Raw genomic sequence first — 144,179 nt, 5'->3', positions numbered from 1 at the left:
TCCGTCACCACAGTTCTAGTTTTTGTATATAATGCACTCCTGTTCTATGTAAACCAGCAAGATATGTCTTCATGATTGCCGGTATATAAAAATCCTAAATAAATAAATAAATAAATACACGTGGGGGATTTCATTTTCAGATCCCCTGTGAGTACTTCCCCTGGGTACATTTGCATATGCTTCAAAGCAGGTGAAAATGTATGTGTCCAGAAAAAAGCCCTGCTTCACACTGGCTCATGGAAAGTTTCCCTTTGAAAATATGCTTGTAGTGCCACGAGCCTGCAAGCCCCGTGGCAAGTTTCGAAATTGCCCCATTAACAGCTAACCATGGTCTCGAGCAGAATTGTGCTAATCGGCCTAGTCAAGCTACAGAATTATTTTAAAACATCGTAGAGCTAATAATTGACCAGGTGTTTCTTTTCTCAGACTACTTGTATTCTAGCTTAATATATTACATAGTTTAAAACTAGAACACATGACCAGGTCTCTTATAATGTACTTCTTATATTTAAACCCATATAACTTTACTTAGACAGGAAATCCCATTTCATTAAGAAAATCGTTTTAGCAAGACCTGCTTCCGAAATTCTGTGTGTCTTAATTTCCATATGCAAAACAAAAGTCTAATGGTATGAAAATGAACTGGAAAAGAAGGGCAAATCTCCCCCCCCCCCCCCCCCCCCCCCGGCAATTCAATGAGATTTCCAAATGAAAATGGCCTCCTGCCGTGGGTGTTTTGTGATCCACATTCACATGACTGAGTCTAATGTTGATGTTATTTATACCAACATCATTAGAGCCAGCTCTTTTGCCTGCCATTAATTTACCATTATTTTGTAAATATCTCAGTGCCAATTTTAGCTCTCCAGCACAGGGCAGTGCACTTCTGTTACTGACTTGGTACATAAACCCCAAATTAAGAGACTTGGGGTGAATTTTAAAAGTCCGGCGTGTGCCCAAACTGGGAGATATACGAGTATGTCTGGCCGGTGCGCACTGATCAGATTTTAAAAGCCGTCCCTGTACGTGAGTATCTCCTGCTCCGCACACAAATGATAAAGCCCAGAAAAGGGGTGGGGCATGGACAAATGCGGGACATGGGTGCTCCAGGACTTTAACAAGGAGTGTGTGCATAAGTATTTATGTGCACAAGCGCATGCTGGGTTCCCCTGCTGCGTAACTTTACTACCGCTATGGATGGCGTGTAAGTAATAAAAAATTCGGGGCTAATCAATGGGGTTTTAAGGGTCGGGGATAACAGGGGGAAAAAGAGACTATTAAACAAGGGGGTTGGGAAGTCCTATCTCTTAACTGGCCAAACTGGGAACTAACTGGAAAACTTTGTATGGCTTTGGCGCATGTCCCTTACAAAATTCCCCCACTTACTCGGTAGAGGCAGCATTTGCGAGCATATGTTATAAAATGGCTGCATCCTTTGGCACGAGTTGGCATACGCACGTACATATGTACCCGTGCAGGTGTTTCAAAGTTACCAACTTTTATTTCTGATTTAAACAGGAGCTCTAAATATTGAATTTAATTTAAATTAAAAAATTAGAGATGGAGATTAAAAATACTTCACTCACTGACAAATCTGCTATCGTATGATAGCTGTGATGTCATTCAATTCATCCAAGTTACACATCTTATTTATTTATTTATTTATTTATTTATTTATTTAAAAGCTTTTATATACTGGTATTCGTAGGAACATCATATCTTTACATGGAACTTAAACACAGTACATGGAACAAGGTGCATGTAACTTGGAGTAGGATGACAGGAGAACGTGATAAGAATAGTGGATATACATACTTGATATGGATAGAGGATATATATATATATATATACAATAGAGGAAGTACATATACATATACAACTTGATAAGATTAGAGGAAATACATACAATAATACAAAAAGTACTATGTGCTTTCATTAATGCAATAATCTAATGCTCATATAGAAGCTGCTTTGTGGGAATAATAGGGGAGGATGATCTAAGGCAATCGAAGATGTATTGTAAGGACATGGCATGAGTTCATTACTGTAGGATTAGAGGAGTCGGAAGAGGGAAGGAATAGGAAAGTAGCGAGGAGAAGGGCTGTAGACTCAGAAAGGGAGATAAATTACACATAAATTTAAATTTTGCTGTGTTGAATTCAAATTTTTTAAATTAGTTCTGTTGTTAAAGGGATATTTTCCATAAAATGATTACAAAAACAAAAAATGATGAACAGTAAAAGTTCTATTTTGCAGCATTCATGGGGAATAAGAGACGTGGGTTAATCAAATATCCAAGTCATTTGAGAGCCCTATGTTTCCTTCTCCAGCCTCTCCTTCTAGGCACCAATGTGTGGGGAACGGAAGGGAATGGGAAAGGCTGGAATGAACAGAGCACAGAGTAGAGCAAAGCAGAAAAGAGCAGCTCTGCTGCCTAATCTTTCACGCCTTTAGTCATTTCATCTCACCTTCCCTCCCCTCTCATCTGGTCCATTGCACAGAAAAGGAGGGGTGTGGTGATACTGGAGTGGACAGAACAGAAAAAAGCTACTTTGCTCCCTAATCCCAACTTTCCCCTTCTCTCTTCCTCCTATGATGAAGTGTGGGATAAGAAGTGTTTGCAAATAGCCTTTAAATCATGAAAATCTGAGACATGTCTGAGAAAGGGAATTCTCTGAGTCTCTTATGCCCTGTATGTTTGTCTTGATTAGATTGTAAGATCTTCTGAGTAGTGGTTGTTTTATATTTGTTTTTTTATACAGCTCTCCATATGTCAGGTAGCGCTATAGAAGTATTAAGTAGTAATAAAAGTAATAGTCTTAAATTCTGATATCATGAATCTAAAAATATTTATTTGTTTTATAAAAGTATCATCTCTACCCATCTACTTTGTTAATTTATACTAATTTTATTGTAGACATCTAGTGCTAAATTTTCAAAAGCTTAGTTGGAGCATGTGAAATAAGGAGTTGCCTAATATGTACACTGTGTGGATTTTCAATAGTCTTAAAATATGTGTGTATTTTTTTTTTAGCCCTGTCAGCTACTTTACTATCTGGATACTAAAAAATTGAAGCCTCAGGGAGCTGAGAATATCTCAGTGGGGCTCCTAGGTGATATGGTTAGGATTTGTGAAGATTATTTGCTTTTATCCTAAAGTAGGCCTACTTTCAAGCACTTCTGGATTCTTTCCTCCCTTTTATTGTGAGCTGGGAATTTTTGTCCTTGCTTTAGATAACCAGAATATGTATGTACTTTATCTTTAATGTAATCCACTTTGTGACCAACTTGGGAAAAGGATGCTCCTAATTAAATACATAAATAAAATATATGGAAATGGCATGATATTTAAATATTAATATTGTGTCACGTATTGAAATGGGTGATTTTACACACACACACATGCTGGGGTAGATTTTACAAATCTACACGCACGCGTACTTTTATTCGGGCACCAGGCGTGAACAAAAGTAGGAGGGATTTTATAAGATACGCACGTAGCCACGCGTATCTTATAAAATTTGGGGTCGGCGCGCACAAGGGGGTGCACATTTGTGCACCTTGCGAGCGCCGAGCCCTGTGCGCGCTGCCCGTTCCCTCCGAGGCCGCTCCGAAATCAGAGCAGCCTCGGAGGGCTCTTTCCATTCACCCCCCCACACCTTCCCCTCCCTTCCCCTACCTAACCCAACCCAACCCCCAGCCCTATCTAAACCCCCTCCCTACCTTTATCTTAAAAGTTACTACTGCCTCCGGGCAGTAGCAACTTACTCGCGCCGGCGCGGCAGACCCCGACACAGGCCGCTGTGTCGGGGCACTCGGCCACGCCCCCGAAACGCCCCTGAGCTGGAAACACGCCCCCGGACAAGCCCTGAAAATGCCACGTCACTCCCGACACGCCCCCGACACGCCCCCCCAGGCAAGCCCCGGGACTTACACGCATCCCGGGGCTTGCGCGCGCCGCCAAGCCTAATCAAAATAGGCTCGGCACGTGCAGGGGGGTTTTAAAAGGGTTACGCGCGTAGCTTATGTGCGTAACCCTTTTAAAATCCGGCCCATACTGTATGTTAGACTCATATGAAGCCAGTTATCAGTCTAATTGTGCATTTACCTTGTGCTTCAGAATGAAGACTTTTTTTGTATGTGCTTGAAAATATACATGTAATTCTGCTTGTTTGTACGCTACTGAAAATGTATGTTTTAATTTTTTGGTAGATTTCTGTTTTGTGTCTTTTGAGTCACTCTGTAAATATATAGGAAAACAATGTATACTATATACATATATTTTGAATGAGAGGTTTAATCTTCCCTTTGGGCAAGGTCTAAACATTTTCATCTGCCTATGGGACTAGCTGGCAGGACATTAACCTCAATATTGCACAATATTGATGCTGGGCTTAATGGTCCCTTGGTCTGACCCAGTATGGCATGTTCTTAAGTTCTCAATTATAGCCAAAGGACCAAGAAGGGACCATCATCAATTTATGGCTAATACCTTACATTTGACCTATGAAGGGCCGATAAGCAATTTTTCTGCAGCCAATGTTTCTCAGACAATCAACTGACTGCTTTTTAAAATGTATTTTCAACATAAATGACCATAAGAAACTCATCTTTTGAATATATGAAAGATTTCCAATCTCCTAGGTGTTACCTTCCTAAAACCAGATATTTATCTTTTTCCAGTTATCTTTCTTTTTATTAAAATTTAAAAAAAAAGCATTCTTAAATTTCATGAAAATTTGTGTTAGAGTTGTGAGTGGGGTTGATGCCACCTACTGGGAAGGCCCAGTATGACTTCACTGCCGACAGGTGGAAGACGATGCAGAAACTTAATGGGAGCTTTGCCTATACCAGTCCCTTTTCCCGCAGGTTGAGCCTTTGGGTTATGGTGGCTGGCAGGTCTTAGGTGAATGTCTCTGGTGAGGGCGAAGAGAAGTCTATAGTCAGGATGTGCTCAAGGCAGGCAGCAGACAAGGATGGTCAGGTCACAGGCTATGGTCAATAGCATGGGTCAGTCCAAGGAGGAAGGCAGGGTAAGGCTGGGGATGAAAAAGCAAGGAAAGGCTGGACAAGGCTGAAGATGAAGAGACAAGGCACAGAAGCAGCAAATCACCTGGATGGTAGTCAACCTGTTGCTGAGACAGAGAGGCAGAGACAGCCCTTTATAGGGGAAGTGAGAGTGTCACAGGCCTTTTCCTGCTCTGGGCCCTTTAAATCTACTCGCTGTCAGCGCGCGCACGCCTAGGGGCACATCAGAAGGCTGAAAGAGTGGCGGCATCTGGCCGCATTTTGGCGGTGTCCCACAAGCTGAGAAAGCCAGCTTGTGGGGTAGCCCGCAAGCCGGCAAATGTAACAATGTGTTTAATGATAAAAAGTGATTATGTTTGTCCCAAGGTTAAGTTGTAAGGCTTCAGAGCTTAGGTACGTTACGTGCATGTTCTCATTGTAAACTCTATTGCTTGCTATATCTGGATAAGGTGAAAGATAACCCTGTAAATATTTGAGATACTTCAAACTAGGCGTGCATGGAAACACTTCCTGCTCTGAGAATTTACATTTCTGTCATCTGCATCACTGGAGCACAATAGCTGTTAAAGTGAGATCATGTGTATAACTACAGAATAAATATTCAATATTCTTGTGTTCTTTGCCCCACTGAGAGCCTTATGATGTCATTCTCAGTGTTTCCACAAAAGCTGCCAATATCTTATAAACCTTGAGGCACCCAGCGGATAACAGGAAATAAGAGTGAATTTGGTAGTCAGAAATGAGGATGTTTTCCAGAAATAAATATAACTAGTTTACAAATTATGTGTACTCTATGACACACACACATGCTTATGGGTTGACTTGTATTTTGGTTTTTCCAGATTGAGGAATGATGCAGGATGTGTGAAAAATGTAGCATATACGTGCAAAAGTAGCTAGCTTGTAGAGATGTGCAATCGTTTTTCACGATTTAGTCAATGCCAACGACATTGTCTAAATCGTCATTGTTGGGGAAGTTGGGAAAAAGAATCAAAATTCCACGAATTTTCGGGTTAAAGTCGGTTTTTTATTACTGCGCACTAACGGATGTTAGTGCGCATGGACTATCCGTTAGCGCGCAGTCGCTGGACGTAGTGCGCAGTACATGGCGCCTCACCATACTGCGCACTAACGGATTATTAGTGCGCGCTCAGTACATGGCAGTGCGCGTTGATATATGTTAGTGCGCACTAACGTAAATTGATACTAAATTGACACTTTTTTTTAAATTGAAGGTTGAATATGTATTCCTATTGGGTGTCTTCTTGTTTTTTATTCATTACCAAGGTTACCAACAGCCAAGGTGCTGTTTTTTACAGATTGTTTTATATGGGGGATGGGGAATGGGAATGGGGGATAGAGCTATTAGCTTTTAGCTTGAAGTTCTAATCCTACTGTAGTAGTGTGTCTGTGGATATTGTGATTAAGTCATCAATCATGTGACTAGAATTTGTTTGATATATTATGCATAATATTCATTTGCATCATTTTTGAATTGGCCACTTAAATTAATAGGTTTATTTTCCCTCCTACTTTTAGTCAATAGGTAGCTATAATAGCTATATAATAAGGGGTGCTCTGCTTATGTGTTGCTTTTGTTTTGTGGGTTTGAGGAGAAAACATCAGTCAATCAGTCATTATAGCTAGCTGCAGCTGTTGATTGATAGCTAATATTATACAGCCTTTATTGTTATTAATAAGGGGTAGCTGCTAGCTGGCTTAGCTAGCTGATACTAGTATCAGCCTATGATACTAGCCAGCCAGCCAGTAGCCATTGCCACTAGCCACAGTAGCATATAGCTACTGCTAGCAGCCAAGTACCACTAGCCAAAATAGCCAATAGCCACAACCAGTGAGCTGAGCTGAGCTCTACTCTTTTTTTTCTGTTTCTTGAGTGAGCTCTTCGTTCGCAGCATTCCTAGCCTAGGCATAGGCAGGCACCAGCACTCCAGTCCAGCAGCAGTGCTTGCTTATAAAGGACAAGGTAGGTGCTTTGACTGCTTTCTGAACATTGTAGCAGTAGAGTTTTAATAGATTTATAAATATATAAAATTATATAATATTATATTTATCAATATTATATAGATGTATGTGTAATCTACTAGATTTATCACTAATAGTGTTTATAGCTAGCTAGCCATAGCCAGTGACACTAGGCTAATAGCTAGCTTGGCTATTAGCCTAGTGTCACTGGCTACTAGCTATTAAAGCCAGTGAGTCACTACTATCAAATCAATTCTACTACTAAACCTATAATTGGCCAATAGTCTGTCCAATATCCTATATTATGTTTCTTGTGCTTGGCTTAAGGCTTCTGCTCCTGTGTGTGAGATTTGTGGGTAAGACTTGAAGTGGGAGGGAGAAGTTATTTTAGTCCAAAGAACAGAATAGGCCTGAAAAGGATATGAAAAAATAAGAATAGGACTTCTCTAACCTCAATGCTTGGCTTGCATGTAGTATTAACAGAAAAGCCTAGCCAGTCCTGCCAGGAGGCTAATGTAATGAGTGAACTGAAGTATTGCAGCCTAGTTTCAGTCTCAGTCTGCTGCAGTTTGATGTTCTGGCCAATGCATGGTATAAATTGCAATATAATATATTAGTAAGTATACTATATCAAATTATCAATTGTCAGTGTCACTCACTGACTAATAAAAAATAATCACTATATCCTTCTTTGTCCTGTGGTCTGGGGGTAGCCTTAGCAATAGCTAGCTAGCTAGCTAATGCTATTAGCTCAATAAAGTTTTAAAAATGAATACCAAACTAATTTATTAACTTGTTTAATGTACTATATTTATTATATATTTCTTTGACCACAGGATCATAATGCCCCTACCAGTACCCTCTGGAAAAAAACGTGTTGCTAGTGATAGTGCTACTGGAAAGAGCTGTCTGCCAGTCCCTAGGAAAAAACTGCGATTTTTTGAGAAGAAAGAGGATGTAGAAGTGCAAGGAAACTTGTTGCAAGGGAAGGAACGAGCAGAATTTGAGGGAAAGGTGAAAAGATTAGATGAAAGAATGGTGCTACAGAAAATATTTGATGATGATGAAGAATCAGATATTGAGGAGGAGGAGGAGGAGGAGGAGGAGGATGATGATCAGGAGTTTTTGGCTAGTAAACATTCAGAGGAGAAGGAGGAGGAGGAGAACAGAAGCAATGACAATGTTAGTCAGATTGCAAAACAAACAACTACTGCCAGTGCCAGCAGTATTGCTGGTACCCTGTCCCCTACACCATTTGAACATCCACGTGTGACTACTACTACTACTACTACTATTTCTACTACTAGTATGAAAATGACAAGTATCCAGCCTAGAGTAAGGAACAGTACAAGGACATCAAAGATTTGGAATCATTATCATGTTGTGGCTGACCAGAGATTTGGACAATGTATCCATTGTAAAAAGATGGTGAGCCGTGGAAGAATTATTGGACATCTTACTAACAGCAACATGAAATATCACCTTGAAAGAGAACATAGAGCACTGTTGCTTGCAGAAGAAGCTGGTCCCACCGTGCTTGCCCAGGCTTCAAGTAAAGCAACAGGGAAGCAGCCACAGAAGGAAAGTAGTAGTACTAAAGAAGATACAGATTGTGTGCATCTGCAGAAGCAGCAGTCTCCTCTTCCTCATCCCCAGCAGCAGCGGCAAGCTACCATGGAGCAGATGGGGTGGTGTTCTTCTGCAATGTCACAGAGCAGGAAGCAGGCAATGTCTAAAGTGGGTACACGACATATTGCTCTAATGATTGCTTTGGATGATCAGCCACTGCAGATTGTAGAAAATGAGGGATTTAAGCGGATGCTCCATTATTTCGCCCCTTACTACAAACTTCCTTCAAGAAGTACATTTAGCCGTCAGGTGCTTCCTTCCCTATACAGAAAATGTCGTGCTGAAATGCAGATTATGATGGCAAGGGCAAAGGGGAGGAGCATCCATCTCACCACTGATGTTTGGACTAGTATGAATGCAATGCATGCATATTTGTCTCTAACAGCACATTGGTGGCAGCTGGATGAGGCATTAATACCTGTAAGCACTAGCAGCATTGGCAGTGGCAGTGGCAGCAGCTCCAAAAAGGTTTCGCCAGGATACCATTGGGCTTTACTGCATGCTCAAGTGCTAGACAAGAGACATACTTCAGAAAATATCTTACACGCAATTCAGGGGATGATGGAAAAATGGAATGGGCTCCTTAGAAGCAGTGATATGGAATGCTTAAATGGATTTTTCATTACTGACAATGGTTCCAATATTATTAAGGCTCTGGCTGATGGCAGATTCAGCGGCATCCGATGCTTTGCACATACCCTGCATCTGATAGTGAGGGATGCTTTGGGGCTTAGTGGCAAGGAAGGTGGTACTACTACTAGTTGTAGTAGTCAACTCCTGAAGCGGTTGATTGAAAAGTGTCGCAAAATAGCTGGGCATTTCAATCGTAGTGTAAAAAGTGGGAAGCAACTCAGAAAGAGGCAAATAGCAGTTGGCGCACCTTTGCACAACCTTCTTCAGGATGTGCCTACCAGATGGAATTCCACCTATCTTATGTTGGAGAGGTTGTCTGAACAGCAGACACCTCTTCATGATTTGGCAATGGCAACTGAAATTGGATTGGAAAATCCTCTTGGATGTCAGGACTGGACAAACATTGCACACATGGTGCATGTCCTCAAGCCTTTCAAAGTATATACTGATGCATTGAGTTCAGCTAATGCCACTTTGGGTGGTGTCATCCCTGTAGTAAACTATCTGGAGGAGGTATTACAGGAATTTCTGCATCATCCAGATTTCTCTAAGGAAGTGTTAATGCTTGTTAAATGCTTAAAAGAGCAAGTTGAAAAAAGATTGAAACCTCTCATGCAAAGGGATTGCTATATGTTAGCCACGATGTGTGACCCACGTGTGAAAGGCAGTATTGCTCTCAAGAACAATGCTCTTACACATTGGAAAAAAAAGTTGATTACAATGGTTGAAAACATAATGTCTAACAGGGTCTGTTCCACTGGTAACGATGAAAAAGAATTAGTATTATCCTCTCAGTCTCCAACTCCATCCTGCTCAAGTACTAGTATGATCAGCTGCTCCCCTACCCCTTCCATAACACATCAAAATATGAGTCATTCCACATTTAATGAACTGCCTGCCATGTCACAAGCAATCGCATCAGCTGTTGGCAGAAGAGTTACTACTACTGAGTCCTACCTGCAGGAGAATGTTTCAGAACTGCATGTTAAGAGTTTTCTGTCTGAGCCAATTCAGAGCATGGACTCAGATCCCTTGAGATATTGGGCACAGAAAGCTTCAATGTGGCCTGATCTTGCAATACTAGCACAGCACTTTCTTTCCTGCCCGCCAACAAGTGTGCAAAGTGAAAGAGTATTTTCAATGACAGGGAACATAGTGAGTCCACACCGTGCACGTTTGTCTCCAGACTTAGTCGAGCAATTGGTTTTTATCAAAACGAACTTTCCACAGCTTGGGTATCCGAACTTTCCCTGTGACTGGGAGGAGTGAGCCTCTTGTCGAGGGCCGAGATCCAAGGTCAAGGGGTGGAAGAGAGGCTTGGCTCTATGCAGCTGTGCTCCCCGCATCGCTTGCTGGGGTGCCCGGCCACAAGAGGCAGCAGCGGCCACAACACTGCCGCTGCTGCCTCTTGTGGCCCACAGGAGAAGCCAGTCTGGGAGTCACAAGACATGAACACTCTGTCCTGCTGCGTCTCCAACACAGGCTTCTCACTCCCAGGCTCCTTTCCCCCAGTGTCCACCTCTGAGGCAGGCAAGTCCTCGCTGGGTTCTTCTGCCTCAGCGTCCATCTCCGACAGCATGATTGTGTGAATGAAGTATGAAAGAATTTCAGGCCAATACAATATAAAATTGCACTTACAGTGCACAGAGAGGTTGATACTCTAACAAAGTAGCTAGTGGTTGTACTAGTAGTAGCTAGCTACTAGCTAGCTACTACTACTAGCTACTACTTGGATATCCAGTTTATATCCAACTAGTAGCTACTACTACTAGCTACTAGTTGGATATAAACTGTTACTGTTATATCCACTACTGTAACAATATATTGATTAACCAAATATATACAAACACCCTTGAGTGTAATAAAAAGAGAAAACTGAGCACCCAGAAGTTGTACATTTCTGAAGGATTTTTTGTTCATGAGTCTGCTTTCTCCTAGTCCTTACTCCTACTTTAGTATCACAAGCATTAAAGTTTTTGCTTCAAATGGCTGTCTTGGTCATGGAGCAATTTTTGGCATTGACGTGTGAGTCATTGCAGTAGCTTGAGTGCTGCACACACTGCACACAGTGCACAATATTGTATTGGCCAGGTTGAAAGATGTGTGAATGGTCAGTAGCCACGGTTGAAGCCTTGACGTTGGCGCTACTGCTCACAAGTATACAACTTGTGCTAATTCAGCCAGACTGAATGTTGTATGGAAGTGTATGACTAACTTAGTTACTACTAAAACAATGAAATATGTTGGATTATAATAGACATACATCCGTACATGTCTGCTCTTTGTAATTTAGTAGTACCATACTATATTATTTATGAATAATTATTATTAGTTAAATGACTAATAAAATAATATATAAAAAAGAACAAACAAACATTTTTAACAATGTTAACATTTATTTTTTTTTACAAATATTTAACTATTAGAAGACATTAACAAATTACAATAGACAAACATTTTTGTCAAAAAAAATAAATTAAAATAAAAAAAAACCAGCCCAGCAGCCCAGGTCAAGGCGAAATATGATGCCTTGACTTCATGATGTTGCAGCAGGGTCAGGCTCATGTGGAGAGGAGGGTGCCGCCACTGGAGAAACCTGCTCTGAAGCAGAGGGAACTGGCACCTCCTCCTCATGAGGCATCTCATGAGGAGGAGAAGCCATTTCCCTCTGCTCCTGAGGGGCCTCCTCCAGGGCTAACAACCTCCTCTCCACATTGCTGACACTGGCCTGCACCTCTCCGACCCTCTGCTGCAACATCATGAAGTCGGCATCATATTTCGCCTTGAACTGCCGTACTTCCTGCAGGATCTCCTCCAACTTTGAATATTGTGCACAGCAGCACTTACAGGTTGGAGGAGATCCTGGAGGAAGTACGGCAGTGCTGGTGCTGGTGCTGGCACTGGCGCTGGCGCTGGTGGTGGTGCTGGTGGAAGTGGTGGGCCGCTGGCTGGTGGCAGCTTTATCTTGGCCTGTAAAGAAATTAAAAAAAAATAATAATTCAACATGAGACACAGAACTATACATTATACATACATTACACATAGTCAGATATGACAAATAAAAAAGCAAATACTGGATGCGTGCGAGCAAGTTTATAAAATAATCTACCCCTTATTTAGTTTATTGACCTTGAGGATTATAGAAAAATGAGGAGTCCATTGCAGGGGAGAAGGAGTGAGGGGGAGAGTGGAGGGATATCAAATCTATCAACATAGATTAGAGAGAATACATAATTTGAAGGATTGGAAGGAGAAATAATAGTCAATCTCAGGTTACACAGAATATGATGGTAGGAGATACACTACAAACCTCTTCTTTTTTTTCACCTTCAATTCTTTAGTTTACTATCATAGCCACTCAGTGTCATTTAATATATACAAATAAATAAATACACACTTCCCCCCATTCCCAATCCCCAGCCACTAAAACTGATTGATATAAAAAAAAAAAGATTTTGTTTTTCAGCCTCAGATAATATATACTACTTTACTGGCCGTGCCAAGAGATATATTATTTCCTACCTAGACCACTACTGGTTGCTGCCTCCGTCCTCCTCTGGTGACAGCTCTGCCTCCCACTAGGCCCAGGAAGCCCCGCCTCGTCCCTGCCTGGGTGTTGTTCTGTACAAGACAAATCAAAATTCAGAGAACAGTTAGAATTTTAAAAACAAGAATGAGATCAGACACAATGATTCATTCACTGTTATAGTAAAGAAACATTTTTAAACACAAATTCCATTACAATTAATTGAATACTTGTGTAATGTGTGTTGTTCTTGTGTAGTATTCTGAAAACAACTTACCAGGCACGGAACGGGCCACGGTTTGGCGGACCTCCTCGAGCCACCTACCCTCGTGCAATCGCAGATGGCGACCTGAAAATTAGAGGGATATACAGGAAAAAGAATAACATTCATTAATTTTTACAACATGCCCATGTTTTGCCTTGACCTACTAGATTATTTTTTATGCAACATACAAAAGTTAGTTATACATAAATACTATTTTATTTATATTTCAATGTGGCTTTCAAAAAAATCCCAAATACCACCATTTCAAAACGATTAATATATAAATATCAATAATATACCACAGATAATTTTATTTCCTGTGTAGTCTAGTTATTAAGTATTAATACTAGTATAGTATAGGGTAAGGGTGGTACACTAGTAGCTAGCTAGCTAGTAGCTAGCTACTAGTATTTCTGTTTTTTTAAAATATATTTACTTAACATTATAACTTTTATTACTTATAGTAGTTAATTATTACATTATAATTATATAACTCAATGTATGCTACTAGTAGCTACTGTAGCTAGTATTACTATCATACTCTATTTAATTTTCAATGACAAAATAATATACATAATTTATAATTGAATATTATGATCAACATTATTATTTTCACCTTTCTTTTTCAGGTCTTCCACCTCACGAGGGTAGGAGGCCCGCCGGCAAAACTCCTCCTGGAGAGAGGCCCAGGCAGCAGTCTCCCTTTGCAGGTTAGGCCTGCTGCCTGGGGGGGTGTAAAGGTTCCCCTCATCCAGGAGCATCAGCCGGGCCAGGAGGTCCACGTCGGCCTGGGTAAAGCGGGGCTTCCTGGACCTTGCTGCCACCTTGGAGGAGGACGGTGGGGAGGAGTCTGACTCCCTCCCCCTGTCATCTGACTCCCTTTCACGTTCCATCCTACCATGAGAAAATAAAAAAGAAGATGAAAAAAAGTATGTGCTATAGGACAGCTGTTTGTTCAGAAGCTCACACACTAATGCAGGGAGGGGCTAGGCAGCTCCCCCCTGTCTGTGAAGCCAGCCCTCAGCCCTCACCCTCACAGTGACAGTACACTATTCAGTTCAGTGGCAGGGACATGGGGGGAGGGGAGGAGTGAGGGTCAGGCAGCTGAGCTCCCCCCCCCCCCCCCCCCTGTCTGTGAAGCCAGCAAGCCTCTCACTACGTAATGCAGGCAGGGAGGGAGCTGTCTCAGCCCTCACCCTCACAGTGAGGGCTGAGACAGCTCCCTCCCTGCCTGCATTACGTAGGGGGGGGGGGAGCTCAGCTGCCTGACCCTCACTCCTCCCCTCCCCCCATGTCCCTGCCACTGAACTGAATAGTGTACTGTCACTGTGAGGGTGAGGGCTGAGACAGCTCCTGTCTCAGCCCTCACCCTCACAGTGACAGTACACTATTCAGGTGAGGGCTGAGACAGGGCTGAGACAGCTCCTGTCTCAGCCCTCACCCTCACAGTGACAGTACACTATTCAGTTCAGTGGCAGGGACATGGGGGGAGGGGAGGAGTGAGGGTCAGGCAGCTGAGCTCCCCCCCCCCCTGTCTGTGAAGCCAGCAAGCCTCTCACTACGTAATGCAGGCAGGGAGGGAGCTGTCTCAGCCCTCACCCTCACAGTGAGGGCTGAGACAGCTCCCTCCCTGCCTGCATTACGTAGGGGGGGGGGGGGAGCTCAGCTGCCTGACCCTCACTCCTCCCCTCCCCCCATGTCCCTGCCACTGAACTGAATAGTGTACTGTCACTGTGAGGGTGAGGGCTGAGACAGGAGCTGTCTCAGCCCTGTCTCAGCCCTCACCTGAATAGTGTACTGTCACTGTGAGGGTGAGGGCTGAGACAGGAGCTGTCTCAGCCCTCACCCTCACAGTGACAGTACACTATTCAGTTCAGTGGCAGGGACATGGGGGGAGGGGAGGAGTGAGGGTCAGGCAGCTGAGCTCCCCCCCCCCCCCTACGTAATGCAGGCAGGGAGGGAGCTGTCTCAGCCCTCACTGTGAGGGTGAGGGCTGAGACAGCTCCCTCCCTGCCTGCATTACGTAGTGAGAGGCTTGCTGGCTTCACAGACAGGGGGGGGGGGGGGAGCTCAGCTGCCTGACCCTCACTCCTCCCCTCCCCCCATGTCCCTGCCACTGAACTGAATAGTGTACTGTCACTGTGAGGGTGAGGGCTGAGACAGGGAGGGAGGGAGCTGTCTCAGCCCTCACCCTCACAGTGACAGTACACTATTCAGTTCAGTGGCAGGGACATGGGGGGAGGGGAGGAGTGAGGGTCAGGCAGCTGAGCTCCCCCCCCCTGTCTGTGAAGCCAGCCAGCCTCTCATGCAGAGAGGGAGCTGTCTGACACTGACAATTTCTGTTAAACTTTTTTTTTCACTAAATTAGCATAAAATTAAATGAAGTACTTTTGTGTGTTAAACTTTTAATTTCCCCTAATGTAAGTAACTTCATTTAATATTATTTTTATATTATTTTATGCTACTTCACCGAAAAAAAGTGCATTAACTATTTCTTAACCAACTAAGTAACTACTAGTAAAGTAATACTGTTGTATAAAAACTAAAACAAAATCTTATATATTTAATTTATTATATTATACACTTACAGTGGTAGAGTTGATGATAATGTGGGAAGAATGAATCAACGTCTGTTGAATTGATGATTTTATTACTGGACTGGTGTCTGTACTGCTGCTCACAGTGCTCAGAGACTCAGAGTCAGCTCACTGCGCGTGCTGCTCAGCTCACTGCTCTGTCTCAGAGACTGCACGTAGTAAGAAAATAATTATTAGTGCGTGTATTTTAAGCAAAATGGCCTCCGGGGACCTCACAGAGCATGCTCAAGGTAGTGCGCACTAATCCGCGATAGTGCGCACTAGCCAGCGATAGTGCGCACTACCTACGGATGATTTAAAATACTGGTTCTACATTCCCATTGCCTGTTTTCCAGGTGGTGCGAACCAGTGGGAGCTGGGAACCGTACATTTAGCTAACGGACTCCTTAAAAATTGATACGTTTTACTTAAAAGTTGCAATTTTTTGGCTGTGCGCACTAACTTTAGGTAGTGCGCACTAACGGTAACAGTGAGCGCACTAACCCCGTTAGTGCGCACTAACTACGGATGATTTAAAATACTGGTTCTACATTCCCATTGCCTGTTTTCCAGGTGGTGCGAACCAGTGGGAGCTGGGAACCGTACATTTAGCTAACGGACTCCTTAAAAATTGATACGTTTTACTTAAAAGTTGCAATTTTTTGGCTGTGCGCACTAACTTTAGGTAGTGCGCACTAACGGTAACAGTGAGCGCACTAACCCCGTTAGTGCGCACTAACTACGGATGATTTAAAATACTGGTTCTACATTCCCATTGCCTGTTTTCCAGGTGGTGCGAACCAGTGGGAGCTGGGAACCGTACATTTAGCTAACGGACTCCTTAAAAATTGATACGTTTTACTTAAAAGTTGCAATTTTTTGGCTGTGCGCACTAACTTTAGGTAGTGCGCACTAACGGTAACAGTGAGCGCACTAACCCCGTTAGTGCGCACTAACTCCGTTCGTATAAAAAAACAAAACACACGCGAAAAACTAAATTTTTAAACGAATCGGTCGACCGAAGCCAGACCCGATACCTAAACACGAAGCACATCTCTACTAGCTTGTACTCACGTAATCAGTATTTTAAAAACATCAAAAGTACATGTATTCTTTATGTTTCTCTCACATATATGCACATGGGTGAAAAAAAGGGACAGTCTAGGAACATTCTGGGGTGAAATTAACTGTTAAAAGGATAAGTTTCTATTTTATAAGAGACTTGCGTGCATATATTGTTGCAGGTTAGACATACGCGTATTTTATAATATGCACACATATGGGATACACGCGGATTATAAAATACAATTTATTTATTTACAGGCGGATTTTAAATGTCCTGCTCGCGTAAATCCGCCCGGATTTACGCGAGCAGGGCCCTCGCGTGCCGGTGCGCCTATTTTGCATAGGCCACCGGGACACGCGCAGAGCCCCGGGACGCGCGTAAGTCCCGGGTTTTTTTTAAGGGGGCATGTCGGGGCGTGTCGGGGGCGGGGCCGAATGACGCAGTGTTTCGGGGGCGGGACACGGCATTTCGGGGGCGGGACTGGGGGCATGGCACCGGCCTGGGGGCGTGGTCGAGGCCTCTGGACCAGCACCCGGGTCGGATGACGGTGCGCCAGCAGTCCGCTGGCGCGTGCAGATTTACGTCTGCTTCTAGCAGGCGTAAATTGAGGGACAAAGGTAAGGGGGGGGTTTAGATAGAGCCAGGGGGGTGGGTTAGGTAGGGGAAGGGAGGGGAAGGTGAGGGGAGGGCGAAAGAAAGTTCCCTCCGAGGCCGCTCCGATTTCGGTCCCGGTGCCGGTGCTGGACTGGTTTCAAAATGGCGCTGATCGCCTTTGCCCTCACGCTCCCTGTGACATAGTGAGGGCAAAGGCGATCGGCGCCATTTTGAAACCAGTCCAGCACCGGCACCGAGGGTATGATTTAAGGGATGGCTCCCGGACCCCCCGCTAGACCACCAGGTACATGTAAAAGGTTTTTGGGGGGGTCGGGAGGGTGGGAGAAGCAAAGGGGTAATTTGTAAAGGGTCGGGGGTGGGTTTTTTTTATTGGGCTATCGGCGCCATTTTTATCAGTGGTAGCCAAAATGGCACCGATGGCCCGAGAGCGGGAGATCGCACTGGGACCCCCCCCCCCCCCCCACTGGACCACCAGGTAATTTAACATTTTGGGGGGGTTCTGGAGGGTGGGGGAGGGTAAAGGATTGGTTTTAAAGGGTCGGGGTGGGTTTAGGGGTTGTTTTGGTGTGCCGGTTTTCCCGCCCTCCCCCCAAATAATTCCCGTACTCAATTTAACGATTTTTCACGATAAATCGAGGGAATTCCTATTGTATCGAGTCCCTTACCGATTAATGATGATTTTAAAATTATCGGACGATAATTTAAATCGTTAAAAAACGATTCACGTCCCTAGTCAGGACCAGTGATATTATTAGTATAATGAGCAATTAGTATAGTATAGAGCTATATAAAGTGTAAGTAAGGAGAATTAAAACTTGTACACAATGTTATATTGACCTATGAAATGAATGAATGAATGAATATGAACTAGAATCCAATTACGGATGTATTGTTGGCCCAAAATATGAATGTTAACCTGTATTGTGAGAATTGAACAAGGATATGATCATTGATCATTAAACCGTTGTCATCTTCTTTTGCAACAATGATATATAAAACATCTAAATAAATAAATTTCTTTGAGGGATTTAAGAACACTTTCTCAGCACAAACAATATTCAAGTCCTGCTTATCCACTAGCAGATACTGGGGCAGATTTTCAAAGGGGTACACGCGTAGGTTACACGCGTACCCTCCGAAAATCTACCCCAAACCCCCCCTGCGCGCGCCGAGTCTATCTTGCATAGGCTGCCAGCACGTGCAAAGCCCTGGGATGTGCGTAAGTCCTGGGGTTTTCCTGGGGGGCATGTCGGGGGCATGTTGCGGCCGGCGTGATATCGGGGGCGTGCCGGGGGCGTGTCGCGGCCGACGTGTCGTTCGGGGCGGGACCACGGGCGTGGTTCTGGCCCGGGGGCATTTCGGGGGCATGGCTGAGGCCTCCGAAACAGCTCCCGGGCTGGGGATTCGCGCGTACATTTGTTTGCGCCTGGTGCGAGAACAAAAGTACGCACGCGAGCGCTTTTTTATAAAACCTACCCCACAGTTTTTTTTAAATTTTGTCTTAATTTGTAGCGATTTACGTCAAAACCGATTTTCCTATAGGATACAACAATAAACATAAGAGATTGGGTCCAACAACAAGGCTCAAGTTGTTTATTGCAAGAAAGAATGTTTCTTCCCCTTCACATAGACAAGATACTGACCTCTGACAGCACCTTGAGCAGAAACTCAAGGTTACGAGTGCACTGTAATTTGTTTTCTTCTGTTCAGTTCAACTGGAGAAATCTGTTCTCCCATATGTCTGTGGAAGCCTTATACCTTTATGATAATTCCTCCTGTTTAAGAGCTTTCTTCATTCAGCTGGTCAAAACATCTGACTAATAGTAAAATATATCTTGCCTGCTTTTTGTTTTGCCTTTTCTTTTAATTTCCTCTTCATACAACAAATTCCTATAATAGAGCATAAGATCAGAGGTTACCAGATTTGATTGCCATATATCTGAGCATGCTTCTTGTGCAGATTAGTAGAATTAGAATCAGGACACTGCAATATTATGCAAGACTGCACATCTTTTGAATGAATACACACCAATGCGGTGGGATTTGTTTTTTCCAGTTTTTTTAAATTAGCAACAGGAGCCAAATAGCAATGCATTACAGGCAATACAGGTTACTTATGTGCATACAGTATATGCTAATTTTCCTTTGAAAATTTATTCAATAGGTTTCAAAGGGGTCAATATTCAAAACTGTCTGGCTAGGTAACTTAACAGGTTAGAACCAGCTAAGTTACGATGTATATTCAGCGGCATGGTTATGCCGCTGAATATACACATATAAGAGAGCTGTTAGAAAAGTCTAACCAGCTAAGTTTAGACCTGCTCTCTGGCACGTATAAGCTTAGCCATACAATTTATGTGGCGAAGTCTGAATATTGGCAGTTAGTCACATAAGTTGTATGGGTAATTTGCTCTGTTCCGATTTGCCCACTGCACAACCACAAAGTGGGTGCATATTCAGCAGCCGCTACTTAGTCACATAAGTCCCGCTTATCCATCTAACTAGACTGAATGCACTTTGAATATTGACCTTAAAGTTACCCTGCATGGGTTTAACAAATGTTACTTCATTTCTTCATTTCCAATCTCTACATCTGGGCCGACTCTTTGGAACACTCTCCCTCCTGACCTCCGTCAAGAACATTGTCTCCTAACCTTCAAGAAAGACTTAAAAACTTGGCTGTTCAATCAAACTTTCCTTGAAAACCCAAGTTCTCTTTGATACAGATCCTAGAACATGACTCCAAGATCTATGCTAACAGTTATTGGACTTACTGAACTACCTTTTCACAGTCCCTCGAGGATCCATCCTAGTTTTAAATAAAGTATTTTATTTATTTTATTTTATTTATTTACTTATCATTATTTTATTTATCCACATTTTTATTTTGTTCTCGGTTTGTTATGGTTAGTCATGGTTCCCTGTTTCCAAATGTTTTTCTGAATGTTTCCAATTGCTAAGTTCATTGTTTAATGTATCGCCTCCCAGCGAAAGTTCAGTTCCATTGTAAACCGGTGTGATCTATATTCTTTATAGGAATATCGGTATATAAAAATTCAAAAATAAATAAATAAATAAATCTCTAGCACTAGAGATTCTGTGTGTTTGTCCCATGCCCTTTTGAATTCTTTTACCATTCTTGTCTTCACCACCTCTTCCAGAAGGTCTTTCCTCGTATCTACCACACTTTCTGAGAAGCAATATTTCCTGACATTGTTTCTGAGTCTTCTCTCTTGGAGTTTCATATCATGACCCCTATTTTAACAACTTCCTTTCCATGGGAAAAGGTTTGATATTTGTGCATCATTAATTCCTTTTAGGTATTTGAAAGTTTGCATATCTCCCCTGTCTCTCCTCTCCTCCAGGGTATACATATTTAGGTCCTTCAGTCTCCTCTCATAAGTCTTCTGGTACAGACCCCACACCATTTTGGCTGCCTTTCCCTGAACTGCTTCTTTCCTGTCCCTATCCTTGTTAAGGTAAGGGATTGATATAAGTAGCTGCAGTAAACATTCCATGGGTTTTTGTGCACGTAATTGCATGGATTTCTCTGCACTGATCTTACGCACGAATGTAATAATGCATTCAGTGTGGAAAAAATGTGTGCAAAAAACCTGTGGCAGATTTTGCACGAATGCATGCAAATGGCATGTAAAGGAAGCAATTGTCCATTCATAGATTACGTAGGGAGCTGTACTAGCTTGGAGAACAGTTAATGTGGGTTTCTTTTAGTGGGTTTTTTAGCTCCTGGGTCAGGGCAGAGTTAAGTGATAGCGCCTGTTGTGCGTTTAGACAACTCGAATCAACCATTGAAAATCTCTCTTTACCTTGGGATACATCTTCTTTAACTCTGATTTGGCTTAATTCCTGTTTTTTAATTGATAAAAAGATTCTTAATTGGGCACAGTGATATAAAGTTGGTATTTGGGCCCTAGCTCAATGAGTGAATGAGTCACAGTGGCTTGCGTTCACACAACTTATGCAAGGCTATGGTTTACCCAGAACACAGCCATATCATTATCTGCAGCTTCAGCATTGCGTTTGCTTGTTGGAGTAGATTTTAAGACCTGCATGCAGTTGTACATGGGGGCGTGCTACCCGGCGTGTGCACATGCACGCCCGATTTTATAACTTGCGTGCACCGGTGTGTGCAAGTTATAACATTGGGGGTCGGCACGTGCAAGGGGGTGCACACTAGTGCACCTTGTGTGTGCCAATGCCTGCAGGCTTCCCCCGTTCCCTCCCAGGCCGCTCTGAAATCGGAGCGGCCTTGAAGGGAAATTCCCTTCCCTGTAACCTAACCTTCCCACCCCTTCCCCTAACCTTTCCCCCCACAGGCTCTACTCTAACACCCCCCCCCCTCAAATTTTTATAAAACCTTTTACGCCTGCCTGGAGACAGGCACAGGTTGCGCACGCCGGCAGCCTGCCGGCACGCGATCCTCCAACACAGTGGCAAATGGTCGCTGTGTTGGAGACATCTGGCCCTGCCCTCTCCCCGCCCCTTTTTGCAAGAGCTGGGACTTAGACGCTTCCTGGGGCTTTACGTGCATTTCCGGGCCTTTATAAGATAGGCCCGGCGCGAGTAAGGCACTCTAAGTAAATCCAGTGGATTTACGCGCTTCAGAAATCCAGCCTGTTATGTTCTGATGTATCTCCTTTTTTTAAATCTCATCAAGTGCTCTCTCTTTTTTCTATTTACAAGGCCATATTGTATCTAACATTTATAAATACTTTAAACAAACAGTTTGCCAGATGCTTTGGGCTTGAGAAGGTTTGGTCTTTATCAGAGAACTTTCCTTGGATCCAGTTTTGTAATGTTACTTTACTGCATTCTCACTCTTCTCATATTACAGCCTCTTTTTTTTCTAGCTCATCATGCCATATGGACACCATGGTCCCTTCATAGAGCGAGGTTGTCTGTATCCCATCCATGTTGGTCCTGCGGCATGCTCAAGGCTACCTTTTCCTGTATGCTGTTCCATTGTAGCCATAATTTTTTATTTTGGAGTGAGGTGTGGGGAAGGAACTTGCAAATGTTACATTTGTGTCAACTACTGTTATATAACATTCTTATTGTGAAATTATTGGCTTTGCGACCTCCACTCCCACCTTCACAAGCAAAGCTACTGATTTGTTTGCTCTCTATAGTTATTCAGCAGATTTTTCTGCATTGGAAGTCATCTTCTCAGTTAAGTGTTCATTTTTTATGGCATAATGTCTGTATATATTACAAATATAAAAAGGCTGCGGCTGTGCTTTGCAATAGAATATTGAGTTGGGTGGCCATGTAGAGATCTGTAGACCTTATTTTTTAGATACTTAATATCTCCCTAACTCTTCTTTTCTTTTCACACATTAGATACTGTTTGTACACTACTAAGGTCTTTTATTACTGTTTTACCTTTTGTTATACATGCATTTAATACTGTGTGGGGCTTTGTCGTCTGACTTGCTGTTTTCCGTATGTTTATTCTTACCATTGGAATATCAACAAAAAGATTAGAAAAAGAAATGAGTCTGTAACATTTTTTCTGTTAGCCCCTATTTTAGTGCCTGTTTTTCCCATGGCTTTCTGCATCAGGGTTTTTATGTGGGTATTAGGTGTATCACAGGTGTTTTTGTATGTATCTCATTTGCATGCCATCCCCTTATCTCACCCCATGGAGGCACCTGATTTTGCTGTGCATGCTAAAAAAAACATGTGCAGAAAAACAGCACCAATTTCAGTGTGGTTCTTATTACATTGGCCTCATAGTCTCTAGAAGTGCACATGGTATTCCAGGGACATTATCACATCCTTTTTCCTGTTGATTATGCCTTTCTCTATGTAGTACAGCATCCCTTTGGCATTAGCCACCGTCTGGTCACATTGCTTCACTTCCTTCAGTTTGTCCGCAAGGTCTCTCTTCTGGCCCATGCACATCAGACTTTCACCCTCCATCACGTACATCTCCTTTGGATTATTGCACCCTAAATGCATGAGTCTGCACTTCTTGGCATTGAATCCTAGCAGCCAAACCTTCAACCATTTCTCAAGCTTTTTTAGATCACTTCTCAAGTTCTCTTCTTCTTTAGGTGTTTCCATTGGGCAAAATAAGAAGTCACCAAGAGTGATAGAATTATGGGGGCAGCAGAATGCAGCCAATATGAGGCCCAGAAGAATGCTATGCCAATACCACCAAAGAGGAGAGTGCTTTGCTGGATCTACTGCCACCAATAGGTAAGTTGGGGGAGGGGTGCATGACAAAAGGTTTTCCTAGGGCACTGAATACTCTTGCACCAGCCCTACCGCTCTAGTGCAGTTAAGCTATATGACCTAGATTTTGTGAGAACCAGTACTCATTCCAACCACTCAGAGTTCAATCTTCATAGAAGAATGGAGAGTTTTGATGTATTAGTTATCCAAACAAAATCTCTTTTTTTCTCTCAAAGAGTTTCTGAATTTGGACATAATTTGTCCATATGAATAAATGAAAATGAATGTGCAAGAAATATAATATTGCTTACAAAAGAAAAGTTACCAATATTGCAACAGTCATCATGAAGTGAAATGAACTGTGAGAAAGACATATAAATGTATTTATTTATTTGCTTTATTTATTTAGGTGTATTTATCTCACTTCTTCCCTGTTTAGGCCCAAAGTGAGTTACATCATATCATGTAGCATAAAGTACAATAAAATTCTGCAGCAAAGAACATACCAACATCATGAAAAAAATAATAAATAACATACAAAAACCCATAGGTCTAGTTATACAAGTTACTAGATCCTATAAATAAAAATGTTATATCTTAAGTGCAGAGCTAACATACTAAGATCTAATAAATAGGATTTCTTAAACTTTAGACACACATAAAAATATTGTATCTATATGCGATACAAGTGATACTATTTTGTGTGTTATGATAAGATCATGGAATATGCACTCCAGATACATTTCAGCCTAATTAACAAGAGTGCTAATATCAAGAAATGAGACAATGTCAGGGTTCAACTAATTGGCTACAATTATTACAGCGTCTATTATTCAGGGCATGGTAGGCAAAATAAGATCATATGCCTAAAAGTAACGGGCAATATAATTTGGGGAGCATATTCCAAAGACAAGGCCCTGCATAGAAATAGACCTGTTCCCTTTTTCCTATTACATTTAATCTCTCTTGGAGATGGTAAAAACAGCAGAAATTAATTTTGTGATCATAAGGTATACTTTGTGAGTATACAGTTTTAGCCTGCCTTTTACATAATTTGGTCCCAGGCCACGAAAGACCTTAATGACCAGGTTCACCAGTTTGAATTGCACTCAGAATTTAACTGGCAACTAGTGAAGTACTTTCAAAATTGAGGAAATGTTTTCCCTACTGTGGGTGCCGGTTAGAAGCTATGCACCCACCCTTAATCTCTGTAATAATTACCTCAGGAGATTTTCCTAGTAGGAAAATGATTATGTATTAACTACAATCTGACATAATATATATGTAAAGGGGCCTATGGGCCCTTCACTAGGTATATATGATCCTCCCAGTATATTGTAATGGTCAAAAGTAGTGAATGTAACTGAACCATTAGCCATGGTCTTTATCAGCACCTACAATCAAACTTTCCATCTCTGTTCCTGGATTCTCTACTGTGCAGACATATTATTGGAATCTGTAAGCAGTTAAAAAGTCAGTCTTTATAGCTCATTAACAGATTTCCATCTTCAGCTTCTTTCATGCTTGTGCTAAGAATTTTATCGAGGAACCATTTTGTAGACATTTTCTGGCAGCAATGGTTGTCTGTTGAGTTCAGTTTGGTACAGTGTTTGATAGATGAAGCAGCATATTCTTTTATGTAGTTTCTTCCAAAAATCCACCATTGACATGGCCAGCCAGATGTTTCTTGTGGACATGTTCTAAAATTTCTAGCACCTAAAATCAATATGACAGCCAAGATTTTATGTAAAGACTAATAAAGGAACCATGTCAGCTTTCCATGCACTTCTAAAAGAATTATCACATTATTCATCTCACACCATCTGAGTCAATTTGCATATGATATAAGGATAGAACTATTTCTTTTAGTGAAATGGTAAAATCTGAATAACATAGAGCAGTAACCCCTCCCTAACCCTGTCCTGGGAATGCTTCCATGCAGTCCCGATAAACTTATGTGACATGCATGCATTAGTTTACTCACTGGATTGGCAATTTTATAGCAAGACATTTCCATGGGTAAAGCGCTGAACATGCTTTTGATAATTCCCCTCCTTATGTCTACCTCTTATCTTATCTTCTGTAATATTATCTACCTGAAGTATTTCGATGAGGTTCTGTATTAATCAGAACTCCCTTTGAACAATAGTCTGTGAATCATAATCCATGAATGAGTGAATGAATGAATGAATGAATGAAGGGTAAAATGTCTTATAACCCCCTCTCTGACATTCTTACTGTCACTGACATACCTGAACAAAATCTCCTTACCTTGTTTTACTGCCTGTGCTATCTGTTCATCCGCTCACACTTTTTCCATTCTGACTACCTTCCTTGCTTCTCTCAGCTTTTCTAAATGATTTATTTTAATTTTATTTTGATAATTGAAATTAGGGGATATTTCCTATTTCACTGCATTTCAGGAAAAACAAGAAATCATAGGAAAAACATGAAATTTTGCGTTGCTTTTCCTATAATTTTTTGGGGAGGGGGGGTTAAAAAATTCAAACAAAAGAAAAAAACTCCAGAACCCACCCCAAACCTTCCCATTTATTAAAAAACAGAGTCTCCCCCCTCCCCCCACTAGCAGATCACCCCACCAGGACTCACCACAAATACCCAGTGGTCTAGCAGGGGGCCTGGAAGCGTCCTCCTGCTCCTGGGCTGGCGGCTACCCTCATTCAAAATGGTGCCGGCTGCCCCACCCTTTGTCCTTGTGACAGAAGCTACCAATGCCATTAGGGAGCCCCTGTCACATGGTAGGGGCAATGGACAAGCTGCACCATTTCTCAATGGTCTAGCGGGGGTCTGGGAGTGACCTTCCGTTCCTGAGCCAGTGGCTGCCCTCAATCAAAATGGTGCAGCCTGTTCCTTTACCCCTACCATATGACAGGGGCTGTCCAATGGCACCGGTAGCCCCTGTCACAAGTTAAGGTTAGAAAGCAGCCAGCGCCATTTTGATTGAGGGCAGCCACTGGCTCAGGAGCAGCAGGTCACTCCCAGACTCCCGCTCAACCAGTGTGTGTGGTGAGTCCTGGGGGGGGGGGGGGGGGGGTTGGGATGGTGGGCAGGGGGTCCGCTGGTAGAGGAGGCTTTGCTTTTTAATAAATGTTGTTGTTTTTTAAACAAAACTGCGCAACTAATAAAAAAAAAGATCCAGGAATGGACCTGGAATGACCCATTCCCGGAATGAAAACGGAAGGGCAGCAACATTTTTCAGGTTTCCCAACCCTAATTAAAATGGTTTGTTTTTGGCACCATTTTGAATACCGGCAGCCGACAGCCCAAGTGCAGGAGATCGCTCCAGTACCCCCGCTGGACCACCAGGGACTTTTGGCAAGTCTTGGGGGGGAGGGGTCAGGAGGGTGGGGATTTATTCGTTGGTGATACATTGTATTCGTGGGGGTTCACCATACGTTTCGCGACCCCCACGAATACAACGAATATGGTATATACATTGCGGATTACCAATACGTTGCAAACAAATGCACACCCCTATCAGATTCCCAATAGTTGATTTATTTCTTCTGTCTCACTCCCAGGGGTAAGCACTGGCTTTCCCAAGTCTCCCTGGATAATAACTGTTTATGGACTTTTCCTTGATTCAGCATGTTTTTGAACCCTACTATATTAGCTGCCTTGATTACATCCTCTGGCAACAGATTCCATAATTTGATTGTGCGTGGAGTGAAAAAATACTTTCTATGATTTATTTTAAATCTGCCGGTTGCTAGGGTCATGAAGTGTCCCCTAATCCTAGTGTTGTTTGAAGAGGTAAATAACTGGTCCCTTCTCCAAGCTAAAGAACTGTAATCTGTTTAGCCTTTCTTTATAAGGGAGAAAGGCTAAACGGTTGTTTCATCTGGAAGCACATCCAGATTAAACTACTGCTTGGACTATAGAGCAAAGATTGGGCCGACAACCCTGTGCACATTGATTGTTCACAGGCACCTCACTCACTGAAATATTTTAAGGGGTGAGAAAACCTACAAGAATGTGAGCACATGGTAATGACACAGCAGTAAGCAACCTCCGGTCCTCGTAGACATAGTTCACTTGCGTTTTAGGATATCCCAAATGAACATGAATGAGATAGAGTGGTATATATAATGCTTCAATTGTGTGCCGATCTTTCTCATGCATATTCACTGTGGACATCCTGTTTATGGCTCTCAGGACCGGAGTTGGCCACCCCTGCTCTGGATTGACAGTATTGGAGCATAACTTGTTTCCCTGTCCGTGCTTTGGAGTTGTGTGTCAGGCCTTTTGAGGTCAATCTTTTTAAAATATATTGATCAGTAATAAAACTGAAATACATATCTTCAAACTGGTTTAACTAAATGTCTCATTTTTCTTTTTCTTTTTACCATAGTTCATTACTCAACTTGACTCTCTACTGTTTTATATACCTTTTTTTTTTTTTTTGCTGTTGTTGCTGTTTCATTGTGAGGTGCTATGGACAGGCTGTCTCATAAATAAGGCAAATAAATAAATAAATAAATACAGAAATAAGTTTAACTGTTGGTGTTATACCTGTTATAAATACTGACCTTTTTCACTTACCAAGTATTTTAACCCTGTGCTTGGCACAGTTTGACCCATTTGCTGTGGTACCAATAAACTAATACTGCTTCTTTGGTTCTTAGTGGCAGAATGTGCACCACAGACACTTTTTATAGTGGACTTTTGTCTCTAGAAGGTTTCTGTAAAAGGGTTTTAGCCTGAGGGCCATCCTGAGAAATTCCCAAAGCCAGTTGCTATAGAACTGCATCATGGACTTATGTGCTGTTGACAAGTTCAGAATATCTTTCCCATTCATAATTTCATGCAATGCATAATTGCTCAGTGATTTTTGAATATGCAGCTGTGGGTAGAAAAAATGCTCATTGAGGCCCTGAGTCAAGATGAGTTAAAGAGGACTCCTGAATTTTAGAGTGAAGACACTAACTTCCAATAGGAAGGATGGAACTTGAACTAGATTACTGTAGTTTGCTTTGAATTTGAAATTCTGCTACTAGGGATGTGAATCGTTTTCCATATCGTCTTAACGATAGAAATCGTGTGGCAGGGCAAGAAAATCGTCTTAGGCACGATTTTTTAGTTAAAAAATCGTTAAAAATTGTTTTTTCCGATTAGTGCGCACTAACTCGAGTTAGTGCGCACTAACGGGAGTTAGTGCGCACTAACTGGGAGTTAGTGCGCACTAACTGAAAATGATACAATTTGACACTTTTCAGGTCAGTTAAGGTCAGTTTAGGAATGAATATGTATTCCTATTGGCTGCCCTCTTATTTATTCATGTTACCAAGTTTCCTACTGACAGTATATGGGGGATGGGAAATGGAAACAGTTGGTAGCTTGACAAACAAGTAATGTGATCAGTCAATGTGACTAGAACTTGTGCCCTAACCCTGATACCAGGGGTATTGTGATCTTCCTGCACACAGTGCCCTATCCCTATTAATACCAGGAGTGTTGTGATCTTCCTGCACACAGTGCCCTATCCCTAATACCAGGGGTGTTGTGATCTTCCTGCACACAGTGCCCTATTCCTGATACTGGGGGTGTTGTGATCTTCCTGCACACAGTGCCCTATTCCTGATACCGGGGGTGTTGTGATCTTCTTGCACACATCCCGGTATCAGGGATAGGGCACTGCATGCAGGAAGATCACAACACTCCTGGTATTAATAGGGATAGGGCACTGCATGCAGGAAGATCACAACACTCCTGGTATTAATAGGGATAGGGCACTGCATGCAGGAAGATCACAACACCCCTGGTATCAGGGATAGGGCACTGTGTGCAGGAAGATCACAATACCCCGGAGGAGTGAGGGTCAGGCAGCTCCCCCCTGTCTGTGAAGCCAGCCTCTCACTAGTAATGCAGGGAGGGAGCTGTCTCAGACTTCACCATCCTCCCCCCCCCCCTCACCCACACACCATTCACTGGCTGGGACATGGGGGAAGTCAGGATTGAGGGTCAGGCAGCTCCCCCCTGTCTGTGAAGCCAGCCTCTCACTAGTAATGCAGGGAGGGAGCTGTCTCAGACTTCACCATCCTCCCCCCCCCCCCCCTCACCCACACACCATTCACTAGCTGGGACATGGGGGAAGTCAGGAGTGAGGGTCAGGCAGCTCCCCCCTGTCTGTGAAGCCAGCCTCTCACTAGTAATGCAGGGAGGGAGCTGTCTCAGACTTCACCATCCTCCCCCCCCCCCTCACCCACACACCATTCACTAGCTGGGACATGGGGGAAGTCAGGAGTGAGGGTCAGGCAGCTCCCCCCTGTCTGTGAAGCCAGCCTCTCACTAGTAATGCAGGGAGGGAGCTGTCTCAGACTTCACCATCCTCCCCCCCCCCCCCCTCACCCACACACCATTCACTAGCTGGGACATGGGGGAAGTCAGGAGTGAGGGTCAGGCAGCTCCCCCCTGTCTGTGAAGCCAGCCTCTCACTAGTAATGCAGGGAGGGAGCTGTCTCAGACTGGTATCAGGGTTAGGGCACTGTGTGCAGGAAGATCACAACACTCCTGGTATTAATAGGGATAGGGCACTGTAAGAGATGACTGTAGTAGATTGAATAAAGATCTGATGTTTCTGCTCTCCTCACACCAAACAAAAACAACACACAAGCAGAGAAGCCCTTCTTACAAAGCTGAGCTAGTGAGTTAAGTAGGAGGAAAAGTAAACATACTTGTGCCAGTGTGGCTACTTAAAAAATACACTTACCAACAATCAATTACATATATTTGAACTGTGTACAGTTCCAGCCAGGACCACCTTTCTAAAATGCACAGTGATTGGCAAATTCAACATGCACTAGCATTTCAGGTGCCTGCTAACAAAAATAATAAACAAACAAGTTCTAGTCACGTGAGTGCTGATCATTACATTACTTTTTTTGTCAAGCTTCCAACTGTTTCCATTTCACATCCCCCCAACCATTACCTCAGTGTTAGCCTTGGTAACATCAATAGATAAGAGCACAGCCAGCCAATAGGAATACATACATACATATTCATTCCTAAGTGACCTTTACTGACCTGGGAAGTGTGAACACTTTGTTTCATTTTCTGTTGGTGTTCGTTAGTTTCCAGTTCCATCCCCCCAACCATCACCTCAGTGGTAACCTTGGTAACATCAATAGATAAGAGGGCAGCCAGCCAATAGGAACACATATTCATTCCTAACTGACCTTCAGTGACCTGGAAAGTGTTTATTTGTATCATTTTCAGTTAGTGCGCACTAAATCGAGTTAGTGCGCACTAACGGGGAGTTAGTGCGCACTAACTCGAGTTAGTGCGCACTAACACGATTTAACGATTTTTAACGATAAATCGTTAGAATTTCTATTGTATCGTGTTCTATAACGATTTAAGACGATATAAACATTATCGGACGATAATTTTAATCGTTGAAAAACGATTCACATCCCTATCTGCTACCTTGTCCTTCATTAAAAAATAAAAGTACTTTTAGTGGTGGTAGAGTTTACCTTGGCTATAGGGACACCACCAACCCTAAAGAATCCAATATTCCCACTCTCAATTTTGGTGCAATCAACAACAGTGGAAGCAATATTCTCTGGAGAGGGCCCATCACAAAGAACTCCGTCCACCTGAAAAGACAAATAGAATGTGAATCTCAGCATTTTTTCTAGAATTAAAAGGGAGGAAGAGTGTTCTTATTATATGTAATTATAATCTTAATGCATTTCTTTCTGCGGGTTTCCTCTTTATTTTATGTATGATGCCTGATTTCTTGGGAATGGAATTTAGAAAAGTTAGGAATATTGCAAATATAAATACGGTATACCATAAGAAGGAAGAAGGGAATAAAGAACCGTTTGTTCCCTTACATTGTGGATTGTAAATGAAAAATGAAATGATTGTCCGCTTGCCTCCATGACACAAGGATTCCCTGTTTGGCTTGGGTCAATGAGCCTTAGAACAACTGATTATTGGAAAATGTCAGTAAAAATGGCTTCCTACTTAAGCAGTTACCCAAGAACATATAATTCATTAATTTCAACTCTATTGACGCATGGCATTTCATTGATGAGAAACCTGTCAAGCAAGGCCACGTTCTTCTCTTCTAAAACTAATCAATCTCCCATCTTTTGCTTCTACCCCATTTTGTAAGATCTCCAAGGGGGGAGGGGGATTTTTAAAAACTGCAGTGAGTTTGAAGGTCTGAGGGTCCAAGACCTGCAAGGTAATTTTTCAATGGGAAATTTCTTCCAGCGATTCTCCTGGAAATTTAAGAAGATGGAAAGATGAAAAGTATGTGCAGTAAAATATGCACTTTCAAAATGAAATTGCCAACCACTGTCCCTTTCCATTTTTGCTACAGTTAGCAGTACACAGCAAGCAAACATTTGGCCGTGGGAAGGGCAATTTTTATCTCGGGGGATTCCCCCAAGTAATAGCTTACTTATTCATAAAAATTCCTTTGAAAAATGCCCTCTGAAATTATTACCAACTCGCTAAAAACAACACCCACACCCATACACACACATACAATGTTTCAAATGATATGCCATAATTTCAAACCCTTTTTTCAGATTTCATTAAAGGTAGAGCCGGGTGATCTAACAATAAAATATATAATACAGAAATATTGCTTTCAGATGCTCTCTATGAATCTTTGTACCTTTGAATAGAATAAAGCATAAAACATCTGGGCTACCTTTCTGCCTCTTAAGATTCTCATGACATCTTGAATTTTTGTTACCCCATTTTCTATCTACCCTTCCACACCAGTTCTGAATGCTGGACAAAATTTGTCAGGAAAATCTCCTTTTGGGCCAAATATACCAGCAGGAATTGCCTCTGCATTTCTAAGACCTGCATGAAACAGCTTTGTAACAAGTCCAACTCCTGATGACCCTGACAGACAGGAGAGTTGAACACTAGGGGTCTGCAGGCCTAAGACGTTTATTTGAGCGGAGATTCTGGCTGAAATTAGTTTCCTTGGGGCTTTCATATTTTTAAAATTTCTTTAATTTCAGGAAATAGCGGACACAATTTGCAAACAGCACAAGCTATTTCCTGAAATTAAAAAAAAGAAAAAAAATCTGGATTTCAGTTGGATTATTTTTGTTTCATTTGCAAATGAAGTGGAACAAAACAGGGTGCTTTGTTATGTTTTCCATATTGTTTGCAAATCCCAATTAAACATTGGTCTCCAGCACCACAACATGCAGCAGGAATAAGTCACCAGTCTCTGGTTAGCGTTCATGATCGAGCATTGTATTTACTGGAGTCCACTCCTAGTGAAGCTTTTCCCTTTTCCTTTGTAGACACTACAAAAAATTCACTATGAACAGCTTTAAATATTTCTGTACCTTGTCGCCAAGCTTGGCATACACTTGGTTATGGTGGGTGGTGTCTTCTGCTCCTGATGGGTTGACTGATGTGACTGCAATAGGCCCGATCTGATATACGGTAATAATGGAGATATAATGAGAGAGACTAAGAGTTAATGAGGGAAATAATGACAGAAATAGAGAGTTAATTAACTTTCTGGATTATGTAGTATACAATACATTTAATTTTAATTTGATTTAATTGTAACCTTTGTAAACTGTCTTATCATGCCAATGCTCAAGGTAGAACAAACAAATCAAGTACAAAATGTGGAGTACATTTTCAAAGGATGTGTATAAATACTAGCATATAAGCATGTAAATGACATTTATACACGCACAAGCTATTTTATAAATATCGAGGTATGCATGTATTTTTTGTTTTGCATGTACATTTTTAAAGGGGAGATCTAGGGGTGTTTCAGGGTGGGGTTATGAAGTACACACAGGAGCTGCTATTTTGTATTAGATATACATGTATACTTGTATACATTCCCAGACTTCTTCATACACTTTTACACCTGCTAATTGACTGGTGCAAGTGAAATCTGACGTCTGTTTTCTGCAGTGTTTGGTGGGGAGTGTTGCGCCCGTCGGTCGCAGACGGCTGCGACCTCTGTAGCTCACCTCTCTTTTGCCTGCTCTAGTGATTTCAAGGAGTCTTTCGGCCTTGGCCTGCAAACGCCGCTCTCCCCGGTGTCCCCAGAATGGCATGGGAGATCCAGGACGCCATCTTGATGATGGAGTTACCTAGGGCACGCGCATGCACATTAGAGATGTGCTTCGTTTTTTTCTACCGGGTCGTTTTTTCGGTTCGAATACTTCGTGGTATAATTCGGGTCTTCTCGTTTCGTTTTCGGTTCGTTTGCCCGAAAACGAAACGAGAAACCCGAAACCGGACCGAAAAACGAATCGGTAACGAAGCGAAAAAAAAAAACCACCCCAAGCATTTAAAAACAATTTTAAGCATTTTCGTACATATATAACAACCACCCCCCATCCCGATCCCTCCCCAAGACTTACGAAGATCCCTGGTGGTCCAGCGGAGTCCCGGCTTCCATTTGCCATGCCCTCCGTGCCCTAGTTCGTGCCAGTGCAAGCCGCGCGCCAAAATGGTGCCGAATAGCCCGAACGACCATGTCACAGGGGCTTTCGGCGCTATTGGTCAGCCCCTGTCACATGGCCATCGGCGCCATCTTGTGCTCCTATCATGTGACAGGAGCTGACCAATGGCGCCGAAAGCCTCTGTGACATAGTATGGGCAAAGGCTATCGGCGCCATTTTGGTTACTGGCAGCCGAAAACGAAATCGCTTTCGGACCCTTGCTGGACCCCCAGGGATTATTGGCAAGCCTTGGGGGGGTCAGGAGCCCCCTCCTGACCCCCCCAAGGCTTGCCAATAATCCCGAATTGCGGGGAAAATTTTGTTTCCGGTTTCGGGGGCTCCGAAATAACGGCGTTTATGTCGTGTTTCGGATACTCCGAAACAGAAATGAATTAGGAAATTTCGTTAAAATTCCTAAATAGGGTGAAAAACGAACCACATCTCTAATGCACATCAGCCTCTTCTTGTTTTCATCAGGATGGGAACCTCTGGGGCGTTCCCACCTGTGACGTCACCTGCCAAGTGGTATTTAAACTCTACGCTTCCTAACATCCAGTGAGTTAGTAAGGACTTCCTTCTTGCCTGATTACACTCCTACAGAGAACTTCTCTTCGCTTTGCAGACCTCATTCCTGACTACTGATACTGGACTTAAGGTACCCGCTCCTCGGGGGCCTATTGTGCTCTGGCTATCCGCTCCTCGGAGGGCCATCTTGCCTGCAGGAATCTTCTACAGTCTGTGAGTACCGTCATCTACCACCTCAGTGACAAGATCTCCGGTGTACCCCGTACCTTGGGCCACTACCGAGTTCTCTCTGTTACCTGCCTCATCTCTACGAAAGTGAGTGCTACCTTCTTCTCTGCTCCTCTGCTACGAGTGCTTCTCTCTCATCTCCACCTGATTCTCGGCGTATCCCACACTGCGGGCCATTACCGGATCTCATCTAAGAAGCATCTCCACTCCAGAGGCGCTGCCCTGGCGTACCCCGCTCTGCGGACCACTACCAGGAGTACCAGCATTGCACCACTTCACTCTGGACTGAGTCTATGCCCACCTTGTGGCATACTTACGTAGCTGCTTAATAAAGTATAATATACTGTTGTCTGTCTATTGAGGCTATTGCTTATCGTAGTGAGTCCCCATAGGGCCCCTCCCTGTAGGTGGAGCCAACTCTCACTATGACCACAACCACACTGAACAATAACAGGGAGGTGTGGTTGAAGAGGTGGGGATTTAGGAAGAAGTGCTAGAAAGTGTGAATAAAGTGGAGAAGGATTGGAGGGAGGTACTGGTGAACTAGTGATTCTTATGCATTATATTCTTTAAAATATACCTGCCTCCACATTGAATTCTGGGTGTCACAATTATTAAATGCATAAAATATACACAAGTATGTTTATCAAATAGGTATAGAAAGTATGGTATTTCTTACATTAGAAATATTCACCATTCTGAAACATATGGGGTACATTTTATAAAGTTGTGCGTGTGCGTCCATGTGTGCATGCTACCCGGTGGCACACATGGATGCATGTCTTTATAACATGCACGCGCAGATGCATGCATGTAATAAAATCGAGGGTTGGTACATGCAAGGGGGTGCACAATTGTGCAACTTGCATGCACTGACACCTGCTGCCTTATCCGGTTCCCTACCCCCTAGCCTGACCTTCCTACCCCTTCCCCTAGCCTTCCTGCCCCCCTAACCCTAATCTAACCCCCCAAAATTTTTATTTTACCTGTTGTGCCTGCCTGGAGGCATGTAGCGGTGCCGCGGTGCCGAGGGCCTCTAGCCCGGCCCCTTGCCCACCTACTCCCCGATGCCCTGGGACATACGTGATTTCTGGGGATTTATGCGTGTGACAGGGCCTTTTAAAATAGGCCCAGCGCGCGTAAGGCCGGTCACGCGCGTAAATCCCGGGGATTTACGCGCGTAACCTTTTTAAAATCCGGACCTATGCATGTATGTTCAGAGCCAAAATGCACGGTATTTTATAAACTGTACAGCTCCTGCCACACAGTTTATAAAATACTAGAATTAATCTCTGTGCATCCACTTACACATGCAAATGCTATACCGCAGATAGGTTTGAAAGTCTGGTTCTTTAGTTGCATGGGCTGAATTATGTTTTTGTTTTTTAGACTCTAGCTGAAAAATGATGGTTAATATAAATGGAACTGGAGACAGAGAGATACAAAATAATTAATAGTTGTAAATTTCATTAACTTGGTCTTGATGTAAGTTCACTTGGTCAAATCTTGCTACAGATATATATATATATAACCCAGACTGGAGTTAGTACATTCTGATCAATTTTCATAGGTGAACAGCAAAATTGTTCACTGCTGTATTGTTGCAGAGAACACAAAATTTACCAAACATCTATTTTCTCCTTGAATTATGCCAAGAATACATCACCATTTTATCCATACTGTACAACAGGGACTCACACTATCTTTTGTATATTTAATTTAATATAATTTAATTTGATGCCCTATAAGAGAACTGTCCTGAACAACTTACAAAATAGCAAAATCATAACACATAAATCACATCATAAAACCAACACCGAAAAACAAAGCAAAACATTTCTCTACATCATCTCCATTGAAAATAATACAGATAGTTGACATTTATGACCCAAAATGAAATGACTTCTATACTTTTTTTATATTTTGTGACATCTTAGAACACTATAAAAGTCAAACGTGATTTTTATATGAATAATATTGTGAACACAAATGCACATTCTTCTGAAAGCATGCAACTTACACATTTATCTGGGCAGGTTCCCAAATAGTGAGGTAATAAAGATCCCTCAGAAAGAGAATAGTGTTTTTCTGAGTAGTACAATGAATCATATTAAAGAATTTTAAAGTAAGCTAGTATAATAAAACCGTGTTAATCTAACCATAGAAACACAGAATACGATAAAGTCCATCTACTCTGCTCAATTTAAGGTGAATTTTAAAAGCCAGGTGTGTGACAAAATCGGGAGCTGGGCGTACATCTAGCACACATGCGTGTCCACTCCTTTTTATCAGCTGTCCACATGCACACACAAGTACCGAGGCACGAATATCTCGCATCAGGAAGAAGGGGATAGCAACGTGGGTGGGGCACATGCGTTGCAGGATGGGGGCCAAGAGAAACGTGCGCAGGTAGCTACACGCTTGGTTGCGCCCAGGTATATTTCAGTGCAAAGTTACTTCTGTTACGGATGAGGTCTAAGTCTTAATACAATTATTTCCAGGCGTCTGTGTTTGAGGGGTCTGGGTTAACTGGGGGGAGTGCAGGCTAAAAAATCAGGGGGGGGGGGGTTGGGAGACCTAGCTCTAGACTGGGCAAACTGGTGGGCAAACTGGTGAAACTGGTCATGGCCTGGATGCACTTCTGTTATAAAATCCCCTCATTGACTTGCACATCCCAAAGCCGACATATGCTGCTGTGCACTCACAAGCTTAGAATTAGGAGCACACATACACGTGCCTGGACTATTTTATAACCTGTGCACATATATAGATGCAGGATTTAAAATTACCGTGTATCTTGATGCACCCCCTTATACATATGTTTTAAAGTTACCGTCCCTACTTCCTAGTAAATGTCATAGACTCCAGTTAGTCTCTCTTTTCTTGTACTGTATTTCTTCTCAACTCGGGGATTATCTGAACATATCCCATGCTCTCTTGAATTCCATTACCTTTTTCACTACCATCTTCCCTATAAGATCATTTCATACATCTACTACCTGTTCCATGAATACATATTTCCTGAGATGGCTTCTGAATTTATGCCCTTGAAGCCTCATATTGTGATTTCGTGCTCTATAACTTTCTCCCCACTGAAAAAGATTTGCTTCTTGTGCATTATTGATATTTTGAGGTATCTGAATATCTGTATTATATCCCATTCTCTGCCCTCTTCTGTCCTCTAGAGAATACATACTTAGATCCTTTAGACTCATCTCATAAGGCTTTTAGTAGCCCTTCTCTGGACAACCTCTATTCCACAGGGGCAGATTATGGACATTAGGGGTGTGCATTCGTTTGCAACGTATTGGCAATCCTCAACGTATATGCCATATTTGTTGTATTCGTGGGGGTCACGAAACATATGGCGAACCCCCACAAATACAACGTATCACTAACGAATAAACCCCCACCCTCCTGACCCCCACAAAACTTGCCAAAAGTCCCTGGTGGTCCAGCGGGAGTCCTCGAGCGATCTCCTGCACTCAGGCTGTTGGTTGCCAGTATTCAAAACGGCACCAATAGCCCCTGTGACATAGTAAGGGCAAAGGATATCGGCGCCACTTTGAATACTGGCAGCTGACAGCCCGAGTGCAGGAGATGGCTCCAGGACTCCCGCTGGACCACCAGGGACTTTTGGAAAGTCTGGGGGGGGGGGGGGGGGGTCAGGAGGGTGGGGGGGGTTGTATTAAATTAAATTTAAAGGGTTGGGATGGGTTTTTTTTGGGGAAATGAATATATATATGCAACTAATGAATGGATCGGAGCCCCCCGAGAATGGGTTCAACAGATTTGGGTCCCTACGAATACAAATACCCAATGGGACAAATCCGTCCCTGCTGCACATCCCTAATGGACATGGACTGTTAATGCAAAAAATATATTAATGCGAATCAACAGCCTATTCACATGATTTGCAAATCATGGTTGCAATAATTTTGTTGTATTAAAATTAGCACAAAATCATGTACTTTAACACAAACCAGAGATGGAATTGTTTCTCATGAAAATGTGATTTTCTTGTTTAAATGTGAGAAAATTAATTTTTAAATATAGGTAATGAATTGATTACCCTGATTCTTAAGCTCATTACCTATTTTGCATATGTTTTGCATTTGCATTCATAAACTAAAGCACATTTAATATGCTAATAACATATGTAAATATATTAACATTTATTATCAGCATATTACATAATTTATTCATCACATTTACGAAAGCAATGTAGCAGTATATTGATTGATTATATATATATATATACAATACACACATACACACAAATGCCAGGTCGGCGCGCGCAAGGGGGGGAGGATTTTTTAGGTTACGCGCAGCGACGCACTGGGGCCTTCCCCAGTTCCCTTCCAGTCCAATTAAGGAGTGGACTGGGAGGGAACTTTCCAACCCCTTAGACTGACCTCCCTTCCCCTTCCCCTATCCTGCCCTCCCCCTATCCCTATCCTAAACCCCCCCAAAATCTTTAACCTACCTTTTGCACCTGCTTTGAGAAAGCGCAAGTTGCATGTGCCGGCACCCTGCCGGCACACGATCCCCCAATACAGCGGCAAATGGCTGTCCCGGGGGTTTACGCGCATGACCAAGCCTTTGAAAATTGGCCCGGCGTGTGTAAGGCCACCTACCCATGTAAAACCCCAGGTTTTACGTGCGTTGGTGATTTAAAATCCAGCCCTAAAGATCTTGCGAGGCTTGGGTCGCCTACATTTGCGTAACAAGATCTCTTGGAAATGCTCACAGAAAATAATCTGCTCTCAATATAGCTCACAGCTTCAACTCCCTTTGGGTAAGAGATTTAGACATTTAAGACTCCAAAATCGGTCTTTTACTATGACAGCCCCTAAATTATGGAATGACCTCCCTCTGTATATCAGAGTAGAAACTGATTTGATGAGGTTTTGGCATAAGATAAAAACACGGTTGATGGTTTCAGAATCTCCAAATTAAATCTGGGAGCACCTTTCTACTCTTAAAGTATAAGGATGGGGAAATTGGTTGGCAGTGTATAATAGGGATGTGAATCGTGTGATCGATCGTCTTAACGATCGATTTTGGCTGGGGGGGGAGGGAAATCTGATTGTCATGGTTTTTTTTGTTAAAAAATCGTAAAAAATCGTAAATCGGGGGAGGGCGGGAAAACCAGCATACCAAAACAACCCTAAAACCCACCCCGACCCTTTAAAACAAATCCCTCACCCTCCCGAAGCCCCCCAAAATGTTTTCAATTACCTGGGGTCCAGTGGAGGGGTCCCGGCGCGATTTCCCGCTCTCGGGCCACGGCTGCGTTAATAGAAATGGCGCCGGTGGCCCTTTGCCCTTACCATATGATAGGGCAAAGGTAGCGCAGGCGCCATTTTGGTTCCTGTCACCCGATGTCACGAGTGCAGGAAATCGCTCCCGGACCCCCGCTGGACCCCAGGGACTTTTGGCCAGCTTGGGGGGGCCTCCTGACCCCCACAAGACTTGCCAAAAGTCCAGTGGGGGTCCGGGAGCGACCTCCTGCACGCGGGCCGTATTGCCAATATTCAAAATGGCGCCGATGCTACTTTTGCCCTCACTATGTCAACATAGTGAGAGCAAAGGTAGCGCCGGCATCATTTTGAATATTGGCAATATGGCCCGCGTGCAGGAGGTCGCTCCCGGACCCCCGCTGGACGTTTGGCAAGTCTTCCCGCCCTCCCCCCACCCCCGATTTACGATTTTTTGACGATAAATCGGGGGACTTGCTATTGTATCGCGGCTCTAACGATTTTTGATGATTTAAAATATATCTGACGATTGTTTTAAATCGTCAAAAAACGATTCACATTGCTAGTGTATAATATTGTTGATGAAGGATTTATTTATTTAGGAGTTTTATATGCCATTCCAAGTTAAGATCACAATGGCTTACAAAGTCATCGTTCGGCTTCTTGGTCAACATCCCCATTCTAGGTCAGCATTCATATTGTGGGTCGATGCAAACAGCTAATACATAGTCTAGGTCGTATTCATGCATTATTATCTAGTTTCTTACAATTATAAATATCTATTCTAGGTCAACACTACAGCATCAAGTATGAGTTAATTAAGGCGCTATTTCATTTCATTCTCCTGTATGCCATGCTCAGAATGTAGTCTTTTACACTTTACATTGTTCAATTCTTTTTGCTCAATTTACTATTGTCTAAAGATCTGATAGTGAAGTTATCAGTTTATTGGCCTTTATGTTAGATTATAAGCTTTTCTATAGAGCCATGTTTTCAGTTCCAATTTGAAACTCTTTATTTATGTATTTCTGTTATGTTTTAACTATTATTTTATTGTTTATATGGTTTCATCTATGTAAATCAGTTTGGAAATTTTTATGGTAACAATTGGAAGGCAAACAACAAATTTTATAAAATAAATAAATAGAATACGTTCTGAAGTGGCAGGGTAGAGGGTGAGGTGGGAGGGGGCAGTAAGGACTTAGGGCTGGATTTTCTAAGCTCGCAAGCCTTCCTGAATCGCTCGGTAATGGGGGACGGGGGGCGAAGTGGGAGGCGGGCCTGTGAAAGCTGGCACGATTGCACCACCATGGTGTTATTGCTGCCGGCTTTCACACCCAATAGCTCCACCATGAAAGGTGGCGCTATTGGGCGCACTATTGGCGGTGATAAGGGGGTCTTACCTTTTCACTGTCAGCAAAGCCGTCGCGGAGTCCGCCCCAACTCCTCCCCTTCCCTTTTCGCTTGCAATCCCATTAGAAAATGATTCCCTTAGCTACTTATTGCTGATTTTCAGTGCTAGGCATTTTGGTTTAGCTGCTTAACTGCCATGCTTAAATGGAATGGCTAAAATTAGCCTGCCAAAATTTGGCTGGCTAGGTCAGACACTCAGCTTGCACTGAAAATTCACCCTATTCTCAATATCAGGCACATTTTCAAAGCCCGGCACGCGCAAATACCGGGGAATACGCATGTGGCAGGGCCCTGCGCGCGCCGAGCGCATTTTAGAAACGTCCGGCCACGCGTGAATCTCCCGTTATACGCAAAAGTGCCGGGCTGTCTCAAAGGGGTGGGCTGGGGGCCGGCTGGGAAAGCAGCCACTAGGCCCTGTCTTGGAAAGCATGCGCCGGCAGCGGGCCGGCATGCAGAAGTTACTTCTGCTTCGCAGGAGCAGTAAGTAATGTAGCAAAAAAAAATTTGCCTAGATAGGAAGGGGTTAGGGGTCAGGGAGGAGAGGGGAAAAGGTAGGATGGGTAGTTAGGGGGATAGTAAAGTTTCCTCCCAGTCCGCTCCTTAATGGGAATAGATTGGGAGGGAACTAAGAAAGGCTGACATTGCATATTTTTTTTAAATCCCTCCCCCTGTTGCGTGTGTGACATAACACCCACCCACACATGTGCGCGCCGATATTAAAATCAGGTGCACATGCGGGAATCATATTTTATAACGTGCGTGTCAACCGCACGCATGTTAAAAAATTGGCACGTCCATGTTCACGCATGTTTTAAAATCTACCTTTCTATGAGTTGGATATCTGAACAGTCTCAATAAGTCACTTACCAGGTCAATGAGATGTGTGGCTATGGAGCAGTCTGGGATCCGGATGGCTATGCTCTGAGAGGTGCCAATATACTTTGCAGAGTCTTTCAATCCCAAGCAATCCATCCACTCTCCTGCACATAAAGCAGCCACATAAAATATTCAGTATGAAGCTAAAATTACCTCTATCCTTGTCTAAGCAGATCACTACTACTACTACCACTAAACATTTCTATAGCGCTACTCGATGTACAGTGTGATGTACAAACAACACACAAGAGACATTCCCTTTTTAATAGCGCTTACAATTTAAACAAGACAAATATACAGGTCAAAAGAAAATTGTTAAAATTAGTTAATGAGGCTGAAGGTGGACTGACAGGCTTAAAATTTAAAAGCAGCCTAAAAAAGATCAGAAAAAGGATGTTTTTAATGTAATGGCATTACTCCAAGGCATGGAATCCATATGACACAGTCCTGTTGTGTGTTTCAGGGCTTGCATGAGACAAATAAGTTTGTGTTCTATTGTAGATCATAGATCAGATTTCTACTCATAACTATTCATGTTATGATAAACTTGAATTGGGCACCTATGCATTTCCAACAGAAAACTGTAATATTTAGTAGTCTGTGTTGTAGCTACAAAATGTTTTGGCTGAGATAAAAGTGTATTGAAAGGACTCTTTTGGAAAAGTGCCCTAATTCCCATTCCCTTGCATTCTGGTAGTAAAAATGAGAGAGCTGGCTGAAATTGAATACCCTCTGAATCAAGAAAGCTTGCAAGCAGAGGACATCATTTAAAAAAAAAAAAAAAAAAGAATACTCAATGAAATCATCAACGCTGAGTAATCTGTGGGATGGCTGTGCTTTTTGTACATTTGAAATAAAAAAGTATACCTTGATGGCAAAGCTCTGACTGTAAACTGCCACTTTAATGTACCGAAAAGCAGAATATAAAAATCAAATAAATAAATAAATAATTATATTCTGTTTAAATAGAGATCCTTGCCCACTTGATATGCGGGTTGCTCTCAAGAACTGTATTTCTGGAATTGGAAGATATTACAGCAATAAGAGGTCAAATTTCAACCAATTACCTCAGAAATATCAAATACAGAAAAATAAAATTAAATACATAAAATACATAATAAATTATGAGGCAAACGTATCAAATAAAATATGCTCTATACCTCCCTCCCCTTCCAAACTTTGGCTTGTCATTACTGTAACCACAAAGATCAGAACATGTTAGACTGTACCATCCCTCAGAGTCCTGAATTACATTTATCAGAATGTATTTAGGGAAGAGTTACAAAACATAACTGGTCGGTGTCTTCCTGGGACCAAAAATTCAACTAGCTCTCACAGAATGGTAGGTGCCATCTTAATTTTGTCTCTGGCACTTTTGAACACACTCAGAAGATCTATGACTTTGAGTTTATCCTTCATCTCTTTCAAGGTGTTCACAGAAATAAGAAAGCCTGAGCGTTTCCTGTACCAGCACTGAATAATTAATAAAATAAAAAGATTTTATTTAAGAATTTTATTTTATTTCAGAATTTTTCTATACCGATATTAGTGGCAATATCATATCAGTTTACAGCGAAACTAAAGAGTGGAAATTACAATGAACAGGGAAAAAGGAAGGGGGATAACATAAGAACAAGAGATAGCAAAGAAAGAGAGAGAACAAACGCAAAAACGCAATGGGCTTCTTAGGAGCAAGTGCAGACCAGTAAACAGAAAATACAATTGTGATAATAACTTTGTACATGGTTTCAGTTAGTTCTCAATAAAAATATTGAACTAAAAAAAATGCTAAAGGATACATTAAAAATGACTTGCATTGAACTCCTTTCGCACAAGTCCATACATTGATCCATATATATCTTGTCGCAGTATTATTAGAGTTAAAACTCTTTACCATGCAACTATTGATTTCCTGGTATGCATCAGGCTTTGGGGCTGATATTCAAAGGGGTCTAATCTTCTAAGGCCTAGATTCATCAAAATGCTATAAATATATCAAAAATAGCATCTGCAATAAAAAAAGGAGCATGGCTAGGATAATGTGATGGCTACATTACATTATTGTGGCGACATTTTATCGCACGCTGTGAAATTTCATCACAAGCGGCGAAGTGTCATTGCACGCAGCGCTATGTCATTGTGTACTGCAATGCGTCATTACACAGCGCATTATTTTTGCAGGTTATATATACAGCCTTCCTGCAGCTCTCTCTTTGAGGGTGTGTCAAGGCGTGTTTTAGAGGAGAGGAAGGTAGTTGCTATGCTGGTTGTAGGAGGTAGTTTATATTTGTGATTTCTGAGTGCATTGTCCTGTACTTTTCTGTGCTTCCTTTTGTGAACCTTTACCTTTGTCATTTGTCTCTCTCTCTGTCTGAAGTTTGTGTTTGTTTGTGAAGTTTGCTTATTTATTTATTTATTTTGAATTCTTATATACCGACATTCCTGTAAAGTATACAGATCATACCGGTTTACAGTGTAACAGAACTGTCGCGGGGTACGATTACATAGAACATATAACATTAGAACTTCTGAACACATTGAACGTAGACCATTAAAGCATCACAACATTAGGAACATTTGGAAAAGATGAAAACATTATAAACTGAATGCGAGATAACTATAAAACATAAATGCCGTAAAATAGAGTGTAATACATTAGATTTGACAATTGGATTTAGGGGAGTAAGGGGGAAGTGAAGGGAAGTGAAAGTAGAGGGAATGATAAGTCAGGCGGAGAGGATCAAAAAGATGGGAATGAGCGGGTGGCAGTAGCGGAGGAAAGAGGCCCCCCGATGAAGCCTAGGGGACAGTGATGAGAGTGAGGTTTGACCAATTTATCCTCGTTCCTTAGTCCATGTCGTTCGAAAGGCGTTCGAAAGGCGTCAGATTGAACTTGAAGTTTCCGGGAAAGCTTGCCTGAAGAGCCACGTCTTTAGGTATTTCTTGAAGTTTTGGTGACTAGGTTCTTGTCGTAGATCTGGTGGAAGAGTTTTCCATAGAGTAGGCCCTGCTGTTGATAATGCTCGTTTTCTTAGTGAGGATTTGGCAGGAGGGGCATACAGGGAGCCTTTGTACGCTCTCCTGACTGGTCTGCCTGAAGTGTGTGGACGGAATTGATTGCTGAGCTTGAGAGGGGTGATATTGTGGATGTCCTTGTGGATCATCTTGAGAACTTTGAAGGAGATCCTAAATTTGACGGGGAGCCAATGAAGTGACTGAAGTATGGGAGTGATATGATCTCTTTTATTTGAGTTGGTGAGTATCCTGGCGGCAGCATTCTGGACCATCTGCAGGGCTTTGATAGTTAATGCAGGGAGACCGAGCAGTAGGGAATTGCAGTAGTCTAATTTAGAAAGGATAATAAATTGAAGCACCAGACGGAAGTCTCAAAAATGCAGGAGAGGCTTTAGTTTTTTGAGTACTTATAATTTAAAGAAGCATTCTTTGGTGGTGTTGTGGACAAAAGATTTGAAGTTGAATTGGTTGTCAAGCCGTACCCCTAAATCTCTGACAGAAGGGGAGAGGTTGATAGCTGTTTTAGCGAATTGAGCTGTTTGTCTTTTTGTGTGAAGGAGTGGAAGAGGTGGTAAGTAGAGGAGATGGAGGAGATGGTGAGTGGTAGAGGTGGAGGTCATGGTGAGTGGTGGTGAGTGGAGAAGGTGGTGAGTGGTGGAGGTGGTGTGTGGAGGTGTGAAGGAGGTGGAGAGAATGGAGTGTGAGAAGTGTCGGGAGAGAGAGGAGAGGAGAGGCGTGAGAAGGGGGAGGAGGGAGGAGAGGAGGCAGGAGGATGAGGGCAGAGTGTTAGGGGAAGGAGGAATTGGAGTCAGAGTAGGGACAGGAACAGAGAGAGGCAGCATGGAAGGGATAGGAGGAGGCCAGTGGGGGAACAGGATAGGCAGTCAAGCATGGAGGGAGGAGTAAGCCAGGCTAGAAATAGGTAGAGGGTAAGGGAGTCAGGTCCAGGAGGGGGGAGAGGAAGGGAGGGAAGAGTTGAGTGGGAGAGAGAGTGAGGACAGGGAGGACATCTCTCCGGAAGAGAAAGTGGCACCCCTATCTGGCAGCAGGGTGCCTTCGTCTCTGTGCAATTAAGTTCAGCATCATGGAGAAAGAAATGGTAATAGCAGGAGTCCTGGAAAACTATGCCATGCTGTTTGGCAACCGGGCAGCTAAAACATCAAAGGCAGCCAAGGCCTAGATCTGGAGAAGCCTAGCCTAAACATCACCAGGCAGAGTGGCATACAAAGAAGCAGGCAGCAAGTCACCTACCGGTACCAAGATATAAAGGCACAGCAAAGTGTGTTTATATAAGGGTTTGCCAAATCTGTCCACCACCCAGGGTGTTTTCCTGGGCTCCTGCATGGAGAAATGGGGGATCCGGGGGGAGATCGGGATGTACAGCCATTGGTATTCCATGGTGTAAATCCAGATTATGGAATACACAGCAGAGCAACACAATCCTTACAACTTTGGGTGGGGAATACATTAAAGCTCCACCCGTCTTGTCTAAACAGTGAAAACGATTTTTCAGATGCGTTCTATGACACAGCGGGTAGCACATAAGGCCTCATTGTACCTCATCTCTGCCAGCGTGTTGGGAAAAGCAATGGGGGAGAGAAGCCAGTGCCTGAAATCATACCCTGAATCTCCTGCGTCAATGACAGAACAAACATATGAATCATATCACTGTCACTTGAAGATGTGACTGCCAAACCACAGCATCCAGTAAGACTGTATAAGGTAGCCTGTACCTTTGCTGAGCCTTAAGTGATTGGCATGCCCTAAACGCCTTTCATAATGTCGTTGCCCACTATATGTGCTGGCTAGCTGTATGTTAAAGGAGTTCATCTGTTCATGAGTAGTAATTTCTGATGTGCCTCCCAACCCAGCAAAGGCTACTGGTATGTAGCTGGCTGCCAACGTCACACAGATACATAAGAGGTGACACACCTGTGTTCGCAGCAAAAGTTAAATGCTATGCATTCTGTCCTCCATAGAAACTTGTTATGGTTTTGAGGTGTTTGATTGGATTCTTGGGTACTGTGGAGATGACCATGCCCATGGGGAGGAGCCACATGAGGAACCATAGTATTAGGCTAGACTCGAGACAAGCAAACACAGAGATTCGTCTTTTATTATACAGCTGAGGTATACCACCAGAAGTGGCAGTAGTGATGTGATCCAGCGGTAGCAGTCCAGGGACCCTCTGCAGAGGGGACCTGTCTCACAGAGATAGTATAGGGAGATTCAGATGCAGGTTCCCATTGCAGTAGAGCTGTAGATGAGACAGACTGAGAATGTTAGATTACTCACTAAGTTAGTAGCTGTATAGGTGGAGATCCCAGCAGGTAGAAGTTGTTGAATACAGGCACCGAGCCAGGGAGAGCAGGCCCTCGAGGAGCGAGTACCTGATCCCAGATAGGCACCTGAAAGAAAGTAAAGGGCCCAGGAGGAGCGGGTACCCAGGTTAGAGAAATACCCTGAAGGGCAGAGAGCTTCCAGCGGCAGCAAGGAAGCGGCAGAGTAGCTCAGACCAGAAGCTTTCCATCCATTCACGATCCTTGCTAACTCGATGAGCTAGCAAACAAGGGCAGGCTAAATACCCAGATGGCGTGACATCACTTGAGGGGGACGTCCCCGAGGTTCCCACCATGTCATGGATAAAGACGTGGGTGGCAAGCACGTGCGCACCCTGGAGGCCCTTAGGAGAAACATGGCGTGAGGCTTTGCCATTGCCGTTCCAGGCATGCTGGAGAGAGCGGCATGCAGACGCGGTGGCAGCCATCTTCCCAAGGCTAGCGGGGAGAGCAGAGAGAAAGGTGAGGCACAAAGGTCGAAGCTGTCTGAGACTGACGGATGCAACAGTACCCCCCTTCAAAGGGCCCCCCTCCAGACCTCCTACCTAGTCTTGGTTTCTGAGGATGCGTTCTATGGTATTGCTGAAGCATCTCTTTATCCATGATATTAGCCAAAGGTTCCCAAGAGTTTTCTTCAGATCCGAAACCCTCCCATGACCGGAGGTATTCCCATACTCTGCCTCTCTTTCTCACATCAAGGATGGCATCTACCTTGTACTTGATGACTTCTTCTGCATCAATAGGTGTAGGTTCAGGTGTCTTGGTGGAAAACTCACTAAGGACTAGCGGTTTCAGTAGCGAGACATTGAACGCATTATGAATCTTCAATGCTGTGGGAAGTTTCAGACTGTACGTGAGAGTACCCAGTCATCGGAGGATGGGAAAAGGTCTGACAAAGTGAGGAGCAAAACGAGCTGATGGTAGCTTGAGTCTTAGATGTTTTGTTGACAGCCAGACTTTGTCACCAGGCTGGAATTCAGCAGCCTTGGTATGGTGAGCATCATAGCCTTTCTTTGCTCTTTGTCCTGCTTTTTGGAGCATCTCTTTAGTCTTATTCCATAGTAGTTGAATATCTTTGGCAGTAGATTGAGCTGCCGGGGACAACACTGAAAGTGAAAGTGTAAGGGTGGTAATGGTAGTCGTCTGTAGACCACTTCAAATGGTGTGGATCCAGTTGATGTTGCTGGATGAAAGTTGATGGCGAATTCAGCCCAGGGCAACAGTTCAGCCCAATCATTTTGATGTGAACCAACGTAGGCTCGAATGAACTGCTTGAGTGTCCTATTCATTCTCTCAGTTTGCCCATTCGGCAGAGGTGGTCGAGAGAGATATCAAACTTCTTGCACAAAGCTTTCCAGAACTTTGCTGTAAATTGAACTCCTCTGTCTGAGACGATGTGCTTTGGCATGCCGTGTAGGCAAAAGATGTGGGTGAAAAGTCTTGTAAGCTCCATGGCTGAGGGCAAGCCATGGAGAGCCACAAAATGAGCCATCTTCGAGAAACGATCCACTGTAACCCAGATGGTGTTGTTACCTCCAGAGAGTGATAAGTCTACCACAAAGTCTGTGGCAATGTGAGTCCAGGGCTCATCTGGTACTGGCAAGGGATGAAGCAGGCCCCAAGGACGTCCAGGCGGAGGTTTCTGTCTGGCACAATTGGAAAAAGAAGCAACATAGGAGAACGTGTCTTCCTTGTGGGCCACCAGTAGTACTTCTGTAATTTAGCCAGTGTTCTTTGTTGACCAGAGTGTCCAGCCAGTTTCGAATCATGAGCCCATGCTAACAGTTTTCTCCTTAGATTACCAGGTACAATGGTCTTGCCCGCAGGTACGGGATGTGTAGCTGACAGGATAACTCTCTTTGGGTCGATGATATGCTGGGGTTCATCAGGTACGTCCTCTGAGAGAAATGAGCGAGATAGGGCATCTGCTCTGACATTCTTATCTCCAGGGCAGTATTTCAGCACAAAGTCAAATCTGTTAAAGAACAGGGACCATCTTGCCTGCCTATGGTTTAGGCACTGAGCATGACGGAGGTACTCCAGATTTTTGTGATCCATGAAAACAGTGATCTGATGTTGTGCACCTTCAAGCCAGGGGTGCCACTCTTTGAATGCTATCTTTATTGCAGTAGTTCTTTAACCCCAATGCCATAGTTCTTCTCCGCTGGCGAGAAGCGTCGGGAGAAAAAAGAACATGGATGCAAGATCTTAGAGTCACTGGTCTGGCTTAACATGGCCCCTACGCCTACATCCGAGGCATCAACCTCTAAGATGAAGGGCCAGGTCGGATCCGGATGTCGGAGGCATGGCTTACTCTCAAGAAGGCGTCTTTCAGTTTCTGAAATGCTGTCACAGCTTCCGTAGACCTATTGGTGACGTTGGCACCTTTCTTAATCATTGCTGTTAGTGGAACAGTTAGTGAAGAGTAATTCTTGATGAATGTTCTGTAGTAGTTGGTAAATCCCAGAAATCATCTAAGAGCCTTTAGACACGCCTTTAGACATGCCATGACATGGATAAAGATGTGGGTGGCGTGCGCACGCGCACCCTAGGAGGCCCTTAGGAGAAACATGGTGTGAGGCTTTCCCATTGCCTTTCCGGGGACGCCGGAGAGAGTGGCATGCAGAAGCGGCGGCAGCCATCTTCCCAAGGCTAGTGGGGAGAGCAGAGACAAAGGTGAGGCACAAAGATCGAAGCCATCTGAGACCAACAGATGCAACAAAACCCATTAGTAAGTCCATATGCAGGGAATATGGCAAACTATCAACATGCACAAGATAATGGGTGTGGAACCAGTGTTTAAGGTTGTACAGAAACAATATGCAACAATCTCCCAGATGCAGCCATAACACCCAGAAGTGATGGTGCTGTGGTAGCAGTGTGGATGGGTGAAGCTAGAAATTAACCAGTGACATTGAAAAATCTTCCAAGGGTAGGATAGGAACGGGTCCTTTCGGATAATGTAGACATGCTAAGGGGTAGATTTTCAGACGAGCGCGAACAGCCTACTTTTGTTTGCGCTCCAGGCGCAAACAAAAGTACGCTGGATTTTAGTAGATACGCGCGGAGCCGCGCGTATCCACTAAAATCCTGGATCGGCGCGCGCAAGGCTATCGATTTTGTATAGCCTGCGCGCGCCGAGCCGCGCTGCCTCCCCCCGTTCCCTCCAAGGCCGCTCCGAAATCGGAGCGGCCTCGGAGGGAACTTTCCTTTGCCCTCCCCTCACCTTACCCTCCCTTCCCCTACCTAACCCACCCACCCGGCCCTGTCTACACCCCCCCCTTACCTTTGTCGGGGGATTTACGCCTCCCGGAGGGAGACGTAAATCCCCGCGCGCCAGCGGGCCTGCTGCGCGCCGGGCCGCGACCTGGGGGGCGGGTACGGAGGGCGCGGCCACGCCCCCGGGCCGTAGCCACGCCCCGTACCCGCCCCCAAAACGCTGCCGACACGCCCCCGCAACGCCGCGCGCTCCGGCCCCGCCCCCCCCGACACGCCCCCCTCCGAGAACCCCGGGACGTACGCGAGTCCCGGGGCTCTGCGCGCGCCGGGAGGCCTATGTAAAATAGGCTTCCCGGCGCGCAGGGCCCTGCTCGCGTAAATCCGCCCGGTTTTGGGCGGATTTACGCGAGCAGGGCTCTGAAAATCCGCCCCTAAGTGTATAGCACTTTCTTACTCAGCAAACTTCACGTCATATGCACTGTTTGCCCTGACTCATTTTGTCAGCCTGTGAAACATGGGGACAAAAAGGCATGGCCTGGGCGAATGGCCACCATACACAAATACAAGGCCCTTGACAGGCCACTGATCGTATACTCCACCACATGCACCCTCATTTTGGTGCCATTATGCACATACACATAGGCAGACAGATAACTTACAAAGAAAAGTTTTTCTTACCTACAAGCCAACCATCACCATACAGGCCGGCCTCAAAATTTTCAAAGAGGCCCGATTGCCTAAGTATAAAGGAATTATGCATGGCTCTCAGGTACCTGGCCACCTCATCCAGGATGCACATTCCAGCATCACAGACCACTTGGACATTGATGGAGTGAAAGAGCTTTCTGTTGCGGTACGTCTCCTCCCTTTGGCGGGGTAGAGTGATGGCCACGTGAGTGCAGTCGATAGCTCCAACAACATTTGGAAAGTGTGCAAAGGCATAGAAACCTCTCTTCAAATCCATCAACTCCTGATGCTCGCAAGGAAATTTCATGTAGCTATTAATGTAGTCAGTGACTACTTCGATGACTTGGTCGAGACAGTGTAAGAAAGTGGTTTGGGACATCCCCCACAACTCCTACTGTAGTTTGGAAAGACCCACTTGCGGTGAAATGGAGGGCAGCCAAGAGTTTGGTGAGGCCGGGGACAGCATAGAACCTTTGAGTGACCGGATCCAGATCCCCTCAGAGGTCTTCATATAATTCCTGGATTGCTTGAGAGCTGAGGCCATACCTGCTAACCACAAAGTCCTCTGGCATGCCCAGCAAGGAGGTGCGTGGTGGAAATATATGCTCCATGTATCTCCAGTGCTGTGGCTGCCTACTTGCCGGATGCTCGAGCAGACCCTGAGTCGGTGGTACCACAGCCTCTGCCTCCGGTGCTGGTACTTCCATGAAACATCTTGGAAGTGGCCTTGGCTGTTATTTACTTTGTTCTTCTTCCACGTGTTCTCGTCTGCAGTGAGCCTGGCGAGGCATTATGTATGCCTCTACATGTACACTTGTCACAAACAAAATGGCTTTACTAGAGTTGACCCTGTAAAATCAAGCATTTTTATTGGTCCAGGAAGGCATGGTAGGTGTGTGTGTTATATTTCGAGTTTTTTTTGCACGTGGTATGCACCGCGATAATACCTCACTGCGCGATAAAGGCTGCAATTATTTTTTGGCCCATAACGCCAAGAAAAAAGGTGTAGTTATTTCCTGTGAACAAAGTCTGCGATAACGTGTGATAGGTATGACACGCAGTGCTACCACCCCCTATTTTACATTTATTCTGCCCACAATCTGTCCACTTTTATATCAATGTTAAATTTGCATACACAATTTGCAATATGCTGTCTATCGCGTGCATTACGGCGTTCTCACATGCAATTACGACCTATTGTGAAATGATGAATGACCCTGTAAGTCATTAGGCTGTGATAAATTCAGGGATGAAAATTGTCTTCCCACCTGATGAGTGGTTAAAACTAGCTGACTGAATTTCAGGGGTAGTTGACTAAGTTTAGGTGCCTAACTCTGTGCTGACATTGCTATCCTAAATCTAGCTGGTTAGATTTTGGCTGGTTAGATTTAGGGTAGATTTTAAGCTGATTAGGTTGCATGTAAAAATTAGCTAGCTGGGTAAAATTTTTTAAAATCCATCCTTTTGAGATTATGGGCCTGATTTTCAAAAGCATGTATATGCTTAAAATGGGTCTTACACATGTAAATACACTTTACCTGTGTAAGTAGGCTTTTAAAAAATGCTACATATGTGCTATTGAATTATCCATAAGATTTACCCGCATAAGCCATTTACACGGGTAAATGGCTTTTGAAAATTGCTACAATAATAGTTACATTTACACAGGCACATCCTTTTGAAAATGACTCCCTTTGCTTGTAGAAATGAGGAGCCATGCAGTATGGAACCTAGTTCTTTTCTTTTCCTCACCTTTTTGAATCACCAGACTGATGGAAGAAGGCCAGGCAGCTTGCATAAAGTCCCAGAGCAACGGACTAAAGAAATGCTTCACTGATTGCAGTTGGTTGAGACTAGAGATCCATAGGGACATTGGACGATCCTGAGTGTGCACCTTTGTTCTGGAATGGAAATGCTTATGTGAAAAATAATAATCTTTTTTTCTAAGTCTTTTACCCAGGTTGTTTTGTTCTCAGCAGTCTTTGCAGGGGGAAAATCAAATATTGTCATTTGATTAATAGAGTGTGTGTTGATCATTCAGAACCAACACTAAGGTAGAAAGTTCCAACAATAATGGAGAGGAAAATGGTTGAATTAGTACAAATTTGAATCATGTACAATAACATTTAATTACCTTTCATGAACATTTGGGGGTGCAAATATGTTGTGAGACCCAGATGTAGGAATGTAGAGGAATGTGTGAGGGGAATAAATGTCATGTACATGCACTGTTTTCCCTCCTCTGACTTAAGCCCACCCCGGGAACTCCTCCTCACAACCAGCTAAAAGTACCGGGTGTTGCATAACCTTTGCCTCCCCCACTGCAGCAGCACCCATAAATCTGATAGAGACATGCAATATGCCCTGTTAATCAGCATTCCAAATGGACTTAAACCACATATAATTAATAGAAGGTGTGCCCACCGTTAGCTTGCAAAACAGCTTCAAAACGAGCAGGATATGAACACAAATTTTGAAACAAATTGGTATCATTTTCCAAATTTAATGACCAATTCCAAATTTCAGTGCAAAGTTTTGATGGAATAATGTCCCTAACCACTTTCCTTCAACAATAAACTTTCCACTTCATTCTCAATAATGACACCTATTTTTCAGCTGCATTCAAGTCTGGAGAGTGTTCCCTTGCCAAACGTCATTACCCCAAAAATCATGCCATTTTCTATAGCCTGCTGTTGCATGGCATTGGCTCACATGCATGGTGCCTTATCATGAACAAAAGTAGCTTTTCCTACTACCAAAATGTTTTACAGATCACTCAAAAATGGGATAGTATTTTTAGCTAAAATAGCATTTCGAAAATAAGTGCCACCCCAAGATTCTCTGTGTTCTTTGATTACTCACATTTTTCTGCACTGTTAACATGATAAAAGGGCCAATGCAAGCAGGGTTTCTGACAATTTGGAGATAATGTTCCTCATTGATAATTTTATTCAAAGATTTTAACAAAACTTGAACATTTTGAACAAGTGTTTTTTTGAATTGCCAAATGAATAATTCATCGGAAGGCAGTAATTGAAGGAACTCTTCTTCACCCAATTTTGTAACCAATTCACAGCCAGAGCCTTTCTTAGTATGAGTTTCAGTTTTCAATGGTTTTGAAATAACATGAAACACCTGGATATCAGCCCTGACTCGCTAACGATATACTGTTCCTCTATCAATTTTTTTTCTTCCTCTCATCCAAAATCATTCATGCCACCTGGTAACAGCTGTTTTCTGCTTGTTGCTGGAATTTTCAATACATTTTTGGCTTTCTCTGAAACAATTTTAGTGGTCGACTTCCGTAATACACTTGTCGGTAGTCTTGCCCCATGTCCTCTGAACCCAGCTTCCACTTCGACCTAATTTTTCGGCAATCCGCTTTTTCATAATAAAGGTTGTTCCAGCATTATGCACTCCAAGAAATTCAATACACTTAAAGGTGAATTTTAAAAGCCCGGTGCACACCAGAACCGTGAGATATGCTAATATGTTGGGCCGGCATGTGCCGATCAGATTTTAAAAGGCGCCTGCGTACACGCATATTTCGTGCTGCTGTGGCACAAATGAAAAATTCTGTAAAGGGGGCAGGGTGAGAGCGTTCCTGGATTTCAGCTTCAAATTTATGCATAAATACTTACGCACACAGGAGTGCGTCGGGGTCCCCTGTTGCATAACTTTACTTCTGCTATGGAGGCTATGTAAGTAATAAGGAAAAATAGATCGCTCGGCAGGGTTTTAAAGGTCAGGGCTAACAGGGGAAATGGGAGGCTATTAAACCAGAGCCTTTCTTAGTATGAGTTTCAGTTTTCAATGGTTTTGAAATAACATGAAACACCTGGATATCAGCCCTGACTCGCTAACGATATACTGTTCCTATCGCTTATCTTGGCAAACTGGGAACAAACTGGGAAAACTGTAAATGACGTTGGTGTGCGTGTCTACTAAAATCCCTTCACTTACGTGATAAAAGCGGCATTTGCTTGCATAGGCGCATGCTCACGTAATATTGTGCGCACATGTGTGCGCGGTCAATGTCTTTTATAACGTGCGCACATATGCATGTGTGTTATAAAATGGTCACATCCCTGGACACGGGCCGACAAACATGTGCAAATGTGTGTCCGTGAGTCTGTTTAAAAGTTACAGTCTTAAAACGGTCAATCTGAAGCTATTTTTTCTATCATACATTCTGGCCATAAATAATAAATTTAAGTAATGTGTAAAGTACTGTTAAATTCCAAATTGAATGGTCTACAAAATGGTATAAAATTATTAGGGATGTGAATCGTTTTTTGACGATTTAAAATATCGTCCGAAATATTTTAAATCGTCAAAAATCATTAGAGGCGATATATAATAGGAATTCCCCCGATTTATCGTCAAAAATCGTAAATCGGGGGAAGGGGGAGGGGAAGGGGGAGGGCGGGAAAACCGGCACACTAAAACAACCCTAAAACCCACCCCGACCCTTTATGGCCATATTGCCGTATTGCAAAATGGCGCTGGCCGTATGACCGGCGCCATTTTGCAATACGGCAACACGATTCGAGTGCAGGAGGTCGTTCCCGGACCCCTGCTGGACTTTTGGCAAGTCTTGTGGGGGTCAGGAGGCCCCCCCAAGCTGGCCAAAAGTCGCTGGGAGTCCAGCGGGGGTCCGGGAGCGATCTCCTATGCTCGTGACGTCGGGGGACAGGAACCAAAATGGCGCCGGCGCTACCTTTGCCCTGTCGGCAAAGGTAGCGCCGGCGCCATTTCTATCAACGCACCCGTGGCCCGAGAGTGGAAGATCACACCGGGACCCCCCCACTGGACCCCAGGTAATTTAAGACTTTTGGGGGGGTTCGGGAGGGTGGGGGGTTTATTTTAAAGTGTCGGGGTGGGTTTTAGGGTTGTTTTAGGGTGCCGGTTTTCCCGCCCTCCCCCGATTTATGATTTACACGATATTTAAAAAAACAAAACCGCGACGATCCGATTCCCTCCCCCCCCAGCCAAAATCGATCGTTAAGACGATTGATCACACGATTCACATCTCTAAAAATTATATTAGTGGGATAATCCAATGCAGTGCTGGGGGGGGGGCAGGCAATGGTTATGCAACTCCGAGTATGCACACTGTGAAAGCATGCACAGAGCAGTCAATACGGGGCAATTAATATGCATTAAATCCCGGTGAACGCAGCTATTGTCCTCAAAATATAACTTTTGCACCTTTTCATTCATCATATTCCCATAGGTCTCTAGGGTATCTAATTAAGTTGTAGCTTTCAAAGAAATTCTCATGCCTATGAAAATCTGCATGGATGATGAATGATACAAGTATTTCTGTAAGATTTTTAAAAACCCCATAAAACATACCTATATGCCTTCTCCACAGCGTCAGGACGACTGTACGCTGCCACCAGCATATACATTGTGTCTGTGGGGATACCACAGATACCTCCATTCTTCATGATTTCTACAACAGGATTAGGATAAATATCATTAGCTGAATTGAATTATCTCTTTGGCTCAGCACACTATATGGATAGCTAATAGATTTCCATTCTTCATTCCATAACTCTGGAAAACAGAAAAAGTGCTCTGCTCTGGTTCTTTGCTGTAGCATAGAGCAGATTTGTTTCCCTTTTCCAGATATGTGAATTATCTAAAGAAACTCATTAGTCTATATTAGTGCTTACTAACCCTTTCCTGCAGGCACACCTAACCAATCACCCACAAAGCAGTTACGCGTAAAGCAAGAAACATAGGCATCATAGTTGATCTGAATCTCTCTATGGAACATTTCATCTCCACTGCTGTTAAATTATATTTGTATAAATTACACCTGCTAAAACATCTAAAACCCCTTCTTGAAACTAATAATTTCTGTCTGGTTTTACAATCATTAACATTAAACAACCTGGATTATTGCAACTCTCTATACCTTGGCCTAACAGCAAGCATGTACAATCCATCCATCGCAAATAGTTCAAAATGTGGCCGCACATTTCCTGACAGGTACTCACCCAGAGATCACAAAACTCCTGTGCTTGTCCTTACATTGGCTGCCTATTGTGTACCATATTCAGTACAAAGCTTTAATGTTTATATTTAAGCTGTTACATAATGATGCATCCGTTTGGCTAAGTACTGCCCTTCAGATTTATAAACCATCAAGACAGCTATGATCGGCCAATAAAAACCTGCTGGAAATCCCTGCTCCTAAACTGGTAAGATTAAATATTACTAGAGACCGGGCCTTCTCTGCTGCTGGACCAAGACTATAGAACTCCCTTTCAGACAAAATGCGGGACATTCTGGACATAAAAATTTTCAAAAAGTTCTAAAAATTGCTCATTTTAAACATGTTCCAGTAATGAACTAAATTCCATTTTTCCTGCATGCTGCCCAATCGACACTAAAAGTACAATAGAACTGGACACTTGAAACTCATGTTTAGTGGTCTTTGTCCCCATGCATCATTTATTATTTGTTAGTCCAATTGTATTTTCTGTTTTTGCATATTGTGATCTGGACTACATATATTAACATGTAAACTGTTTCAGACATTCTTTTGTAGAGTGTGGTATATAAGCCTTTTAAATAATAAATAAATAATAAACCAGTCAGGTTTTCAGGATATCTATAACGAACATTGGAGACCCAGGGTATGCAAATATATCTCATGCTTATTCATTGTGGCAATCCTGAAAACCTGACTGGCTGGGTGTGCTTCCAGGAGAGAGTTAGGAACCCTGGTTTATATCTTATATTCTATAAAAACAACCACAAAATAAGATGTCTATCTGCAGGAAAGGACATGACAAGACATATCCCCCTTATTCTGCGCACATGGAAAAGTAGGAACAGATTGCAATGGTGGAATAAGTCAACCTCTTCACTTAGGTCTCATGTTGGCCTTTGTCTGTAGGGATCCATATAATCCGGTTGAAAGAGAAGTAGAAGGCAGACATTTTAAAGCAGACATGAAACAGGGGGATGATAACTTTCAATATGGCGAGCGGGAGCACATCTGCATGTGTTTGCCAGCTTGTGCACATGGACACGTCCACTTTATAATATTTGCGAATATATGCATGCATATTATAAAATCAGTTCTATGCTCATACATGTGTGCACAATTTTATGTGCATGCACACAAATGTGGCGCCTACCACATAAGTGTGGGGATTTTGTAAGATACGTGGGCTGACACCAATACCCATTTCTCCAGTCCATTCCCAGTTCGCCCAGTTAAAGGATAGTTCTTCCTTACCTGCCCTAGCTAACTAGCCTTTCTTTTACAGTACGTGCCCCGACCTTTAAAACCCTGCTGAGTAGCCTAGGTTTTTTTTTCCTACTTACTTCTCTATAGCAGAAGCAAAGACACATGGTAGGGGACCCCAGTGTATCTTGTGCGTGTAAGTACTTACGTGCACAGTTTTGGTTATGGACAGAACTGCCCATGTTCCGCCCAGATTCCACGCACCCCCAGCCCCCACCTTTTTGCCTTTTGGATTTATGCGCGTATCCAGGCACTTTTTTAAATCCGTGTACCACATGCTGGCCCAAGACACATGTATTTCCCGGGTTTGACATGTGTAGGGCTTTTAAAATCTACCCTATAAAGTCTTAGCTAGGTGTGATTTATTTAGTTACTATCGTTAACTTTGCTAATGAAAAGAGCTCATGGTAGATTCTAATGAGGTAAAGCTTAGGTTTTTTGTTCAAATATACAATTTTAAAAAATTTATAAAGGGAAATGACCATTTCTGAGGAGAGAAAGAACCAAAAGTATCTCTTAACATAAGCTACAAATGTTAAAACATTTAATTGTTCTCTAAAACAATTTATAGCAGAAAACTACTAATTGTAATTGACTTCAGTTGTCTTGAAGACTGGCATATTTTTTAAATCCAACTACATTTATGTCCAAGGTTTTTTGTTTTTTTTTTCATCATGGATATTCTTTACCTGCAATTCTCTTGACAGAGGTTGCTTTCCTGCAAGGCAGATGAGGACATACGGCACTTCCATTCCCAAAGCCACTGACTTTCAGAAAGGGGGTACCAACTGGGAGCTGGGGACTTTCAAAAGTGCTATTGAATAAGGCCAAGAAAAAGCAGTAAAAACTGACCAGGCCGAAAATAATGGTGACAGCAATATCATAACCGAATGGCAAAGCATTGAGTGCATCCAAGAGAAAGCTGATGATGATGAGTTCAAAGGTGAGAGAGTAAATGAACCAAACTTTGCTTAAAAACAGAGTGCAGAAGACAATGAAGCAGTTGAAAATCATAAAGCAGATAATGCCCACAGCTATGTTGAATCCCCTAATGGCACCATACAAACTGCCAAATCGAAAGAAGCCCCATATAATCCACATTATACCATAAAAAATGAATGCGGTGCTTTCAAGTGTTTTGCCATGGGAAAAAGCCACTGAGCCACTCAGAACCTGAAGAAAACCACCAGCAACCACCTTCCAGGGCAGCATAACAGTGATAAGTGGTGATGTTGGGTCAATTGTTGTGATGCAAAAAGCAGCAAGGGTATTGCAGGCATGGCCGAGCACCTCAGCATTTCCATATTTGGAATAGCCAAGGAAGGGGATATTAAGGTCCTTTTTTAGAGAAAACTTAAAAATATGAGTTCTTGAAAGCAAATCCTTAAGCATTCCTTCTCCTGTAGGGATTTTAACAACTGCTTTAATGTTGTAAAGATAAACCAGTGCTAGAAAAGCAGAGGCCACAAAAATAACAATATCCACTCCCTGAGGTCCACATTGGAAAATACCAGTAGGCTTACAGCTAATTGCAATGCAGTAGGCCACAAACAAGAGAACATACAAGCCTTCCACTAGACTTTTACTAGTGAAGAACAATGCTAAAATAAAAAATAAGACAGCAAAAACCACCAGAATAGGAATAGGAAACACTGGCTCAAATGCCTGCCACATCTGAAACAAGAGAGAATAGGCTTCAGCAAACCTCAGGATAGAAGTGAAGCCAAAAAATGTAGCAGCAAGTGTATCAAGGCAGCGGTAAGACAGAATACAGATCCCTATTTGGTAAACACCAGCTACCAAAAGCCATGGCACCTGACCCACAAACAGAGCAGTCGTCACTCCTAGAAGTTTGCAGCCAAAGACACTAGCAGACGATATATTCAGAATCAAGCCAATTACAACCAAATCATTTTTACTGGCACCCTTGCCTTGGCTTTGCCCATTCACTATACCCTTAGGCGGGGCTGTGCCAGGAAGGATGATTCGTTGCATACTGAGGAAACGTAGGACCCCACCCAGCAAGAGATAGACGCTGACAATTGTGACAATAAGATAGTTACATGCAACAGCAGAAGAGCCAAAGCTGCTGTCCAAAAACATCACAATTCCATGAGCATTAGAAAATGAAATGGCAAATGCCATAATGGCAATGGAAATTTCCTTTTGAAGAAGCCCCACAGCTCCAATGATAAACATACCCAAACTAAAAGCCAGCAGCCCAGGGATCATGGCATTTCGCATATCATTGGCTCCATGCAGAATTCCTTGCCCCTGAAGGATTTGGATCACGCCAGAACTGCACCACAGCGCTGAAACAGTTAGGCAAAAAGAAACGACAACAGGGGCATTCCCCAAACTCTTCTGGACTCCTGCAGGAATAACATTAATCACAGTAATTATTATTTGTACATAAGGTGTCAGAAGACCCTTTTCTTAGGCATTTTTACAGTCTAAAAGGCCAGTGTGCTAACCTGAGAGTGGCCTCAAAATCATGATCCTATGTGGAAAAATGGCAAACTGCCCACATAATTCTGCTCGCAAACTATTTGCCATTCTTTGATGTATAATTTTGTATTTGTAATGTTCATAAAAATTATGCAAAATCATTAATGAGCTGGAGTCATGCAACTAGCTCATTAATAATTTTGGCATTACAAAATTGCATGTGGAAAATTGTGCAGGGAGATGTAGTTAAGTTAATAATGTCTCCGATTTCACACACAGTTTGTCACAAGAAAATTGCTTAAATGGAAATACTTGGTAATATCATGAGAAAAAATATCTTATGGTACCGCACCATTCCTAAAGAGCCAATCTCAGGTTAGTACATCAGTGCCTAATAAGTTTGATGTCTAGCAGGTGGAGCAACTTGCTTGAAGTCAAACAGAAAGTGATGGAGATAGGATTTAATGAGTCTTCAGATTTCATCACTCAGTGCAGTAATTACAAGGTTCATTTGCCCAGAATAAGTACAAAAAAAGGCAAATGCCAATTACCAGAAAAATAAATATGAACATGTAAACTTAAATAAAAATAGTCTCAGTTATTTCCAAGTCCAATTACTTTACCTGCATACGCCAAGAGAGCTGCAAGAATGAGCAGCAGAACCCCCAACGCAGTGCTTGGGATCAAGGGAACTGCTCTAGTGGAGCTGTAGAAACTGAGAGCCAATAAAAAGGAGCCTGAAGACAATAAACCACAAAAACAGAAAACAAATAAAATGCTGAACATTGATAATGGAAAGGTGAAAGAGTACAGGTAAATTTTATACTAGAGCAAGAGTTGGCTGAGATTCAAGAGCTTCCAAAGCCTGCATTGCAACACCTTTATTAGTCAAGTGTGTTTCCTTACAGACAAATATAAATATAAATCAATAATCAAGATATCAATATAAAGAAAAATACATAGTGCAATCAGTTATAGTAGAACAATGAGGTAAAGACAGTAGTCTCTTGAAATGGAAACTGATTTGTTTCATATTTATTTGATACCCATTGAGACATGTTTCTGAAAATTAGCTATTCCATAAGTCTGTTATGATCAAGCTTTATGATCAAGCTTTTTATGCATTTTATAAATTGACTAATAACTACGATGACTTTCTAGCAATATCCTTTCAGCTGTGTTCTTAGTTTGCTGCTATTTTAGGTGTTTATTATTATATAATATTTATGATTGAATTTATTTTTCAATTTTGTGTCTATTGATTTTTTTTGTCATTATATGCTGTATTTTCATAATATAATACTATACCATTGATAGTACATACCAGTGATTCTTCCAGCAGATATAGTAAGGAATCCTAAGGTATCATCTGTTTTCTTTGACACCACCATAGTTGAACTGTTGTCTTCTACCAAATGAAAATTGGAACACAATTTATAACTGAATGTTTCCCCTTCCAGGTATTTATCATATATAAATTGATCAAGCAAAATCATGTTTCTCATTTCTCAAGCTTTTTACCAAATGAAAGGTCTTTGCCTAATTTTATACTTGACTTGTTGCCATAAAATTTGCACTGCACTGACATCCTTATTAGCATAAAATCTACACTGAACTTCAAGGATTGGGGGAGACAAGGCCACTTGGGGCTATTAATATTAATTTGATCTTCCCTGAGGGAAAATATGGTCTATCAATCATCTAGCTTTTATTTGCAAACATTGACTTTAGTAAATTATTATTATTATCATCATGATTTGTATAGTATATACCAGATGTATGCAGTACTGTATAGAAGCATATAATGGACAATCCCTACTCTTTTGAGCTTACAATTTAGTCAAGATAGCCAGACAGAACACTCAACAAAAAACAGTTGAGGTTTTAAGTTAATACGGAAAGATTGAGAAGCCTTAAGGTAGATGTATGCTATTTATTGATCTAAGTGTATTCTTGAATAGAATTCCACAATATTCTTTTGATTATATTGCTTTACTGGCTATATATTATAACCTATAGAGCAGTTAATAGATTTAAAATTAATGGGAACATTTATTTATTTTAAATTTATTTGCCAAACCATCATAACTATTTGACTGGGTCATTTATCAATTGGCGTTAGGGCCTTAACACATATGTGATAAAGCCCTAACACATGTGATAAATAATGCAACGCAAAGGCATATGCAAATTCAACATTGAGCATTCCAGTGAGAGGAGTTTGGGTGGAGTTTATGAAAATGAGGGTCTGCTAGCGTGGAATGTGATAGAGTAACGCACAACGTGGTTTTCAATACTAGAAATAACTACACCTATGTTTTGCAATACGGTAAAAAACACTTTTTATCACACAACTGCAGACATTATCGTGAATCACAGGAATTATCAGGGTGATTATCGTGCACAATAAAAAGTATTTTATCAGACACACTTGCCTGGGCCAATAAAAACACCTGTTCTTACCTGGCCTAACTTCTTATGCCCATAATGTGTAGTAAGTTTACTTGTTGGGGGATACTAGATGCTTTGGGAGGCTCGCCACAGACAATAACAAGAGGAACAAGAGCAACCTCAACAACAGGCAAGGGCAATTCCAAGCCGACCTAGGGAAGTCCCTGCACCAGAAGCCGAGCCACTGGCCCCACAGGGTCGGGGTCCATAGTGGCGCCTGGTACGTAGACGGCCACAGTAGAGGAGATACAGGGATCCCATCTTTCCTCCCAGAGCATCATTGCTGGGCATGCAAGAGAATCATATGGTTAGCAGGTATCGCCTTAGCTCTTGGGTTATCCTGGAATTATATGAAGAAATCTGAGGGAATTTGGATCTGGTCACCGAAAGGTCCCATGCTGTGCCTGGACTCACCAAATTGTTGGCCACCCTGCATTTCATCACATCCAACTCCTTCCAAACGACAGTAGGGGTTGTGGGGGGGAATGTCCAAAACCACTTTTCCCCGCTGTCTGAACCAGATCATTACAGCAGTCTCTGACCACATTAATCACTACATAGCATTTCCTCGGGTCAGGCAGGACTTGATGGACTTGAAGAGAGGCTTTTATGCCTTTGCAAACTTTCCCAGAGTTCTGGGGGCCATTGATTGCACTCACGTAGCCATCATTCCACCTCCTGTCAGGAGGAGATGTACCGCAACAGAAAGCTCTTCTACTCTATCAACGTGCAAGTGGTCTGTGATGCTCAAATTTGCATCCTCGACATGGTGGCCAGGTACCTGGGAGCTGCGCAAGATTTCTTTATACGGGCAATCAGGCATGTGCAAAGATTTTGAGGACAGCCTATATGGTGATGGTTGGCTCGTAGGTAAGAGAGATGCTTCTTTCTATATTCCATCTCGGCCTATGTGGTTGTGGCAAATGGCACAGACATGGGGGGGCTGTGGGGGATGTAACAGCATTGCTGATATGACAAGTGGCTTGTACACTTACATCTGCAGGCCATTTCCCCAGGGCCTGCCTTTTTCCCCCCATGCTGCAGAGGCCTGCTAATCTTGTGAGGGCAAACAATGCACTTGCCATAAGCTTGGTGTATGAGCAGGCACTATACACTTTCTACAGGTTCACTTTCAAAAATGCCCTGTTCATATCCTCCCATTTAGAGCAGTTGAAATCTCACTGGCTAATCACAAGCTTGAAGTATCCACACTAGAGATGTTAATTCGTTTTTGCCGAATTGGAAAATTTCAACAAAATTGTCCAATTCGGCATGGTTCGGAGGACCCGAAAAACGATTGGGTTTCCCTCGAAATTTCAGGGAAAATCATTTTTCGGGTTAGCACGGGGGGAAGGGGCACATTTATTTAAAAAAAAAAAAAACCCAAACCCACCCCAACCCTTCAAATTTACTTAATTACAACCCCCCCCCCCCACCATCCCGATCCCCCTCCCAAAGATTTATTGAAATCCCTCGTGGTCCAAGGGGCGTCTCGGGAGCGATCTTCCGCTCTCAGGCCATCGGGCTTGCAGGAATCAAAATGGCGCCGGTGGCCCTTTGCCCTTACCATGTGACAGGGGCTACCAGTGCCATAGTAGGAGCAATGGACGGCCAGCGCCATCTTAAAAAATGGGTGTGATGGGACCCCAGCTGGGCCTCAAGCATGGAGAGCAACAGTTCTAGAAATGCTATAAATCCCAATTAGCTCTGAAGCTTAAAGATAGTCTAAAGGTACAGGTAGACAGTTTAAGGTTTCAATGACAGAGTTCCCTTTTTACAGCCTCATTCCATAGCTATGCATGTGAAGTTAGGCATTTGTACTGGGGAGGCTTAGTGTCACATGGGCATATCAAGACACAGCTAACACCACTGCCTTAGCAGTTTCACAGCCTCTGTTGACTAGGGTTACCAACTTGCTCCAGATTTACAGGACATGTTGATCCAATCCTGGTCTTACTCCCCTGCATGCAGATATTTATAGTCTTGTATTTCCTAGGCCTTGGGCTGTTGTAGCTCACAGATAGTCATGTGGTACTGCTGTTTGTACATATGTATGTATCCAGAAAATATGCAAAGTAGTTTGCTTGTAGCGATAGCTAGTATCAGTTACAGTCCTAATGCTATCTGTGGCCACCCTTAAAGCACATAGGCTGAGCACTCCTTGCGCAAACAGCTTGCAGTTGTTCCATTTCCAAGTCATTTATCACCTTTCTGTGGTTTTATGTTTGCAGGTCCTTGCTGATCTCCATGGCTGGCAGAACTTATGGGCAAGCTGGAAGAGCTGCTGTCCTCTAGACTGTGCTTCATGTGGTTGTCATTTTTACAGTTAGTGGTAAGCAGGACATTTGTGCTGATAGACTCTCAATGATCAGCACTATGTATAACATAAAGGCTAGAGAAACTGTTATCAGCTGATGACTTCAGGAGCCTACATGCTATCTCCATTGTAAAATCAGCCACAGTGCTGAATGTATTGGCCTACTTCTTCCAGAGATCTCATATGGTTGGCACGATGGCTTATGCCCTGTCTGTGTTGGTCTCTTGCAAGATATGCATTTAGTGCCAACTGAGGCCTTGAGGGGCCCATGTTAGAACCTCAGACAAAGTATGTTTCATATATGCCTCTGACAGATGTCTTTTATGCGGGCAGGTGTTCATAGTCTTCTGTGCTGAGTACTTCATTAGCATTAGGGACAGGCTGCCACAGACATCAATGATGTTTAATGACAAACAGTCAAGGAACATTTGCATTGGCCATGTGTAAATGTACAAAGTGCTGCAGGTAGGCAGTACTCAATAGATATGTTTTTCAGTGTGCATCTTGGTGAGTGAAGTGCTCTGTTAGCCTCTGTCAATCTCAGTGTCTGGGAGATGCTGTTGCACTCCCTTAACACATCAATGCATGCCCCAGAGCAGGCAGTGTGTGTGCATTCATTTTGCACACACTGGACTCAGGTGATCCAGTGCTTCCACTCTTGAAGAGTTGCCTCAGAGACAGTATGGGCTGCTGTATGAATGGGCTCACGTGTAGTACTCTTACATTTCCCCTAGGCTCACTGTTTATACCTTGCTTTGAGAGAGAGGTGGGGGTGTGAAACTTGCCAGAGTCACACCTCAAATATGCAGTCTAATATTTTGGATGAGTTGACATCTGCCTATAAGGCGCACTTTCCACCCCCTGCCCCTAAGGCTTTTCCACCTACTACTTGGAGTGGGCCTAATAGTCCAGTTAATTGGAGGTGTGCAGGGTTCCCAGAGTTTCAGCTGCCAGAGAGGCTTTCCAGTTTTGGGAGGGGGGTTGTGGGAGTTAAGAAGCTCTCCCCTGAATGTGGGTAAGTTGGGATGGCAGGAATGCGGAGTGGGGTTATTCAGATTAATGGTTTTGGGAAGGGGTTAATGTCACCATGTAGCAGATACCTGGTGCGTAGGGGGAGGGTTGTGGGATTGGTTTTCTTAGCAGGTGCCTGAGGCCTGGTGGCAGTCTTATCTGAGGTTCCCTTTTTCTGGTCACTGGTCTCTTTAGCCTCCTTACATGTATTATACAGATCTCCAAGCCAGGCCACTACAGGGTGCCAGCCAGTCTATGGAAGTCTACCTGGTCCCAAGCAGCAGCAGCAACCCCCTAAGCCCTCTGCTCTTGGCCTGTGGGCATTCTCTACATGATACTATTCCCTCACTCCTCCTCCTCAGTTCTCACACAGCAGTTTTCATTCAAGGCACAATAAAGCTCTGGAATTTGTTGCCAGAGGATGTGATTAGTGCAGTTAGTGTAGCTGGGTTCAAAAAAGGTTTAGATAAGTTCTTGGAGGAGAAGTCCATTAATGGCTATTAATCAATTTTACTTAGGGAATGGCCACTGCTATTGATTGCATCAGTAGCATGGGATCTTCTTAGTGTTTGGGTAATTGCCAGGTTCTTGTGGCCTGGTTTTGGCCTCTGTTGGAAACAGAATGCTGGGCTTGATGGACCCTTGGTCTGACCCAGCATGGCAATTTCTTATGTTCTTAGTTGACACCCTGATCCTGAAGCCTGCATGTAGACAATATATTTTGTTTAGTGTTAAACCCAAAAAGGGTTGGGTACAGATAGCCTTTGAAGTGGAGTCATGTCGCAAGTAAGGGGGCTCAAGGTCTTGTGTGATGATGACTGTAACTTTCCCTTAACACTACACAAGCTCTACATGTACACAATATACTCTGTGGGCTAGACACCTGCAGCTGCACATTTTAGCTCCCTACAGATGAACCACACCTTGGCAATAAGTCACTTTTCAAGTAGGCCTCTGACAAAAGAGTGATGTAATGAGAGTATTCGGTGCTATAGCTAGAGAGAAGGGCCGTTGTATCATCAGAAGTGTGATATATGTTCACTATGGAAGAAGCTAATGGGTTATCGCTCTACTATGACTGGCACATAGCTGTACAACCCATTGGGTATGCACCTATAACCAAGCATTTCCACAGCTATTGTACTGAAGAGTGTATGGAGCTGAAACTAGCTTGCTAGTGTCTCTCACGTACAGGCCCATGTAACCAAGAGTTAGCTAAAAGTATGCTGTGTGAATAAGGCAACAGAAGACAACAGTGAAGCTCCCCAGTAAGGAGTTTCTTGTTTAGCTCTTGCTGTCTTCCTTAGGAGCATACAATAAGTGTTCAATTGTATGGCTTAGCCCATATGGTCTTGCCTGCTAGATAAGTGGCTATTGGAATGTGCAAGGGCACTCTAGCATGCCAGGTTACATTCAGGGCAAACCTTGCACCTAGTGAACCATTAAGACAAAAAATACAGAATGAAATGACCCAACCAGAAAGTGAATTTTTCAAACCAATGACACTTTATTAGCGAACAAATTAAGTCAACTGTCAAAATCTTTGATAATTACATTCTGCAAGGACAAGATAGCAAATAGCACATTATATTGTAAATGAACTGAAAACAGCACTTTCTGTGTAGACCTATACATACATTGTTTGAAATGGCATCATTATATATACAGGCTTTGCATCTTATCATTTGGCACAATCATGATCACAGCAAAGAACATAGAAAGCAGAAGTGGCACTGCCAATAGTTACAGTACAGCGCTAATGTTTGTGCTGCTGATAATAGCCTTACTATGTGATGGCAAGGAAAAGGCCCCAGACAATCCATGTTGAAAGCGCACTCAAATGGGGGACAACCTAAGGGGCAAAGCAGCAGAGTTCAGCAAGAAGGCAGCAGAATCAGGACCAAAGAGTGCAGCATAGAGGCCAAGCACCCGGACAAGACACAGCAGCATGGAGGCAGGAGGCCCAGGAGAAGACACAACAGCTTGGAGGCAGGAGCTCCAGGAGAAAACACAGCTGTATGGAGGCAGGAGACCCAGGAGAAAACACAGCTGTATGGAGGCAGGAGGCCCAGGAGAAAACACAGCTGTATGGAGGCAGGAGACCCAGGAGAAAACACAGCTGTATGGAGGCAGGAGGCCCAGGAGAAGACACAACAGCATGGAGGCAGGAGGCCCAGGAGAAGACACAGCTGTATGGAGGCAGGAGGCCCAGGAGAAGACACAACAGCTTGGAGGCAGGACGCACAGGAGAAGACACAGCAGCATGGAGGTAGAAGCAGCATGAGCTGAGATGAGTTGAGATGAGACAAACACCAGTATCAGGAGCAGGAAATGAGACATGATAAGAAGAGGCAGCAGCTGGACCGTGACTGAAGGCTGCATCAAGGAGGCTGGAAGACAGGCAGAGCATCAAAGAGGACTTTAGAGCTAGGCTGCAGAACCACAATGACAGACAGTAGACCATCCCTTCTGCTAGCCAGCACAGGAACACTGTAGTGAGGACAGACCCAGCAGGCTTCTTCCAAGTAGCCGGCACAGGAACTCTATAGTGAGAATGGGTCCAGCAGGCTTCTTCCATTTACCGGCACAGGAATTCTCTAGTGAGGACAGGCCCAGTATGCTTCTTTCATCTAGCTTGCATAGGAACTCTGTAGAGAGGCCCGCCCAGGCTTGTTGGTATAACTCTTCTTATTTGGCATTCAGTGCCACTACCTTTGCTGCTTCATGACCCCTTTCCATGTTGTGGCTTGCCACTTGGGGGGGGCATGTCTTTTGGGGGCCTACCCCTCAGGCATTTATCAGGCCAGACACTGCTACAGGGTGCGGAGTTTAGTGATGCTGGGGAAGACACGATAAATGTTCAGGCATCCTTTGAAGGATTGCATGAGAATGTTGGTGGTCATACTGTTGATTAATGTGGCCAGCATCAATACACCCTGTATGTGTGTGTGTGTGTGTGTGTGTGTGTGTGTGTGTGTGTGCGGGCGGCAGTCTTATCCCACAGGGCCTGACTCTGAGGTGCACTAGCTCGGCCCATATCTGGCATAAGTTTACCCCATGCCTCCTTTCCAGTGGTCCAGCTACTCATGCATCGACTCCTCTGTTGATGGTGCTGGTCCTGGGGCTGTTGCTGGTGCTGCTCTGATGGTGATGTGGAGTGTTGAAATTTGGGCCTCCAAATGTGGCATGAGGGGTTGCTGGGCTGCTCCTGCCAAGGGCCTGGTGCTTTAGGCTGGTGCCATGGTGTGCTGGCTTGAGGCTGTGCTGCATCAACTGGTTCCCAGTCCAGGATGGGTTCCTCCATGAAGCTGGAGATGTTCAGGGACACATTCAGTGGGCTGACTGAGCCCAGGGGTTCAAGCATCTGCATAGCCTCCTGAGGCTGTTGCTGCTGGTCCTCCTCCTCCTCCTCACCTGGGTCTGGGCATCCATCAGCAAGGCCCTCTGCAAAAGGACCGGTACACTTCTGGTCCCTGGGGCTTGCTGGCTGGTCCCTGGGGCTTGATGGCTGGGACTGGCAGATTCATGGGTGAGAGCTGTGGAAACAAAGAATAAGACATAAGTACCAATGGCAACAAGTATCCATTTTGCATTTGACATCAGAGGCGCACTTTGCATCTAAAGCATTGTGAGCATCTTATGCCAAATGATGTGTACAACTGTTGTAACCTGGTCATTTACAGATGAGGTGAACTTACCGCTGCAGCTCATGTGGTATCCAGCCACTCAGCCATGTCCACGAAGACATCCAGCCCCAGCCATTGCATGAGGGACTGCTCCATGGGTATGAGGATGATGGGATAAGGGGTTTCTCCTCCGGTCCTACATATATATTTTTTTCGGCTCGCCATCTTTGCCTTCAACTGCGCCTTGATGTCCTGGTACCTGTGGGCCACCTGTTCCCTGCTGCGTTGGACACCCCTGTGCCTGGAAATCACCTGGGCTATGGTGCACCAGATCTGACCCTTGGCTGCCTTCAAAGTCTTGGCTGCACAGTTTCCAAAGAGGATGGCAACCTGCAATCACCATCTCGTGGTTCTGCACACTGAACTAGAGAGCTCTGAGAGGAGGGTGTTCTGCTGCCTGGCAGCCAGAAGGGGGTGCCAGTTCCGCTTCCAGAGAGGTGTCCTCCCTACTCCCCTCCCTTCCTCTCTTCCTCCCCTCTCCTGCCCATGCCCTCCAAACTCTCTTCCCCTCTGCCCTCTCTCTCTAGCCCTAGCCTCCCTCCTTCCTAGCCTGCCTATCCCCTTCCCCCTCCCAACTTCTCCTATCTCTTCCCTCCTGCCTATCTCTACTCCTGTCCCTATCCCTACTCCTACTCCTAACAATCCTGCCCTGGTCCTCCCACCTCCTCTTTCCTTCACCCCCTCCTCTACACACATCTCTCCTCTCCTCTCTCCCCACGCCTCTCATGATCCATTCTCCTCACTCCTCCTCATTACACCCCCCACTCCTCCTTATCCTCCTCCACTCCTCCACCACCACCACCAGTCCTTCTCACCCCTCCTCCACTATCACTCCTCCTCACTCTTCCACTCCTCCACCACTCCTCACTCCTCTATTCCGCCTCAGTCCTCCACTCCTTCACCACCACCATTCCTCCTCACTCCTGCACAAAGACTGACAAATGTGACAAACTAACAAAAACATTCACACACAGTAAAAGACAAAATACAAAGGAACAGGGAATCAGGTGAGAAACGCAAATCAAGGACACAGCACTCAGAAATCACTAACTAAACTTCTATGCCAACCACTATCCAAAAACTCACCTCCTCTCTCTCTGCCATGCCTGACACACCCTCAAAGAGGCAGCTGCAGGAAGCCGGGGTATATAAATTGCAAAAGTAATGCATCTTGCACTAATCAATGCTAGCCACGTAAAATGACGCATGATGCGCTGATGCAACGCGGAATGCACTGACACAGCGAGCGACACGATAATGTAATATGCTTTGCATTACTTGCCTATGCAATGCTGGAGACCGGAAATTATCCTAACTACTCTCATTTTTTTTTTTTTATCACGGGTGCTATCTCCGCTATATTTATAGCAATTTGATGAATCTAGGCCAAAGTGAGGTACAAAATACAAGCACAGAACGTACATAACAAAAATAATTAATTAGGGATGTGCATTTCTTTTAAATGAATATCACATCTCAATCGAGAGAGGTCATTTTCAGTTCTTTCCAAATGTAAAGAAGTGAAAATAGCCTTGCACAAAAATACCTGAAAGCCTTTGGTAATTTTTGTTTTATTAAAAAACAAAACAAATGGGCCTTTCTGAGGCCCTCAATTCCTCCTCCCACCACCCAAGAAAGCCGTGGGGCCTGGGCCAAGCCCAGCTGGGAACGTCTGAGGTCCCTCCAAACCCCCTTCTGTCCAGCAAAAATACATGGAAACCAGGTTTCCCCAGCCAGGGCCACCCTGGGCATCTCAAACCCGCCCTATGACTCCCAAACTTTTGCCTTTCTGTGGGGAACGGCAGAAGAAAAAGGAAGGGGTCATGCTCACTAATTCCTGCCCTGTCTTCCAGCTGCAAGTGAGACAGGTTCCTAAGTCACATAACTTTGATATCATCCTCAGGGCCACCGGTGCCAATTTTAAAGCATGGTGAGGCAGCCAGGGCAGGAGTGAGTAGGCTTGATTCCTGCCTTTTCACCTGGTGGACCTCACAGAAGTGTATTGGTTTGGGCAAGGAGGTCCCCAGCCCTGGCAAACTTTGGGGGGGCAAGAGGGAGATCATAGGGGTCTAGGGAGGAACCAGTGGGGTTTGGCTCAGTCCAGATGTTGAGGCCCAGATCCTGTGTTTTGTTTTGCTTTTCTGGTTGGCAGGGGGGTTGGAAGGGCCCGGGGAGGCATCAACTGGGCTCTTCTTAGGCTCTATGACTTTTTGGGAAGATAGGAGGGGGTTGGAAGGACCCATGAGGCCCAATTAGTGGGGGGGGTTTGTATTTTATATATATATATATATATATATATATATTCAGGAAATGAACCAAATCAAAATAAACATTAAACAAACTGGAAACAATGAAAATGATTGGCCTGCACATCCCTAAAATACAGCATAAAGTCATTATAATGATAATATATTATTAAAAATGGAATTATTCACCACCATTGTATCAATCAGTTTAGTTTCCATTTTCATTTCAACCACTGGATACCCAGAAAAAGCATGATCAAACAGCCAGGCTTTAACCAACTTTCTAAAGCTCAGATAATTCTGTTCAGCTTGTAACAAAGACAGCAGCACTTTTCTTAGGTGAGAAAGTCAGCCTTTAGGCTCTTTTGTGTTTGATCATCTTAATTTCTCTCACAATGTGTCCCATAGACTATGAATGCGGGGGAAAAGCCTTTATAAATAATATTCTTAATGGTAATTATAATTGGTAACTACAGTTCAGTGTTTCGATTGAATAAAGAGTCCACAGCCTGCTCATGTTTCATCCCATACACCAAACATTCATGAATATTTGAGTGGGTTTTGCTACTCATGTATCAATAAAACAGTGTTTTTAATTGGCTATATACTGAAGTAAGCTAATAATTAGTGGTTTACATTATAGAGAAAGGCAAATAGTTATGTTTGCTTTAAGTAGCTGCTTTCCTTACCTTTGTCAGGGTTTCTTTTTGAAGTTGATTCACATTCAGCATGGATTGTGCTGAAGCCTGTCAAACACCAAGTCTTATGGAACAGTAAATACTGAGGATTCTGTTGAAAAACTCCTTATGAGGTTTTCTAGCGCTGGCATTCAGTTTTCTTAAATGAAAATCCACAGTTGGCTACAAAGTCACCCAGTCAGAGTCCCTTTGAATAAATGGTGCTGAGTGATCAACAAGCATACAGTGTAGGAAGTTTTAAAATCGTTCTTGCAGAATGACTGTTTATTCAAATTTGAACCTTCCCCTTCCATATATTACACCACCTTATGAAGCAATATTTGTCAAAGCTCTCACGGAGCTGAGTCACAGGCAAATTTACAAGCTTCCCATTTCCTCCCTCTTGCCTTTTTCCCTTCTCCATTTTTAATCACCCTCCTTTCTGTCTTAATAGGAACATAAGTGTCTTCCATACCATTCACTGCATGTTAAAACTTATTACAGTGGGAAGCCATCTGAGGTCCATTTCAACACATAGAGACCTAATCATCGAATATCCCCACATGCTAACTTCATGGGCACTCCATGAAGTTAGCATGTGGCACATTTAAAACTAATCGGAGGAAGTTCTTTTTTACTCAACGCACAGTTAAACTATGGAATTTGTTGCCAGAGGATGTGGTTAGTGCAGTTAGTATAGCTGTGTTTAAAAAAGGATTGGCTAAGTTCTTGGAGAAGAAGTCCATTACCTGCTATTAAGTTCACTTAGAGAATAGCCACTGCCATTAGCAATGGTAACATGGAATAGACTTAGTTTTTGGGTACTTGCCAGGTTCTTATGGCCTGGATTGGCCACTGTTGGAAACAGGATGCTGGGCTTGATGGATCCTTGGTCTGACCCAGTATGGCATGTTCTTATGTTCTTATGTTCTTATGTTCATCCAGGCATTCCCCTAAGTAATGTGTATGTGTATGTGTAGCTAAGCCATGTAGAAATGTTAAGAAGGGACAAGCATATGTATTTATTTTTCCCAACACAGTGCATCAAAAGTCAAAGCAGCTCCATCTTCCAAAATACAATAAAATAAACAATATTATGATGGTAACTTTTAAACCAGCGCAGGGGCGCACATGTGCGCGCATTCGGGACGTGGCCATTTTGTAATGTACACGTGTATGTGCATGCGTGTTATAAAATTATCTGACCACGCGTGCAATTTTAAGTGGACGCATGCCTGCGCGTCCAAATGCCGCCTCTACCGGACAAGTGGGGGGGGGGGGGGGCGGTTAAAAAACATGCGTGCCGACGCCATTACCAGTTTTCCCAGGTCGTTCCCAGTTTGCCCAGGTAAGGGACAGGACTTCCAAAGCCCCTTAGTTTAGTAGCCTCCCTTCGCCCCTGTTAGCCCCGACCTTTAAAACCCTGCGGATCTGCCTAGAAGTTTTTGTTTTACAACTTCCATGATATCCATAGCAGAAGTAAAGTTAGTGGCTCGCGCCAGTGCGCATAAGTATTTACGTGCAAATTTCAAGTTTGAGTCCAGGAACGCCCATCCCCCACCCTTTTTTTTTTAACTTTTCATTTATGCGTGCAGTGGCAAGGACGCGCATATCAGGCCAGCTTTTAAAATCCGCTCGGCGCGCGCTGTCCCGACAGATTCACGCATCCCCTAATTTCGATGTGCGTTGGGCTTTTACAATTCATCTTTATGATAACACCTAAAAGCCAGTAGCATCTGGGCTTCGGCTTACCACCAACCAAAGCTAAAACTGTCTGCACTTGTTTTGAACAGGTTGGAAAGCTTTGGAAACTGGACACCTGGATGTGGCACATTCGTTTGTGCATTGCTTCTAACTTATTTAAAACTTGTCATGCCAGAGTGAGCCTGCTTGCTGAGTGTATCAGGTTCAGCAAGACCCTTACTAGGTTGGCCACACCTTGAAACCAATGTGATTAATTAGGATAACCCAAATACAGCCACCAATACTCAATTGATGAGAGATCGAAAGCATTCTCTGCTGTCTCATTGCCTCTATCGGTTAAGAGTGCCAGACTGCATTATTAATGCCCGTGTAACATCCTGTCATAGATATTACAAACCCGATATTCAAAATGGATTTAGGCAGATGTTGAATTAATCCAGCTATTTCATTGAATTTTAGGAAAAAACCATAGGAAAAAACACAATATTTTGTGTTGCTTTTTATATCATTTTCTTTTGGGGGGGGGGGGTGTTAAAAAATGCAAATTTCAAAAGAGAAAAAATAGAACCCACCCAAATCCTTACTATTTATTAAAGATTGAAGCCCCCTACCAGCAGACCCCCACCCCCACCCCCTCTCCCATATCCCACAGGACTCATCACAAACACCCAGTGTCACATAGTAGGGGCAATGGATGGGCTGCATCATTTTTCAAAATGGCGCCAGCTGCGCATTGCCCCTACCTCATTCTGATGTGGATTTCTTCTCCCCTCATGCTCAGTGGTCTGAATGTGTAGTGCCTTCTCTGCCTTGGCAGTGTGCATGGGATCAAGCCTCCGTCTCTCGCCCCTCCCCCCCCCCCCCCCCAGTTTCAGAGATATGCTTGTCCAGGTGGCCTCCATACAGGAGGCAGCACATGGGGAATCAGTAAACCGCCACGAGTGGGCTCAGTGCTTCATGTTTCGGCCTCATGGCTGGGAGTGCAGCATGGCCCAGTGTTGCAGTTGCTACCTCGCTGCCAGCAGGCTCTCTCTTGTCTGGCGGCTGTTTGTTCTGAGGGTTTTTTTGCTGCATTTTCGATGTATGGCAGCAGGCGCCGATGGGGAGTCTGACTGCCTGGTGGGACTCTAGGGGCTGCTCGGACCGTCGGGAGTGGTGGAGGGCATGTGACGTGGGACCTGGAGGATTGGATATTGCGACAGTGGGGGAGTGGGGTATTGGCTGTGTGGTGCAATGCCCGCACTCTCCCCTAATGTGTGTCTGGCCTGGCATTTGTTCCGAGCTCCTGCCTGCACGATCGGATGCTTAAAAAAAAAGGGAAAAGGAAACCGTGGATCACGAGGAGTCTTGTGGTCAAGTGGAGGGGAGATGTGTTTTGCTTCAGATATGTACTGCTGAGAGCTGATTGCCTGGATTGATGGTCTGGGGCCCATAGGGAGGGCCTGGTGCGGTTGCTGGTGGTGCTGTATGGGTTGTAGGCCTCTTTTTCCATCAGAATGATCACACTGGGGTCAGCGGCCCCCAAGAGCTAGGTGTGTTTTCGCCTGCCGTACTCTTCCAATTCAAGCAAGGCATTTGTCTGTCTGAGGGGCCTGCTGCCCCTTCTCTATGATGCTGCTAGCTGTTGGGGGCCAGTATGGGTACATCCTGGTGGCAGCGGGTGTTGTAGTGCAGCAGGGTTGGAGTGGTGTGGTTGCGTGGGCAGCATCTCTCCTAGGCAACCCAGGCCCTGATCGAGCCCGTCCTGAACTCCCTGCATTCTGTAAGGATCCAGATGAACACATGATTGGCAGGGAAGCAAAGCTAGCGCATATCTTCAAGGAGTCTTTTCCAAGCGAGTGGCAGACATCGTAGGGAGGCTTGATATCCCAATTTGCAGCTGAGTGGAACTGTGGTATTTGTTCTGCATCGGTTTTCTGAGGTCAACAACTTCCTTCAAGGCTTCAATCTGTTATGCGCCGAACACGCTTATGACGCTTCTCCATGGATACAAGAACACTTAGATTTTGTAGAAAGTATACTTTTTATTGAGCAACATAAGTATTCTTGGGAGATGCTGGATACCCGTTCTCTGACAAACTGACCACCAGCATCTCGTTGCATATATGAACTGATCCTTCTTTTATAGGTAAAATACAATACAGTACTAGGTCAGAAATTCTTAAGTTGTGTGACCACCTGGAGTATCATTTACACAGGTTGTCATATCAACAGCATGACAGAGTATCCCTAAACTACCCTGACCAGTTCTCCAAGTTGGGGCACATTTACCATCACTCTTTAGATAATCCTTTGATCTGTTAAAATCTTGCTGTTCAGGGCAATCGTTATATCTTTGGCTGTGTGCTGTGTTTAAAGATGCCCCTGTAATGACATTCTAGCCTGAGGTTCTAACCATTGCTTCTGCTCTTGTGACCCTATAATTAAGAATCACAAATTGTCGCCAGCTTCAACTGCTGTCCAGGTGTCCTTGGAATTCCTCCAGGTCAGGCTGTGTTGCATATTTAAATTTTACATAGCCAGAAAGGCTAAGATAGCAGAGGATTCTGGGTCAGTTGCTGTCTCCATGTTGATCTCAGCTCAGGCACATATATCAAACCCCTTCTGGCATAGCAGGTTTCAGGGCAGCCCAGCCTACCTTTCACTCCCCAGGAGTTAAAAAAAGGCAGCACAGTAGCAGCATCAGTTATATAGCAGACAGGTTGCGATGACCATGGAGCATCTACTCCCATACAGGTCCCTAGCTAGGTAGGAATTTCCCATTTCTTCTGGCTGGTCAGCATCTTTTCTTGCTCCTATGGTGGATGTGTTGGGTGGTGAAGTCTCTGGTAAGCAGGAAGTATAACATATGGGACCTTGCTAGTGGAGTTCTGCAGTTGTGGGACCCCAGGACATTTAGGCTGCAAGACCCAATTTAGCAAAATATGTTTAGCTACATAGGGAGATCAGTGGTCAGTAGGAATGGGGATATAATAATTCCCCTGTATTAGGCTCCTGGGAGATCTCATTTGAGAATACTGTGTGTAGTTTTGGAAATCACACTTGAAAACTGGTTGCAGTCAGTCCAGTAGATGGTTGCTAAAATGGTTAGTGGTCTTCATGTTAAAGTAAGGCAGAATTAAGAATCTAAAACTTCACCTTAGTTCTAGCCTCTGAAACCAGCACCCCACTGTTTCAAAGCCAGCCAGAGCTGTCTTTTCATCTCCTCTACCTGGCAGGTTAATCCTGCAGCATTGGCTAAGACTGCAGTAAGATCCTGAAGCACAGGCTGAAGTAAGGCCAGCAGCCATTCATCAGTGGATGTATATATGATATAAAACATTCACAGCATAAAGTGCTAGATGTGCATGGGCTGGCAACAGCCATCGGCTTTGGTGTAAGGTCACAGCGAAGGGGGAAAGCCATTTTCATTCAGCCTGGATGTGGATGATTGACCTGGCGCTTACACAAAGAAATGTGGTATGCAAGTCAGTGTTGGAGCCAGTTAGTCAGCTATGCCAGTTAGGCTGTGTCTGTGGTGGTTTGTGCCAGCATTTCAGTTTTAAGCCAGGCAGATATATATATATATATATATATATATATATATATATATATATATATATATATATATATATAAATTGGATATATAAAGTTAAATACTCATCCAGTTACAGCAGGTACACATTCCTGAATTCATCTCGAGTGCAGGTGGACTGGCTTTAGAAAAACTGGGGAATAGCTAAACACTAATGGAGGATGTACCGCCGTCTCTCCGGTATTCTGCCAAGCATTTCAGTCACTCTGCGCTTGCTAAATTACTGTAACATCATCTTGTGACTCTGCAGTTGATCATTCCCTGCAGGTGAAACCAGGCATGATTTGTGGGCGTTATGGCAGTAATATCATCTTTTATTTTCTTTAACAAGTCCTTTATGGCATCCAGGCACTATCGAGTCTTTTCAGCCTCCGTCTTGATTCCCAAGGACAATTTGCAGAGAGCCTGAGTCGCAGCTCATATTGAGTTTTTTGAACTATGGCAGCCGCATGCAGAAGCCAAGGTAACTAACTAAACCAGCTGTCTGCACCTCTATGGCTTTCCACTTTCCCCTCCATTCGTAGGTAGTCTTATTTCATATAGGGTTTTATTTACATACTCCTGGTATTGGCATGCAGACATATTAAGTATATCTATTAGCTGTACTGCTATATGCATTCTCTCCCTCCTTATTATCAAGTGATATAGGCAACTTTGAGTCATTCTATCTTCATACCTGCCTGGTATTTAGGCTGATACGGTAGATTTTGCTGGCTGGCTATTGTTGAATATGTCCCTTCCACTGGAATAATGGCTGCGCAAGCAAGCCCCAGTCAGGCATATACATGGGCAGCAGATGATAGCAAACCCAATTTTCTTACTCTGACATGGCAGACAACAGTGATAAGAATTCTTGAAACATTTGCTGTGCCATTCGAATTCAGTACCAGGGGCCGGGTAAGTTATTAGCACAGCAAGCAGTCTAATGAGCAACGTTTTTGCACTCAGTGTTGGCGTAGCCTCTCCAGCGCTGCCAGATACATTGAATTTTCATTCTGTACTCTTATTTTTAGTCTCTGGTTACTCATGTTAGCCATTGGCTGGGCAGACAGCACATTTAAACATTCTGTTAAGCTGTTCATTTCACTGGTCCAGTGTGCTCATGCCATGGGATTTGGTTAGTCAGACATTGAGTAAGGCATTGGCTTACCTCCCAACTCATGGGCCGAATGCTGGTTACTATGCCTGATTTTTCATGCAGCCTTGTGGGGTGGAACACTGAAGACCCTAGTCATATTACTTTCTTGCAGCAAAATGCTGAAACCATGCAACTCAGCCATGTGAATTTTCTTGAATGAATCTACAGTTATGTCTCAATGCAGCTCTCAGCATACTGCTGTCACTGTTCTCTCACTGTTGAGGATGGTATCAATTCAGATTGCCAATGTGGGATCATTTAGCATTTTGGTGCATCATCTTCTCTTTCCTTTTATTCAGCTGATTAGGTATTGTAACCTGACACCTGTCATGGCTGTTTTCTCACACCTGCTGATAACACGTATGTTACTTGGCTTTCAGTATGCACTCATGGTTATTAGAGATGTGGTTTGTTTTTCGCCCGAATTAGGAAATTCAACGAAATTTCCTAATTTGTTGTGGTTTTGGAGGCCCCGAAACCCGAAAAGAATTTTCCCCGAATTTCGGGGAAATTTCGTTTTTCGGGTTTGCATGGGGAGAGGGACACTTTTTTTTTTTCAATTAAAACCACCCCAAACCACCCCAAACATTTAAATAAACTATAATACAACCCCCCCCCCCCCCCGATCCCGATCCCTCCCCAAGACTTACGAAGTACATCCCTGGTGGTCCAGCGGGGTCCCGGGTTCCATTTGCCCTCCGTGCCCGTGCTACTGCAAGCCGTGCTCTTTAAAATGGTGCCGAATAGCCTCTGAACTACCATGTCACAGGGGCTACTGGCGCCATTGGTCAGCCCCTGTCACATGGCCATCGGCGCCATCTTGTGCTCCTGTCATGTGACTGGAGTTGACCAATGGCGCCGAAAGCCTCTGTGACATAGTATGGGCAAAGGCTATTGGCGCCATTTTGATTACTGGCAGCCGACAATGAAATTGCTCCCTGACCCCCGCTGGACCCCCAGGGATTATTGGCAAGCCTTGGGGGGGGGGGGCAGGAGGGGGCTCTTGACCTCCCCAAGGCTTGCCAATAATCCCTGGCCGCATCAACTCTATCGAAAAGGCTATCGATTTGATGACCCGTGATTTCCCCTGATGCAGGACTACGGTCCGAAACATGGCCATGTCGGGACTTGTGGGACTTCATTTTTGTGGATGAGTATCCCTTCTTTATTAGTCATGCAGTATTAATGGGGAGTTTCCCTATAATTTTCGTATCAACTTTTTAAGAAAATTTAGAAAAATTAAGCAAAAGTTTTGCAGGATTTATTAAAAGTAAATTAGACCCCTATGGTAAACGAGAAGATATTTAATATGCTTTACTCGTGAATAGAGGGTCTTACATTAGAAATTTGGCGACAGAGTGCTTTCTGTAAAAAAGTGACCAATACATTTATTCTTTTGTTATTGTTCACATTTGTGGTGTATTGGAGTACACTGTGTGTGTGTGGGTATTTTTGTGTGATTGATATCGTTTTTTTTTATTATCCCATTCCCTCGGTAAAAACCGCAAGACTTACCCAAGTAAGGGCCCGAGCACTGTCTCTAGCCGGTCCCATATTATGGAACTCCATGCCCCTTGACCTTAGACTCCAGAGCAATCATAAACTTTTTAAAACACAGCTCAAAACCTGGCTTTACATACAAGCCTTCAAGAAAGAAAACTGATATGGGCAACGAAGGAAAAGTTATGCGGCTTAAAGCACCTGAATGCCTTATTTTATAAATCCTCACCGAATTATTTCAACATTTTTAACTGTATACAACCTTCAGGACATATTGCTATGATACACTTAATCCCCCTAATAAACACCTTATTGTTACCGAATACTATTGGCACCACCTATGTATTGTACAACCCATATTTTTACTGGTGCCCTATTGTAAACCGTTGTGATGGTGAATAACTTAATGACGGTATATAAAAACTGTTAAATAAATAAATAAATAAATAAATAAATAAATAAATAAATTATATTTTATTATATTATTTGAATATAGGCATTTAAAGTAAATTTATCTAGGTGCACGTTCCTGGATAATGTTAATCCTGCTCTGAGACATATCCAGACAACCAAATAACTTATTCTGCTAACTCTGAATATCATAGTTATCTTAATAAGCTATCCAACTAAGTTAACTTCATCCTGAAATGCTTCTAATTTATCAGGATACATTTCATCCAGTTAATGACTCACTGGATGAAATGTATACAATTAAAGGGGGGTCTGGCTAATTCAAAAATTATCTGGACAAACCCCTTTGAATATGGATATCAATGTGTTTCTTGGGGTCAAGAGGGAGAGTGTTCTTCCCTTTCATTTTAATTTGATTTATTTTTTATATTTTCTTTCATTTTTTAAATTTATTTTTAAATAAAACAAACATTAAATGAAAAACAAAAACCCTAGAAAATTAATATGAAAATCAGAACAAAACAAACAAACAAAAAAATCAAAGTGCATATCCCTAACAGGGAACATTTTCTACTCCTTGCTCGAGTGGAGGTTGATCAGCAGTTTGTTCAAGAGGATTATCTGCAGCAAAAAGGTACTGCGAGGAGTGGCAGCAGGAACTACTAGCCAAGTGTGATGGCAAAGAAATATCAGTGGAGAGCTACAAGACTAGAGGAATGCAGGATTTGGTGAGAGAGGTAATGGTGATGTGGGTCATTTGGCAATAGTGCTCATAACATGATTAAATTTGAACTAATGACTGGAAGGGGGCAATATGTAAATCTACAGCTCTAACACTAAATTTTCAAAAGGGAAATTTTGATAAAATGAGAATAATAGAAAAAACTGACAGGTACAGCTGCAAAGTTTAAAAGCATACATGGGTCGACCTAAAAAAAGATGACGGAGCATCCATTTATATTGGAGTGGTTTACAGGCCTCCAAACCAAAAGGAAGAGCTGGACAGAGATCTGGTTGAAGACATCCATAAGATAGGTAAGAAGGGAGAAGTGGTGATCGTGGGTGACTTTAATATGCCAGATGTAGACTGGAAAATCCCATCTGCAGAAACTAAAAATAGTAGAGCGATAGTGGATGCCATGCAAGTAACTTTGTTCAAACAAATGGTGTTGGAACCCACGAGAGAAGGAGCTATACTCGACTTAGTGCTCACTAATGGAGATAATGTCTCCGATGTCCAGGTGGGCACCCACCTCAGCACCAGTGATCATCAAACGATATGGTTTAATATCACTAAAAGAATAGGGAAAAGAACCACAAAGACCCGAGTTTTACAGTTCAAAAACACAGACTTTGAGGAAATGGGGAAGTACCTGGAGGAAGAACTAAAAGGATGGGAGAATGAAGAGATGTGGATCAGCAGTGGACCAATCTAAAAGGAGCAATCACCAAGGCAACTGCTCTATATGTTAGAAATGTAAAGAAAAGCAAAAGAAAATTGAAACCTATCTGGTTCTCAAAGGAGGTGGCTGACAAAATTAAAGCTAAAAGAACAGCATTCAAAAAATACAAAAGATCCCAAAGGGAGGAGCACAAAGAAGAATATTTGTTTCAACTGAGGGAGACGAAGAAATTAATCAAGTTGGCAAAAAGTCAAGCGGAAGAGAGGATTGCCAAGGAGATAAAAAATGGTGACAAAACATTTTTCAGATACATCAGCGAAAAGAGAAAGGTCCAAAGTGGTATAGTGAAATTGAAAGGTGGTAATGATCAATGTGTGGAGAGAGATGAAGAAATGGCAGAAATATTAAACGAATACTTCAGCTCTGTGTTCACTAAAGAAGACCCTGGAGAAGGACCATCTCTACACAACAAGAAACTGGAGGGAAGTGGAATAGATGAAAATCCTTTTACAGTAGAAAATGTATGGGAAGAGCTAAAGAATCTGAAAGTGGAGAAAGCTATGGGGCCTGATGGGATTCATCCAAGGATACTGAGGGAGCTCAGAGATGTTCTGGCGGGTCCGCTGTGTGACCTGTTCAATAGATCCCTAGAAACAGGAGTGGTACCAAGAGATTGGAGAAGAGCGGTGGTGGTCCCGCTTCACAAGAGTGGGAACAGGGAGGAGGCTGGCAACTACAGACCGGTTAGCCTCACTTCGGTGGTGGGAAAAGTAATGGAGTCACTGCTGAAAGAGAGAATAGTGAACTATCTACAGTCAGGAGAATTAATGGACCAGAGGCAACATGGATTCACCAGGGGAAGATCCTGTCAGACAAATCTGATTGACTTTTTTGACTGGGTAACCAAAGAATTGGATCAAGGAAGAGCGCTCGATGTCATCTACTTGGATTTCAGCAAAGCTTTTGATACGGTTCCGCACAGGAGACTGGTGAATAAAACGAGAAGCTTAGGAGTGAGGGCCGAGGTGGTGACCTGGATTGCAAATTGGTTGACGGACAGAAGACAATGGGGTAGATTTTCAGAGCCCTGCTCGCCTAAATCCGCCCAAAACCGGGCGGATTTAGGCGAGCAGGGCCCTGCGCGCCGGGAAGCCTATTTTACATAGGCCTCCCGGCGCGCGCAGAGCCCCGGGACTCGCGTAAGTCCCGGGGTTCTCGGAGGGGGGCGTGTCGGGGGCGTGTCGGGGGGCGGGGCCGGTCGTCGCGGCGTTCCGGGGGCGTGTCGGCAGCGTTTTGGGGGCGGGTACGGGGCGTGGCTACGGCCCGGGGGCGTGGCCGCGCCCTCCGTACCCGCCCCCAGGTCGCGGCCCGGCGCGCAGCAGGCCCGCTGGCGTGCGGGGATTTACGTCTCCCTCCGGGAGGCGTAAATCCCCCGACAAAGGTAAGGGGGGGGTGTAGACAGGGCCGGGCGGGTGGGTTAGGTAGGGGAAGGGAGGAGAAGGTGAGGGGAGGGCAAAGGAAAGTTCCCTCCAAGGCCGCTCCGATTTCGGAGCGGCCTTGGAGGGAACGGGGGGAGGCAGCGCGGCTCGGCGCGCGCAGGCTATACAAAATCGATAGCCTTGCGCGCGCCGATCCAGGATTTTAGTAGATACGCGCGGCTCCGCGCGTATCTACTAAAATCCAGCGTACTTTTGCTTGTCTGATGCGCAAGCAAAAGTAGGCTGTTCGCGCGCCTCTTAAAATCTACCCCAATGTGTGATGGTAAACGAAACTTTCTCTGAAGAGAGAGCGGTTTTAAGTGGTGTACCACAAGGATCGGTTTTGGGACCGGTCCTGTTCAATATCTTTGTGAGCGACATTGCGGACGGGATAGAAGGTAAGGTTTGTCTTTTTGCGGATGACACTAAGATCTGCAACAGAGTGGACACGCCGGAAGGAGTGGAGAGAATGAGACGGGATTTAAGGAAACTGGAAGAGTGGTCGAAGATATGGCAGCTGAGATTCAATGCCAAGAAGTGCAAAGTCATGCATATGGGGAGTGGAAATCCAAATGAACTGTATTCGATGGGGGGGGAAAGGCTGATGTGCACGGAGCAGGAGAGGGACCTTGGGGTGATAGTGTCTAATGATATGAAGTCTGCGAAACAATGTGACAAGGCGATAGCAAAAGCCAGAAGAATGCTGGGCTGCATAGAGAGAGGAATATCGAGTAAGAAAAGGGAAGTGATTATTCCCTTGTACAGGTCCTTGGTGAGGCCTCACCTGGAGTACTGTGTTCAGTTCTGGAGACCGTATCTACAAAGAGACAAAGACAAGATGGAAGCGGTACAGAGAAGGGCAACCAAGAAGGTGGAGGATCTTCATCGGATGACGTACGAGGAGAGATTGAAGAATCTAAATATGTACACCCTGGAGGAAAGGAGGAGCAGGGGTGATATGATTCAGACTTTCAGATACTTGAAAAACTTTAATGATCCAAAGACAACGACAAACCTTTTCAGACGGAAAAAAATCAGCAGAACCAGAGGTCACGAGCTGAGGCTCCGGGGAGGAAGACTAAGAACCAATGTCAGGAAGTATTTCTTCACGGAAAGGGTGGTGGATGCCTGGAATGCCCTTCCGGAGGAAGTGGTGAAGTCTAAAACTGTGAAAGACTTCAAAGGGGCGTGGGATAAACACTGTGGATCCATCAAGTCTAGTGGGCATAAATATAGAGGAGGTGGTAAAACACTGCACGGAGCGGCAGTAGCCACAGAGGCATTCACGGAGCGGGATGCCAGTGGCAAGTAGTTGTTCCACCTTCAGGCAGCAAAATACTGCACGGAGCGGCAGTAGCCACAGAGGCATTCACGGAGCGGGATGCCAGTGGTTTGTGTTCCACCTTCACGGAGCGGAAGGTTGGAGGGCTGCCATCTCCAAAAAAACAAAAAACAAAAAAACCAAAACAAAAAAACAAAAAACAAACAAGCAAAACAGAGGTGGGTAAGAGTATGGGGCAGGGGTGTGGCCGTTTATTGTGGCAGTTGCTACCCCTGTTTGAACTGGATGTTCATTGGGATGCGGATACGGCACTGCTCTCTGCATTGGTGGAGGGGTGGAAGGGAATTGGGGCCGGAGGGTGCTGGAAGCCAATAGTGACGGGGGAGGGGGAGAAAAAAAGGGGTGGGGGGGAAGATAAAAAAAAAAAAAAATGGATAAACTGCGTAGCTTGCTGGGCAGACTGGATGGGCCGTTTGGTCTTCTTCTGCCGTCATTTCTATGTTTCTATGTTTCTATGTAATAGGCGTGGACATTGTTTAAAAATACAATCTTAGAAGTGCAGTCCAGATGTATTCCATGCATTAAGAAAAGTGGAAGGAAGGCAAAATGATTACCAGCATGGTTAAAAAGGTGAGGTGAAAGAGGTTATTTTAGCCAAAAAAAAAAAAAATCCTTCAAAAATTGGAAGAAGGATCCATCTGAAGTAATTAGGAAAAGCAGCATAAGTGTTGTCAAGTTAAGTGTAAAACATTGATAAGGCAGACTAAAAGAGAATTTAAAATGAAGTTGGCTGCAGAAGCAAAAACTCATAATAAAAACTTTTTAAAATATTGGTTGGACCATTAGATGACAGAGGGGTTAAAAGGGCTCTTAGAGAAGATAAGGCCATTGCAGAAAGACTAAATGAATTCTTTGCTTCTGTTTACTAATGAGGATATTGGAGAGATTCCAGTTCCAGAGATGGTTCTCAAGGGTGATGAGTCAAATAAACTGAACCAAATCACTGTGAACCTGGAAGATGTAGTAGGACAGACTGACAAACTAAAGAGTAGCAAATCACCTGGACTGTATGGTATGTACCCAAGGTTCTGAAGGAACTCAAAATGAAATTTCAGATCTATTAGTTAAAATTTTTAACCTATTATTAAAATCATCCATTGTACCTGAAGACTGGAGGGTGGCCAATGTAACCCCAGTATTTAAAAAAGGCTCTGGGGCAATCCGGGAAACTATAGAAAAGTGAGCCTGACTTCGGTGCTGGGAAAAATAGTAGAAATTATTCTAAAGATCAAAATCACAGAACATATAGAAAGACATGGTTTAATGGAACACAGTCAGCATGGATTTACCCAAGGCAAGTCTTACCTCACAAATCTGCTTCATATTTCTTAAGGGGTTAATAAACATGTGGATAAAGGTGAACTGGACTTGGATTTTCAGAAGGTGTTTGACAAAGTCCCTCTGGTGAGGATTTTAAGAAAAGAAAAAAGTCATGGGATAGATGGCGATGTCCTTTCATGGATTACAAACTGGTTAAAACAGAGAGTAGGATTAAATAATCAATTCTCTCAGTGGAAAATGGTAAACAGTGGAATGCCTCAGGGATCTGTACTTGGACCGGTGCTTTTCAATATATTTCTAAATGATCTGGAAAGGAATACGACAAGTGAGGTAATCAAATTTACAGATGATACAAAATAATTCAGAGTACTTAAATCACAAGTGGATTGTGATAAATTGCAGGAGGACCTTGCAGACTGGAAGATTGGGTATCCTGTAAGCAGATTTAGGGGTGCAGGGATCTGTCTGCTATAAGACACTGCCAGCTGCCCTCCCACCTTACTTGCCATCCTAAGTCAGAGAAAAGACAATATACATTCTCCTCAGAAATAGACTTTTATTATCAGATTTGGCAGGATATAGCATTTAGAAAATAACATTTCCTATCTCTAACATCCTGGCCACTAAGTACCAGTTTTTCCTAAAGAAAGTTCTGTATTATCGGAGGTAACAAGACATGCCAAAAACCTTAGGGGTAGATCTTAAAAAAATACGCGATCGCGTACTTTTGTTCGCGCACCAGGCGCGAACAAAAGTACGCTGGATTTTATTAGATACGCGTGTAGCCGCGCGTATCTTATAAAATCCGGGGTCGGCGCGCGCAAGGGGGTGCACATTTGTGCAACCTGCGCGCGCCGAGCCCAGCGCACGCAGCCTGTTCCCTCCGAGGCCGCTCTGATTTCGGAGCGGCCTCGGAGGGAACTTTCCTTCGCCCTCCCCCCACCTTCCCCTCCCTTCCCCTCCCTTCCCCTACCTAACCCGCCCCCCCGGTCCTATCTAAACCTCCCCTACCTTTGCGCGCGCCGGCTGGCTGCCCCGCTCCATTTTCCGGTCCCGGGGGCTGGTCCGGAGACCTCGACCACGCCCTCGGGCTGGCGCCACGCCCCCAGGCCCACCCCCAAAACGCCGCAGCATGCCCCCGACACGCCCCTTTTCCAAAGCCCCAAGACTTACGCGCGTCCCGGGGCTTTACGCGCGCCGGCGGCCTATGCAAATGCAGTAAAGGCACGTAGAAAGTGGACACTGAACAGTCAGTACCCGCTCTCTTAACACGCGCATGGTGCCCCAAAGGGGGGGCGCCATGCAATATTTAAATTAGGGGTCGCGGCTGCCTGTCTGCCAGTAATGAAAACGGCCCAAGTTTATCGGTGGCCATTTTCATTACTGGCAGATGGCTGGTCTAATTTTAGGAGGGATGTTTTTCACCATCCGTAAGCAGCGGACAACGAAAATAAAGCCCTGCTTCCTTGCAATACTGAAACGCACAGAAAGCAAAAAAAAAAAAAATCATTGTCTGCTGGGCGGAGTTATTGTGCATCGCTTTCCCTTTTCCTCGCACTGCCGGGTTTTTTTTTTTTTGCTTTGTGAGGCATTAAGCGGCAGGGGTGCCCTGGCGAGCGCTCGCTCGGGTCCCGACTTTTGTTGCCAATATCTCTCTCTCTCTGCTGCAGAAAGCATGAGCTGTCCCAAAGCCGCTGCTCCGAGGAGGTATGAGGAGCCTCCCTTCAGGTACGGCATGGGCTCGCAACCCCTTATTTTATTTTTTTTTTACTTTAAAAAAGAAGTACAGAAAAGCAGTTTTTTTCTGCTTTTCTCTAATTCTTTTCAATGCGCTCAGCTATTAACGCCTGCTCCAGGCAGGCGTTAATATCTGAGCGATAAATGTGCATCTGAGATGCACATTTATCTTTTTGCATTGGGAGTGAATGAGTAATAGCCTCATTCACATGCATTTGCACATGATGAGCGCTATCTCATTCACTCCGCGTTAGATGCTTGTTAAATAGGCGCTAATCCCCCTATTGCATTATGGGATTGATTAGCACCTATTTTACCCGCATCTAGCTCCTCGTTATGAGTGCGCTTAGGATATTGCATCGGCCCTTTAATAGTTAATACTTATGGCTAACTTACTCACCCTGGGGCCAGACTTCAGGCGATATCCCTGTTTACCTCTGAAGCAGGCACCATCTGAAGAGCTGGAGAATGTGTGCAGGGGAGAGGTTTGCTCCCTGATATTGGTACTGGCAGAGCAGGCAGGCTGTCCAGGAAGGAGACTAGCTTCTGGCTCTGCTGCTTGCCAGCTGTCTGGACTTGTTCTCATCTTTCACCGTCTATGACACCATGTCACCCTCTGTACCTGAGCAGGGATCTTGTCTCTCCAGTCTCTGGGCTACATCTAGCCTTCTCCCTTTGATAGCAGGGAGTACTGGTCTGCTTCTGACCCCTCTTTAGCCTGCAGGGATGCTCTCCGGATTTGCTCCCTTCAGAGATTGCTTCCCCAGGGGGTCCTTCATTCTCTTAGGGTTTTCTTTTCTAGTTTTTTCTTTTCAGGATTTATACTCTCTCCTTTGCCTCCCTGTCTTATACTTTCCAGTTGATAAATATGCATAAGCTCATGCATAGCCACGTGGTGGGTGGAGGGTCTTCTGACACATTGCAGGTCTTTTCTCCCCTTCCCTTTAGTTCAGGAGGGGTCCTGCCATGTTACAGGTCCTTTCCCCCCCCCCCCCCACTCCTTCGGGGGGAGAACTGCCATGTCTATATGCCAAGCTATGTGTCAGAGTGTTTTTCTTCATTTCAGACTGCCCCCATCTTCCTTCCAAGGGTGGGGATCTTTATAACCTCTGCTTTGGCCGAACCATAACTTCTTCTGTCTGGTTTCTTTATTTGAACAGGCCCCTACAAACAGGCACATCTGATAAGGTATCCATCAGTGTATCAGGTCAAGGATTCTTCATTTTCCACACAGACAAGGTTTTAAATTTCACCTGGGCAAAGTTCCTTCTTCTTTCTGTGACAGTGTCTGGGGCCTGTTAGTATTTGTCATGTATATGGCTATTATGATTCATATTTAATTCAGTGGTAAACATGAGATATCTCCCTACAATCCAAAGGGCAGATGAAATTTAATGTGGACAAGTGCAAGGTTTTTTGTATAGGGAAAAATTACTCACGCTGTAGATATACAATGTTAGGTTCCATTTTAGGAGCTACCACCCAGGGAAGAGATCTAGGGGTCATGGTGGATAATATATTGAAATTGTCGGCTCAGTGTTATTAGGAAGGGAATGGAGAATAAAACAGAAAAATATCATAATGCCTCAGTATCACTCCATGGTGAGACCGCAGCTTGAGTACTGTGTCCTTTTCAAGTCGCCGCATCTCAAAAAGATATAGGTGCAATGGAGAAGTTACAGAGAAGGGTGACCAAAATGATAAAGGGGATGGAACAGCTCCCCTATGAGGAAAGACTAGAGGTTAGGGCTGTTCAGCTTGGAGAAGAGACGGCTGAGGGGGGGATATGATAGAGGTCTTTACAATCATGAGAGGTGTAAAATGGGTAGATGTGAATGGGTTATTTACTCTTTTAGATAATAGAAGGACTAGGGGCCCTCCATGAAGTTAGAAGGTAGCACATTTAAAATTAATCGGAGAAAATTATTTTTTACAACGCACAGTTAGGTTCTGGAATTTGCTGCCAGAGAATGTGGTTAGTACAATTAGTATAGCTGGGTTGAAAAAAGGTTTGGATAAGTTCTCGGAGGAGATTTCCATTAATTACTATTAATCAAGTTGACTTAGGGGTAGATTTTAAAAGGGTGCGCGCGGACGTACATATGCGTGCGCTACCCGGCGTGCACACATGTACTCCCAATTTTATAACTTGTGTGTGCAGGCGCGCGCAAGTTATAAAATCAGGGGTTGGCACATGCAAGGGAGTGCACAATTGTGCACCTTGCATGCGCCGAACCACGCTGCCTTCCCCCGTTCCCTCCCAGGCCGCTTTGAAATCAGAGTGGCATGTGAGGGAACTTCCCTTCCCCCTAGCCTCACCTTCCCAACCCTTCCCCTAACCTTTCCCCCCATCCCTACTCTAAACCCCCCTGACTTTTGTCTTACCTTTTGCGCTTGCCTCTGGGCAGGCGCAAGTTGCGCATGCTGGCAGCCTGCCGGCACACGATCCTCCGACACAGCGGCAATGGCCGCTATGTCAGAGGCCTCTGGCCCTGCCCCGGACCACCCTGCCCCACTCACGCCCCGCCCCCCCAGACCGCCCCTTTAGTAAAGCCCCGGGACTTACACGCATCCCAGGGCTTTACGCACGTCACTGGGTCTTTTTAAAATAGGCCCGGCATGTGTAGAGCTTTGAAAATCCCGCTCTTAGAGAATAGCCACTGCTATTACAGGCATCAGTAGCATGGGATATACTTAGTTTTTGGGTACTTGCCAGGTACTTGTAGCCTGGATTGGCCACTGTTTGAAACAGGATGCTGGGCTTGATGTACCCTTGGTCTGACCCAGTATGGCAATTTCTTATGTTCTTATGAGGATCTCATTCTGGTGCATGAATTCTGCTCTATGTATTCAGAAGATTTCAGAGGAGGAAGAATTTTTTCATCAGTACTAAAGTGCTCATAAGGGGAATTTTCCACAAGATTAAGATGTCCATGGGAGCAGCCTAAAGGGATGTGGAGTCAGAGGAAGCTTCTGCCTGCTGATGAAATGTATATGATTGTTTATTATTTATTTATTTATATTTAAACTTTGATTCTGCTCATATCCATTGTTCATGATTCTGCTCATATCCATTGTTCATTGTTCATATCCATTGTTCTACCAAAAAGTTTTCTTGTTAACCTGTTTTAATGTATTTCACCCCTGAGGTGATGGTTTTGTTCCATGTAAACCGGTGCGATATGTATTGTATACAGCATCACCGGTATATAAAAATTATAAATAAATAAATAAATGGTGGATTACATATCAAACATAGATAATAGAAACTGACCTCAAAATCAGTACAAAATACTGCCAAATTAAAAGGATAACAAAATATCCAACAATAAAACACACAAAAATAATGAGTGCATTAATTATAATTGATACAGAATAAAAGAAAGACATTAACTAAAATAAAAAAAATCGACCTTAAACATATACATAAAACAAAGGCAGAAATAAAAGATGTGCCTGCTGAAACAATCCTCAAAAAAGCAAATAGCAGGGAAAAAAAAGTGCCAAAACTTTGTAAAGATTATTCCTCCTTCTGTGTGAACTGAGTAATCAGCCAGGCATAATCCAATCAAATTCTACTTCAAAGAACTGGGTTTTCACTGCCTTCGTTAAAGTGGTAATACAAGTAATACAAGTACAGTCAGGGAGATCATTCCACAACTGCAGGTCAGTAAGAGTGAAAGCCCAGTTTTGGGCCTGTAGCAAATGCACAGTCCAAAATAAAGGGGCTTCCAACAAAAATCAGTTTGCAGAGCATAGAGTGAGAATAGAAAGATATAATTTCAAAATTATGTTTGCCCAAGGAGATACATTATGATGTAAAAGTTTGAAAATCAACAAATCAATTTTGAACTTAGTACACCACATCAATAAGAGCCAGTGAAGGGATTAGAGAGTTGGAGCTATGTGTTCAAAGGGTCCCGACCCAGTTAGCATTCCAGCAGCTGAAGTTGCCACTGTTTGAAGAGCTCTTAGCATATTTGATGGTGGTCCTATGAGCAGAGAGTTGCAGTAGTGAGGTCAATTAAAGACTAGAATCTGCAAGATGGTCCTAAAATCATTAGCAGATAATAAATGTTTCAACCTACACAACATCCTTAGTTCAGCAAAGGATGATTTTACCAAGGATCTCATTTCAGGCTTCATTGACAACTCAGAGTCCAGGATAACACCAAGATTATGAACATGGTAGGAATTTTAATCTTGAGATGCTCAAAATTAAAGACCAAGGGAGCATCAGTTACAGGAAGTCTGCTTAAGATCAAAATCTTAGTCTTATCAAAGGTTGAGTGCAAGATAATTATGCATGAGGCAGGATCTAATGTTGAAAATCAAATATTCAAGAACTCATTTGTTGCCGACCAAGATTTCTTGTTTGGGCACAAAAAACTGCATATCATCAGCATAAGTTTATAATTGATGCCAAAGCAGAATAACAGTTTGCAGAGAGGAGAGTATGGAGCCGTGGGGGTACTCTGGAGGAGATTCAATGCCAACTGGAGGAAGATGTCGCTATGGTAACTTGCTATGTCTGATCAGAAAGATAAAATGTAAACCATCTAAGCACAGTTCCAGAGATGCCAATCTCCTCAAGTTGCTTATGTAAAATGGAATGACTTAGAGTATCGAAAGCAGAGGTCACATCTAGTAGTACATGATGTAACACAGGCTATGGTCAAAACCACACCTGATAGTATCTATACTAGAAAGAAGCAAAGTTTCTGTACTGAAAAGTCTGTGAAAACTGAATTGAAATTGGGCTAACACATCGTGTTGCTCATGGAAATCATTAGGGATGTGAATCGTGTCCTCGATCGTCTTAACGATCGATTTCGGCTGGGAGGGGGAGGGAATCGTATTGTTGCCATTTGGGGGGGTAAAATATCATGAAAAATCGTGAAAAATCGTGAAAAATCGAAAAATCGAAAAATCGCAAAACCGGCACATTAAAACCCCCTAAAACCCACCCCGACCCTTTAAATTAAATCCCCCACCCTCCCGAACCCCCCAAAATGACTTAAATAACCTGCGGGTCCAGCGGCGGTCCGGAACGGCAGCGGGCCGGAACGGGCTCCTGCTCCTGAATCTTGTTGTCTTCAGCCGGCGCCATTTTCCAAAATGGCGCCGAAAAATGGCGGCGGCCATAGACGAACACGATTGGACGGCAGGAGGTCCTTCCGGACCCCCGCTGGACTTTTGGCAAGTCTCGTGGGGGTCAGGAGGCCCCCCACAAGCTGGCCAAAAGTTCCTGGAGGTCCAGCGGGGGTCAGGGAGCGATTTCCCGCCGCGAATCGTTTCCGTACGGAAAATGGCGCCGGCAGGAGATCGACTGCAGGAGGTCGTTCAGCGAGGGTTCCGGCGCCTCGCTGAACAACCTCCTGCAGTCGATCTCCTGCCGGCGCCATTTTCCGTATGAAAACGATTCGCGGCGGGAAATCGCTCCCTGACCCCCGCTGGACCTCCAGGAACTTTTGGCCAGCTTGTGGGGGGCCTTCTGACCCCCACGAGACTTGCCAAAAGTCCAGCGGGGGTCCGGAAGGACCTCCTGCCGTCCAATCGTGTTCGTCTATGGCCGCCGCCATTTTTCGGCGCCATTTTGGAAAATGGCGCCGGCTGAAGACAACAAGATTCAGGAGCAGGAGCCCGTTCCGGACCGCTGCCGTTCCGGACCGCCGCTGGACCCGCAGGTTATTTAAGTCATTTGGGGGGGGTTCGGGAGGGTGGGGGATTTAATTTAAAGGGTCGGGGGTGGGTTTTTGGGGGGGTTTTAGTGTGCCGGCTCACGATTCTAACGATTTATAACGATAAATTGTTAGAATCTCTATTGTATTGTGTTCCATAACGGTTTAAGACGATATTAAAATTATCGGACGATAATTTTAATCGTCCTAAAATGATTCACATCCCTAGAAATCATCAAGCTGAGTCAGTACAGCACTTTCTATAATCTTGGCAAGGAAGGGAAGTGTAGAATTAGGCTGTAGTTGCTATAAACTGAAGGATCTAAAAAATGATCATTTTTAGTAAGGGGAGGACGAATGCTATTTTCAAATCAGCAGGCATGTACCTTTCTGATAAATAAAGATTTACTCTCTTAGCTGTATGAATTGAAAGTTCTTGACAAAGAACGTTAACCAATACTGGAGAAGACGTTCAAATCGCAGGTGGAAGGATTCAGATAAGATAAAATACATTCAGTCTCAGTTCTGGATTTGTGTTTATGAATGTAACTTGGAGGACATGTTTTCTGTCAAATGATTACCCTACAACAAATACACCAATAACATTTTTTATTTTTGGAACACTAGTCTACTAGAATGGACAGTGGATTTTTTTCCTGTATGGTGTCTTTGTCCTGGCTCTTTGAGCCCTGAAGCTATTGCTGCTCCCTACTGGAAGACCCCCCCCAGGGTCTGCAGTGAGTTGGCTGGGACTCTGCAGCACACATTCATGGCCCATAGATGAGGAGGGCAAGAGGATTGTATAAATATCATAACTCCCATTTATCTAAGTCATATCCTAAAAAATAACTACATAGGCACTATTTGAATTTTATGTTTCTATGATAGACTTAATATAATTACAAATCATTTTACTCTATTCCATTTTAAAATTTTATTAGAAGCACCACTAGGCATGGGCCCATGTCCCAACCCCATCCTGCAGTGCTCTAAATCCAAGCAATAGCAACCTCCTGTCTCCGATGCCGGTAGTATCAGACGTGCCAGACGTCTCTCTCTCTCTCTCTCCCCCCTGAAGCCCCAGTCTGGCCTAACGTCCCTTCTCCCAATCTGCAGTATGGCTGCCCTCCCCTCTTAATCCTCCCTTTCCTGGCTGGCAGGACTAGTGTCCCTTAATACCATATCACCTTTCTCTGCCTCACAGGGCTAATCACAGCAGGAGCCATTCATATATCTGTGGATCTCACAGTTCATGTAGTGAGACCGCTTCTATGTGGCAGAGGAAACTGACATGTATTAAGTGCTGCCTCGCTTGCCAGCTGAGAGGTAAAAGAATAGGGGAAGAGGACTGTGTAGTAATAGATGAATGGATGGCTTACCTTGTTTCTGTGAGGCTATCATTACCTCAGGTTCCATTCTAGAAGCCCTCTTGGTGGCTATGAAGGTAACAGCTCCTTATATGCATTGCGTATATATATATATATATGCAGATCTGGATTTGCCAGTAGGCATGCTAGGCCATTGCTTAGGGTGATAAAAATCTTGGAGGCAACAGGCCAGCTAAGGATTTGCTGCTTTTCAGCTGTGCCGAATCTCACTCAGCAGAGAACAGTGTTTTGCTCGTAGCTCCATTCCCTTTTGGCCTGTTGCTTACAGAGGGGTGAGGCTGGAAGAGACAGACCAAAGAATAACTTGGCTTCTCTCTCTCTCCCTGCCCCTCCTCTCTTATTAACTGCAGGGAACAGGAGAGAGAGGCGAGGCCAAAGAACACAGCAGGGAGCAAAGAAAATCCACTCTGTTCCCTAGTCCAGCCCTTATCCTGTCATTCATGGAAATGAGAGGAGTAGGTGAGTCTTGAACAGAGAGCACAGAGCAAAGAAGGCCGTGCTCTGCTGTACCTGGTCTGGGAAGGTGAGAGCAACACCAACAGTACCTAAATCCATCACTACATAAACGTGACCCCTGTCTGTGTTTCACTAGTCTGGAGGATTTTCCAGAAATGGGAAATTGAAAGGAGAGAGAGTGATAAGAAGGTTCTTACTCCAAACAGGTTTGGGTGGTTTTAAAGAGTGGATGAGTCATAGAGAGGAGTAACTGGAGTTCTGGAGAGTGTGTGAGATATATGCTGGGAACTCAAGGTGGTCTCCAAGGAGGTGGGGGTTTCCAGTCTTGGGTCCTGTTGATCCTCTGGAGAGAGCAGTTCTCTCAAGTAAGGGCAACAGGCCATTCAGAAGGATAGAAACATAGAAACATGACAGCAGAAAAAGATCATGCAGCCTATCTAGCCTGCCCATAAGGACCCCTCTCCAGCAGGGAAAGGATCTGTCTGAGAAAGCTTAAAGCTAGTGTGTGTGTAAGATAAAGGAAAATAAACTTCCTGTTTTTCTTTTTTAATTAATTTATTTATAAATAAAAAAAATAACACAATCATTAAAGCTCAAAAGAAATAATTCAAGCTACTGAAAAATTTTCATCATACAAAAAAACCTAGTAATTTAAATTTTAAGAATTCTTGAAAAGTTAGACTACCGACTGCTAGAAGGTAGGAGAGGCAGGGGAAAAGTTAAAAAAGAGAGGAGTTGAGCGCTTCCCAGGCACACAGAAGAAAACAGTAGCAAGGAATGTATTAAATTGGACCCGTTCATTCCTGAGACAGGCGAGCGTGATAGGCCGTCATGATAGCTCCCAGTATGGCCTGATGTTAGCATACACAGATACGATATTGGCAGCCAGTAAGGACTACGAGGGTTGGCCCTGGCTTAATTAAGACGAGCACTTCCGAGACCGTATAGAAGAGAATAAATTTCTCTCCTGGTGCACTAGGGATGTGGGATTATGGCTAACACAGATGAATACAAATATCCATTCATATGCACTGAACATCTCAGCGGGTACTAACACGGGGAGGGGCGGGTGTTCCTTTCATGCTAGCGCCACTCCGGGCAGTTCCGGAAGAGTCAGAGCAAGTTTGTCAGATGTCTGCTGGCGGTTCAACCACTCATCTTGCAACTACCCGGAATGTAAATTCCGCCACAGCTGTCTCAACTGCGGAGCCGGTCATCCAGTTTCAAAATGCGGAAAGCATTCTGGAGAAGGGAGTAGAGGTGCAGGGTCTGCCTTGGGAGGAGTGCCAAAAGGTTCTCAGAAATGAGGACCTCGGCATAGCACCTACGCCGGTTCAAATTGCGGCACTGAAGCCGTGGTTGCTTAGATACCCGAATATGGAGACCTCATTGTTCTTGTTGAAAGGATTCTCGGATGGTTTTGTTATACCATTCATGGGCCCCGCCAGATTCGGGGGTGGTGCAAATTGCCCCTCGGGGTGCAGCATGTCCAAGAGTGTCGAGGATAAACTGTCTGCAGAAATTGCATTAGGGTGCATAGCGGAACCTTTTTACGAGCCCCCCTTTTTGGCTCCCCCCTTGCAGTAATCCCTAAAAAAGAGACAGGAAAGTTTAGAGTCATACACAATTTGTTCTTCCCAGAGGGAGGATTGGTTAATGACTTCATCCGTCACGAGCTCTGAGAGGTAAGATACCAGTCATTCAGCTCAGCAGTTCGGCTAGTGTAGATATGCGGTCAAGGGGCTTTGATGGCAAAGGTAGACATTGAGTCAGTTTTCCGTCTGCTGCTGATACATCCGGAGAGTTTTCCATTGTTGGGTTTTAAATTCCAGGGAGGTTACTTCGTTGACAAATGCCTACCGATGGGTTGCTCTATCGTGTGCGCCTATTTTGAAGCTTTCAGCTCTTTTCTACATTGGGTGATTGAACAAGAATCTGGATCATCAAACATAGTGCATTACTTGCACGACTTCCTATTTGTGGGTCGTCCACATGCAAGAGACTGCGAAGACCTCTTGCTTTGCTTTCGCAGGTTGCAGACAAGTTTGGTATACCCATTGCAGAAAACAAAACAGTAGGGCCCTCCACACAGCTGGTTTTCTTGGGCATCGAAATAGACTCGATATCCATGCAGTCACAGTTACCAGAAGAAAAAAGGGATTGAACTTAAATGACTGATCTCGCAAGCACAAAATACGAAGAAATTGATGCTAAAGCAGGTCCAATCGCTAGTGGGTAGCCTCAACTTTGCTTGTAGGGTTATCCCTATGGGAAGAGCCTTCTTGCGGCAGCTGTCAGTCGCAATGTCCAAAGTCCAGAACAGTTTCTACCATATCTGCATTTCAAAGGGAATTCGCGAGGATTTGGTTATCTGGAATAGATTTCTGTCCAACTTCAATGGAACGTTGTTGTGGCAGTCTGAAGCGGTCTCAAATTATGAGTTAGAACTGTTCACTGATGCAGCAAGATCGATTGGGTTTGGTGCGTATTTTCAAGGCGTGAAAGGGGCTGAGAAGGTGGTGTCCTTTTTCTCCAAATGGGGATGGCGTGAGGACCCGTTTTGGAGTGGGGCATAATGCGATACATAGAAGTGGCAAAAGCGGAAGGGACATCAAGGGCAGCAGTGGCAAGACAACTAACAGGCTTTTCCTTCTTTATGAGGGCTCATGATTGGGGTTTCCCGGACCGACAATTTTTGATATGTCATGTATTGTTGGGTTGGGCAAAAGAAGGAGCACGAGCAGTAAAGGGGACACAAGCAGTAGAAGGGAAACATCCCATTACCCATGATACTCTAAAGAGACTATGGGACAGTTTAACAAACATATGTAGTTCCGAATACGAAACACACTTGTTTTGCGTAGCTTTCGTTTTTGCATTCTTTGGAGCTTTTCGGGTCAGCAAACTAGTGGCTATGGCCACCAAAGGTTGGGAGTCATCCAGTTTGCGCTCCCAGTACATCATCCGGGTGGCGGATTCTATCATATTGTTTATACCTTGTTCCAAAACAGATCAGATGGGAAAAGGTTCATACATAGTCCTACATGCCATCCCCAACTGCATGACCTGTCTTTTGGCTAACTACAGGGCTTTCGTAGAACTTTGCCCCTCTGAGGGATCCCGATTTTTGGTTCGCTCAGATGGCAGACCGCTCACCAAATTTCAATTTGATGCGGTGCTACGCAAGTGCTTAATGTACCTTGAGTTGGACTCGTCCCATTTTGGAACACATTCCTTCCGAATAGGTGCAGCTACCTCAGCCGCTCAAGCTGGATTATCGGGAGGTTTAATTCAGTGGATCGTGTGCTGGAAATCGGGTGCCTTCAAAGGTTACATATGCCCCGGTCATCAATAACCACTGCAATATACTAACACCTCTCTTTTCAGGTCCTAGAAATCGTGGGCATTGAATATCAATTGTGGGACACTCCTTCATCACGTGGGCTTTCAAGCATGCCCAGGAGCATCCTTATGGGGTTCACTTGGACTTAACACAGTATAATGCGACAATCCATTGGCTGGGACGCAGGGGCATGGGCTGGGACAAATTGCTTCCCTGCCTGAAAAGGAGTACAGTGCAATTTGGGCAACCACAAATTCTGATTATTCACCTAGGTGGTAATGATTGGGGTTCGATGTCTGGATGCCAGTTTATCACTATGGTACGGAAGGACTTGACATCTGCCATGGACTTGCTACTGACTACAGTAATTTGTTGGTCAGACATTATTCCAAGGCCTGCTGAAATGAATAGAAGGATTTGGAAATGCTGCCTGGCCAAGGCAAACAGGTAAATCAGTTACTGGCTTACATTATCACTCCATGGTGAGACTCCACCTTGAATACTGTGTACAATTCTGGTCTCCACATCTCAAAAAAGATATAATTGCATGGAGAAAGTACAGAGAAGGGCGACCAAAATGATAAGGGGAATGGAACAGCTCCCCTATGAGGAAAGACTAAAGAGGTTAGGACTTTTCAGCTTGGAGAAGAGACGGCTGAGGGGGATATGATAGAGGTGTTTAAAATCATGAGAGGTCGAGAACGGGTAGATGTGAATCGGTTATTTAGTCTTTCAGATAATAGAAAGACTAGCGGGTACTCCATTAAGTTAGCATGTGGCACATTTAAAATTATTTGGAGAAAGTTCTTCTTCACTCAACGCACAATTAAAGTCTGGAATTTGTTGCCAGAGGACCTGGTTAGTTCAGTTAGTATTGCTGTGTTTAAAAAAGGATTGGATAAGTTCTTGGAGGAGAAGTCCATTACCTGCTATTAATTATGTTGACTTAGAAAATAGCCACTGCTATTACTAGCTACAGTAACATGAAATAGACTTAGTTTTTGGGTACTTGCCAGGTTCTTATTTGCTGGATTAGCCACAGTTGGAAACAGGATGCTGGGCTTGATGGACCCTTGGTCTGACCCAGTATGGCATGTTCTTATGTTCTTATTATTGGGGGGTCATCATATTCGTCACAAGTGGTCATCGGACTGCGCGAAAAGGCTATTTCGCCCTAATGGGGTGCAGCTATCCTTTATAGGACAGAACTTGTTCCTAAATTCATTTCAGGATGCCTTGGAAGCATTGCTGCGGGAGGGATCTAGGCCGCATCTTTGGGGGGGTGGGGGGGTTGCCCCAGCCAATTGAGATGCAATGCGATGATGGCGGGACAATTGGGTGCATTTGTCCTGTGGGAGGCTCCTTGCTGTAGGTGGCAGGAGCTGGTGGTCACAACCCCTTGCTGATGGTGGCGTGGGTCGTGGGTATAGTGCAATGTTAATGGCTCGAACTGGATCTGCGCAACTTGCTGGCGGGTGGCGGGTGCGCAGGGAAGCATATGTAAAGTCCTTGCTCGGGCACCTAATTGTTGTACAATAAAGTTGCGGCCTGTTTGATCCCACTCTTGCCTAAGTCTCGTTGATGTTATTGATTGCATTGCTTATTATTGACTTATGAGAGGGTGGGTGCTGGGAGAAAAGTCAGTCCTGGCTACCCATATTAGAAAAAGAAAAAAGTCAAATTATACATTGTCACAACAATTTGCTGCAACAACTAGGGCTTTTGACTGTCATACAGTTTTTTTGTAAATATATTATGTAATACAGTTGCTATCTCAACAAAGTTTTAAGTTTGCTGTATCCTTCCTACTATTACTCTCACTTGGTCCCTTAGACCGTACCGCATTCTCACCCCGTTCCTTATGATCCCCTGTTAATTGTAACTTTATCCTTCCTTTCTCCCTACTAGTTTTTTGGCTTCCCAGTTGTATGTGAACCGATGTGATATTCATTTGAATGTTGGTATATAAAAGTTATAAATAAAATAAATAAATTGAAATTAGGTTATCAGAGCCTGATTCACTAAGACATTTCTTCCATTCTGTGTCTATGGGAAAATGCCTTGATGATTCAGGCCCTTAGTTTGGGAGTGGTGACTATATTTCTACAGAGTTTTGGAAGATTCTTCAGTATAGTGCTATGTATCATGCAGGATTGAATTCTGAGGACCACCCACTACAATTTTACTAGACGAAAAATAGACAACTGTGGCAGGTCAAAAACTCACATCTCATTCCCTTAAATTTTTTATCATATTTAGACTGACAGCACAACACAAATGTAGTTTTCTCTCCCCATTAACTGTGAGCAGGTTTGTTGTTCTGTTCCTGCTTGTAAGCTAGTGTGATGTCACAGGAGGACCACAAGCCCCTACAAGATTGTATTCTTGTTGCTGTTGGTCCTATATGGTCACATGTTTCCAGCTCCCACTGATTCTGGGTACTTCCTATTGGCTCAGATACTGGTTCATGCCTGCTAGGAATTTTCAGTTTGCACGTGGGGTTTTTGTGAAAAAGAAGCAAAGTGGTCTCTCATCTCTCCTACTCCTTAGGAATGCATTTCCTTTTTACCTTGACATACATACAATAAATGCACACAATAGGTGTACTTAAATCTCCAATACAGTTCCTACAACAGCTATTTCAACTCTAGAGTCAGTGCTCTGAACTTGAGATCTACCTATCATCTTCCCTCCCACTCAAGACTGCAACTAGTAAGTTATATGTTTTGATTACCTGTTGGTATTTAGACAAGGTGTCTTCATTGGAGATTCAGTATCTGGTTTAGCTGTCTGATTAACAGTGCATGAGTGCTGTGTGATCAGAACAGTAAAAAGGAAAGCAAAAAGAAATTGTAGAGTCTAAGAAGATTCAGGAGGGATGCAAGCATAATTAGCTCCTGCCAGCTCTGTTGCAAACCAGCTCGTGAATAAGGGAATATCAGAGGTGTGCATCTCATTTGTAAAAGAGCTCCTAGCAAAAAATAGCCAGCAGCCCCACCTCTTACAAGGGTGGAAACCATGTTGCATAGATTTAAGTTTAACATACCAGCTGCTTTGTTCAAAGAAGCTGCTTTGTTCAGAATATTACACAACACTTTAGTGCTCCTAGACAATCAAGGTCTTCCAGAACCTCAAGGACAGACAAGACCGGCCATTCAAGCCAATCCACAACAAGTTCAATTGCTCTTAGAATACAAATGGAGGTCCAGGCTGCTAAAATGCATGCCCTTTATGGGGAACACGAAGCCGCCGTAAAACTAGGAAAGTTCAAAATAGAGGAGAAGGTGGCAGCTGCTAAGGCTGTTGCCACAGCTGCTGTTAATGCTGTCGTTGCACATAAAAAATCTGAGCTGAAGGTTGCTATATAAATGCTGTAGCAAGAAAAGATCTTGAAACAGCTACAAGGCAAGACAGCGGGGAGAGCCAACTTAGCCATATCACCTTCAAAGACCCTACTCAGCATACTAAAGATTATGGGTTGGCTCATGCCACAGCACATTCCAGTGCATCAGCAAACCTGATCCAGAAGAGTCCTTGGAAGTTGGGGAAGCACGGCCATCACCTAGACATACTTACAATCAGTGCACACAATAGGTTTACTTAAATCTCCGGTACAATTCCTATAATAGCTATTTCAACTCTAGAGTCAGTGCTCTGAACCTGACCTCTTTCTTCCCCCTCGACTGCAACCAGTAAGTTATATGTTTTGATTACTTGTTGGAATAAACATTGCTAGAATTTAGACAAGGTGTCTTTATTGGAAATTCAGTATCTGGTTTAGCTGCCTGATTAACAGTGCATGGGTGCTGTGATAACAGAACAAGTAGCAGCCAGCTGCAGCAACTTAGGCCTAAATATTAAAAACTGCTTTCTTTTATTCTGCATAGTATGGGCACCATGGAACCATTTGTATCTTACGACCTTTAAACAAGATGTCAAGAAATTCTCTGACCTATCAAGTGCGAATTGGACTAATACATTTGCAGTCACTAATAAATCACATTCTGACTTTTCTAAAATATGAGAAATATCTAAATTATCTCAAAGGTTAACGAAGACTCTTGATATCAGTAGGTCATTTTTTACCCTGGCGGAGATAATATATTTTGGAAACTGGTAGAACAAAATAGTAGGAACGTTTAAAACATCCAACAGATAAGGCCCGATTTTAAAAGGGCCGCGCATATAAAAAACCGGGGGGCGCATTTTAGAACGGGCCCAGCCACACGGGTAACCCCCGTTACATGCAGAAGTGCTGGGCCCTGCAAAAGGGGGCAGGCTTGGGGGCGTGGTCTGGGAGGGGAGGCGAGCAGGAACAGCGCCATTAGACGCTGTTCCGGGGATGTGCACACTGGGAGCAGGCTGGCGCGTGGAAATTACTTCAACTCAAAAGATGAAATAAGTTTTAAAACAAAAAAACCCCTAATAGTTGGGGGGGGGGGGATTATGGGTCAGGGAGGAGAGGGGAAAAGGTAGGAATGTTAGGTAGGGGTGTAGGGAAATTCCCTCCCAGTCTGCTCCTTAATTGGAGTGGACTGGGAGGGAACTGGGGAAGGCCTACTTGCGTCGCCACATGTTGGTTTAGAAAATCCCCCCCCCCCCGGTACCTGTGCGCCAAACTGCCTGCATATGTGTGCGCGGATTTAAAAATCTGGCGCGCATGTGCACGCGGGAACTGTATTTTATAACATTTGCGAGCCGATGTGTGCATGTTATTAAATGATTGCGCACCAGGAACCGTGCGCACATGGACGCACACGCAAACTTTTTAAAATTTACCTTATATTTTTTAAACATGTCATAAGGTGAGACAAAACCATCCTATAGAAAATTAATCAAATGAACGTTCCTGCATCTAATTCTTAAAAAACAGAGATTTGCTCAGCATCCATGACATTTACAAAGACAAGGGAAGACAAAAATGTTCAAAAACTCTACATATAATATATTATTTTTTCCTCAAAGGTAATTTTTTTTAAATTATTTATTTATACATCTTTTACAGATATTTTTAGACAATTAAATTGACAATAAAAGGTCTACCTTTAAATACATAAACATCTTATTCAAAAATAGAAATAAGGAAATAATAATCAGAAGCTTCAACCGCTTTATCAACATTATTATTTGACCAGAAAAGGAAATGTGGGGGAATTACATCCTCTGGAGAATAAGAAAAAAGTAAAATAAAAATAATACACTTTAGGAAAAGAGGAAGATGAACATTTAAATTAATATTTTCTCCCTTTAACTACACTAAGCTAAAGCACACAGTTACCTAAATGCTATTTGCATTCAAAAAGGATTTTAGCTGAATGGGGTAAAAAAAAAAGATATCTGTTGTTTTTAAACACAACATATTTACTCAGGTATCTTAGTTATTGTTGCCCCTATATTTCTCACTTCTTGACGCATTGAAAGAAACATCTTTCTATGGCCCTGGGTTTCTCTTGTGATATCTGGATATATCCAGATTTTTTCACCTAAAAATGTTTTTTATCTATTTCGAAAAAAATGTTTCAGGATCAGATCTCTATCTGAAGGAAATGCAAGGGTAACAAGTAAAGTAGCTCTATATTCAATCTGGTCTTCTGAGGGAGATTCAATTAAATTACACACAACCGGCAAAATCCGCTCTGAGGAAACGTGCACTATCCACAGCGGGCCCTTCACTTTGGAACTCTCTCCCTCCAGACCTGCGTCTAGAACCATGCCACACTACATTTAAAAAGAAACTTAAGACTTGGTTGTTCAAACAAGCTTTCCCCTTGAGCCAATGAACAGGAAGAAAAGTATTTTCACTCCCACATGCCATGTTATTTATTGATTTATTTATTTTCACTCCCACATGCCATGTTATTTATTGATTTATTTAACTGCATGTTTATTAACGGTCTAATATTATACACTATTTGCTTACTTTGATTAGTTTTTGTTATATGTTAAAACTTGTTCACTTCGTTTGTTCAATGGAAAAACTTGCTTACTTCATTTGTTCAATTGTAAAAACTTTTTTCCTAATTCTGTTCTATGTAAACTAGGGATGTGAATCGTGTCCTCGATCGTCTTAACGATCGATTTCGGCTGGGAGGGGGAGGGAATCGTATTGTTGCCGTTTGGGGGGGTAAAATATCGTGAAAAATCGTGAAAAATCGAAAAATCGAAAAATCGCAAAACCGGCACATTAAAACCCCCTAAAACCCACCCCCGACCCTTTAAATTAAATCCCCCACCCTCCCGAACCCCCCCCAAATGACTTAAATAACCTGCGGGTCCAGCGGCGGTCCGGAACGGCAGCGGTCCGGAATGGGCTCCTGCTCCTGAATCTTGTTGTCTTCAGCCGGCGCCATTTTCCAAAATGGCGCCGAAAAATGGCGGCGGCCATAGACGAACACGATTGGACGGCAGGAGGTCCTTCCGGACCCCCGCTGGACTTTTGGCAAGTCTCGTGGGGGTCAGGAGGCCCCCCACAAGCTGGCCAAAAGTTCCTGGAGGTCCAGCGGGGGTCAGGGAGCGATTTCCCGCCGCGAATCGTTTTCGTACGGAAAATGGCGCCGGCAGGAGATCGACTGCAGGAGGTTGTTCAGCGAGGCGCCGGAACCCTCCTGCCGTCCAATCGTGTTCGTCTATGGCCGCCGCCATTTTTCGGCGCCATTTTGGAAAATGGCGCCGGCTGAAGACAACAAGATTCAGGAGCAGGAGCCCATTCCGGACCGCTGCCGTTCCGGACCGCCGCTGGACCCGCAGGTTATTTAAGTCATTTGGGGGGGGTTCGGGAGGGTGGGGGATTTAATTTAAAGGGTCGGGGGTGGGTTTTAGGGGGTTTTAGTGTGCCGGCTCACGATTCTAATGATTTATAACGATAAATCGTTAGAATCTCTATTGTATTGTGTTCCATAACGGTTTAAGACGATATTAAAATTATCGGACGATAATTTTAATCGTCCTAAAACGATTCACATCCCTAATGTAAAGCGCTAAATGTAGCGATAGTTACTGTTCCTTGTAAACCGGGGTGATATGTATATTATACAGGAACCTCCGGTATATAAATTATATAAATAAATAAATCTGTTATATTTACTAATTCTTGTTGCTGCTCAACTAGTTTCATTTGAGATTTATCCCCATTCTTTCTACTTCCCATTAAAAAATAAATTTTTGTTATAGGAGGTAATACTTCTTGAGGGAGTAAGAGAACTTCAGTAAGATATTTTTTAAATGTATCAAGTGGCAAGTATAATTTCACATAAGGAAAGTTAAGTATTCTTAAATTCCTATACCTTAGTTCGTTTTCTAAGTTCTCTATCCTTCTTAAGTTACTTGATTCCCCCTGGACCAAATTCCCCTGAACTTTCTGCAATTGAGATACCTGGCTTTCTAACTCTACTATTTTATTTGAATGAGTATTAACAATTGGCTCAATTTGCTTAATTTGTTGTTTAGTTTCTGACATTAAATTCGATAACATCGACATAGAGTTTTCCAGCGAAACCAGCGCTTTCCATATATTATCTAAAGTGAGTTCTTGTTTTTTGACCGATTTCAGCATTGATGTCTGTGTGCTTAACACTCTGGGCTGAGATCATGTCCCTCATTTGCACTCTCAGTCCGGTTTGCACCACCCAAAGGTGAAGTCATTGGTATAGGGTCTGTGTTTGTCTGCTCCACTACAGCAGAGTCCACCTGCTGAGAATGGAATGACAGCCCAGATCCTCCAACTGACTTAATTGCAGTGTTTTCTTCTGTGCCCTTCACCCCAAATTGCAATGCTTCAATCACCGACTTCTGATGGTCAAGCCTGCCGAATTGCTGGAGTTGCTCACTGCAAGGATGGGCAGGTATTTCGGGAGCTCCAGGGCTCAAAGCTGTTTGGGGGTCCAACAAAGCAGGAATATGCTCTTGTTCCTGCTGTGTAATGGATGGCTCACACAGAGGTATGTTCATGGGAGAGAAAAACCCTTCAATCCTAGGCTGCAGGGGGAATTGAGCTTGAGCTGTGGGGCATTAGCTCTAACCTTCCCCTTGTACTTCATATGCGGCATTGATATAAATTTACCAGAAGTAATTATTATTTAGGGCTTCTCTCTTCCTCTTCCTTATAGCAATGAGGGTAGTCCACCAAATGGAGGCGAAGGTGGAGAGTTCAAAGATAATTGTATTTCAAAAGAAAAAAACAGACAGAATATAATAACTTACTTTTAAGGTGAAGGAGTCTAATGGGAGAAGCTTTCCAGACAAAACCGCGCGGGGCTTGGGCGACGCGCGCGCCCATGGTTGCTGCGCGCCGTAAACGGGCCGATTTTATACGGCCCTTAGCGATGACGTCAGTGGGCAGGACAATGCTGAGCCTGTCGGGGCTAGGGTTCCTCCTTACCCCCAGAGCTGGCAATCCATTCAAAGAAGAAATACTGCGAAGAAACACAGTCCCGGCCACTTTCTGGTAAGGCTCCCTTCTCCTTCACCTCACAGAAGCTCCGTAAATGGGCCGATTTTATACTGCCCTTAGCGATGATGTCAGTGGGTGGGACAATGCTGAGTCTGTCGGGGCTAGGGTTCCTCCTTACCCCCAGAACTGGCAATCCATTCAAAGAAGAAATACTGCGAAGAAACACAGTCCCGGCCACTTTCTGGTAAGGCCCTTCTCCTTCACCTCGTCCTCAAAGGTAATTAACAGGAAGTAAGCTGGTCATTATTTACAAACAAGTGACTACAAATCATGCACATGCATGGAATTTGTGCATATTTTAACTTTTACTCTATTGAAAATGATCTGACTCTTATCAGATCTAGATCAGTTTAGTACAATAAGTTCCAGTCCATACTCCACCTTCATCCCAAATTTGACTGATCAGTTCACAGGCCTGGGACTTTATATGTCTCTGAAGAGATGGACTTACCCAGCACATAAGCTTTTCTTATTTTTTACGTTATCTTTGCTTAGTGCTAAACAGACCATTTAGGATAGATATACATTCTGACGCATTTTCAGAAAACTGCCTCAAAAAAAGGATTCTACATAGATTCAAAATTTAAAACGTTTTAGGCCTAAATATTGAAAACGTTTTTAAAATAAATGGAACTGCATAATCAAAAAATGTTCTTTAGACCCCATGATCCTTCTTATTGAGTCAGCAAAACAGAGGCTATTATCATAGCAGAGTTTATTTTATCTGGATACTCACAATCCAGAAACTCCATTACATGGATAAATCTGGATACATGGCTCTTCTACTGTTCCAACCTTCCCTCTCATGTAGTTCACAGTCTCAGATTAGCTGTTTTAACCATGGGATATCCTGTAGATTTATTTATTTATTTATTTAATTAAAATCTTTTCTATACCGTCGTTTAGTAATGCACCATCACAACGGTTTACATAGAGGCACATATATTTAGTTTGTGGAGCTCAATATGGTTCTAAACAGCTGATCTGAAACTGCAAACCGTGCAAGAAGGCGAGACATCAGTAGCTGGAACCACAAGTGACACAAGGGTCAGGTAAGGTCTGGGGTAGAGGATCAGCTTGAGCCCCAAGATCAGGCTGCAGAGTGAGGTTGGAGGGGGAAAGGAAGAAAGTGATGCCAGCAAAAAGGTAAATTCCATTTTCCAGAAAAAAAAAAACCCTTTATCTGGGTCTTGATCATTTCATATAAAAGATATTCTACTATATCAAAAAAGCAATAGATACATCTATAGGAATTTGCAGGAGGAAATTTCTCGAGGGCAATTCTAGGCTTTTAGGTAGGAAATTGAAATCCAGGCCCTCCTCGCTTAATTCTCAGAAATGCGCCCTGTTCTATGTACAGAACCTCAGAGGCAGGTTGAGCTTCAGAATCTTAATGTGTAGATGAGATAATGGTACCGAGAAGAGAACTTTAGGTTTGTTAGGAACTAGGAAACATTCTGGGCAAGGAAGTGTTCTCTTCTGATTTCTGATGGGATGGGCTCCACCTTAACCAGGGTGAAATCTGGCTGCTATTGCTAACATTTAAAAAGAGATAAAGGCTCTATCATGGTCCATCTTTAAAACTAGACCAAGGAGGAAAGTCAACAGCCTCTCAGAAGTGTGAGGGGGGGGGGGGGGGGGGGTGGAGATACTTGAAAAACAGAATATCCCAGTAGAGAGGTTGTGGTTTAGACTGAAGTAGACCAAATGGATCTAAATGACTAGCACACAGATGTAAAAGGCTCTAAATTGTCTGCTAATAAGTAGGTTGTGAATACAACTAGACATGTAAACAAAAATCATACTTTAAAATATCTGTACACAATTGCTAGGCATTAGCTAGTAAGAGAGGAGTAAAATATATGGAATTATATGAGAATATAGACATTATACGCAATGCAAAGTCATGATGGAAAGAGGATAACCAATGGTTATCCTCTTTCCATTACATTAAAATGGCTTCAGAGTGTAAATTGTAAGAACATAAGAACCTAAGATATGCCATACTGGGCCAAACTAGGGGTCCATCAAGCCCAGTATTCTGTTTCCAACAGTGGCCAATCCAAGTCACAAGTACCTGGCAAATACCCACACATTAAATAAATACCATGCTACTAATGCTGGCAACAAACAGTGGCTATTCTCTATTGATTAATAGCAGTTTATGGACTTCTCCAGGAACTTATCCAAACCTTTTTTAAACCCAGCTACACTAACTGCCTTAACCACATCCTCTGACAATGAATTCAAGAACATAGTGACATGACAAGATAGTGTAAACCACCATGAAGAATGTCTTTTTAAGAGTGTATGAATTCCAGATTCCTGTCCCTCCCGATGCAGCCTTTGTGGTGAAACATGAGGTCTGTATCGGGGGACTTTTACTGTGCTACTTGAACATTTCTAAGATTTAGGAGTTTCCTTTTGAATAAAAAAGTGATACACCATAAACATGTAAGGACCATTACTTCCTCTACAGTCCCAAGTTACTTAATTTCATTTATGCACGTGTTTTAAAATTAGCCGAGCATTAATCAGGACTTACACGAGCACTTCCTATTTTAACTTCATGCATAAAATATATGTGCATATATTTTTGAAATAGGTAAGAAAAATATGTGCGTTCAATGCATTGATATATGTAGTTTCAATGCATTACATCAGCTGCAGAGATGAGATAAGTGTACTTCATAAAATATGCATATATCATATGTGCATGTTCTTAAATACTTACGTATATCTGTTTGCAGCCATACACATATTTGATAGCTATCCTCAGAATGAGGAATTTATAAAAAAATGTAAAAGGAGTGGATACAAATGTTAAAAATTTTCATTAGGTATGCACATTGTTTAAAAATACCATCTTGGAAGCCCAGATAAAATGTATGCCACGCATTAAAAAGACTGAAGGAAGACAAATGATGGCTAGCATGAGGGCATCTTTCAAAAAATGGAAAGTTGAAGAAATTACACAAGAGCATAAGTAATGGTACATTACATGTAAAACAGTAGCAAAACAGGCTGAAAGATTTAGGAGATGATTTTCAATATGAAATATTAGCTTTATCTACTGATGATTAAAATATTTGGTTTCTGCCTTCGAGGTTTGCTACAGTCCAACTTGTTCCCTATTTTTGGGCAGTTATTACACTCTAATATTCGGATTTGCTAAGCTGCAATAAGGCAATATTGTGAGTAATACAGCATGCAAAGCATGTTCCATGCTGTTTATGGCTTGGTATTGCTATGCCTTAGGGATCTGTACTTGGACTGGTGCTTTTCAATATATTTATAAATGATCTGGAAAGGAATGCGACGAGTGAGGTAATCAAATTTGCAGATGATACAACATTATTCAGAGTAGTTAAATCACAAGCGGATTGTGATAAATTGCAGGAGGACCTTGCGAGACTGGAAAATTGGGCATCCAAATGGCAGATGAAATTTAATGTGGACAAGTACAAAGTATTGCATATATGGAAAAATAACCCTTCCTGAAGTTACACGATGTTAAGTTCCATATTAGGAGTTACCACCCAGAAAAAAGATCTAGGTATCATAGTAGATAATACTTTAAAATCATCGGCTCAGTGTGCTGCAGCAGTCAAAAAAGCAAACCGAATGTTAGGAATTATTAGGAATTATGAATAAAGCGGAAAATGTTATAATGCCTCTGTATTTCTCCAAGGTGAGACCGCACCTTGAGTACTGTGTGCAGTTCTGGTTGCCACATCTTAAAAAAGATGAAGTTGCACTGGAGAGGGTACAGAGAAGGGCAACCAAAATGATAAAGGGGATGGAATAGCTCCCCTATGAGGAAAGGCTGAAGAGGTTAGGGCTGTTCAGCTTGGAGAAGAGACGGCTGAGGGGGGATATGATAGAGGTCTTTACAATCATGAAAGGTCTAGAATGGGTAAATGTGAATCGGTTATTTACTCTTTCTGATAATAGAAGGACTAGGGGGCTCTCCATGAAGTTAGCAAGTAGCACATTTAAAATTAATCAGAGAAAATTATTTTTCACTCAGTGCACAATTAAGATCTGGAATTTGTTGCCAGAGGATGTGGTTAGTGCAGTTAGTATAGCTGTGTTTAAAACAGATTTGGATAAGTTCTTGGAGGAAAAGTCCATTAACTGCTATTAATCAAGCTGACTTATGGAATAGCCACTGCTAATACTGGCATCAGTAGCATGGGATCTTCTTAGTGTTTGGGTACTTGTCAGGTACTTGTTGCTTGGATTGGCCACTGTTGGAAACAGGATGCTGGACTTGATGGACCCTTGGTCTGACCCAGTATGGCAATTTCTTATGTTCTTATATGCAGATAAAAGTGAACAGCAAACAGCAACAATAGCAACCCACGGCAGCTATTTAGGTAGTGTTTTCCATACTTTTGATTTTTTATTGTTGTGTATGAAATTGTCTTCATAGCTGACTGCATTCTTTTTTTCATTTTTGTCTGCATCAGGATTTATTCACTCTATCTTCAGAGAGAAATCATTTTTTTTCTTTTAGTTATGTACTGAGCTTGAAAGATCATCTGGTATTAACTCTATTGTCAGAAGAGATCTGGTGTTTTCATTGTCCTTTATCTGGGCACTGCAAATAAGGACAGTCTCCTTCTGCAATCAGTCATTCGAAATAGACTTCATTGACGTATCCAGTTCCACAATTTTCTGCTCTTGCCAGCTTTCGTTGTGGAAAAATTCTCTTAAAGGGCCCACTGCAGGAGAAGCCCCATGGCGCCCTTTGATGACATCAATAAGCCCTGACTATATTAGGTTCCTTGGAGTGCCTAACGCTGCCTTGGCAATGGGAATCCTGCCTAGAGCAGTGCGTGTTGCTCCTGCATTCCTGTTGTTCCTGCGTTCCTGTTGTTCTTATGTTCTGGTGTTCCAGCCTTGCCTTGCCCAGCTTGTCTTGTCCAGCCTTGCTTCATCCAGCTTGTCTCATCCAGCTTTGCCATGTCCAGCCTGTCTCATCCAGGCTTGCTTTGCCTAGCTTGTCTTGTCCAGTGTCTCCTCTCCTGTCCTTATCCATCCTTTGGCCTGATCTCCTGGTAATGACTTCTTGCCTTGGACATGACCAAGCTTGCCTGCCACCTGGACCTGATCATTGCCTTGGATCTGACTACTCTTGCCTGCCGCCTGGATCCAACCACTGGATCCGCTGCCTGGATCCTGCCGCCTGGATCCAACCACTGCCTGACTATGATTGCTTGCCTCCTGCCCTGACCATTGGCCTGTTCCCCATATCTCCAATCTGTTGCCTGCCCTGACCCCGATGTGTTTCTGGACTCTAGCTCATCCCACTGCCCTAGGGACCCACCTATGTCCTGCCAGCTGCCAGAACCCAAGGACTCAACCTGTGGGGGAGGCGGCTGATACAGGTAAAGCTCCAGTCTGTCCTGCTTCAGGCAGCTTTTGCCAGCTGTTGGTGTAGGTCTCGCATGTTCACCTATGAGGCTTCATCAACTATGCCACAGCACTAAGGGCTCACTCCCATGCCACTCATCACAAATAGCTGCCTGTTTCCCACTTTTTAGAAGCCAGTCATGAAGTAGATGAGTTTGAAGTATTTGTGACTGAATACTTGAGATTTAATATTCATGGAGGAAATCCCAATATGAGATGGCCAACATGGGAATTGTTTTGGAATCATGACTTGAACATTCTATCCCAATGGATATGGATTTTATGTCATTTATATGAAATAAAATATGGTACAAATTCATTTTTATTTCCTTTCTTTCTAGGTCAGCTTTTGTTGACTTCAAGTCAAATAATGTTTGAGGTCTGAGTCAATTTTGGTGTAGGAGTCTATAAGGAAGAAGCATAGGCATCGAAAAGGGGGAGCAACAGGGGCCATGCCCTGCTCAAAAAGAAATGTGGCTGACTTGACTCCTCTCCCTCCCACTTTCAAATTGCTGAGGGAGAGGGATCTAAAAAAAAAAACCAGACACATTGGTGGCAGTGGGACTGTCCTTGTTGTCTTGTCCTTGACTGTCTGCCTGACCCAGATCCCCTCACTTACTGTTGACTAAATTAAACAGAAGGAGACAGAGACAGGAGCTTTACAGAGCCTCGGGTGCCTCATTCTTCTCCTCCGCCTCCTCCTGTTGGGTCTGACCATCGTGCTTTGAACGATACCGGGGCCCAGTAGGGTAGGAGGTGGCAAAGAACGAGGCGTACAAAGCTCTGCAAAGCTCCAGCCGCCTCCTCCTCCTCCTCCTGTATAATTTCATCAGTATTGGAAGTCAAGGGAGGCCCAGTGGGCCGCGAGCGGAGCCCATCCCGCTTGCGGACGAAGACAAGAGAAGCATGGTAAGCCACAAGCGTTGCCCAACCCGCTCACGGCCAAGGAGCATGAACACGAGAAAGGTCTGGGAGACCCGCTTGCAGGTGATGAGGATGATGCAGTCTGTGTGAGGAGAATGCTGGGAGGGTGTATGTGTTTGTGTGCAGAAAGACAGTGCACAGGAGGGTTTGTTGTATGTGATTTGGAGCCTGAATGAGTTTGTGTATGACAGAGGGATTTTGTGAGGGTGCGTCTTTGTATGTGAGAGAGAGAGAGAGCCCATGTGAAAGACTGTGTGCATGTGCGAGAGGGTGGGGTGTGTGAGTGTGAAAGAGAGAAAAGAAGCCTGTGTGAGCATATCTGTGTGAGAGACAGAGAGATGGAGCGGATGTGTGTGTGTGTGTGTGTGTGTGTGTGTGTGTGTGTTTGAGAAACAGGGAGCTTGTACTAGGGTGTGTGTGTATGTGTGTAAGAGGACAGAAGGAGCCTGTTTGAGGGGGTGCGTATGTACAAGAGAGAGAGGGAGCCTGTGTGAGGTTGTGTGTGTGTGTGTGTGTGTGTATGAGAGAGGGACAAAGAGAACCTGTGTAAGGAGGTGTGTGTGTGTGTGTGTGTATGAGAGAGGGACAGAGAGAGCCTGTGTGAGGGTCTATATAAGAGAGGGTCAGAGGAAGCCTGTATAATGGGGTATGTGTGTGACTGAGACAGAATGAGCCTGTGTGAGGGGGGTGTATAAGGTGGGACAGGGAGCCTGTGTGAAGGGCTTATGGGAGCGGGATCAAACTCTGGGAATCAAAGGCTGGAAGGTGCTGAGCCTGTAAGGAGAGGGGAGAGATGATAGAGAGTGTAGGAGTTAGAGCCTGAGAGGGCAGATTGAAAGGGTCTGGCCAGGGGAGTAGGGAGAGTGAGTGGAAGGGACAACTCTTACAGTGCACTTCTAGGGCAATTCTGCTCAAAATATTTACAATTGTTTCTTTGGGTAACAACTTTTCAGTATTACATTTTAATTTAATTGCTCAGACTGCTGTATATTGCGCTATTTTAACCAATATAGGGCCTGATTTTAAAAAGCATTTACTCACTTAAAACTGGATTTTACTCGAGTAAATGCACTTTACTCGTGTAAGTGGGTTTTTGAAAATTGCTACAATATATGCCATGAATTGTCCATAGGATTTGCTCACATAAGTGTCCTTTACTCAAGTAAATGGCTTTTGAAAATTGCTACAATAGCAGTTACATTTACACGTGTAAATCCTTATGAAAATTACCCCCTTAAAGTTTGCAGAATTTTGCAATTTTGGGGCAGATTTTCAAAGGCTACGCGCGTAACATACGCGTGTAACCCGAGAAAATCTGCCCCTGCGCGCGTCGAGCCTATTTTGCATAAGCTCGGCAGCACGTACAAGCCCTGGGATGCGCGTATGTCCCGGGGCTTGCAAAAAGGGGCGGGGTGGTTCGGGCGTGGGGGCGTGGCTGGAGCCTCCAGGCACAGCAGCCATTTGCCATGTGCCTGGGATCACGGGTCGTCCGTCGGCCGCTGCGCGTAAGCTACGCCTGTCGGAAGGCAGGCGCAAGTTACCCGACAAAGGTAAGGGGGGGTTCTAGGTAGGGCTGGGGGGCGGGTTAGGTAGGGGAAGGGAGGGGAAGGTGGAGGGAGGCGGAAAGAAAGTTCCTTCAGAGCGGCCTCGGAGGGAACGGAGGACGGCTGCGCGGCTCGGCGCGTGCAATTTGCACAATTGTGCACCCCCTTGCACGCCTCGACCTTGGATTTTATAACATGCGCGCGGCAGCATAACAGTTTTCACTTAGAGAAGACAAACACCATATGACATTTCCACTGCACGCAGCAGAAGACGGTGACTAAAGCACAAAATGGAAACAATGGCACAGTACAGACATACATAGGCATAAAGAAAGGGAGGCACTTAATGACGAAACTGATAAAACAGGATTTCACAGTAGGTGCCACACCAGCATGCCAGAGAGAAACTTCACATGAAGAGACACTTTAGACATACATGCGAGAATCCAGATTGGACCGTGACAGAAATATACAGGGACAAACTCACTGGGTATAGCTCCACTTCCCACAACTGGTCCATTGGCTCCTCGTACCCTCACTGGGACCCTGTTGCCCTCTCTACTTATGAAAATTAGTATTCCCTGCAGCAGGATGCCCAGGTCTGAACATCAGACCAGGAGCACATGTCTAATGAGAGCTGGATCATCCTGGCAAACATTAAGATGACTCAGTAGTTTAGACAGCAACGGTGACAATGAAAATTGCCCAACATACTTCACTACTAATATGTGCGGAGGATTACATTTATTGTTCTTCCTGTTGTGAATTGCTCAAGAGAGGAGTTTTGTGTTGAGTATCCCAGACTGATCAACTTATTTCCTGGAGTGAAAGAACTGAACTTACTACTGCAGGGTACAATGAGAGCTAGGTTAGCTCCGCCTTGAATGCATAGAATGCATAGAAATTTCCAAAACTGAGAGTTCAGAAGCTTGCTGAACGTGAAAACCTCTCTGTATCGCGCCGTGGTGCGACCGCATCTTGAGTAGTGTGTGCAGTTCTGGTTGCCGCATCTCTAAAGAGACACAGCGGAGCTAGAAAAGGTAGAGCAGAGGAGGGCAACACAACTGATAAAGGGGATGGAACAGCTCGCCTATAAGGGGAGGCTACACAGGCGAGGGCTTTATAGCTCGGAAAAACTGGTAAAAAAGAAGAGTTGAAATAAAGAGCAGGATCCAAGCACAACCTCCACATTATTTAGGGACCGTTTACTGGAGGGAGTGCACATTGTAAGTTCTGATAGTCCTTAAATTGCAGTTGAAATAGCAGATGGAGACCCTAAATTTCAGAAAGGAATAAGGGGAACCCCAATAGCAGAAAGGAGGAACTACACAGTTGCTGATTCGTGTATTTATTTCTAGACTGTGGATTTTTCAAAAGAAAAGTGTATTCTGTGTCAAATCCATTTTATTGCTCAGGTGCTTCTGATTATTTTAAATGCACTTGGTGACTGACACATTTAACACCTTGGGCCCTGGAGTCCAATGACTAGGGCTTGAAGCGAGCAGATTGTAACTGTATGCAACTTAGCCCTGATATCTTTTGTGACAGATCCTGTGAATGTTAAAGTACTTCCCGAGTTCAGGGTTACACTAAATAGGCACCCCCAGGTGTGCAGTTAGGGGACAGGATTGGGATTTATGCGCATATTTTCAATTTTTTTAAAGAATGTGTGCATATCTACATGCACAAAGTTACAGCTGCTCTTAAGCCAGCGTAGTAACTCTGTGCGTGTATGCTGCCTTGGATTCTGCGCTAAAATCCGCTTTGAAAATTCCAGCTAAAGTCTGCAGGTAAAAAGTATCCATAGAATGTAGCCTACGTAGGCTGTTTAAAAATGACCCTCCCCAGGAATCAGAGCCCTTACGTAAAGCATGGGCTACATTTTACTCAAGGTCCTCCGGCTCTGCTGTTGAAATAAAAGGAGAGAAACATGGTTTCAATTTTAAATATAGAAACCGGCATTCCTTAACTGTTAGGCATGCTGCGCCAAGCAATGGCTGCCAATTTTCCTATGCACTTGCATCTAGCCAGGCTAGCATCCCCGACACGGCCCAACACTGGGCCTGCCTTTTGCTGTTCTTTCATTTGGAATGGTGAATGAAGTGAAGTCACCTCCCTCACTAAAATTCCTCACAAAAATCTTATGTGCATCTTTGTTAAATTCAATGCACATGGGAACACCACAAAAGTAAGACAAAAGAGAAGAAAAATATTTAACTAATTAGCACTTAAAACAACAAAGCCCACCATATCACTTTATCTTATGATTTCTATAACTTTCTTCTCCCTCGTAATTTTTGCTTCTGTAAAGAGAGAGAGAGATAATAATGTTCCACTGTGCTGCTCACAGGATATAGATTAGTACCACCTTCCAAAATGTCTGGTATTGTTTTGATTTGTGGGTATGTGGGCCCTTGCCCGAGATGCAAGTTGTTACTATCTGTGGGAAGGAACCCCACAGGTCTGCACCGTTGGGAGGCGAGGTCAGAGACAGCGGAGAGCTCTGGGTGCGGCAATAGAGAGGTCCCGCGGCACCAGTGAGAGTAGACTGGAGGCAATACCTGGGCAGGGACCCCGAGGGAAGGAATGCCAGACAGACCGCAGAGTGGGGGGCGTGAGGCTTGAGCAATCAGGAGGTTCTCCAAAGAGCAACTCCGAAGAGAGGAACTGCACAGCATAGGATGATGATGTAATGCCGTAGGCCAGCCCACAGGACAGGGAAGCCCAAGTCGAGCTTCTAGAGATGACGTAGCACTGCCCCGAGGAGTGGGGAAGTGTAGGCAGTCTCAATATAGTACGTAGGTGCAACCCCGAGGAGCAGGGAAGCACGCAAGTCCCAGGGAAGCCGGACAGTGCTACCCCGAGGAGCAGGGGAGCTCTGGCAATCACTGAAATACGAAAAGCACAGTCCCGAGGAGTAGGAGGTGCAACCAGTCCTGTTCAGGATGCAGGCGCAACCCCAAGGAGCGGGAAAGTCCCTTAGTAGAACTCACTGATAGTTGAGGTGTCCCAGAGGTAGTCCCGAGGAACGGGAGACCTGGCAGGTTAGAACCCAGGAGACACAGAGCCAGCCCAAGGAGCGGGATAGGCAAGGAGAGCGAGTCCCCAAAGCGTGCACTGGCCCCCGAGGAGCGGTTACTAGACAGGGTTCAAGTCCAAGGTACGAAGCATAGTCTCATGAACACGAAGCAGTAGTCGAAGACATACGGAACTTGTTGCCAAGTCGGCTAGCTGAGAGCGAAGGTGGAGTTTATATACATCGGTCTGATGATGACATAAACTGGAGATGCCCCCGAAGTTCCTGCCGAGGAGGCTCGAAGAGAGGGCCTGGTGGCGTGCGAGCGCGCCTAGGAAGGCCCAAATTCAAGGAAGATGGCGGCGGTGTCCAGACCACCATGAGAAATCCCAGGGAATGCGGTGGTGAAATCTGGCCCAAGCCACGAGCAGCCCCGGGGAGGGCAGGAGAGCAGTGCAGGAAGTAAGTACGTGCGGTTGCAGCTGTCTGCGACCGACGGTCATAACAGGTATAAATGACCAGCAGTGCGGGCCTTTCCCGCGCTGCTGAGAGTAATCAGGGGAAAGGCATGCGGCGAGGTACGTGTGGGGGGGGGGGAAGGGAAAGGAAGAGCGTGGGGAGGGGGGAGGAAAAGTGCGTGGAGCAGAGGGGACGCAGTGATTTGAATCTCTGTGTCCCCATTGGTCAAGGTACCCTCAGCCAGCCGATGACGTGGCAATTCCATGCCAAACGGTTCCGGCAGGCTGAGGAGAAGGCTGTGCTGGCTCATCGTGTGGTGGTTAGTAAAAAAAAAACCAAAAACGAATAAGTAAATATTAAAGAGAAAATTGCAGGGAGGCGGGTTAGGAGTACATTTAGGGAGCAGGCTGATTTATTTATGCAGCGCCGAGGTAGAGATCGGGGGGCCCCTCGCAAGATGCTCCCTTCCGCTGCGGTGACTGCTCTGACTATTACTACAGCAGTATCTGGAGCTGCAGATGCGGGCCTCCCGCCCCCCCGCCACTTACCCGTTCCCCTTCTATGTCGGGTGAAAGCGGCCATGAGGCGGCCGGGCCTTCGCCCTCCACCTCCGCTGGATCTGCTGGGGACTGCCAGGAAATTTCATTTTTAGCGGGTGAGGAATTTTCACTGCCTCCTCCCCCCCCCCCCCCCCGCCAGGAATGCGTTTCTCTCCTCTGCCTGTGGCGCCTCCCCCCCCCCCCCCCCTTTGGGCGCTGCAGGTGGTGTGGGAAAAGGTGTAGCGGGTAGGGGCAAGAGCAAGAGTAAAGCTCCAGCTGTTAGAGGTTCCAATAGCAGGCGAGATAATTCAGGGGTAGGAGTTAGGGAAGCGCAGTATGACCAAGGGGGAATTCCTCTGTAGTGTGGCTCCATGCCAGCAGTCATCACGGTGTGGGGTGTGAAGAATAGTAGGAAGGAGACGAAGACAACCGCCAAAGGACCCAGAAAGGGAGAGGATGGCCTTCCGAGAACAGCGGGGGAAGTTAGAAAGAGCAGCAGCAAACCCAGAAAGGGAGTGAGGAGGAGCGGGGAGGACATGTCTGCAGAGCCTATTAGGTAAGGATGGAAAGGCATGGAAACAGGTATGCAGGTTGGCAGATCCCCACAAGGCATGCTGGGATGCAAAGGTTTTTGGGGATGGAGCGAAGCAAGAGGATGCCCGATGTGGCTCGGGGATACGCCAACGGAAAAAGGGGAACAGGTATGGGGGGTGATTTAAGGATACGGAGGCTGAGGAAGGTACTAGTAAACAGATAGTTTCGAGCCCAGTGAAGGAGGGTTATGGGGTCCCGGAGGGCAGAGAAGGCCTGGGATATTGGCAAAGGAGCGGTGCTGCTCCAGGTGTTCCTGTTTTTGCAGATCAGGAGAGGTCGGTGTTTATGGGCACGTACATTCAGGGAGCGAGGATAGAACGGGAAGACAGGCGTCCAGAAGAAGGCAGGGGAAGGAGCGGGAGAACAGGAACGGACGAAGAAATGGTGTGTAGGTCTGTGAGTGCCACTGGAGCAAGAACAGATGAGTTGGACACAGAGAGAGACAAGAAGCAGGGGGGAAAAGATGGGAAGAGGAAAAAGAGAGCAAGGCGATCTAGCTCCGACTCGGATTCCAGTTCGGAGTCGTCCTCGATGTCTACTTCAAGTGGATCAGATGCGGGCAGACGGAGGGGGGAGGGATAAGGGCCGAGGCAGGATATGGGGCACCCAGTATTGGCATCCTTGTCAGAGATTTGGGAAGAAGTGCTGAGGAAATTGAGAAAGCAAATTCGTAAACGTAAATATGTGAATGTATTTCGCTTGTTGATAGGAAGAAGGGGGGAAGGGAAGGACAAAAAGAAAGCGAAAAAGAAAGACAAGAAAGGATCCAGAGGGCTTAAAGTTTCCAAAAATATTCTTAATTGGGTGAGAGGTTTTTTAAGGATGGCAAGTGTGGGACACTTTGAGCCAGTACAATACGGGCCTGTGTTAGCGTATGCAGATAGCATACTCTGGGCATTTAAGGACGATACATTACAGTGCGCTTCGGCAGAGCACACTGTTAACCCGCGATTGGACGCGCGTTTTCGACGCCCTAGCGGTACCCCTTATTCAGTAAGGGGTCGAAAATGCGCGTCCAACCCCCCTGAACCTAATAGCGCCCGCAACATGCAAATACATGTTGATGGCCCTATTAGGTATTCCCGCGTGATTTAGAAAGGAAAATGTGCAGCCAAGCTGCACATTTTACTTTCAGAAATTAGCGCCTACCCAAAGGTAGGCGCTAATTTCTCAGGGCACCGGGAAAGTGCACAGAAAAGCAGTAAAAACTGCTTTTCTGTGCACCCTCCAACTTAATATCATGGCGATATTAAGTCGGAGGTCCCGAAAGTTACAAAAAGTTAAAAAAAAAAAAAAATTGAAGTCGACTCACGGGTTGAAAACCGGACGCTCAATTTTGCCGGCGTCCGGTTTCTCAACCCGTGGCTGTCAGCGGGTTTGAGAACCGACGCCGGCAAAATTGAATATCGGCTGTCAAACCAGCTGACAGCCGCCACTCATGTCCAAAAATTGGCGCTAGGGACGTGCTAGTGTCCCTAGCGCCTCTTTTTACCTGTTTTTACCGCCGGACCTAATTTGAATACAGAATCGCGCACACAGGAGAGTGGTCTGTGCGTGCACTGGGAGAGCGGGCATTCTCCAGCTCTCCAGCGGACTTTACTGTATCGGCCCGTATGAAGGTCGGGCTTGGCTCAACTACGACGAGAAGTTCAGGGACAAAATGGCAGGAAATATGTTTATCTCTTGGGGCACTCAGGCTATCATCCTATGGATCACCCAAATGATGAACAAGAGCACAGGCAGCATGAAAGGGGGCTCAGGGAGTGGCACGGGGCAATTGGGGTTGGCAAATGTGGGAGCAGGTGATGGAGGGTTCCTTTCGAGGTCCTGGGAACAACAGTAAAGTGGGATCGGGTAGCAAAGGGGCGGGAGGAGGATCAGACGTCTGCTGGCATTTTAATAAGGCCGCATGCTTGTTCCTGAATTGTAAGTTCAGACATGTGTGTGGATCCTGTGGAGGAATGCACCCAGCCAGTAAATGCCTCCATGGACAGGGAGAGGCTAGTCAGAAGGGGAGCAAATAGGGAGGCAAGGATAGAGAAAGCATTTTCTCCAATCAAAGTGGGGGAGTTAATTAAGGAATTAGTGGGATATCCAGATAGGAAGGCAGCAGCATTATTATGGGTGGATTTCTGGAAGAGTTTCAGGATTCCTTACTTGGGTCCGGGGGAAGGGGGAAGGAGGGAGGGCAAGGAACGCTAGGTCAGCAAGTAGATTGAGGGAGGTGGCTAGGAGTAAATTGGGGGGCATAAATTCAGTTGGGGAGAGTTGTGGGGCCATTTGATGCTCCTTCTTTCAATCAAATGCACATTTCTCCATTAGCAGTTATCCCTAAGAAGGCGCAGGGTAAGTACAGACTGATCTTGAACCTTTCGTATCCACGGTGATCATCGGTGAATGATTTCATCCCCAAGAGCGCATGTACCATTCGATACACATCGTTCGATGCAGCTTTAGAGCTGGTGCATAGGGCAGGTAGAGGAGTATTACTGGCAAAAGCGGATATAGAGTCCGCTTTTCGGCTGTTGCCTATACACCCGGAAAGTGTACCGCTGTTGGGGTTTACGTTTGAAGGGAAATATTACGTGGATAGGTGTCTACCCATGGGTTGTGCCATATCATGCACGTACTTTGAGGCATTTAGTTCATTTATTCAATGGGTGATGGAGCGGCATATGGACTCTACAAGCATGATCCATTGTCTGGATGATTTTTTGTTTATAGGGCTGAGAAAGTCGCGGTGTTGTCAGGAGCAGTTACAAGGTTTTTTGGAGGTGGCGAGGAGATTGGGAGTACCAATTGCTCAGGACAATACAGAAGGTCTGTCTACGCGGTTGACTTTTTTGGGTTGGTGTCGCGTTTGCCAAGGGACAAAGTTCAGAAGCTGCAGGAATTGGTCGGGAGGGTACAAACAGCGAATAAAGTGACGCTGCGACAGATGCAGTCACTAATAAGTTCTTTGAATTTTGCTTGCAGGGCCATTCCAGTGGAGAGAGCATTTATTAGAAGGTTGTTGGCATCCACAATGGGGATTCGAGCAGGTCAAGACTTTATCACGGTGACGAGGAGGATAAAGGAGGAATTGGGAGTATGGGAGGAATTTCTTGCAACCTTTAATGGAGTGCGAATCATCCCGGAGGGCGAAATTTCCAATTTTGACTTGGAACTGTTTTTGGACGCTGCAGGCACAACAGGATTTGGTGTTTATTTTAAAGGACAATTGTATTTATTTATTTAACACTTTTTTATACCGATGTTAGTAGTAACATCATATCGGTTTACAGCAGAACTGAAGTTAGAAATTACATTAAACAGGTACCGGGGATGGGATTACATAGGAACAGAGGTATGTGGAGCCGTCACGTGAAGAGTGGGTTGCAGAGGGTATTACGAGGAATATTACCTTCTTAGAATTATTCCCTACAATAGTTGCCTTGGAGATTTGGGGGAAGCAGCTCAGCAATAGGCGTGTGGTTTTATGGTGTGATAACCTGGGGTAGTGCAGGTAATCAACCGGTTGGCAGTGAAGTGTTTAATGGTGGCCGTGTTGTTGTGGGAGTTAGTTGGTTTATGTCTGAAATGGAATGTTACTATCAGAGCAAAGCACATGCCAGGCGTACAGAACGTAATCGCTGATGCATTATCTCGTTTCAAGTGGAACATATTTCGGGAGCTGGCACCCAGGCGAGTCCGATGGCGGAGCATGTTCCAGAACGACTGTGGAGATTTGGTCTGATGAAGAATGGCAAATGATCAGGAACTCGGTAGCTCCAGTTACGTGGACAGCTTATGTGGCAGGGTGCGGTGTAGTGGCTCATTTTTTGACAGAGAAGGGTTGGTGAGGAGGACCGGTGCAAGAGACAGGGATTTTTCCGGTCATTGGTCAGGTCGCAGTTAGCTGGATTTTCATTCTTTCAAAAATTAAAGGGATGGGGAAATCCAACAACGAGCTTTGTGGTGAAGCGTGTTATGTGGGGTTGGCAGCGAGAATGGGGGGGGGGGGAGGGAAGACAAATGGCCCCCAATAATGATGACTTGATCCGCATCGCTGAAGAGCTGGTGAAAGTGTGCTGGTCTGGGTAAGAAGTTTTATTATTTAGGACAACGTTCTCGCTGGCCTTCTTCGGGGCCACTCAAATAAGTGAGTTGGTGGCAAGTTCCAAATCCAACACAAAAGGAGCGGGATTGATGGTAGGCCAGGTCCAAGTTCAAGAGGAGACTGTCTCGGTGTGCGTGCAGCAGTCAAAAACGGATCAGGGAGGGAGAGGGTGGTTCCTCAGGCTTGTCCAGGTGGTGCATGGTTCCCTGTGAGAACAGTCTGAGCGTACTTGCAAGTTCGTCCCAGGATGAGAGGCTCCTTTTTAGTACATGAGGACGGCGTCCCCTTAACAAGTTTTCAGTTCACAAAGATTCTAAAGATAGTGGTTGGAAGGTTGGGATGGGATACTGAGATATATAGTTCACATTCCTTTCGTATAGGTGCAGCCACGACGGCGGCAGGATGCAGTTGGTCGGAGGGGGCGATAAAGGCACCGGTGAGAAGTTGTACATGTGCACGCGATGCAAAGAGCTCCTGGCTCTCAGAGAACGAGTCCGATCTCTGGAGGCTAGAGTGGCAGACCTGGAGGAGCTGAGGGAGACAGAGAGGTATATAGATGAGACCTTCAGGGACATAGTAGTCCAGTCCCAACTTCAGACTGGCAGCCCTGGTGCTGCCTTGGAGGAAGAAGGTCTCATAATGGGAGAGCACCAACCAGATGTAGCAGGAAAGGATCCTGTAGCAAGGACCTGCTCTCTAGGTGATGCATTGTCCTTTCGCACTGAGGATATCTCCCCAAGGCCTACTGCCCAGGAGGGAAGGGTTAGGTCGGCCGTCATAGTTGGTGATTCGATTATTAGGAATGTAGATAGCTGGGTGGCTGGTGGGCGTGAGGATCGCCTGGTAACATGCCTACCTGGTGCGAAGGTGGCGGACCTCACGCGTCACCTAGATAGGATTTTAGACAGTGCTGGGGAGGAGCCGGCTGTCGTGGTACATGTGGGCACCAACGACATAGGAAATGTGGGAGGGAGGTTCTGGAAGCCAAATTTAGGCTCTTAGGTAGAAAGATTAAATCCAGAACCTCCAGGGTAGCATTCTCTGAAATGCTCCCTGTTCCACGCGCAGGTCACCAGAGGCAGGCAGAGCTCCGGAGTCTCAATGCGTGGATGAGACGATGGTGCAAGGAAGAGGGATTCAGTTTTGTTAGGAACTGGGGAACCTTTTGGGGAAGGGGGAGTCTCTTCCGAAGGGATGGGCTCCACCTTAACCAGGATGGAACCAGACTGCTGGCGCTAACCCTTAAAAAGGAGATAGAGCAGCTTTTAAACTAGAACAAAGGGGAAAGCCGACAGTCGCTCAGCAGCGCATGGTTCGGAGAGATGTATCTTTAAAGGATACTAATGATGCACTAGAATTAGGGCATCCCGACAGTGAGGTTCCAATAATTAGAAAAGTAGTCCAAATGCCTGTAACTAAAAACTCACCTGAGCTAAAAAATTCTAACTTATCCCTATCAATTAAAAAGCAGAATAAAAATACAATCAAAAAACAAACTTTGAAATGTTTGTATGCTAATGCCAGAAGTCTAAGAAGTAAGATGGGAGAATTAGAATGTATAGCAGTAAATGATGACATAGACTTAATTGGCATCTCAGAGACATGGTGGAAAGAGGATAACCAATGGGACAGTGCTATACCGGGGTACAAATTATATCGCAATGACAGAGAGGAGCAGTCGGGAGGAGGTGTGGCGCTTTATGTCCGGGATGGCATAGAGTCCAACAGGATAAACATCCTGCATGAGACTAAATACAAAATTGAATCTTTATGGGTAGAAATCCCTTGTGTATCAGGGAAGACTACAGTGATAGGGGTATACTACCGTCCACCTGGTCAAGATGGTGAGATGGACAGTGAAATGCTAAGAGAAATTAGGGAAGCCAACCAAATTGGTAGTGCAGTAATAATGGGAGACTTCAATTACCCCAATATAGACTGGGTAAATGTATCATCGGGTCACGCTAGAGAGATAACGTTCCTGGATGGAATAAATGATAGCTTTATGGAGCAAATGGTTCAGGAACCGACGAGAGAGGGAGCAATTTTAGATCTAATTCTCAGTGGAGCACAGGACTTGGTGAGAGAGGTAACGGTGGTGGGGCCGCTTGGCAATAGTGATCATAATATGATCAGATTTGATTTAATGACTGGAAAAGGAACAGTGTGCAAATCCAAAGCTCTCGTGCTAAACTTTCAAAAGGGAAACTTTGATAAAATGAGAAAAATTGTTAGAAAAAAACTGAAAGGAGCAGCTATAAAAGTAAAAAATGTCCAAGAGGCGTGGTCATTGTTAAAAAATACCATTCTAGAAGCACAGTCCAGATGTATTCCACACATTAAGAAAGGTGGAAAGAAGGCAAAACGATTACCGGCATGGTTAAAAGGGGAGGTGAAAGAAGCTATTTTAGCCAAAAGATCTTCATTCAAAAATTGGAAGAAGGATCCAACAGAAGAAAATAGGATAAAGCATAAACATTGGCAAGTTAAATGTAAGACATTGATAAGACAGGCTAAGAGAGAATTTGAAAAGAAGTTGGCTGTAGAGGCAAAAACTCACAGTAAAAACTTTTTTAAATATATCCGAAGCAGAAAGCCTGTGAGGGAGTCAGTTGGACCGTTAGATGATCGAGGGGTTAAAGGGGCACTTAGAGAAGACAAGGCCATCGCGGAAAGATTAAATGATTTCTTTGCTTCGGTGTTTACTGAAGAGGATGTTGGGGAGGTACCCGTAATGGAGAAGGTTTTCATGGGTAATGATTCAGATGGACTGAATCAAATCACGGTGAACTTAGAAGATGTGGTAGGCCTGATTGACAAACTGAAGAGTAGTAAATCACCTGGACCGGATGGTATACACCCCAGAGTTCTGAAGGAACTAAAAAATGAAATTTCAGACCTATTAGTAAAAATTTGTAACTTATCATTAAAATCATCCATTGTACCTGAAGACTGGAGGATAGCAAATGTAACCCCAATATTTAAAAAGGGCTCCAGGGGCGATCCGGGAAACTACAGACCGGTTAGCCTGACTTCAGTGCCAGGAAAAATAGTGGAAAGTGTTCTAAACATCAAAATCACAGAACATATAGAAAGACATGGTTTAATGGAACAAAGTCAGCATGGCTTTACCCAGGGCAAGTCTTGCCTCACAAATCTGCTTCACTTTTTTGAAGGAGTTAATAAACATGTGGATAAAGGTGAACCGGTAGATATAGTATACTTGGATTTTCAGAAGGCGTTTGACAAAGTTCCTCATGAGAGGCTTCTAGGAAAAGTAAAAAGTCATGGGATAGGTGGCGATGTCCTTTCGTGGATTGCAAACTGGCTAAAAGACAGGAAACAGAGAGTAGGATTAAATGGGCAATTTTCTCAGTGGAAGGGAGTGGACAGTGGAGTGCCTCAGGGATCTGTATTGGGACCCTTACTGTTCAATATATTTATAAATGATCTGGAAAGAAATACGACGAGTGAGATAATCAAATTTGCAGATGACACAAAATTGTGCAGAGTAGTTAAATCACAAGCAGATTGTGATAAATTGCAGGAAGACCTTGTGAGACTGGAAAATTGGGCATCCAAATGGCAGATGAAATTTAATGTGGAAAAGTGCAAGGTGATGCATATAGGGAAAAATAACCCATGCTATAATTACACGATGTTGGGTTCCATATTAGGTGCTACAACCCAAGAAAGAGATCTAGGTGTCATAGTGGATAACACATTGAAATCGTCGGTTCAGTGTGCTGCGGCAGTCAAAAAAGCAAACAGAATGTTGGGAATTATTAGAAAAGGAATGATGAATAAAACGGAAAATGTCATAATGCCTCTGTATCGCTCCATGGTGAGACCGCACCTTGAATACTGTGTACAATTCTGGTCGCCGCATCTCAAAAAAGATATAATTGTGATGGAGAAGGTACAGAGAAGGGCTACCAAAATGATAAGGGGAATGGAACAACTCCCCTATGAGGAAAGACTAAAGAGATTAGGACTTTTCAGCTTGGAGAAGAGACGACTGAGGGGGGATATGATAGAGGTGTTTAAAATCATGAGAGGTCTAGAACGGGTAGATGTGAATCGGTTATTTACTCTTTCAGATAGTAGAAGGACTAGGGGACACTCCATGAAGTTAGCATGGGGCACATTTAAAACTAATCGGAGAAAGTTCTTTTTTACTCAACGCACAATTAAACTCTGGAATTTGTTGCCAGAGAATGTGGTTCGTGCAGGTAGTATAGCTGTGTTTAAAAAAGGATTGGATAAGTTCTTGGAGGAGAAGTCCATTACCTGCTATTAGGTTCACTTAGAGAATAGCCACTGCCATTAGCAATGGTTACATGGAATAGACTTAGTTTTTGGGTACTTGCCAGGTTCTTATGGCCTGGATTGGCCACTGTTGGAAACAGGATGCTGGGCTTGATGGACCCTTGGTCTGACCCAGTATGGCATTTTCTTATGTTCTTATGTTCTTATGGCAGGTGGAAGTCAAATGCCTTTCAATATTATGTCTGCAAATAAGGAAAGAGGAGAGGAGTGGTGGAGCTGATTCTGTTTTCTTCTTTTACAGAGCGCAAAGGGGTAAATCGACAGCTGGAATGTGCTTGGGTCATGGGCCATTCCTTCATGCATTGGGCTCAATGGAGAGTGATTCAAAGACCTTATGGGGAGCACTTGTACCTGGATAGGTTATGTTGGAGGATTCAATGGTTGGGTAAATGGGTAATGCGATGGTATGAGATTTTGTCTATCTTGCTAGAGCGGGTAGAGGTCTTAGGGGTACCAGACATAATTTTGATACATTTGGGAGGGAATGACATAGGGAAGGGCACATGTAGGGAGCTGATAGCAAACATGAGGAAAGATTTATCGAGAATTACAGTACGCTGGTCTAGCGTTAAGGTGGGTTGGTCTGACATAATAGTTCGGTGGACACACTGGGAGAAACCGATTTGGAAGCAGGGGGTGAAAAAACTGAACAGGCAGATAGGATGGTGGGTAGAGAGGCAAGAGGGTTTTTGGGTTAGACACGAGTGGTCATGGGAGGAGAACAAAGGAATGTTTCTAGGGGATGGCGTGCACCTGTCGGAGGTAGGGATGGACCTCTTTAATAACGACTTGCAGGAGGGACTGGAAAATGTGATCGCTGAAGCGTGAAGAGCCGCAGTGGGGGAACAAGGGTGACTTAGTAATTCTTGTTTGTGGTGGAAACCCGAGCCCAAACTGTGTTTGTTGATAATGCAATTGTTAAAAGGACATTGGGGGGGGGGGTGAGTCCTGTGTAGCTGGGGTGGCTGCTACGCAGGGCAGCCAATGAGCAAGGGGCTAAGCTCAAGGCTGGAGCTTACCCTCGCTGGGACGAGACGGGGTAAGCAAAGGGGGGGGGGGGGGGAGTTATTCCTTATGCCTTACCACTGGGACGTGGTGGTTGAGGCGGATAAGGATGAAGATATGGATTGGAAAAGGGGAGGGCATGTTATATACATGTTAAATGGATAATGGATTGTATGGGCTCGGGTTAAATAATAAACTGCGGCCTTTTATAACGCCAAAAGTTGTTGTTTCTGTTGGAGGGTGAGGGAAAGAGCCAAGCGCAGATCTTGACTCCCTGAGTTAATCAGTGGTAGCATGCATGAAAACCACCAAATCAATCACCAGTCAGCTAATCACAAAAACTGTAACATGATAGACTGGAGGCCAAAAAATGTATCATAAAGTTTAACTAATGGATGTCTGCGAACAATCATATAATGTATAAATCACTTGATCTAGATAAAAATATACTCAAGATTATTATAATTCAGAATCCTAGCACCCAAAATGTCTTCATTTTTTTAGAAAACATTTGTAAAGAAAAAAAAAAAGCATCAATACATCATCCAAAACAGGCCCAGTGTGCAATCTGTGATTAGGGCAATAATTATACAAACCTAATTATAACACAAAATACTACTTATCATAGGGAACATAGTCATTGTGAAATTGCAGATGTCCTAGGAGTATGCTGGTTTAAACTGCATAATTGTCAAAATCCTGAGATATAACCAACAGGTTTTAAGCAATAAAAAGTATATTGATTCTAAAATGTTAAAGAAACATTCCTTTAAAAAATAAGCACATTTTGGGAACTATGATTATATATTATAAAAGTCCTATTGGTTTATTTTTGTCTAAATTGAGTGTGATTATATATTTGATTGCTGCCAGTCACACTGTACTATAAACCTGTTGGCCTCTAGTCTATTAACATACAAGTTTTGTGATAAATCAATGGCAAACACACAATAATAGTAGGCAAAGTGTGGGGCCTGGGATTAAAGGGGACTGGGCAGGATCTAAGCCTTTTTCTTCCTCCCTTTAATCTGACATGTCACTGGTGATTAGTTGGCCATTTTTTTGTCTCTACTGAAGTTTCCCTGAGCCAAGCTCAGTGTGCCCATGCTGCTTTTTTCAAGTTATGGTGCTGATGCACCAGCCTGTTGTGCTGTCCCTGCAGTGCAGTTGTGAGCAGTGCAGTTCTGACCATGCTGCCAATCTTGTTTCTCCTTGCTTCTCTCTATCTCCTTGAGTTACCCTTACCTGGCTACCATCTACTCTTCTCCCCTCTGCCTGTGTCTGTGTCAGCGGGCAGCAAAAAAGATGCCACTCTGGGCACTGCCAACATTTACCTCCTTCCCACAGTGACTGTGGGGACTAGAGTGACATGCCTTGCCAGGGTTAGATCACTGCTCTCCCAGCAAACTACCCAGCAAACTAAGGTTTCATGTCTTCCTCAGCCCTTCCCAAAGCCTTCTAGTGCTCGCTGTAGACTATCTGATTCCATTTTGGTCATAAAATGCAATCCTCACGGCAAATGATCATGTCGGAAGCTTTTTATTTATAGCCTCTCTTTTGAGCAACCTCCGGCTATGTAAATGTTCAGCATACAGCATTTTTCATTTCACTGCAAAATAAGATACACATCTCTGTTCTACAGAGAGAGAGGCCTGTGTGTGATTCTTAATCTTTACACACAGAAGTATCTCCGTAGAACAGAGATGGATATCTTATTTTGTAATGAGATGAAAAATGCTGTAGGCTGAATATTTTCATAGCCTGGTGGTTGTTCAAAAGAGACTCCATTTCATAGTCTCAGCATGAGGCCTACCTAAATAAGGAGGCTACAGTCAGCCCTTTGCTGACGTGTAAGCACTTTAGGTGGCTGCTGATTCACTAGACAAAGAAGAGCATTTCTTTTCCCTTAATTGGAGGACTAGTAGTACTTCTGTTTAGCTTTAAGGCATCTCTCTGCCTATGTAATGGTCTTTGTCCCCACAAGAAAAAGGCTGCTTTAGGAGCACTAGGCAGCGGCCCACAATTTGTGGTTACACCCACTTACTATTTGTTTACAGTTGCGCTCATGCTTCTGCCACTGGTTGGCTCAGTTTACATTTTACTGAGGTAAGCTTGTCAGAAGAATATATTGTATACTGCAAAGGGGCAAGGCAGGTGAATGGCAAGACATTTCTCAGAATTCAGTTTAAATTAAACAAACAATCAATAAACAAACATACAAATAAAACACTTAATAGCAGGCATCACCTAGCATTTATACTTACTGCACTAATTCTTAAAGCTTAATTTGAATTTATAGAAGGCAAATCACATCTGATTCATACAACAGCTACTGCAGGTTAAATGGTTCATGGAAATTCAAGATCTTTAGTTGTATTTTGAAGGTTTTAACACACAGTACCTGCAGAAAACATTGTGGTAGTGAAGTCCATATAAGAGCACCTGCTACAGAAAATAATTTGTCTCAACACAGCTAGTCTATTAGTTTTCACAGTGAGAAAGTCAAGAAGGCATTTACCAAGTGATAGCAAGCCTCTTGTTGCTCTATATATTCTAGGGATATGCATTTCTTTAAAACGAATGAGTAAAATGCAATGAATGAGGCTATTTTTGGTTCATTCTAAATGGTATGAACCAAAAATAGCCTCTTACAAAAATGCCCCAAAATTTTATTGTATTTTCATATTAGGGTATTTTTTTCAAAAAATAGGCCTGGTCCTGGCACCAAGACCTGGTCCTGGCATGAAAGTCTGGTCCCAGTTTTGGGCCTAGAACTTGGTGCCAGGAACAGGCCTCAAGCTTGGCCCAGTGTTGGGCCTAAGCCTCAAGACTGGAATTAGGCCTTGCAGGGGCAGTTCTATAATGAGGCAAGGTGAAGCGGCCGCTTCAGGTGGCAGAATTTAGAGGCAGCAAAAAATGGCCCTTTCATAACACCGCTGTGGTGTCCACTCACCCTGCCTGCCCCTGCCGCAGCTGCCTCAGCTGGGAAGAACAGAGAGAGGCTGGGGCCACCACCGGAGCTCAGGCCAGCGGTGGCTGAAGCAGTGATGTAGCCCGGCAGCCCAAGAAGAAAGGCCCTGTCACAGGGCCATAGTGGACACGCTGGGCAAGAGGAGGAAGGGGCCTGCGCCGCCGCCGAGAAGAGGAGGCGGCCCGTGATGCTGGTGGTCAAAGGAAAAAAAACCTTCATGGGAAGACATCCATTCTTCTGCTCCTCCACTTGTTCCAGCCCTACACATTCAAAACCTGTGTGGTCAGTAAGTTCTCTATACTGATCTTGTGCATCACGAGATCAGAATAAAGGAGTGCTAGCCATGTGAGTTTTGAATTCTGCCGGCAGACACACGAGGAAAAGCAGCAGAACAGGCTCCCCCTTTTGCTACCTATTCCTGTGTATTATGTTTGTGTGTGTGTGTGTGAATGATAGCCTGCCTGGGGGTGTGAATGGGAGCCTGCCTGGGGGTGTGGGGTGTAAATGGGAGCCTACCTGGGGGTGGGGGGGGGGGGGGGGGAGTGTGTGAATGGGACCCTTCCTGGGAGAGGGGTAGGGGGTATGAATGTGAATAACCTGCCTGGGTACGAGTTTGTTTGAGGATGGTAGCCTGCCTATGGAGGGGTGTGTGTGTGTGAATATGAGTAGTAGCCTGCCTGGGTGTGTATGTGTGTGGTGTGTATGAATGGGATCCTGCCTGGTGGGGCTGGGAGTCTGTCTGAGGGGCTGGGGGGGGTGTGAATGGGAACCTGCCTGGGTATGTGTGTGTGTGTGTGTGTGTGTGTGTGTGAATGGGAGCCTGCCTGGGGGGCTGGGTGTGTGTGGATGGGAGTCTGTCTGAGGGGCTGGGGGTGTGTGAATGGGAGCCTGCCTGGGTATGTGTGTGTGTGTGTGTGTGTGTGTGTGAATGAGAGCCTACCTGAGGGTGTGTGTGAGAGAGAGAGCATGTAGGAGTGAGAACTTTTGATATGGGAGTGGGAGCCTGCATGTGAGAGAAAATGTGAGAATGGGAGGCTGTATGTTTGTGTGAGAGTGGTAGCCTGCATATAAGAGTGAGAGCCTGTGTGGTTATGTATGTATGGAAGTGATAGCAGTAGCCTGCATGTAACAGTGAGAGCTTGTGTGTTGTGTTTGTGGGAATGTGAGCATGTGTGTAAGAACATGAGAGGATGAGAGCCTGTGTGTGTGTGTGTGTGTTTGTAGGAGTGGGAGCCTGTGAGAAAACAAGCATGTCAGAGTAAGAGCCTATGTGTATGCGTAGGAGTGGGAACCTGTGTGTATGTGAGAGAGAGCATGGAAGAGTGGGGTCATGTGTGAGAGAAAGCATGTGTGTGTGTGTGTGTGAGAGAGATCATGTGAGAGAGAGTGTGTATGTGTATGAAGGAGGAAGCAAAGAAGACAATAAAAGAAAAGGAAAAGACAGACAAGGGGGAAAAAGAGACTGGAACCAACTGAAAAAGATCAGACAACAAAGTTTAAAAAATATTTTGCCTTTCAGCGATTGGAATATACCATCTTTTCTTATATATTTGTTTTTTGCTTTTTCTTCAGTATTCCAGTGCTTACAGAGTCTAGCTTCTCAGGCTTTCCATTTCAATTTTGTTTGCACGTTTGTTTCTAGTTTGTAGTTCCTTATTCTGTTTTAGATAAGGGTCTGTCTGTGTTGCGCATGTGTGACAGAGATGCAGTATTTTGGCTAGCATTTAGTTTCTCTGGAGAATTTGTAGCAGTCTGTTCTGTTTGTCCATTAGGTAGTGTATTAGTGTTCTAGGGCTTGGTGTAATGTTTGCCTTGCTGCCTTTTCAAGGATAAAGTTGCTGCTGTTTGAGTCCTGAGAGTTACCGCTGTTATGGCATGGTAAAGTTGTATTTATTTATTTATCTATGCATTTATATATTTATTTATTTATTTATTTATTTATAGGGTTTGTGTTACTTCACAAAGTGTTTGGCAGTGAAGAGAATGTGTTTTGCTATCATTGAGGTGATACTGGAATTTTAATTTTTTTTTTGCATGTGCTAGTTCTCTTCTGCTCCTGTTGCAAATCTTTCTATGCTGATTATTATGATTATTGCTGTTTTATTGTAGTTTTATGCATTTTTGGAAAGAGGATTCATAAAAGAATATATTGATATTATTGTATTACATGATTGGATCAGATGTTTCTGAAGTGTCCTTTGTTTACTTTTTACATGATATTGTGTATTTATAAACTGCAATAAATATAAAATAATTTAATATAGATAAGGCATTATTGTTGGTAGTGCATGAAATAATAGAATTAAAATATTTTAAATGCCACTCATACACAATGGCTGTTGCAAAAATCCAATGTAGGGTGCATGCTAAGACATTATTTATTGATAGTACAATTAGTAGGGCCTAGGTCTGTATGTCTACTGCCCATACATGTTAACCTTGGGCTCCCCCAAAAATTCAGTTCTGGCTATGCCACTGGGCTAAAGAAAAACAGAGAGGCTGAGACCTGAGCTCTGGCAGTGGCTAAGGAATGAGGGAGGCCCCACTTGAGAGAGTCAACTTGTGTGTGCGTACACTTGTGTGAGGCAGCTTGATTGGGTGAGAGGCAGCTTGTGTGTATGTGCGCATGTGTGAGCAGCATGCTTGTGTGTGTGTGTGGCAGCTTGTGTGTGTGTGAGAGAGAGATTGCGAGCCTGGAAAGGGCTGAGAGAGCATGTGTGAGGGTGGGGTGTGAGAAAGAGCTTGTGTGAGGGTGCTTGGGGGATGTGACAGCATGTGTGAAGGTGCTGGGGGGTGAGAGAGCATCAGTGAGGGTGGTTGGGGAAAACAGAGAGCATATGTGAGGGTGCTTGGGGTGTGTGACAGAGAGCATGTGTGATGGTGTTGGGGGTGTGTGAGAGAGAACATGTGTGAGGATGCTTGGGGGTGACAGAGCATGTGTGAGGGTGCTTGCGGTGTGTGAGAGAGAGAGCATGTGTGAGGGTGCTTGGTGGATGACAGAGAGCATGTGTGAGGGTGCTCGGGGTGTGTGAGAGAGAACATGTGTGAGGGTGCTCGGGGGGGGGGGTGACAGAGACATGTGTGATGGTGCTGGGGGGAGTGAGAGAGAGCATGTGTGAGGGTGTTGGAGGGTGAGAAAGAGAGCATGTGTGAGGGTGCTCGGGGTGTGTGAGAGAGAACATGTGTGAGGGTGCTCGGGGGGGGGGGGGTGACAGAGACATGTGTGATGGTGCTGGGGGGGAGTGAGAGAGAGCATGTGTGAGGGTGTTGGAGGGTGAGAAAGAGAGCATGTGTGAGGGTGGTTGGGGTGAGAAAGAGAGCATGTGTGAGGGTGGTTGGGGTGAGAGAGAGCATGTGTGAGGATGGTTGGGGGTGAGAGAGAGCATGTGTGAGGGTGGTTGGGGTGAAAGAGAGCATGTGTGAGTGTGGTTGGGGTGAGAGAGAGCATGTGTGAGGGTGGTTGGGGGTGATGCCGAAAGCTACACCCATGGGTCAATAATTATGAATCCAATGCCATCAAGCAGTGTCCCCCAGCTGCAGCAAAGCTATGTCCCTAAGTTTGTTTGAGAGTTTTGTGGTTAATTTTCCTTTCCACTTTGAGCACACTTTTGTTGGCCTCTCTTTCTGGGCTTGATGATTATTACAGAATTTACAATGAAGCATGGACATTACTCAAGTGTGTGAACTGCATAGGATGTGAGAGATTTCTGCTTATGCTTGGCTATAATTAAGCTCATCTTGCAGAACCCAATCTGACAGCAGAACCTTGCAACCGCTCCCTTTAGAAATGAAGCCAAAAAAAATGTGATGAAACGTCAGGTAGCAGCGGAGGGGGGAAACTCACCAAGCTAAGCAGGAAATTCATAAAAAGCTGTTATTTCCAGAAGGCAGAAACATGAGTCCCCACCCATACCATCCCTTCTCTCCCAGTTTATTAATTATAGTTTATAGGTAGGGATGTGAGCCGACACCAGTAATTAATTTTAATTGCCTCCACGCTGATACCGTTTGGTTCCATGAAAACATTGCTAAACAAAACCCTTTTATGCTGCAGCGGGCACGCATTACAAGGAAACAAAATATGAATTTTGTAAAAGAAAACAATCTTCTAGTAGTAGTAACCTGTTTTCCATAACTTAGTGAATCTTATTTAAAAAAAAAACCAAACAAACAAACATAAAAACAAAACCGATATATTATCTTCTTATATTAAACCATTTTGTGGAACTCAGTGTGCATGCCTTGTCTCATAAACAAATGAAGGCTCGGATAACTGCTGGGAAAACGTCAGAATCCAGGAGGCAGACTGAATTGGCAAGCTCGAGTCTCGAGCTGCAATGGTGGAAAGTCCCTTTGCAGTGGACTGGTTTGCTCTCGAGCAGACGGGATACGAGACGGAAGAGCACCAAAGCTGAAAACTTCCGTCTGCTGCACAACGCAACCAGCCACGCCTTCGCTCCCTCCCCGTCAAGGAAGTGCTTTCCTTCTATAAAAGTTCAGGAAGCAAGCTCTGCTGAGGTACAGACAGCTGTGAATTTGTCCCAGGCGCTTGCTCCTAGCTGTGTTCTAAGCAGGGCTCTCTGTTCAAAACTGTCCACCATGGGGAAGAAGGTCGCCGTCATTCTGTCTGGCTGTGGGGTGTCCGACGGCAGCGAGATCATCGAGGCTTCGTCTGTTCTGGTCCACCTCAGCAGGGCTGGTGCTCAGGTAAGAGAGAGTCTTAATCCGGGGGGTGGAGCGGTATCTGATCTTTTGTTCGTTAAACTACCCTGTTCCTCGATAAGAGAACCTAAGCTGGCACGCTTCTTACTGGCTGCCTTGAGAGGGATCGGTTGCAATGTGCTTAGACGAAAGAAAGCATTGTACATATGAACGTATAAGATCATATTGTCCAAATAACGCATCTTGTTTAAAATAATAAAAAAAGTTAGCAAAAAAAACCCAACAACCTGTTTTATCTTCTTAGAGGATTTTGCATCTTTTGTTTAAAATCTTTTAACCTGAGTTGTGGTTTGGCTGTGAATTGATACGTTGGCTATCCCTCCCCCCCCCCTCCCCTTTTTTTTTTTTAAACCCCTTGTGTGAGCCCACCAAGAAGATTATATTCTTGTTAACAAGCTTGTCTTTCCTTTGTATCATCTTAGACTGTCTTCCTTGTAGTAATTTATATTGCTTTATTCTATATACATGTTTTCATTAAAAACTGATATTAATGAGGACTTTGTTATGAGAAAGTTGCTACCAGTCTGCCTCCTTTCCTATCTTTATTTATTTAGCATTTTTATATACCGATATTCATGTAAAAAATTACACATCACTTCGGTTTACATTAGAACGTGAACTAGCATGTAAGAATGCATTACATTACAACAAGGGAGATCTTCAAACTGAGGAGATCAGGGCAGAGAAATATAAACAGAAATGAGAGGTGAATAGAGGGAGCAGGTGCTTAGTATTTCAGAGCATGACAAAGGAGAAAAACAACTGGAAAGCTAATCCCTCTGCAGGGTTTATTTACACTTGGGTTGTGTTTCTCTCTTCCCCCCCCCCCCCCCCCCAGTTCTTACTTTTAATCAATCTCTTTATAAAACAGCATTTCTACATTATTTTCCACTTGGTCAGTTATATCTAAATTCAGCCCTGCCAATAATATGGGTAGCCAGGACTGGCTTTTCCCCGGCACCCACCCTCTCACTCTATCAATCATTGTAATCGATGACATGAACGAGACTCGGGCAAGAATGGGATCAAACAGGCCGCAACTTTATTGTACAACAATTAGGTGCCCGAGCCAAGGCTTTACATCAGCTTCCCGGCGCACCCGCCACGTGACAGCAGGGTGCGCAGATATTAACGCTGCATTAAATCCACGACCCCCGCCACCATCAGCAAGGGGTTGTGACCACCGTCTCCTGCCACCTGCAGCAAGGAGCCTCCCGCAGGACAACTGCACCCAATTGTCCTGCCCCTCACACATTGCCTCTCAATTGGCTCGGGCAACCCCGCCTCCTCCAGTTGCGACAGCATCGCCTCGCAGATTAATATGAACAGAATGACTTAACATAAATCATATGAACGTAATAACTTGACATAACCCGTGCCGTGAGGGTGGGTGGGCGGGATGCGAACCCGGGGAGCGTCGGCAGGCAAAGAGGAAGCTGCCGGCACTCCCTGGGAACCTAATCGGCTGGGTTCCAGCCGATTGGCTCCCTTTTTGTAGCGAGCCAATTAGGGCTCATGGCCTGCCTCTCCGAGGACCGGATTTGTCCTCGGGGACGGAGGCCGATGAGCGGGCACGCTGGCGCGGGCATGCGCATGCTGCGGCCCGCTCCCTCCCCCCCCCTCCCCCCCGGGTGCTGGCGCGGCATGTGCCTGGCACCCACATTATGCCCGGGCACCCTGATACTCCGTCGGGGTGCCCTTCTCGTATCCCGAGTCAGTATTTTTGCTTCTCTGGACTCTCCTGGGGCAGTGTTTGTTAATGAAATCTTATGAATAGATTTTGGGCTTAAGGGTGAGAGAAAACCAGTGTGAGGAATGCAACAAATACTCAACAATGTTTAGATTTGATTTGCAGACATTCACTTACTTCATAGGGTATCTTCTGTTTATCTCCCTAAACAAGTTGAGGCAGAATATTAATAACTCACTGTATAATTAATATCCTGCTTCAGTTTACAATGTCAACCATTTTAACAAATGTCAGCCCTATTGAAGAGATTTGTTCTTTATTTTTGCCTTGTTAAATGTGTAAAAAAAAAAAAAACCCCAACTTCCAAATTGCACTTATTTTGGACAGTCCAAAAAAGTATAAGCAATGCTGCAAGATAATCCACAAAATACAACTATGAATGACTTTTCAAGTCTCTATGAATGAAGTTAGATTCAAATATAAATGAGCATATATAAATGCTCAAACGGTTGCAAGCTATTTATAAACTTCTGTGGCCTTTATTATGCTAAAATAATACAGAAAATTAACACTAATTCTTTGTCAGGCTAGTTTACTGTGCTATTAATCTGGAGAGCCCTCTAGTGGAAGAAAGTAGCTTTGAAACTAAATGTGGTGCTCTTTATACAGGACTTGATTGGTCTGTTGTGATCTGACGCTTTCTGGCTGTCATTTTAATGCATTCCATATTGGTTTTATTTGAGTTTAACTTCAAGTTTTGGAATCTTAAGTGGGAGTTTAAAAACGAAACAGTAACCAGGGATGGGCAGATCTGGTTTTCAGGATGTCTGCAGTGAATAGACATGGAATATATTTGCAGATACTGCCTGGCTTGTATATAATCAGGCTTATTCATTTTCATTGTGAATATCCTGAAAACTACACCGGTTTGTAGCTTTTTAGGACTGGAATTGGCCACCCTTTTGAAGACATGCTAAAATTATCTACCTGTTTTTATAACTGTTCAAGAAATGTGCTCTTTTAATTCAGGTAACTATCAACAGCTTTGTGTCTGGGAATTCAGATTGTATAGAAAAGTACTTCTCTTATTCAGAGGATGATCAATTAATAGGAGAACTTCACTATGTCCCCTTCAATGAAAACCTAGCTGGTAAATCCCCAAACCATTTAGGGGGGGAGGGGAAGATTCCTGCACTACTGTTTGGTGAACTACAATGCATAACCAATAAATTGCTATAGAATTAAAAAAATGTGTGTATGTGTATATATATATATATATTTTTTTTTACTTAAAACCATGGATGGAGGTAGTTGAACTACCTAAAAACTGTTAAGTTTCCTCCGAGCCAAAAGTTGTGCAAGTACAAGGTCAAACTGCTCATACCTTATTGTAACTTGATATTTTCATAGTCTGAGTATATCTACACTAATCTGAAAAAAAGTATATCTGGCTGATACTGGAATAAGCTTTGTATTTCTTCTCCCACTCCCCAGGCAGAGCTTTATGCTCCCAACATAGATCAGATGCATGTGGTAGATCACTTAAAAGGGCAGCCTACAAACGAGAAACGCAATGTGCTCGTGGAAAGTGCCAGAATTGCCAGAGGGAACATCAAAGACCTGGCATGCCTAAAAGTCAGTGATCTGGATGCTGCTATCTTTCCAGGTAAAGTGAACAGAGGGCGTTGTAAAAATAACTGTAGGGAAACTAAATGTGAAACATATATAATCTAGAACCACTATTAGGATGTTACTCAGTCCTCATGGCTTCAAAATAGGTCTTATTTTTAGGGCATGCACAACACTGAGTATTTAAGAAAGAGAAAAAAACATTTGGTTAAGTGCCATGAAGATTGGTGTTTGAGAATGAATGTTCTACTTTCACCTTGACCTTAAAGTTGCTTAACCCTGTATACTCAAACTTGGCTCCAATCCCTTTGTAGAAAATAACTTGTAAAAAAAAAAACCTCAACACTAGTTGTCCATCCATGCTAGATTAAAAATACAGTCTTCAAAAGAATATTGTATTGTCAGGTGTAGTAATAGATCTGTACTGTTCCTTATTACGGGCTCCTGCTGTCTTCCTATCCATAGCATCACATCAGGTTCTATTCTGCAACACCTTATCCGCTTACCTCTGTGTTGCATGCATGTGTAACCTTGGGGAATATTTTAAGATTCATGGTGATGCCTTTGCCTATAATGTCACCAGTGCTCTGGAGAATACCTGGAGCCCAGTCAGTACCTCCTTTCCCCTGAAAGTGTAAGTCAAGATGAATGCTTTCTTAACCATTCTGGTGATGTAGGCTTAAGAACCTTCTAACCCTTCAACAGGCCTCCATATAGCCTACACACTTTCTGGAAGGAGTTTGACTGTTGGGCTCACTAGTAGTACAGGCTGGACATTCAGTCAGTGACGTTCAGGGTACTTCTGAGAAGTGACACTACCTGGTTAAGATTTAACTGAGTCATTGCTTTGGCAAAAACATATGGACGTGGTCAATGTGTCTGAGTCTGTAGGAATGGTGAAGCAAGGATCCAGGCAGGACAGGGTTTGTATCTGCAAGATTTGGCTAGCAAGACACAGCTACCAGAAAAGCTGTCTTAAGAGATCCTCTCTAGTTGTTTGTGGTAGACCAGATTTATATCCCATTGCAGGACCACTGGTTCAAAAGTGTACATCATTCCGGTCAGCTTTGTGCTGAATGTATAGTATCAAAAGCTTGGAAATACACTTTGCCCTTTCATAAAATGGATGATGTCCAGATGCATTGCTACCTCTAAGCCCTTGACTGGGCCTCCATAACAGGGATATAGTTACTACCTATGCTTTCAGAAGGGACAAACTTTTTTTTTTTTTTTTTTATCCAGACCTGCCTGGGTAAAATCGAACATGCACAAGCTGTCTGCCTTCCAGGGGGCAGTCTTTCAAGCAAGACAGGTTTTTTTTTTTTTTTGTTTTTTTAACAGTTGCCAGATGTAGACTGAAAGGGTAGATACTTGTGCTTTTGGTCTGGTGGGGATAACTAAGTGAGAACAATCCTCCCTACATAGATGTGCTCTCAAGGGTCAGGCTATAAGACAGTCATGGAAACGGGTTATCTGTTGGACTTGGATTCTGCCGTAGCAGGCCATGATTCCCACTAGCAGTTTGATTAAATCCTTTGCCAATCTGGAGTTTTCTGGATCATCCTCTATTTTGTACACTGTTCTCCCTATCAGAGTCCAGGGTGGACATGTGCAAAGGAGGGCATCCTTCAGTCAGGGCCTTATTAGGGTATTTATCTCACTGGTGCCTGATTCCTTCTGCCAGTTAAACCTGGCAAATGCCTAAGGTCAGACCTCCCTAATACATGATGTGATGTCAGAAGGTGTCTTCTGTCTTCAGAAGCTGTGGAGGTGGAAATTCCCATTGATTAGCTTAAGCTCAATTATTAGTTATATGCAGTTTAAAAGGTTTTTTTGTTTTGTTTTAATAAAAATAAAATGACTGGTCTAGCATGAAGATAAGGAAGGAAAGCTTCTCTAGAGTCTTGTCCTGTTAAAGCCTGAAAGTGAAAAGCAGTTGTGGTGAGCAAAGAAGTGGAAATCTTGGATTTAATTGAATGGATTGCACTTTCTTTTGTTCATTCAGGCGGCTTTGGTGTGGTTAAGAACCTCTCAACTTGGAATGCGGAAGGAAAAGACTGCACTGTAATACCAGCTGTGAAAGATACAATAAAGGCATTCCATGCTGCTAAGAAACCCATTGGCCTTTGCTGCATCTCTCCAGTTCTGGCAGCTAAAATTATCCCAGGATGCGAGCTGACTGTGGGCTTTGATAGTGAATGTGAAAAGTAAGTATACGATAGAACTTATTATATAAAAAAAAAAAAATTAACTCTTACCTGACATACATGGTGCTGATAAGATACCAAAAATTTTCCTTCAGTGGGTTGATGGTAGGGATGTGCAGAGGGACCGCATACGTCAGGGGGGCAGATATGTTGCATTCAGCAAGGGTTCTCCCCCCCCCCCCCCCCCCCCCCCCCCCCGATCCATTCATGTGTTCCATTCTTATTCGTTTCCCGGCAAAAATGTAATTAACTTTGACACCCCCTTCCCCCCCCCCCCCCCCCCCAAGACTTGCCAAAACTCCCTGGTGGTCCAGCTGGGGTCCGGGAGCCGTCGGCTGCCAGTATTCAAAATTAGGGATGTGAATCGAGCTTCAGACGATTGAAAATCGTCTATTTTCAAAATTGGGGCTCCCCCACAAACAATATCGTGGGGGTTATCTTATAGTTTTGGGGGAGGGTGGGAAAAACGGCACACACAAATAACCCCTAAA

The 144,179-nt window shown here is 44.0% G+C and overlaps 2 protein-coding genes across 3 annotated transcripts in view; one reads left to right on the top strand and one right to left on the bottom strand.

The window, feature by feature from the left end:
- Positions 1-23,928: 23,928 nt before the first annotated feature.
- Positions 23,929-96,563, bottom strand: LOC115094414. Of its 2 annotated transcripts, none has more exons than XM_029607443.1 (10): positions 96,286-96,563; positions 62,594-62,677; positions 61,893-62,006; positions 59,511-61,193; positions 56,913-57,012; positions 53,307-53,455; positions 42,286-42,398; positions 32,867-32,956; positions 31,016-31,138; positions 23,929-25,235 (listed from the first exon to the last, which is right to left on the bottom strand). In XM_029607443.1, exons 1-10 carry the CDS (start codon positions 96,320-96,322, stop codon positions 25,155-25,157), a joined length of 2,574 nt encoding a protein of 857 aa, XP_029463303.1. In that variant the 5' UTR covers positions 96,323-96,563; the 3' UTR covers positions 23,929-25,154. The 2 variants fall into 2 exon arrangements, with proteins under 2 accessions (XP_029463303.1, XP_029463304.1); XM_029607444.1 differs by lacking the exon at positions 96,286-96,563 and adding an exon at positions 73,670-73,918.
- Positions 96,564-137,682: 41,119 nt separating this feature from the next.
- Positions 137,683-144,179, top strand: part of LOC115094413 (glutamine amidotransferase-like class 1 domain-containing protein 3A, mitochondrial) — an 8,614-nt gene continuing 2,117 nt past the window's right edge. The window contains exons 1-3 of the mRNA XM_029607441.1: positions 137,683-138,147; positions 141,347-141,518; positions 143,487-143,688. Of these exons, the coding sequence (XP_029463301.1) occupies positions 137,698-138,147; positions 141,347-141,518; positions 143,487-143,688 (824 nt within the window). The 5' untranslated portion in view covers positions 137,683-137,697. The remainder of the gene's footprint in view (positions 138,148-141,346; positions 141,519-143,486; positions 143,689-144,179) is intronic.

Source organism: Rhinatrema bivittatum, chromosome 6, assembly GCF_901001135.1.
Source record: "Rhinatrema bivittatum chromosome 6, aRhiBiv1.1, whole genome shotgun sequence".
NCBI lineage: Eukaryota > Metazoa > Chordata > Amphibia > Gymnophiona > Rhinatrematidae > Rhinatrema > Rhinatrema bivittatum.
Note: the sequence above shows the minus strand (reverse complement) of the source record. Positions and strands in the feature narration are given on the sequence as shown.

Coding starts and splice junctions, on each gene's coding strand:
- LOC115094414 (XM_029607443.1), bottom strand. CDS start 96,322: ATGGAACCTGAGGTAATGATAGCCTCACAGAAACAAG. Junction 62,007..62,593: donor ATCTGCTGGAAGAATCACTG/GTATGTACTATC, acceptor TATTGTCTTCAG/GCTCCTTTTTATTGGCTCTC. Junction 31,139..32,866: donor ATGCCAAGCTTGGCGACAAG/GTACAGAAATAT, acceptor TTGTCTTTTCAG/GTGGACGGAGTTCTTTGTGA.